We start from the raw sequence: 144,179 nt of genomic DNA, 5'->3' as shown, positions 1-144,179 counted from the left end.
GCTGCATATCTGAGATAACAAAAGTGCCATGTGTTGCAGCAGATACCACAGTAAGAACCAATCTCACTGAACAGCAGAGAAGATAATCACATAGACCTTATGTAAATAAGCGGAACACACATTACAGCTCCAGTAAATCCAAGCAGCTTTCAATTTGTTCTTTCCTTCGCTGCCTAATTTTTCAAGTCTTTTCTTAACCATGTGTTTTTTTCATTCTCCTGTCTGAACTACTTCCTGTGCTGTAACAGCAGAGATGGTTCCTTCTTTGGCTTAACTCTGCTGTACTTCATGCACAGGAAACAGGTCTTCCATAGAATCTGCATAAGCGTCTCTATGGCATAAAAACTCACTAAGAAAGCAGCTGTGTTGTACTGCACAAATTACAATCAAATCTATCAAGTTGATAAGGCAAGTACAATACATGCTTATTTTAAAAGCCTCCTTATCACTTTTTCTTTTTTTTATAATCTGCCAAAAGCAATATACATATATGCATCTATGTGTAAGAGAGGAAGTGCATTTATGTGCTCATGATTGCATATTTGTGTCTCCAGAAACACATAGCTGCATCTATTTTACATATGCACATTACTATCTGCCATTATACAGTGTAATCACATCTGGAAGTGTCATTTACTTTGCTTTGCTGATGAGTACTAGTAAACACCCTGAACAATTTGCATGTACGTATCCTAATGTGGATCACATTCACTAACTTCAGGAACAGTTACAGCAGTTGAAAATTAGACAATGATTTTAAGAGACAGCGTGATTCAAGAAACAAGATAAAATCACGGATTCTATCAGAATCTAGAAGATTCACAGATTCTATCACAGCATCTAGAAGCCTGATTCCTAACCTTTGGCCTTCAACTGACCTTACTGAGTTACTAGCAAGTGAATTCACCGGCTCTCCACATCTATAAAATATCCTTAACAAATCATGATTTGAAATCTGCATGTACCAAACATCCTATGTGGACATCCTGATGATCTGTCAATTTCTGAAAATTACAGTCATAAAGCAAGCACAGGCAAGAGCTTTATCTCTCCTGATAAAGATTAGCCTCCTAAAGCATTTATTTAATCCCCAGCACACTCTGTGAAAAACACATGGAGCGTTTGTATTTTCAGAATTAGATTTTAATTTTACTCAAGTCCAAAAGGGAAAGATTCTGTAGAGGGAAGAGAAGAGGCAGAGATCAACTATGTTTCCACTGCACAACCACCAATTTCATCTGGTTTTCCTGATGTCAGTATTGTCTTCTTTACTGTGTCAGCAAAGGTGCTATTTGAGATGGGTTCCATCCTGTTCCACTGGGATAAGGGCAAGCGATTCCCTGTGTACAGATCACTGAACAAACATTTCCAACACTGAAATTTTAAAGCTGTAATTTTAATCTGAAGTAATTATTTACCATAGTTACTGTTACCCTCCAGTGTATCGAGGAGCTGAGAATTAGACCTCTGAGGTCTGTAATCCTATTTATGACACTGGGCTCATTAAATCAACAGTAAGGGTGATGTCAAAATCAGAAGATTAAAAGCAAACTCTATCGCAATTTGGCAAAGCACCAGCTGATAGACACCTGCTGAGGCACTGTTTCTTCTGCTTTAGAGGAAGCATGCACTACTGGAGCAAGGAAAAAAAAAGCTTACTTTCTGATGTTCACAAATAATGCTGCTTCTTATTCTATTTTCTTTCTTAATTCTCTTTTTCTCATATCTTACTAAGGCAGGAGAATACTCCTGTGACTTCAGCTGAAGAATTTTCCAGTGTATAGAGCACTAAATAGGGTCTTTTTTAAAAATGGTGAAACTGAGGTCATAAATGAGATATGAGCAGTAGTATTGATAAAGGAGACATAGTTCAGTGTTTCTTATGAGTCCTAAACAGACTAATCCAGCTCTGAAATATACTTGTTCTTTCTTGCTTCAGTGAAAGCCGCATTTGTAAGTGTTTATGGAAAATGCAGCTGGTGTGACTACAGTGAATATGCAATATGTACATACACAAATGAATATAGAATGCAGAAAAGATGTCTAAAATCTTTTCCGTGCCACTAAGAGCTTTATGTCATTACAAATCCTGGGAACAACCAGAAACAGACCAAGGCATCAGTTTAAAAATTGCAAATACAAAGAACCATTCAAAAAGTGATGGTCATTTAAAATCTGCCCAAGAAATTACTTTTCTCTCTTCACTTGACTCTAGTCCTTTGTCGTTACTAACTGATGGTTATCTTGTTTCCATGTGTCTGTGTGGGAGAATGAGTGAAAACAAAGGCACTGTTTCTGTCCAGGAAAAAAAGAGGGCATTTAGCTGCAGAGCTGAGAATGTCATCAAAGATATATATGTAGCACAGCTATGTTGAACAACTCTATACTGAAATGAAGGTATCAACACGTAGTAGGGATATGCAGAGGCAAGACATGCCTATACACTTGCTGTGCAGCTACTGCATGCCTCTTATGTACCTTGATATCTGAGAAACAAGTCTGGTTCTCCTTTCTTTTTTCATCCTAGCACCATTTCTTTTACTCCTCCTTGTCATAACGGTCCAAGTCCAGCTTAATCCAGTGGGGATGGTGATAATTCAGTTTTGAATTTATTGCTTTCAGTGGTTTCTGAGGAGACTGAATTCTACTCTTCTTGCTACATCTTTATCTATTCAGGACACAAGTAGAAATCGCTTTGTGTGGATGTTCTTTCAGACACTCATAGTAGTTAGACCAAGCCTTTGAAGAAGAGCATTTCATTGATTTAACTCTGTTACTGCAGAATATGTATAGTTTTCAGGCTTCATGGTGATGAACATTCAGGTGGCACAGGATGCCAGCATCCTTCACCAGGGTTGCAGGGCTTTTCTTTCAGACAGCAGAACAAAAAGTGGTGGAAAGGCTCCTTCCTTCCTTCTCATGTTCTCAGCAGACAGAAACAGTACTAAACATCTCTGCTGTTTCAGCACAGGATATGCAGCTGCAACAAAACTTTGGGAAGGCCATGCACAGACTAAACAGTTCCCACCCAGTTTTTCCTTCACACCCCCCATCAGAACATATTACTGGATGACCCAAACAAGCACTTAAACATTAACACATTTTTATGTAAAACAATGTGCTTTATATGCACAAATGTTTCTTCATAACCACTCTCATATGATGATAAGGAGTATTATCCTATTCCCTTCAATTAACCTTAGGAACCTGATTATTCCAAGTCAAACACAACATCACTTGACCACACAAGGGGTACCCAAGGAGAGGTGACAAATTCTACAAAGAAGATAAAAGATAATTTAACAAGAAGCAAGTTGTAAAGGGTGACAAAGTGTTATTTCCATAATAAGCTTATCTGGGCCAGGGTAAGTTCCTGAACAGGGTGTGGATTTGGCAGTAGTAAAGAAACAGGCCACACAAAGAATTTCTGTTGAGCTAATGAATGCCACTGAAGTGGTTGACTTTCATTTCTCTGGTTTGGATCCTTGCCACCTTTACTCTAATGTCAGACTTTGTTTAATTGGCAAATATGCCTTCAAAGGATTGCAGAGCCCTCCATGCTGCTCCACAGGCTGTTAATATTTAATTGTGATTTGTTAAAGGCACACTAGCAATTGATAAAACTATGTGTCTAGGTGCTTTATTGCAGTACAAATCAGCAACAGGACTTTATATGCTCCCTTATTGTACTTATTTATTTATTTGGAAAGGAGGGATTTATCTTAGAGAGGGGGAGAAAAAAACATGCATGTGTTATAGATTTCCATCATAAAGTTTTTTTGCAAAGAACCACAGGCTCTACTGCAAATAGGCTTTGTAGGTATGAAACTCATGAAGTGTTTTCCTTATCTACCTCTACTTCACTACAAAGGAAAACAATTAAGTCAACAGGAAATTACTAATATCTTAATAAGACAGATTTAGCCTTTGCCTTTTTTACCCTTTTAGATGACTTAGCAAATGTTGGTCTTTGAGGAAAGGGAAGTTATCTAAATGGGGTCTTTTTGATAATCAGTTTGATAAAACAGCAGCAAAAATTTCCTTGGAATTTGTTTAGGTGTATTACATTTAACTGAAGTTTCAGTTCCATTGAATTGCAGGGGATTATCTACCAAGGGACACAATTCAGACGAGTAATTCTGATATTAATGAGGGATTTTAAATGACATCAAAGTCTATAAAAAAATTTAAATATCACTATTTGTGTTACTTAAATTACAAGTCAGTATCTTTATCCAAACAAAATGAATATTTGAGCAAAATTATAACCAGTGGGCCAAAGTCCGTTCAACAAAATTACCCAAACAGCCATTTCTTTGCTGTCTAGAAATCCTTAGCTCTTTTTTATTAAACTGCTCAACTACTGTAGCTTTTTATCTTCCTAAGAAATGGGCATCTGCCAATTAAAAAAAAAAAAAAAAGAAGAAGAAAAAAAGAAAAAAGAAACATCAAAGAGGTTACTTAACACCTGTAAGCAATAATTTACACTGATGCCAACCCTTTGAAAGTGAAGGGGCACATTACCTTCTTGACACATGTGAGTAATTTCCCCTTGAATTCAATTCAGTTGTTGCCATCATAGACAGGTTTATTTTAAAAGAGGAAATAGTCAAGTCCTTCTTTAGAAACCTGTCTGGTCAAAAGCAGGATAATATTTCTGCAACTTAACTGAATTTTTCTTGTAACACCTTAAATTTTTAATAACCTTGACAATTTTTAAACATAATTTTATCAATTAAGACTATGACATAATCTAATATTAGTGATACCACTTGTCTTGAATTATTGAACTGTTTCCTCAGTCTTTTCCTTCTTGCAAATTTCCAAGGATGAGGGTAGCTAATCATGCCAATACTATTACATTAGTTGGTGACCTGCTGGTTTGATTTTAACTGCTTGACAGTTTATCTCGAAGAAAACAGGGAGCAGGATTCCAACTCAGGAATTATGTGCTGGCCCAATTGGTTGTGCAGCAGCTGTTTTATCTAGTAGGCAGAAGTTCCAAGTGGCGAACATGTATGTGAGCAGTCAAGTGACAGTATCTGCCATTACAGGTTGCAAGGAAATAACAAAACTGGGATCCAGAGCTTGAGGCTCAGGTGGCTGGTTTATCCTAAGCTAATAAAAGTGTAAACCAGTTTGGTTCTATGCTATTTTTGCATAATAGAGGGAATATAAGGTATTTATATTTTTGCAATCAATTTTTATCACAGTACTTAATCTGGAGACTTCAAAACAGATGCATTATTGTACCAGCTCAGATCCAAAATCTGTAGTCAGGATTAGTCTATTCTTCCCATTATTTCTCAGACTGCTCCATTTTCCAAATCTTGAGATGTTTCATTAAATAATTCTTTCAGAGTTACTATCATAATTCACTATAAGTTCGTCTCATTATTTATATGTATGTCAATTCACTTACAAAAGCCTCGGTAACTGCTCTCCTGTGGTAGCACTTTCCACAGAATCATCTTGCATTCCTTAGAAAGTGGAAGGATATTTGACACTTCATCTCACTGACTGTCCCCTTGCTGTTGGACAGGGTGAATGAGAGAGGAATGAGCTCACCTTTACAAGATAGGTAAAACTGTACTGAATGTGCCATGTTGCATACAATGCAAACAAGCTATACAATAAAGCAAAAAATCAAAAGCAATTATTCTTAAGTATTGAGAAATAGTGAATTTACATAAAGTGTTTTTAATTAGCCTGCTTTCTATTTAAATACACAGTCACACTTCTCTAGACAAAGACGGGATGATTCTTTACAAAACAGTTTTCTCAGGACTCTTGCAAAACAAGCAAGATACTCATCTCCCTGTAGTTGGTAGAGGTATTTGAGGAATTATGAATAGAGGTAGTAGAGCTCGAGTCTAAATTCAAAGTTGTTTTTTAATTAATCAGCTGTATTTATCTCTTCCTGACCATTATAGAAGTGTTACAATGGTGCACATTTTTTCTTTTGTTATCTTCAGCATCATTTTTGTTTGAGCCAGTTCACCAAAACCCATTTGGTTAAGAGGAGGAGAAGAAATAGCAATGAGACGAGAGCAAAAAAGGGAAACAAGTTGGCAGCAAAAAGAAGGTAAAAATCATACATACTTTCCCTTTCTTTTAGAAAGGTCTGTTAGATAAACTGAAAGTAATTTCATATTCCAGTGGATTTTACTAAGTATTTTGACATTGCTTTGCATGATATTTTCCTAAGCCAAAGATGGACATAGTGTCCTGAACAGCTTACTCAATAGTAAATGAACAACTGAATGAAGAAAACATAAAGAGAAGTTGTCAATATATATATTTTTTTTCTCTACAGTTTGGCAGTATATTTCTCGTCTTATATTCCACACTTTCATTAAATGTATGAGTGACTACATTTATCACTTGTAAGCTATATACTGCTGAAAGCCTACTCAAGGCCATGCCTGATGTTCAAACCAATTCTGACTAATTGGAGAAGTTAGTCCAAAAGCAATGTACCAAAAAAAGAAAATACAAAAGAAAACAAAACAACAACAAAAAAAACAGCTGATCAACTGAAGACAATAGCTAACAGAGATAATCGAGTGTATAAATAAATAAGTAATAATAAAAATAACAAATCAGGACTAGCTAGTTAAACAGTGTACTAACAGAAAAGGACCAAAGAAGAGAAGTTAGAATGGATCACAAACTAAACCCAGGTGAAAAATATGATACTATTAAAAAGCAACAGGTTGTGGCAAGTAACACAGAGGAGGTAATTATTCTTTATCCTGCATGCATGAGGTCTCAGCTGCAGCCCCAGTTTTTATTGCCCTGCTTTAAAAACAAGATAAACCAGTTGGGTGGTGTAAAAAGAAAAGAAAAGGGATAAAATATAACAGAATTAAACAAAAACAGCAAAATATAGTAACTTGCATCTGGAAAGGAGAATGCTGAGGTAAGATAAACTCTATTGTCTAACTATTTTCCTCATTCCAAACACTGTAAAAACCATATCTCAAAGGATTTGTAGCCTGTGACTATGTTTGGATATGAACGTGAGTGTTTCAGACAGCTCTGTAGCTAACTGGTGATGAAATTGGAAGGATTTTATAAAAAAGAATAGCAGGTAAAGCATCAACATAATAACCACTTCCAGTCTCAGAATCTAGGTCATTTAAAGCTTACTAGCTAAAATAGATGTGTGTGCATTCAGTTTCAGTTCCCAACTGGAACCATTCAGTACTAGAAGGGATGTTTTACTCCATTTTCAATAGCTTTGAACTGATTCTACAGCTTTTCTGATTTTCTTCTGTGTTTCTCGTATTTCTCCAGATTTCAGTAGTCAGCATTTCTTCTCTGAAGCTTTATTTTAAACTTACTGAAAACAAACAAACAAACAAACAAAAAAAAAAATCAGAGTTAACAAAATTATGACTTTCTAAATTTAAAATTCAGTTGGTGTTTGAGTAGGAAAGAACCCTATAAAGTTTGGAAACTTTTTGTGGTTATCAAAAAAGGCAGAGAGCTCTTCTAAACATGCTGAATGTCATTTCCAGCCATCATTACGTACTGCTTACGTTCTAGAAAGATAACAAAACACATTGCATATCTCACTTAGAACTTGGTGTACCTAAGTATAGAGATACAATGCATGTTCCCAGTTATCCTGTAAGCAGTGAGCAAATGTTGTACTGAGTTTAAAACAAACAGAGTCCCATCCATATGTTGAGAAGGCTTACATTCATTTGGCAACATTTGAATTTGAAGTGCCACTACTACCTTGTTTAAAGCGGATCGCTATCAAGTGAGCAGAAATTGAGTCCAGTCTATTTCCAATGATACTTTCTAAGCTAGCCTCCTCCCAGCTCCTGTATTTTATAACATTGATGTGTGCATTTTTGTTCAGTTTTGTATAGTTTTGAATCAGTTTTAACAACTATGATTTCCATACGGAAATCCCATCTTTGTTTCTTAGTCCTTAGTTACCAGAAGCAGCAATTTCTAAAAGCTGCTCAGACCACTTGCCTCTTGCAAAGATCTCAACTGCAGAAATTATGTTTGCCACAAAAAGATCACAGAAAGAATTATAGTGATTTTTCATTTTCATTGTGTAATAGAGAGATTCCAACATAAACTGAAGTTGACTCCAGCTTTTACCAGTGCCTGCTAGCTATGAAAACAAATACAAACTCCAAAGAGCAAAAGAAGATCGTGTGGGGATAATAAGAGAGAGGCCGATGAAACAGGTGTAGGACTGATATGGATGGTATGGTCCGAAAACAATGGAGTTGCTACCCTGAAGGCAGGTTGCAGCTTTGAGCATCATTTTGAACCCTACTTGGACTAAGATTTTACTTCTTTGTTTTGTTTTATACTGTTTTCCACTCTTACTTATTGCTGGAAATAAGAACACTTTCTTCCCCACATCTCTATACAAGTATACACACCCTGCAGTAATTCTTCCTGTCTCTACATGAGATCGGTATTTCTGGCAAACTCTTCATAATTCCTATATGTTGCCGTAACTGTCTGCTCTGTACTTTGCTATTTGTTCCTGTTGCTCTCAGGTTTAATTCGTAAAGGCAGTGACCTGAATTAACCTAGTAATTTCTCTGAAATTTGGGAGTGTAAAGGAGATGATAATGTTGTTTAGGATATAAGATTGACCAGGTGATAATACTTTGAGTAGGAAAAAAAAATTTCTTTTTTTAAATTTTTTTCTTCCTGATATATTTGAGATTGATAGAATAACACAGAAGATACTAGATTCAGAACAACAACAACAAAAAACCAACAACACAAAACAACAAAAAAACCAATCTTCATTAGGAATACTAGGAAAAGAGAAAAACAAGAAAGTCCATATAAATCTCATAATCTGTTTCACTGTTTATTTAATCAAGTTGCAGAGAACAGTCTGAGGTAGTGGGAACTATCTGCAGGTGATTCACAGAGCAACATAATATTCTGATAACAAGGATAAAGACAGAACCAAGAGAAGTGCCTGAGCGAACGCAGGACATTTGGAAGGCTGACTATTGTGTATAGCTTATAGAAACCAGAGCATTATTTTTGTTTTTCAAATATCATTTTTCTAAATATTGCTTGGCCTTACAGTGGCATGTTGCTATTAAAAACGTTCCTTAAGCCTGTTTGCTATCCACGATTAGCACTGTGCTCCGGTAAACATGAAGAACAAGCTCACTGAACAGTAAATGTGATTTGATACTAGTTTTTTTCATGTGTGGGTTTGATCATGAGGAAGGCTGAAGCTCACGTAGCCTTTTTAGTTCAAAAGCAGTCTGTCAAGGGCCACTGCTTTTCTGCCAATCAAGAAAGTATAGAAAAACTGTGTGACAGGGCTATTCCAGACTTCTGAAACCTGAAACCCTGGAGGTTGTGATTTCAGTGTCTCTGGAATGAGTCGGTCCACAGGAAAAAAAATATTCTGGAGTGCTTCCGTCTGCATAAAATATGTCAGTGAAAAAAGACATGGGTGTTTCTGCACAAAAACCTCAAGCATGCCTAGCACTACAGCAAAAACACCCATGCCAAAATATATTTTCTAAGTCACATATGTAAAAAAGTAACCCAAACAAGATATATTTCAGAAGATAACCTAATTTTAAATACATTTTATTGTAAGGATATTAGATGCAATATCTTGTGTCATTAAGTAAAGACTCTTGCTGGGAAGGAGTAGATAAATTCTCTGACTCATTTTCAAGCTGTGAATATAAGTTTCACAGCCTTAAAAAGTACAGGAAAGAAATAAAAGCAGCAAAAAAAATAGGATTAAACTCATTGGTGGACAGCTGTAGGACTGCTCAAAATGGTGAACAATTCTTGTTACTTGGAGATCATTTTAGGCCTTGGTCAGTTGTCAAGACCTATCTTGGTGACCAACTAGAGCATGAGCCCTAAGTGTTACTGAATGCTGTTAGGAAAGCCCAAAAGCACCAGGAATGTGGTAGAAGCAGTTTCCCTGTAAAACTTTGTCCTTTACCGTAGAGGAAATGTGTTTCTGTCTCCACTTTTGGTCTGAAACAAACCTCATCACTCCAAAAAGTTTGTCTTCCCCCTGGCCTCCATTGTGCTGTTGTAGGGATAGTGGGATTCACAGGGAAAACCCGGTGCCCCTTTTGACCTGAAGAGTTTTCAAACTGTACACAAGTGAAGGCATGGGAACAGTCTGGCTTAGCTGAGAAAGACATTGGTTTGTCTTGCTTGAAAGTGTGTGGGTGAGCTTGTGTACGAGGATCTGTAGCAGATAAGTGTCTTCCCAAACTGGATAATTGACAAGCCTGCTTGGAAATATGCATCAGCAGTTTATGTAAGTGTGAGAGTTTCCTCACTGCAGTTTTGTAAAGATACTATCATGACAATACTCGACAGCACTAGTGCTAGACGGACTGAACAGATTTGCCTCATGCATTTCATTGTGAGCACTGTAAGAAATTAGAGAAGATTGCTTAGAGAGGATTATCTTGGAGTGGAGAAGGCTCTGAGGATAACTCATTGTAGCCTTCCAGTACTCAAAGGGATACTTGCAAGAGGGAGACAGCCTGATAGTGTTAGGATGGGGAGGCCTCTTTAAACTAAAAGAGGAGAGATTTAGGTTAGATATTGAGAGGAAATTCTTCACTCAGAGAGCGGTAAGGCTGCCCAGGTGGCCCAGAGAAGCTGTGTATGCCCCACCCCTGGAGATATTCAAGGCCAGGCTGGAACCCTGAGCAGTCTGATATGGTGGGTGGCATCCCTGCCTATGGCAGCAACTTGGACCTGGATGGGCTTTAAGATCCACTCTGTAATTCATAATAAGATGGCAGGCCAAGGCCTCACTCCATCTGACACTTTTTACAAGAGTCTGAGAATCTGTGAGCGCCATTTAGAGTGTAAGAAAGAGGGAATCCTTCAAATAAGAACTAAATCTGTTGAAACAAGTGAAGTAACACCATTGTTTTGCCCTGTCTCCCAGGTGACTTTCAAGGTAAGGCTGGATCAGGCCCTGGGCAACCTGATCTGGCTGTGGTGTCCATATTCATTTCAGGGGAGTTGGAATACATGGCCCTCAAAGGTCCTTTCTGATTCTAAGGATTCTACGATTCTAAAAATCCATGTGGGAGTAAAATGACTTTGACAGGCTCTTACACGGCTCCAGTGTAATTCATTAAACTTGCATTTCAATGTAGCATTTGTTTGACTGCAATATTTCTCAGATGTAGACCTTCTTATATTGTAAGAGCACAGGCACTTACTATTTTTAGGGAAGTTATTGAACTAATTCTCCGATAGTCAAAACAAGGAACAACTGTGACTTGGAGTTAAGGGACTCAAAAACCTCTTCTTTCTGCAAAATCAGCAGCCTGTCAGCTGTTAAGAATTACAAGCATTTTCAAGGATTTCTGCAGAAAAGAAAACATTAATAAAATGATTAACAGATTTTTTCCCTCTCTTAATATGTTTAACACTCAGCACTTTTGCTTACCTTTCAGCTTAATGTCACTAGTTCATTCATTTTTATAAAAGAGTGCTACAGGATATCTTGATATATAAATAGTTTACAGCGAGGCCTGTTTGGGAAGATCTCAACATACTGAATAGCTAACTGATATGGAATTTAGCTACAAGCAAATACCTGATAGAGAACCACAGACACTGCTGGGAAGCCATCAAGAAGTCTAAGTTTGCATTTACTTCATATCCAGCTGACCAGCTTGCATGTCCCATGCAGCTGCTGAAGTGCAATGTGGCAGGGATGATCTTTTCCTGGCAATACTCCTCCATCCTGATTCAATGAGCCAGATATGCTGCCAAGCCCAAAATACTGTGTTCTGTTCAGATGTCAACCAAGATCAAAACAGTGTCAAACCACTGAGACAGGGTTTCCTTCTTCATAATTTCTGTCTTCAGGTTCCAGTTCACTATAACCTGTCAGCTGATTTGGGAGAGTGATACAGATTCAAAATTTGAGGTATACTGTAGCTTTAGGTTTTTGTCAGCGAGGTCATACAAACTGCAGATGAAGGACAACAGTCACATTCAGTGACTATCTGAGCTTATGATGGCCATTTATGTTTCTAAGGTGAATGATGAATGCATTTTGCCATTTAACCATTAAAATAGTAGTTCAAAGTTGCTTTGGTAACTGGTATTACTGTTTGGGCTCACCTTTTTTTACATAAAGTCACTGAAAAAGAAAGTTAGCTTGCCTCTAATTATATTTTCAGTCCTTACTAAGAGATGGAAACAGCTGTACCGTTCAATTAATACAGTAGCCAAAACATTGAAATATATTTTATTAGATTTCACTGCTATTATGAAGTATTGGAAATAATAAAAGCCTTACTAATTTACTAGCGTATGCTTTAAAAATGCCAGAATCTTAAAAAATTTAAGAGAGCTTTCTGAAAACATTCATTCCACTGCACAGTGAAATTACTGCCTAAAGGTAAAGTGATGTAACAGAGTTATTGCAAGAAAAAACACATGTGGCACCTTACTCACATAGCCCTTGATTCAGCAAAGCACTGAAGCATGGCTTTAATGTGTGAATGTCTCACTGACTTCAATAGGACTATTCATGTGCTTAAAATTAGGGCATTGCTTAAATAAGTTACTGATATGAAGCCACAGAAATAAATTCAGACAAGATCATGATATTACAACTTAAAGGTTACTTATTACAGTAATTCAGAGTGATATGCATATGAATAAATGTAAGCATTTATACTGCATGCATTTACAACTCAGCTAATTATTTAGAGTACAAAAGTATGTATTTCCTCTCAATTAATGATCAAAGGAGCTTTGTGTGGAAGGGTTATTAGCTTAGACATAGACTTATGTCACTAGAGATAACCAGAGTTATTTCATAGAATCATAGAATGGTTTGGGTTGGAAAGGACCTTCAAGTTCCAACCCCCTACTATAGGCAGAGACACCTCCCTCCAGGGAGGGAGCATCCACAACCAATCTGGGAAACCTGTTCTAATGTCTCATCACCCTTACAGTAAATAATTTCTTCCTAATATCTAGTCTAACTCTACCCTCTTCCCATTTGAAACCATTTATCCTTGTTCTGTTACTACATGCCCCTACAGAAAATTCCTCCTAGCTTTCCTGTAGGCCCCCTTCATGTACTGGAAGGCCACTATAATGTCTCCACCTAGCCTTCTCATCTTCGGGCTGAAGATCTCCAGCTCTTAGCCTGTCTACATAGGGGAGATGCTCCAGTCCTCTGATCATATTCATGGCCCTCCTCTGGACCTGCTCCACCAACAGTTACATGTCCTTCTTGTGCTGAGGGCCCAGAACTGGACATAATACTCCAGGTGGAGTCTTACAAGAGGTGAGTAGAGGGGCAGAATCACCTCCTTCAACCTGCTGGTCACACTTCTCTTCATGGAACCCAGGATATGGTTGGCCTTCTGGGCTACAAGCATACATCACCAGCTCATGTTGAATCTTTCATCAACTGATGCTCCCAAATCCTTTTCCTTGGGGCTGCTTTCAAGCCATTCTCCACCCAGCTTGTATCTGTACATGGGATTGCTGTGACCCAGATGCAGGATCTTGCACTTGGTCTTGTTGAACTCCATGACGTTGGCATGGGCCCACCTCTCAAGCCTGTCCAGGTCCCTCTGGATAGCATCCCTTCCCACTGTTGTGTCAACTGCACAGCTCATCTTTGTGTCATCTGCAAACTTGCTGAGGATGCACTTGATCCCACTGTCCATGTCACCTACAACAGTGATCCCAAATGTTCAAATGTTTTTGGAAAATCACGTGTTTGTTTTCAGTGTTAATGATCTTGAATTGGTAGGAAACACCTTATTTCCCAGGATTTGGGTGACATGAACCAGTAGGAAAAGTGCTGTTGAAATGAAGTTGTTACACTGAGAAAAGACTTCTGCATTACTTCATCTTGGTTTCTTTGGCCTCTATTTGTTATGAAATTATGCTCTCCCTAGTGCTTATGAATTCATTTTTTAATAAACTTGATTATATCTAGGTTCAATTTGAGACTTGATTCAGTGCTGCGAACTGGCTTCAGTGGAATTTAAAGCAAGCTTCTGTGGTTTGGCTGTGGAGTGTTTCCACAGAGAAAACCAATGTGTACTAAAATGACTGAAACAATTTGGACAATCACAATATCCTAGTACAGGGCTAAGTCTTCATGATGAAAGTCTTATGATCTTTCAGACTTGTTTCTATATTAGTAGATCCTGCTGATAACTGTCTACAGACACCAAGAACTACCCCTAACACACACAAAAAAACCCTTAAACCTGTGCATTCCTGAATGTAACATCCTTCAGTTAATACATCAAAAGTCACCTACAAAACTAGAGTTATGCATTCAAATGAGCTCACAAAGACAGTCAGTGAAGGATTATGGAATAAAACCTTTTCAAAAGAACAGTCTATCTTCAATCTCTTAATGCTTAAAATATCTACAGAAGAGGACTTGGCACTGAAAATCCTAAAGTCTCTAAAAAACACTGACTGAAAAGAGATTTGTTTTCATGGTATATGTAAACATTTTTATATTCCCTGGCTTTACATTCCTTGTAGCTCATGGAACTGACAGCTTTTATCACTTTCTTTTTGCTAATATTCCTCTTTTTTCTTCAACTAGCTGATTTACTACAATTCAGTTTAAAATGGAATAATTACAATCAGTCTGAATTTAGACTGCTTCAATTTCAGCCTTTAAAAGCACATTTCTCAAAGCCCTCTGTAGCATTTCTGATTGACTTTCTCCACAAAATTTTAACATCATTGTTATAATATTGCAATTTTTACACTTGAGTCATATAGTGTAGAATTCTGTTTTTGTAAGACATACTCTGCTAAATAAAAACATTTAGTGCAACTTAGAAATGTACAGTATTTTCAGCTGAGTAATGAAACTGCAATTTTGATTCCTTTGTCTCTCATTTACATGCATTTATATTTTCTCAAGTTTTGATTTATAGCCTTGAGTGACCACAACAGATCTAATGAAAACACTGTTTACTTAAAGCTATAGATTTTTACCTGCCTTTAAGTAAAAACATAGTAACTTTTTTTCCCTGTTTTTTTATGCCAATTCAGAGAATAATACTAAAAATTGAAGGAGAGGGATAAGTTTGTCGAAATTATAGTGAATCGTCAAATTTAATAAACCCTGGACCCATCTGTTTTTTCAGAGAATGAAAGAACTGTTTTAGTTAGAAGGGCCCTTTAAAGGTCATCTACTCCAACTCCCATGCAATGAACAGGGACATAGTTACATCAGGATGTTCAGAGCTCTGTCCAGCCTGACCTTAAGTTTCTCCAGGGAAAAGAGTTTCCACTGCTTCTCTGGCAACTTGTGCTAATGCTTCACCACCCTTACTATGGAAAACCTTTTTCTTACACCCAATCCAACTCTCCTCTCTTTTGATTTAAAACTTTTTCCCCTTGTCCTATTACAATAGAACCTAAAGAATCTGTTCTCTTCTTACTTATAGCCCCCTTTCAGATACTGAATGGCTGTTTTCTCATTTATATGATGACTGTGATGTTCAAATATAAGTAAAATAACAGTAAAGTTGAAAAAAATATTAATAAAAAAGTTTAGCTTTTAAAATATTTATATTACATTATAGAAACATCTTAGTCACAATTTCACTGCTAAGGTATTGATTCAAATTTAAAACATTGCTAATTTGAGGATTTTTAATTCATCTGCTAGCACATTGTGTTTCTCCAAACCACTCTGTAAAGTTTGGTTCCAGAATGATAGGCTCCTTTGGAGCTTGGTTTTAGTTTGGGCTAATTTCAGTAAACACATTTCACTCAGACATCTGTGTTCACCTTTTTGTGTATTACAAATTTCATAGCATCAACAAAGGAATAAACCATTTCCCAGATAAAAAGAAAATAACATACATCGTCACAGAAGATTTAAGCTGGCACATTATTATAGTTTAGAGACAGAAATAGTAATTTCATATAATTATGATGAATTGATTCATTAGGCTACCTCTCTGCCTTTTTACGAAACAGCAGAAAGAAAAGTACTGCTCTGCCCTGCCTGATGCAGGGAACTGCTGAGCCCGCTGTATTTCATATGTGTCCCATCACTAGCTTGTTGAGCAGCAGCTGTATAATTCTTGTGTTGGGAGTTGAAAAAGCTTGTAATAATAAGATGATAGTTTCAGCAAAAAGCAAAACAAAAGCAAAACAAAACTATTTAATATGTAATTCTGTCGCTAGAGTATTCAACATGAATACAGCAGATCTGAGTTCATGCTTCATGTCATACGTGTTCTACACTGGAAACCTGTATTCGTATGCCTCAAGACTATGGGATGTCAGCCAGGATCTTGATTGCTGCAGTTTCTGTTTAACTCAAATAAAACCTGAAATCTCTTTTTGATTCTGTGAAGAATTCCAAGAGTAGCTCCTTCCAAATCTTATTTTACCTATAAAATGTTAGTTTTTGCACATTAACATGTTCAAATGGAAATCTATGTAGTTAAAAATTCCCAATCAGTTTTACTGTGGTTAATTTTTTTTCCCTCCAGTTCTCATAAAAAGCACTTCCTGGAGAATTATAAAATATAGCTAGCCAGCTTTTAATCTAATCTGGCTTGGCTTCCAGTGTCTAAATCATACAAAGTTTGCCATTGTGTGATTCTGAAAGAATTATGAACTGTGGTTTTCCCTAACTAAGTGAAAGGATGTCTTCCTTAATTTAGATTTCCCTGGCATGTCCAGCAAACAATGATTCATGAAAACTCTATTTTAAATTCTTCTTTACAAAAAGCCTTTTCTTTGCTGTAATACACAGGGAGAAAATTGACCACAAGCTTGTCTCCTGCAGAAGTGGTTTCCTCATCTCATGACTCTTCCAGCAGAGGACAATGCCTTTTTCATCCTAGTCAGAGCTAGGTTAACCAGAGAGGAAACTGTGTCCAAAACTGATTAAAGGGGGGGAAAAAAGGGAAGAAGTAAAAGAAAAGTTGTGAAATGACTGGGAAACAGCCTTGCCCATAACACACTGAGGAAATTAGTTAGAACTGTTGTGGATTTTTCATCTTGATATGGGCCAACTTTTTCTCTCCCATAATCTGAGTAACAGGACAGATATCTAAAGAGCTAGAAATGAATTTTGTCACTGGGTAATGTGGTCCACCTATGTAAAACACCTATTAAAATCCATTTCTATTTTCAAATTATCACAAAAAAATAAAAATAATAATAAAAAAAAAGTGTTACAGGAAGAATTTTCTTAGACCCCTTTCTATGCCATACCATTCATGTCAATGGATATAATTCCAAAATGAGGCCTGTGAACTGTACCTTACCAGTCATTATTCTGCACTGGGGTTTGTCTAAGAATGATACAAAATAAAATAGTCATCCAAAACACTGCACTGGGAGATATGAAAAAAGTGGGAATGACAAATGCAATATAGATTTCTTCTTTTTTAATTGGTGTACCATGGTGTGCTTTGTGATGTAGACTATCCCAGGGACGAAGCAGCATCTTCTGTTTACCTTTTTGTTCATAATATTTCTTTACAGTTCATATAAAAATGTCAGCTCTTAGCAATGATAGTTTTCATAAATTCATGCACCCAGAAAACTAGCAAAACTCTAATTAAAAATAAATCGTAATGATTAACATCTTTTTATTTCCAAAATTGATTAATTTTGGGGTTGTGAATTTTTTTAAGGTTGTCTTTGAAACAACTATAGCTTACTGTCCACATCTGTGAGAATTATCTATGCATGCATAAATACAATGGAGCTTTTATATGTAGATTTTACTTACAAATTCCTTTCCATACATACAACTGAATGCAAAAGGAGTTGCAAAGAAAACCTTTACATGCATCTTGCCTGGTGATTTGGATGGGCTTCCAGAGACAAGTCATCAACGTGAAATAATTATACACAAAGAATATATGCCATTAATTCTGTAATATTTTGGTTCTGTTTAATGACCTTAACTCTGCACTTTCAAAAATGACAATAAAATCACAATATTTCTGACAGTGTAATTACCAATTTCAAAGTGCACAGTATTTTAGAAGAAATAAATTCCACAAATTCATGACACCCAATTTCTACATCTACCAAAGTACTTAGAAAAAGTTTTAGATAGTTTTAGTAGGCCAGTCTCTACCTACATTTGCTACTCCTCCCCCAGCAATATCGGGACAAAACATAAAAGAAACAGAAGAGTGAAAAGTAAATATTTCCTGAGATGAGAATTTCAGTTTTTTATTCAGACAAACATAGTTCTTGTTAACTAACTAAAGATGAATGGTTTATTTAATCATGGGGTTACTTAGCCCAGTTGTTTAAAGCAGTTTCTTTTTTTGTTGTTGTTTCAGTCACTTTTCCTAAGGAATAATCTTCAACATTGTTTTCAAAATCTCTTTTAACTTTCCATTTTGTTTCCACAGTTATTCCTGTAATTTGATTCTTGTTGAGTTTTGGTGCTCCTTAACTTCCGTTTCAGGGTGAAATTGCTGTTTCTTCACTAAATTTTCTGTGATGAAGTTCTGGATGTAATTAGCTCTTGAAGCTAAACCAATCCTATGAATAAATAAAGAGTTTCACTGAGCAAGTACAACAGTCTGTCATCTTTCATGGTGCCAGCTTTCACTAAAGAAACAGCAGGCAATTTCAGTTGTAGTCATAAAGTGTCCAATTTTCCTCTTATTTACAACTGCATTTCACTGAATTTTGTTAAATTTTACATTCTACCCCTGGAAAAAGAAAAAAAAAAGTGTAATATAACAGAATACATGGGTGCCAATCTTTTCACATATTTTGTTATTGCCACTCTACAGATGCAGATAGGAAGCATCTTATATTATACCAACTATTTACAGTATAAAAAAAATGCACCTTAATGCCTTGTCTAAGCAGATTAGGTAATACTAGTAATCTTTACACCCAGTCACTCATGATCTACAGACAACAACTCTTATCTCTGGAAGAAAAATCTCATTTTACTCAAGGACGAGGATAAGTCCAAGTCATCTGTTCTTGTTGGCGCCAAAGTTAAGAAGAGATATTGGAAAGATTATCAGCCTATAATTAGGGATTTATCATTACCTAATTAAAAGACAAATCCTCTCAGGCCTAGCCCAATGGTTTCTATTCAAACAAGTAACAGCTCCAAGTAATGTGCACTAATTGGAGAGTCCAACTGGTGAAGGCTGCAATCTGGAGAGCAGCCTGGTTTATTCTGGTCACTTTTAATGAGGTGTTGCCCAGTGAGAGGTTATTTGCCCATTTCTTCTGTGCCATGGCAGCTGTTAACAGTGACAGAATAGTCCTGGTCTTATAGTACTTCTTTTGGAATACCTGTTGGACAGGTTATGTTTGAGGTGGAGTAGAAGAAAAATCCATAGGTCATTAGAAGTTTACAGGGCTTGAATTCCAGCAGTTCTTAGTGGATTACACAATCAAATCTAGGTTTAGGACTGTAAGGAAAGCCATCTGTTGTTTGTATTTTGAATCTGAATGCATAAAATGTAGGGCAAATCAATCATCTGCATTAAACTCTGACTTTCTAGCTGAGAAGGAATAGCTTCCTCAGCAGAAAGGAAGGTTTTTGGTGGGAGGAGAAATCCAGCTATTGATTTATGTGGCAAAATGTCAACTGATTAATCCTATCAGAGAACTTGAATTAGATACATGCTCGTTTGCTATCCTTGTCCCAGTGTTACTTCTGTGTATAGTATTGGCTGGCATGGACTTGCTGGTGTCAGCAGTGTCAGTCAGTTTCTAACATGCAATGTCATCACTTACTGCAATTGTGCCAAAAAGCTATTTAAGCTGAAATAGATATATTTAGACTGAAGTTTAAAATTAATATATGTATATATATATATATATCTAAATGAATAATTAAAGTTGTACTTTGTGGTCTTTAGAGTCATTTTATTATGCAAACCCACAAATAAAGGCCAGATGGTGTAACACGGACGTTTCAAGGCCTGTATTAGAAACAATCCGGGTTCTCAGTGGAAGTTCTCTGAAAGAAATGTGGATTTGCCAGTGTGATAGCTAAGGTGGCTGAAATCTGTTCATGAAGTTTGAGGCAGAGCTGCAAACCTGTAATTATCTCTCATTTCAAAACACAATCCCCTCACAGCTCAAACCAAACTTCAGGCAAATATAGAAATCAGGTCAGACAAGATGCAAAATTCATACCTAAAAGAAAAGCTTTACTTGTCCAAAGGAAGAGTTGCCATTTCCAACTCTGTTTTGCAGAGTTTTGTCCACTGCATGTAGGATTTAAAAACACCTCAAAAGAAATTTGTAAACTGACGATTTAAGTTTGATCATTTCTCTGATTCACACTGCTTTTTAATATTCCATCCACTTGTGCACTTTCTTGACCTTCATAAATAAGTTTAAATAGAATCTTCCTCTATTCAGTCAAATAATGACAAAGGATAAGACTACAGTTTTCAACATCAATCAGATGTAGGTTAATTACTAAAATAGAGATCACAGAAACATTTATTTCAGTTAAAGATTTCAACAAGGCAATATTTATATCAGTTAATATTTATACCTGTTGCTGCGAGGGCTTATATCCTTGTACAGTTACCTGTCCCAGGTAACTGTATGTCCCAGGTGGAAAAGGATTTTCATAGCATCAATCATACCACCATTTCTTTTCCCCCTTTCTGGACTATAGGAAAGAAATCAGCTCATTCTCAGTGGACACAAGGTCTTTCTTTTGTTCTTCTTTTGAGCTTGTCAATAAAAGCAATTGAAAATATTGAAAAAAGCAAGTTGCCAATACATTAATGGAATAATGGAAAGTTGAATCCTGAAGTTTAAGCCTGGACAAATTGCATCAAAAGGAAAACAAAAAATCACTTTGCATCTTAAGACTGACAAGATGAACAAGTTTTGTTTTGCTTTGAAAGGTGAGCCCTGAAAACTCTGGCACAGATCTGACTCTTGGAGGTGACGTGAAGCCAGGCAAATAGACCTGTTCTGGACTAACTCGTACATATGTCCATTGTGTTCAAACATGTTCAAGAAAAGAGATCTAGAAAATACTTCACAAAAAGGCCACCACAATTTATTTTTTTCCCCTGATATTTCTATGACACTTAAGTTGCATTTTCTGCTAGTTCATGTTTCTATTCATACTTGAGTTGTCCACTGGTTTTGAATTTTGTTTTTATTTTTAATAAATAAATATATTTTTTAACCACTCCCTAAAATTCTGGGGGTCTATTTTTCATTGAAAAGAAGGAAGGAAGGAAAGAAACAAACATACAATCAAGTCTTACAAGTGTGGCCTTTTGCAGATTTTGTACTTCCATTAAAAGAAAACACTCAGAAACTTCAGGAAAATCAGGAAATTCTTCATAAGATATTTGAACACTGAACATTCCAAAAGGATTTCAGTTTGTAAGAAATATTTCAATGAATATTTTTTTTTACCAAACAAAATCATACTGTAAATATGAGGCCAATGATAATTTTCTCATGCTTTAATAGAAAAACAGGTTAAAAAATGTGAGATGCATGATCACTTCCATTCCATGCTTCCATCTTATAGACTGCAACACACCAAAACAAATTATAATTGAACAGAGTCCATAACTAACATATTAAGCCTTTAATTCCTAGCGACTATGCTATAGGAAAATAAATAAATAAATAAATAAATAAAAAAGATTCAGTCTTACCTTAAAATACTGTTTTTATATGCAGATTAAAAACATTTTGTAAATTCTAGCTAGTGTTTTTTGGGTGCTTTATCATATAAATTTACTAAACTGTGAATAAAATTCTATACAGCTCACATTTATCCTCTTGATTCTTAGGAGCGCTGCTCAGTTAACAGAGATTGGAATTCAGTATGAGATTGTTCAGCCACTAAAATATTCATTCTCCAGATCCTCATATACTGCATAGTTTTGATTTTTCCTCTCCTATGTTGATTGTTTTTCTTTTAGTTAATTTCCTTTTAATTTAGTAATAATCACCAATTTTTTAAGGATCTCTTATTACTCTTTGCTTTTCTAATTCAGGTAGTTGAAATATCTTACAACATACATGCAGTGTATCAATCTTGAGTAACCGTAAAGCCTCTTACAGTTGTACAAAAGCTCTTTCAAACTTTTCAATTTGAAAACATCCAAATAAAAAAATAATCAAATCTATATGAAAATAGTGATTCACTTGAATTACTGATTGGTCTTACTTAATTCAGAACCTAATATTAATTAAAAGCTGAGGCACTTGTAAATAGATCTTTTGAATGAACTTGTTATGAAAGCCTTAGCTGCAAACATTACTTCACAAGAATTGTGACCGTGAAGAAAGGATGGATCTTCAGTGTATAAGATATCTTATGTTGTGTTCGTAGTAGCGACTGATAACGAAATTGGGTTTGTAACAGATGGGAGGAATAGAAGTCAGTTTGTAACAGAAGGCTGATGTGCTAACTAAAATGTGCTGCAAAAAGTTGAATGAGGTGCATAAATGAGCTGTGTCTGTTACACTAACTATATTTCAGTTAAAACTGTGAATGTTTTAATAGAAGAATTAATGCTACCATTCCACAAGTATGTACATTTCTTTTGTTTTTCAATATAACTCAAGTGTACCAGAAGGATCCACTCATAAAAATAAAATAAAATAAAAATAAAAGAGAGATTTAAAAGAAATAATAATAATAATAATGAAAAAGAGTTTGGGCTGAGTGGCAACCAAGAAAGGAATGTCATACCTTGATGTACAGGAACTAACTGAAAAGTAATTAGATATTAATAAGCTTTCAATAGCAGAATTCACTATGAACTGATAATAGAATTAGTCACAAATATTTGAACAGTTTCTGTCTGCACTATATTTGATTGCAAAGACTAATGAGAGTTCTATGGAAAAAAATGGAAATAATGAACCTATTCCTAGAAATGCTGATTAAATTATATATATTTGAACAGTGGTAGATAGTTTATAAATACCTGAACAATAATCCATTTATTAAATTATCAAAGAATGGAGCATATATTTTTACATCTACACGGAGACAAAATTGGAGCAGTTCAAGAGGGCAATATCAAGAAACGTCACGGTATTCTGGAAACTGCCCTAATTTCTTAACAAGTCTTGGGGGAACAGTACCTGGAAGAAGCCTGTGAAAGAAAGTTGAAGCACTTCAAAGCAAGAGCCATCTCCAGCTCAAGATTAGAGCACATTAATCTACAGACAGAAGGAAACTGGAGGCCTGGTCATGAGGGACATGGAGAAAGCTGAGGTGCTCAATGACCTCTGCCTCAGTCTTCACCAAGGGCTCTAGCTGAATCTACTAAGTTGCAGAAAAGCCCATTGCCAACTTCTGTTGAATCTTCACTTGACACTCCCAAATCCTTCTCTTCAGCACTCTCAAGTCATTCTCCACCCAACATTTACCTGTGCTTGAGACTGCCCCGACCCAGATGCACTTGCACTTGGCCTTAATCAGCATCTTACTGTCTTTTCCATGCTGTAAGGCTATGTGGACAAGTAACAGCAGAAAATGTTTTGACTTTGCACCTTCAATTTCCCGAGATTTTCTGCAAAATATACCTAAGCGTTATTACCAGTCACAGAATAACACACATAATTAAAGATAAGGTGTTATTTAATCTCTTTATCAGAGATGTATAATAGCTATATGTATGTGAAATGTCTTGAGTTTACGCTTGGCAAAGAGGAATCTGAGCTTGCCAATGTAAATTTAAATGCAGGGCTCTGAGAAAAATTAGTTATAACTGGATGATTTAAAACTATTTATGTTAACAAAGGTCTCCTATACCCAGATCTAAAACAACTTGAAATAACAGCTGACTTTACATTTATGAGACAGATTGTGGACAAAGGACCTATTACTTACCAATACAGTAAAGAAAAAATATATAAGCACTTGATTATAAAATTCAGTGAGATGTTGTTTAAAATTGGAGTTGAGTGGAGACAAAAGCATACATGAATCATCTGGTGTGGCTGATTTCTCCCACTCCATTTTATTTAAGCAGCTTTACTGTGCCATTGAGATGGAAAAATACCATGAATTTGTATAAATTCCAGATTTACACTCACGTCCTTCAAAATCTCTGAAACTATTGGCCCATTATCCAAATCATTATATTGCAGACTCATCTTCACGTAGTTTTTGTGGGTTGTTTTTGTTGCTTTTCTTTTTTTTAAGTTTGTTTGTTTTTGTTAGGCAATTGGTCACGGGTTTAACAATGAAGCATTTAAAGACAGCATTGCTAAACCATCTGATCAAAGTTCTTTTGATCGGCTTTACTGCTTTCCATTTTATCATGGAGCTGTCATACGATTTGTGCAGGGAAGGTGACCAGCAGTTGTTGTGTATGGCAGTATGGCACATATTCCCATCATACTGCACAAGTGCATCTCTGGGTTAATTCTGTTTCTTTAAAGTGCAAGATGTTTTATATAAAGCAGTAAAGGATGTGGAAGAAATAAAAACATGAGTCTTTATGAATTGTTTTTAGTGTACATCTTTAAATAATATAGGAAACAGAAGATGCAGTATACAATACTATAACAGACTCAGAATGGAATACTTTAGCAGAATATATAATTTTTATATTTTGCACAAATAATATTAATTTAAACACATTCTGGATGTTTTATAAAGACCAAATGGCCAGTATTAAGGGATCTGGGGGAAAAGAACACCAGAAAAACAACAACTGCAATAAAAAAAAACAAAAACAACACAAAACCCAGCTAAGGAATCTGTCTAGACTTTGTCTGATCCCCATCTCAAGTGTGTGCCTTGGCCTTGTTAAGACCTGATTGCTCTTCCTTCCCATCCTTGGTTTCCATGCAAAGAAAACACAGGTATGCAGCTCCAGGCACGTCTGGATGACTGGAGGATCATATTGATAGCCAGGGCTGGCAGATAAAAACACAGCATGAATCTGACAAGATGCTCTTCAGAAATGTGAGATGCTTTTCTTGGTAGAGAGGGTTTTCCTTGGTTGATTTTTTTTTCCTTTAGTATAAACATTTATAGTTGTTGTGTTCCCCCTGAAATACCAATCTACCCCGCTTATGCTGAATTCCCTTTTGTTTAGATGTGGTCTGGTAAAAAGATACAATTCAGAGAACTGTACTTTTGTCTTTATCTAGTAAATTTAATAAAGCAAATGAGAGCGAGCTCATTACATCACAGAGTATAATCCTCACTGTGTTTTAATAGCTAAAAAATAGAGATTATATCAGCTTCTTTATTTTGGTGACACCTGGGAAAATAATAGGTTCATAGCACAGTTACCAGCTTTTGCCCTGGAAGAGTGTATACACTTGTGGGGTGTTAAAACCCAGAGAGTACTTTGCCTTGTGAGGTAGCAGGTAGGTTTGTGAATGCTTGGGCTGTAGCAAGTAGAAGTGTCTAAGTGCCCATTACAATTATAGTCCTCAAAGCCCTCATGTCACAGCTGGGTACATTTAGTGAAGTCACTGGGTCTCCACCTGAGATGGGAGCTATCATTCTCTGGAAGATCAGAGGACTGATAAGATGTAAATATAATTATCTCCTTTTACACTTTAGTCCATGTTTTTCCTAGAGATACAAACAAAATATGTGCCTTTATGTTCTTAGATTGTTGTATCAGGGAAAGGGAACTCAGATTTACTCAGATAAGATAATTTTGATTATTTGGTCAAGAAATTATTTCTTTGTCTTAGGTCAGCTTTGCATTTCTTTGTAAAGATTAAAAGGTTTGAGAAAAGATATATAAGAAAGTAATGGTACAAATCTCATTTATACTTCAAAGGCAGAAGCACTGTGTTTTGAAAGTTATATTTGAGGTTGTTATTATGACTCCTTGTCTGCCTCCACAAATTAAGCTAGAATACAGAGAAGTCAGCATGAAAAATTGTTTTCAGAGTCCATTTTACTGAAGTGTTCCAAAGAGGAAGAAAATGAATCTGCTATACCTAAAGAATTACATATATATATGTATATATATATTAAGCTGCAGAATTACAGGACAGATTTATAATGTAAAACACTGCAATAATTAAATTTGAAATTACATGTTCCTATAAAAATTAAGCATCTTCACAGTTATGCAAGTGCTCTTTTTAAAATGAGACTCTGGGCCCAAACTCCTGGTAAACATTATTCAGTGTTGCAGGTAGAATTCAGTTTGTAATCTCTTACCTAGACCAGATTGCAACACTGTTCAGCTTCACTTTGAAATGATCAGAGCGTGTTAAGCAAGCATCCTTTTTTTGTTTAAATTCTGTACCTGGTAATTATATTTTACTTGTTATGAGTTCTTACCACAGTTGCCAGTCTTCTCAAATGCAGGACACTCTTCTATTTTTCAGTACTTTTTTTTTCAATGCATTTCTTCCATCATGTTGTTTTTTGCCCATATACCTGGTTTTTCTGTGTCATTTGCTTCCCTTTTCCCTGATTTCCCGCTGTGAAATATTTTTATGTTCCTCAGCACTTAATGCCTTTGGATGGTTACTTTACAGCAACTGTAAAAATTCTGAGTGGTGCCTTCTGAGAACATCACTATTAATGACACAGAAAACAGCAGCACATTGAAGGAGTTGCTTTCAGTTCAGTGCAATGTTAAATAGAAGCATTACCAGTGATACAGCTTGAAGGATTTAAGTTCACTTTAAAGGTGTGAGAAAAGAAAATAAGCAAGGCCTCATTTTGTATGAAAGGAGCAAAATTAAACACATAGAAAATCCACTGGTAGGATCCAGAGAGAAAAGCTCACATGAAATGAGCATGTTACAGTCTTCCCAACCAGAGCAGCTGCTTTTGTAAAACATCTGTGTCAGTGCAATACACAGAGCTCCATCAACACTGAGCTGTAGTGGGAAATAAATTCCCATGGGAATGAAGCCCTAGAACAAACCTCAACACTGCCTGCTGCAAAAGCAATCTGCACATCTTAGACCTTACCTTGACTAGTGTAAGTATATAGGGTATAGTTTAAATACTCCACTGGTCACTGCACATGACTATTGTCTGGGAAGGAGAGGAGTAAATAAACAGAGAATATATGTTAGTCATGTTCTAAGTCTTGCCACGGACTTAAATGAGGCAGAGATGAGTCTGATTACTGAAGGTACAGTAGAAAAGCGGTTGTGGAGCTTAATCACAAATAAAATGTTTCTCATGCAATATCCAATGGCCCAGCCAAATTGTATATTAGCACACAGAAACCTGACACGAAGGCAGTTACTTGAGGTCAGGAGAATTACTCTAGTTTTGCATGGACTTGACCAAAATGAGAGTAATTCCCTGATTTTTATAAATATAGAAATGGAAAATATCATTATTCACTTATTTTTAGTAAATGCCATTATCCTGAGGATTGTGTGAAGCTGACTTAATTCAGTAAAGAATGAACTGCCATATGCATTCATGAAATACCTTTGTGATATACTGATAGCTGAAAAGCAGTTTTTGTGTGCGAGACTCTAAGCATGAATAAGATTGTGCAGTCTATTGTTTGAATCTATGTACGTATCATTGTTTGAATCTATGTACGTGTCATTGTTTCATACAGTTGTGCGAACGTGTGTGAGTACATGTGTTCTCATGAGGGTGAAGTGAGGAAGAAATCCAAGTATTTACAGCATGATCCTAAAGAAAAAATATATATATATAAAAAATCAGTGCTGTTGGGGGACATGTTTAAAATATGTGAACAAAGAAATCTCCTGACTCCATCTGCCACCTCTACCACAAATCATCCCTAGACAAATACTAACTTAGACAAAAATCAAGTGCAATGGCATAAACATGGCCTATGTGGTTGTTACTGTAATTCCCTTCTCAAAAATTACACAAGAGAATAATCATTTATTTAAAACTCACTGCTGAACACTAGGTCATTCACATTCTTGTTCTGCCTGGAAACATTTGCTAAAGAATATTTAAGACAGGAACAACCCTATTCCATTAATAAAAATGCTGGCAAGATATGAAAAGGCCTAAACATTACGTGACTGCTCTGGTTAGGTGAGCTAAACAAGCTCTGGTTTAAGTAATTGCTTTGTGCATAGAGAAACTCTCCTGAAAGAACAAGCATTAGACTATTGAGAAATTAAATATGCTATGCTGAAGAGAATGCTTATAAGATCTATAATACTGCAAATAAAAACAAGCTGCATGGGCCCAACAAGCTGCATGTTAAATACTTACTTACTTTCTATCCCTAAAATTCACAGATCATTCAAACATAGTTAAGCTAATGTGATTGAGGCTATAGATTTTGCATGTAATCTTTTGGTGAACAAGGCCAGTAGGTGCATAGTTCTTCATCAGACTGATGATCTTATTAGTTCTCTGGGCAGAGCACTTATCCTCTAACAGTGCTGGTTATGCTGAAGATTCCATTATTGACTCCTTTTCATCCAAGCACTCTGCAACTCCACCTTGAAAAATCCACTATAAAGCTGCAACCAGCCAAGAATAAGTTATTCATTCTCTATGGCTGTTTCTTAAAGTTTCATTTTTAGAATGAAACAGAACAGATTTCTAAACAGCATGTTTTCCCTTAACACTAATAATGAAATCTGCCCTTGTGTTAAGGGTGTGTATCCCAGTCTAGCTTCAGATCCACTTAGAAACAAACTATTATTCTAGACAAAGCTTTTCCCAATATAAGTCAATAAAGAGGAGGTTTTTACTGATAGATTAGTATGTTTTCAGGATCAGTTCAGTGACTTGAGCACCTTCTATTGTGTTACTAACTAGTTAAAATAATAATAATAATAATCTGCAGTTTTCTAAGGAAAAAATCCTCAAAATGAGACATAATTTTTTGTTGTTTCAGTTTTACAAAATTGTTTATTGCTGGCTAAATAATGTGTCTAGTTTTCCTTCCCTTCCCTTCTCTTCCCTTCCCTTCCCTTCATTCCCTTTCTTTTCTTTAGACCCATAGGCTTTATGGACCATATATTTGCTGACTAGAAGAATTTAGACACTCAGCTCATATGTAAGCACATAAATACACCCGTTCCCATAAGTGTCTCAGTGAACCTTCCAACCCATCATTAATTATAGACAGCTGATTTAAGGCTCAAAGAAATCTTTCAACCCAAATGGTTTGAGACAGTAGGGAGAAAGATCAATATGCAAACCTGTTTCCTCTTACCTACAAACCTTACTGAGGGGCAAAGATGCCCTTGTTTATTAATCTGCAGCGTAAATTAGTGTATAGTTCTATGTGACACATGTAAGAAAACCTTTTATCACTGGAGCTTAACCTTTCTTTTCCCTTATTTCTCATCTAATACATCATAAGGTATGTTCTCTTGAAAGCAACTTTTCTCATTATTGCTTATTCTTGTCAGCATGTCTTAGGTATAAACCTTTGGCTTCACTGGGGAAGACTGTGATGCAAGTTCTTACTGTGGACTTGGTGCTTAAACAACAGAGCTATGAACTAACTATAAATCCTTAAGGGTTGTCTACAGACTTAAAGAGCCCCCTTCTGCAGTATAAACAGAGGCAACCTCCAGGCCAGATGTCATACAGCCAATGCTAGAACAACCTTATGTTAGAAATACACTATCTTACTGAGAGCTATGGCATATTCGCAAAAGCACATCATGGCACAGTCATGGCTATAAGGTTTCTGCAAGGGATATTAGCTCAAATGCAGCATTTCACTAATGCAGCTACTTAGCTTCCTGACAAGATCTTGCTCTCAGATTAATGAATAGGTATGATCTGTACACATCCCTGGACAAGCTGTCTGTGTAATGACTATTCTGCTACAGATGAAATCTTTTTTTATTTTTTTTTAATTTTTTTTTTAACCCATGAGAGGTTTTTTTTTGGTTTTTTTTTTTTTTTTTTAATATAAAATTACACTACTAGATACTTGATGTACAAAGAACATTAAAGAGAATTTTCATCGATCTTCAGAAGCTTTCCAAAGTTGTCCACAGTCCTTCAGATCTGAGATAAAAGATACTGTGCACCTAATGGGACTACTGATAAATTATTTTCCATACTGTAGACTCAGATTGTTTTGAGGCATTCTACCTTTATATAGAAAATATCAAATCTTGTATGCAATGACATTGGCCTCAATTTTAGTGTCAGATTCTTAGCAGCTGATGCTGGATTCATTAGCATCTTTGAATGGCTTAAATTTATACCAGCTGAGGATCTGTCTCCTATTCTTGAAAATCCAAGTCAACACAAAAGGACTTTCCTCCCTGCTTCTTATGGTCTTCCCAGTATTACATCTACTAATCCCAGATGTATCTTGTGCTGCTGACAGATGTCCTCAATAATTATATTGTTGGGTCTTCTGCTTACTATGTTTAGCATGATACTGACATATGGCAATGTTGCGATGATACTGGGGCACTGAGCCAATGTTGTCATTTCCTATTTAAAAAGTAATATGTTTGGGAACCAACATGAATTCAAATAGGAAGGAGCTTTCTGATGAGGTCCTCGCAGTCAGTGCTGGTTAGTGGGAGGCATAATATGTAAATGGAGAGATTAAGTGCTTTATTTTAATTAATCAATTACTTAATTAGAGGGGCAGGGTTGACAGCTGCATAATCAGGGTTGGAAATTTGGAGATTGAAACATTTTCTTTTCAGTCTCACCACCTTCATGTCAACTTTCATTTCTGTCACCCCTTTTCCCACCCTAATGTCCTGCTGCTTCTTTCTCTACAATACTTTTAAAATTAGTTTCTTCCTCATCATCCTTGCTGCCAGACATATTGCCTATTTGGCATAATTTCTTTTCAAGACTACTCCAATCTCCCTCCTTCCCATCTCTTCCACATAATTTGATGTACAGCTGCAGGCATTTTCTGCCACAGCCTCCCGCTGCCTTGGTGGCTTTCTTGCTCTGTGTTCATTGCTCAGTTCCTCAGTGCCAGAATGTTTTGTGGGGATAAGACTGGCTCAAAGATTTTGCATCTCTTCTCAATTCAAGTCCATAATGCACTTTCTATAGCACTTCCTTTGACCTCCAATGTTAGCAAAACAAATGAGCCTTGAAGATTGTTTCAGTTTGGAGGAGATATGAGTGTTAAAATAAGGTGTAATCAATCTTCTTTAATTTACAAAGACTGTACCAGCCCTGTTTAGCTGAATTTAGGAGGGAGCAAACAAGAGACTGCTCCTTGTTAGAACAGCTTCATGCCTCTTTCAGACAGCACTTTACCCCAAAAATTCCTGATGAGCCCTGCTTGTTTATTTGTTTTGAGGGTCAATCTCTCAGCACTTGTTAGGGCAATCATTAGTGTTTCTTTCCTCAGTGTTGTTTTTCTCATCTCAGTGCCCTGCACACAGATGATTCTCTCATAAGGCAGCATTCCCCCAAATCCTTCGGCAACAAGAACATCCCACGGACATTGTTTTTGATGTATGTGCTTTGTAGCAGGTTTTCTACAGATTTGGCCATCTGGTAACAAAGTGTTTAACAGCGTATTATCTAATAGATCTCACAGGCTGCTGGTTTTAAGTGAGTTTCAACTTGGACTATAATTCGGAAAAAATAAAATAAAATGATAAAAGACAAAGGCTTTAAAATAGACTCCATTAAAATCAGGCGCAGTTAACCTTTACAGTGCATTAGTCATTCAGAACTACTAAGAATACAGAAATTTTGCAGACCATAATAGTCTTCTTCAGTGTAATATATGCTGTTCTGTCTCAGACAATCTTGAGAAAGCAATACAGACTTTCACAGAGGCTGTATGGAAAGAACAAGCCACTCAGTCTGAGATAGATACATGGCTTCATCCAGAAGTTCTGCAAACCATGAGCCATTTGCAATCAGTCTGCAGACTCAGATTAATTCAACAGTTTTGACAGAATTAATCACCTGCAGTGGTTGTAGCAGACACAGATCTTTTCCTGTTGTACTGGTCTCAGTGTGAATAGCTGGATATTTAGGGCCTGAAATTATCAGCCAGTTAGAAGATGGAACAGTTGTCTTTATAAGTTTCTGGCTGTAGCCCAGAAAATCCTACAAACCAGTCTCAGTTGCTTCTCTTGAATCCTACCATACTCCAACAGTATCTCTGCTGCAAAAGTACAATATCTAGATCAAGGAGCCTGTGTTTCATCCATTTATGTTTCACATCAACTACACCAGTTGAAACTTGACCATTAGAAGCCTGTTAGTCTGTTACTGTGGAAAACAATAGCTCCTTCAGTGGCAGCCACAGAGTAGAAGAGTATTGCCTGTGTGCAATCCTGATTTAAATAGATCTAAAGATGTAAAAAGATGAGGCAATGTTTCTGTTACATCCACGGAGCCCAAAATCCTGTGAGTAAAGGATTTAGTGTCTGGATAGGGAGCTAGGAGATACGGCTTAGGGGTTTTTCTGCAGGTATGGTAAAGGGAGGACGTTTGGACTAGATGATCTTATAGGTCCTTTCCAACCTTGTGATTCTATGATTCTATGGTTCTATGAAAGAGAGAGATGAAGGGCCAATGAGCATTGGCATAATGCTGTTTTGAGGCTGAAAAAACAGCTGAAAGGCACTGCTTCAACTCTATTGTTCAAACAAAACAACTTTAGAATAAAAATTACTTCCACGTTTTGCAGTGAGGATCAGGAATTCCCTTCACACTGAAATGTCAAGTCAGCAATGCAGTTTATATTTTTCTTATATGCACTTTTGTGTTATGGTAGACATTTCTATCTACTTCTGTTGAACATGTAGTATGTATTTCAATAAGCAATATGTACATTATCATGGAGAGTACTCTTGTTGCCCCCTATAATCATCCAAAGATTAAAGGCTGGGTACTTAAATGAATAAAAAAACTGTAATAGAGGTGAAAGTCCCAGTTTGTGGTACAGTCATTTTATAGGCAGAAAAACAAGAATATCTAAATGAATGCTTTGATGTGAGCTCACTTTTGCTCAAGCTCATGATTTTGGAGAAACCACAAGATACAAATATTGTTCTCCATACATTATATTGTTCTTCATGACAACACATTATAAACAGAAATGCGAGGTGTAAATTTTTGATTAGGGACCTCCTTGATCAACAAAATAGTGAAGTGGAGATATTTCTGATCATAGTTACCCATATTGTGATCCTTATCATGGCATTCACACCTGTTTCAGGACTTCCTTCTAGCTTCTTGAAATATACCTCTAGTGGATCCTCATAATCACACATTAACTACAGTGCCACATTAACTACAACCTTTGAAAATGTCGTATTAATGTGAAACAGTCACACAGAGGAATATCATGCAGTTGTGTGTCTTTTTTCTTCTGTAACTTTAGAAGAACGGCAAACACTCAGGAGCTTTCATTCCTCCCCTCTCTCCTCACCTTCTCATGCCCTTTATTCCTATGCCGTCTTCGCAGATCTAAAGTCCACAATGTCTTTAATGTAAAGTTTCCTTTTGACAGACAGAGCATGTTGCCTGGTGAGATTTCCCTTTTCTGATGGAGGCAAACTCCCCTCTGCAGGCAGCACAAGGACACGCTGCTTGTGAAGAGTGGGAGTCCCCACCTCCAATAAGTGTAAATCCCTTGACTTTAATGACAGCAAAGAATTTGGCCACAGGATCTTTTTTTTTTTTTTTTTTTTTTTTTTTTTTGTATTGTAGTGATTAAAATCCCTTTGGCTGTTATTATCATAAGAAGAAATCAGTTAAAGGCACCTTGATTATTTGGCACAGCCCTGAGTACTCTGGATCTGATATTTCTAGGGCTTAGTATGTGGGCTGGTTACCATGCAACTGGACTTTTTTGTTTGTTTTGGAAATACAAGATTTCTTTTTACAGTGCACAGATTAGATGAAATTGCCAAATGCAATATAGAAAATCTGAAACACTAAAAAAATTATCCCTGAACCTAATTTCCTTTTATGTGCTTGAAATCACTGCTCTGTCTGCAACTGTTAAAAGATATGCATTTTAAAATATGGAAATTGTTCAAAGCAAAACAAACAAACAAACAAACAAAACAAACAAACAAACTACCAAAAATCAATCAAACAAACAAACAAAAATAAGCACACAAATTGTATATATATATATATATATATATATTTTTTTTTTTTAAATCAAGAAAATTAAAATGAAGTTTCAAAACACAATGTATTTATCTCTAAATTAGAGAAACTTGGAATTGATTGATGGACTATTTGTTGGATTAGGAGTTGACTGGATGGTGCGTCTGAAGAGTGGCTGTCTGTGGCTCAGGGTCTCTCAGGTGGAGACCACTGACACATCCCTCAGAGTTCTGTGTTGAAGCTGGTACTGTTTAGTTTATGCACTGGTGACATGGATTGTTGGACTGAGTGCATGCTCAGGTTGGCTGACGAGACCAAGATTGAGATGCTGGAGGGAAGGGATGCTAGCCAAAGGGACCTTGAAAATTTTGAGAGATGGGCCTGTGCAAACCTCATCAAGTTCAACAAAGCCAAGTACAACACTCTACTCGTGGGTTGATGTGGGAATACAAGAAGGACTGTACAGAGAAGCAGCTGTGGAGCAAGATAAACAGCAAGGATACCAAGGACGCCTCTAGAAAAAGAAAGAACAGCTCGCAGCTCTGATTTGATAAGCCCACATGAACGGTTGAAGAGTGTTCTTGGAATGCTCTGTTGACATGTAGGGGAGAATGGGAAAGCTAGAAAAAGAAAACTTGTGGAAGGTATATAAGAGATGTGAGAACTTGTAGTAAAGGATTTGGATCATTCACATCTGAGTCCATGTATCAGACGTTGAAGGTTGAGGCAATCCCAAACATCCGTTTGGATTAGGTGATGAGTGGATTGAGAGCGAACCTGTGAATGATTTGGGTGTATGAAAAGATTGGACATGAGCTGGCAGTACGTTTGCAGTTCCAGAAGCCATTTGTTTTCTGGGCTGCATCAAAAGCAGCATGGCCAGCAAGGCAAGAGAGGTGATTGTCTCCCTCCACTCCATTTTCACAAGATCCTGAACACAGTTCTGTGTTCAGTTCTGTGGCCACCAGTACACCGAAGACAAGGAGCTGTTAGAGTGGGATCAGAGACAGCCATGAGAATGACCTCCCCTAGGAAGGTAGGCTGAGAGAGTTGGGGTTCAGCCTGGAGAAGAGAATACTCCAAGGGAACCATATAGTAGCCTTCCAGTAAGTACAGGGATCTATGAGAAAGACAAGTAGGGACTTTTTACAGGGGCACTTAGTGACAGGACAAGGGACAATAGTTTTAAACTAAAAGGGGGTAGGTCTAGATTAGATATAAGGAAAGAAGTCTTCACTATTGGAGTGGTGAGATACTAAAACAGGTTAGCCAGAGAAATTGTGTGTCTCATCCCTAGGAGTGTTCAAAGACAGGTTGGTTGGAACCTTGAGGAACCTGATCTAGTGGAAAGTGTCTATGCAAATGACAGGAGTGTTGAAACATGATAATTTTTAACAATCCCTTCCAATCCAAACCATTCTATGATTGAAAATGATAAACCTCTGTGGACATACTGCCCTAGGAAAATCTCCATACTTTTACCTCCTCTCTAGAAAGCACAAATTAATGGAGTAAGTTTCCTGTTATTCTTACATCATAAGTACTTTTGTTTTCAGAAACTAGTACATCCAGAAAAAAATAAAAATAAAAATCCAGTGTTACTGTTTAGCAATACACTGACCTTTTATTTCTTCAACTAATGAATATTAGTAAGGAAATCACTGGAATGTTAGGATGCCACATGCCTGAAATAAGTATATTAGATAATACATCTTGATTACATCTGTGTAGGTCGCAGTTCAAAGAAAGATGTTTGTTGCAACGTGTAATGTAGCATCTGAAATCTAGACTCTTAGGAATAGGGGTGTAAAGCACAACTGTTTACTCATGGAAAACAAGAGTGCTGTTAGTGGTGGACTTTTTATTTCAGCTAGGAAAAACAAATGATGGAGACAGAAATGTTTCTGTAATTCTGTGTCTGTTTCTGTCTTGAGCTTCTTCTACACATCCACTCTAGATCTGTACTTGATGCTGACCTCTCAGTTCAGCCAGAATGCAGACTCTTCCTATCTGTGTTGATTTGTGAGCAGGTAAACAAATCATCATCAGCTGATAACTAGAACAGAAGAAAGCCCTTCTTAGCTTAAGGGAGTTAAACTCAGATATCCTCTACTCTGAGAGGATAACCACAAGCTTATAAATACTCTAGATTGAGTCATTCACCACTCTTCCATCCGTTCACTGCATAACAGCAGCCCAGCTAACAAGTATGAGACCAAAAACACAGAAAGTAAAATCAGATATATGAGCATTTTCTGTTCTGCTGCTGTGGATTGCTTCTTCATTTCAAATTAAATGAACAAACAAACACAGTGAAACAGAGCATGAGCAAAATCACTTATGCTCTTTCCCACCAAAGTTTAAGTCTCAGGACTACAAAATATGCTTTACTCTACCTTCTTTTTCTGTAGTATCATGGCTGTTACACCCTTTGCTGCAAAGGTGTCAGTTTTCAAGGGGAGGAGGAAGAATGAGTGCTATAGGTTTCTGAATGAAATTTTAAATTACATTAATCCTATTATGTGTGAAAATGTTTAATTAAGAAACTGCTCTACCATCTCTTTTTGTCAGTTTTCAATGAGTGTCATGTGACTTTTAAATTTTATACTGAACTTCATGTGCTCAGCCTTTGTTAAGTTTGACATTTGCTGGACCTTTCCTTAGATACTCATTTCCAAACTATGACTTATTAAACTATAGGTTATTTATGGCCTTCAAAACACTATACTGGGTTTGGCAGAGATGAGAATCTTCTCTCGGATGTCACTGAAATTTTTTGCTACACTCGACCTCAGAAAAATGAAACCTCTTTCCATTTACATCTTCATTGAAAAGTTAGAATTTCTAACTATTAGCAACACAAAATAAACATTTTGACCCCAAAGCCCCTAGAGCCCAAATTCTCAACTAGTGGCAGTGATGATTTACACCAGCTGACACTGGCTCCAGATAGATAGCCAGCCCGTCACTTTGGGAACTTAAAGTGTCCATTTAAGCATTTAACCTTAGACTTATAAGTTTGCAGTTCAGGTCTTAACAGCTTTGTACTCATATCCATAAGCGAAACACCTCCCTTAAGAAGATTTCACATGTTATCAGGTCTGTTTTTCATTTAATCAACAAGTAGCATAGCAACTGCCTTGTCTGTTATTAGCTGTGAGAGCCTAAGCAGATACTTCAAAGCCCCTCTTGAAATTATAATGAAAAACAATTTCTAGCTGAGAACAGTAGAAACATTTGCTTTATGTTCCCACGGCACCAGAGAAGAGAGAAGAGCGCTATGAAGTTGAAGAGCAATGTGTTGACAGAGAGAGAGGCTGAAGGGTAGAAAGACATCTAAAACAATAAACATTACATGTTACACAACTGAAATATTTCAGAGGACAAAGCAGTTCAGGAAAACAGTTTGCTCTTGCAGCCTTAGAATTTGATTTTTTTTCACATTCTATTTACTACAGTATAATTATAGTGGATGGCCTTTCACCTTCCATTGTAGGGAATGCCCAGCAACCAAGCTGCAGTGTTACCAGAAATCTACCAGAAATGGCCACTTAAGTATTATGAAGTATATTTACAAGAAGACCCCTTCTCACTGCAGGTGTTTGAATTCTTTTGTTTACACAGTCATATTATATGTATCCATCAAGAATTGCTTTGTTTCTAGATGTATGCAAAGTTTTCTTATTTCTTTTCTCTTATTCCTGTCTACCTCTGCTTTGTTTTTGCAAAGAAACAGAGGGAAAATACTGCCCAAAGTGAAGTTCTCTTGGTCCCTCTCTACAGCTGTGTTTTTTCTCAACGGGCAAGGAGTGGAGAATAAGTCTCCAAACATACAATTCAACTTCTCTGCTGTCCTCAGTACGTGACTTGTCTTACTGTGTCATTACTCTCAGATAAAACAGATTTATGCTCAGTCCTCTATCTGGGACTGATGAGGGACCAGGTTGGGCCATGGTACCGGTGGCTGTAGCACTTGAGGTCACAAATACTGTTCAAACTTCAGTCAAAACTGGGGTGACTGAAGAGAAGACCTGAATACACTAATGCAGCCCCCAAAAGGCAGAGAAAAATATCATCCAAAATCCTTTTACTGAACACTGCTGCAGGTTGCTACTGAATGGAAACCCTGAAGATGTAGCAATGGCCCTCTGTTCATGAGGTATCTACTGCAACACTCACCATTAATTGAGAAACTGATGTTTAGTTCTTCCTGTGCCAACAGAACTGGCATAACCTATTTTTCAGTCCTGGCATATTCTGACTTTCCGTATTATTCATTCATGAGTTTATACTCCAGATTTTTCCATGGTACTTCATTTGCTTCATTGAACTTCTGAAATTTTAATTTCTCAGTGACTTAGGCAATGGAAGAAAGAAGAGCATCTATACATGTTTATGTAACGTACAAAGGTGTACACAGTGTGTTGAAATAAGCGAGTCCCTTTGCTCTGTCTTTGAGCACACACCATATGGCCTGATGATCCATCTCTATCAACTGGCTACTGCTTGCATGAGGAACTAATTTTCTCTAGCCACATCATGGACTGATGTAATTATACAGCTACAGACTAAGACAACCCTTGCATGGTCTGTATCCATGCAGATATATCACCTTAGAATGACACTCTACAGCTCCCAGATAAATAGGCAAACAGGCCAACAATTAATTGGCAGATATATTTAATAATTACTAAAACTCATGTTAGTATCTTGCATCATGTAAGTTTGGAAAATGTATTGATTTTTCATAACTTGGTACACAAATCCATGTGGTTCTTCTTATCTATTTATCTAATAACTACTACATTCTAAATTCTCAGCCTTAACACATTCCAAATCCAGACAAAATTTTCTTCCCTCCCTCCCACCCTCCCTCCCTCCCTCCCTCCTTCCCTTCCTTCCTTCCTTCCTTCCTTCCTTCCTTCCTTCCTTCCTTCCTTCCTTCCTTCCTTCCTTCCTTCCTTCCTTCCTTCCTTCCTTCCTTCCTTCCTTCCTTCCTTCCTTCCTTCCTTCCTTCCTTCCTTCCTTCCTTCCTTCCTTCCTTCCTTCCTTCCTTCCTTCCTTCCTTCCTTCCTTCCTTCCTTCCTTCCTTCCTTCCTTCCTTCCTTCCTTTCTCCCTTTCCTTCTCTTTCTCTCTTTTTCTCTCTTTCTTTCGCCCTTTCTTTCCCTCTCTTTCCCTCTTTCTTTCTTCCTTTCATTTCCTCCCAGGTCCTACCACTTCCGATTAATTATTTCATTATTTCTATGTTCCATTCACAACATTCTATATGAAATATTTCTTTCTTCTTTCTCTATTTCATGTACTCATTTACTGGAGCATTTATTTGTGCCGATAAGTGGGTGAGTTGTTCCCAGATCTGGAGCCAATCTGTAGATCAGCCAGTTGGAGCAGTGACAGAAACACTGAACTGCATATCATTCCCCAGGGGCCAGCAGCTCTCCTCTGAAAATGTGTTAATTCATTTCTCATGTTCTGCTGGCCAATGGCTTTTAACTTGATGTCCACTCCTTCATCCTTTAAGTTGCCAGCTGCCTTTTGGTTTTGCAGTGATTATGTCTGAGTACAAAACCCGAAGGCTGTACTGAAAATAGAATGATCTGTGACTTGATCTTATTTGAGCATCCAATTTTCTCCTTAACTGATATTATGAGAATCAATGCTATAACTTTTAGTAAAGTTTAAATATTCAGGACCATTGAAGTCTACAAATATACAAAAACTCAGAGCTGAAGTCAGTTCGCTTGGGCTTTAGATCGAAGGGAACTCTTAAGTTCAAAGACTTTTCTAAGTGTGATTCAGGAATAAAGGAAAAGCTGTCATTCTGCCATTCCAACATCATTTGATTTTAATAGTTTCAATTAAAAATTAAAAGTTAGTTCTTGCCTAGGGCAAGACAGCAGCCTTGCATACATTCAGTACAGTTTGGCTACAATTTAAAGTAATGAAGGTGTATCAGTTCAGAGGTGTTTAAATGAGCATAAATATCATAGACACAGAATATGCTGATACTATGTACTTGAGTAATTGAATCTGCAGGTGAATTTTGCCAGAATAACTCCTCAGAAAGTTATAGCAATAAAAACTCATGTAGACCATTAGTAGCGTTCCAACAGAAATATCTTGGGTGACCTCTGTTTATAGTAGTGTGGTAAATTTAATCCATGCTGCAGAGAACTGCAAAATACTGACTTACTGAAAATGCCTTGAGTCAGCTGAAAAGCTTCCCTCCAGAGTCATTAATGAGCCAACACAATTTTCTTAAAGCAAAGGGTAATTTAATCTCCACATAACTACACAGAGTAACAAGGGGATGGGTTAATACAAAATAAGTCTAAAGAAGTGCTTCTGTCTTCTACATTAGGTCATTTGCTTATTGCTCCCTTTTGATATATTAGGCTCTAGGATTTGCTTTGCTTGAGCAAAATGAATGTCTCTCTCTTTCAGAGATACTATTAAAATTCTCTGCCTCCAACTTTTATCAGTTTGATCTCCCCCACCTGTATTTATTATCTTAAGGAAGACAATCCAGTGAGCCTTCAAAGGAACAGAAGAAATACACCACAGGTGTTGAGGAATAGCTACTTTGGCTGCTGTTCATCTTTCCTGATCATGAAGCTATGGAATCTGGATAGAAAATGCATGACCTGCTCAAAATCTCTCATCAACCAGTGCCCACAGTTTATTACAAACTGCTTCCAGCCTGTTACCTTAGTGTTGTTTATCAGCTGTCACTAGTGCAGTTTTCGAGCAGTGGGAGGTTATCCTGAAGGGACGGTGCTTTTAAAGTCCATTAAATAAAACATTACGGAGGAAGAAGTTGCTGGTGTACTGCCTTTGCAGTTGGGAGAGAACAGCAATGCCATCTACATAACCTGAGTTTGAAAAGAGATTTGCATGCTGCATGTTAACCTCCAAGGCCAGACTATCACCTTCTATATAAATAGCTGTTAATGGAAAAAAGGGGTTATCTGGAGTTCCCTTGGATATTTCCACATAATTCACTGCTTTTTCTCCATCTGTTTGTTTCTGTCACCTCCTTTCTTTCACTTTAAGATCCTTAAAACCTGGTCAGGTACAGTCTTCAGTTTGTATCTTTGCATCACACACAGGTCAAGAAAAGTGTCCTCAAAGAACTGTGGTGTCTACAGCAATTGTTGGAGCCTTTCAACTTAAAGCCAGTGGTGCCTAGACCAGATGCATGGCCTGGTACATATGTAAGCCAGGGTCACTGATGGAGACCTTCTCTACTTGCATACAACAAGAACCAGGTATGCTCCTCACTGACTTAGAAACTGACTGGATGGCTGGTCTCAGAGTTAGTGATGAATAGAATTAAATCCAGCTGGTGACCAGTCACAAGTGGTGGTTCTTCAGGGGTAAGTAATGGGGCTAGAGTAAAGAAAAATAAAAGACATAAAACTATCTGAGTATCCGAAAGAGGGCTACAGAGATGGTGAAGGGCATAGAGGGGAAAATGTATGAGGAGTGGCTGATATCCACAGGTTTGCTCAGCCCAGAGCAGATGAGTTGAGGGGGATGCCTCATGGCAGCTGCAGCTCCTCACAGGGAGCAGAGGAACAGCATCAGGGCCCAAGAGAATGGCATGGAACTGTATCAGGGAAGGTGCAGCAGGGGCTTAAGGAAAGGCTCTGCATCAGAGGGCAGTGGGCATGGCCCCAGGCTGCTGGAGGTCAAGGAGTATTAGGGCAGCATTCTCAAATACAGGGTCTGATTTTTGGGTGCACCTCTGTGGAGCCAGGGGTTGGACTTGATGATTGTTGTGGGCTCCTCCCAACTCAAGATATTCTATGATTCTATTTAAATTGATCTAATATATATGTATCCTAGAACATATTCTATATTTCTGTAGCGTGTGCAACTTCAGGGACTGTGGCTGGGGTTTGTACAATGTAATCCCATTAGATTCTGCAATCCACTGTCATATGCAAGTAAATGTTTAGATATGTCCCAAAGTAATTGTACCAGGTTTTCAATTCTTACATAATTTTATCTAGGAAGATGGATTGTAACTCTTCCAATATTTTTTTTTTTATTCAGTTTTTAGAAATATTACTGAGAGAATATTATCCTACATACTTTTTTTCCCCCTCACATCAAGGACCTTTAAATTAAAGATCCCGTTGTCAGACAGAAAAAGTGCTATGAGAAATGAAGTCCTGAAGGTTTCTTGTTTTAGCAATGCTCACGGGGCTGTAGACAAGTTAGGGTACTGACTGTACAGTCCTCCTATAATCATGAGATCAGAGAATCATAGAATGGCATGGGTTGGAAGGGGCCTTAAGGATAATGAAGTTCCAACCCCCCACCACAAGCAGGGCCACCATCCTCCACATCTAATATTAGACCAGGCTGCCCAGGGCCCCATCCAACCTAGCCTTGAACACCTCCAGGGGTGGGGCATCTGGGTACATCTCTGGGCAGCTGTTCCAGCACCTGACCACTCTCATAGTAAAGAACTTAAATAAGAATCCAAGTTTATATCTGATATAAATCTGAATTTAAAAGAGCATATTCCTGAATAAGGAGCCTTGTCTACACTGAGAAGTGTAGTCACTTGTAATTGATCTCACTGTTGTGCTGCTCTTGAAATACACCCTGTTCAGCACTTCCACACTAGCTGGGCTGAATCAGGGTCAGGACACTCTTTAATCCTGGACCCCAACTAGTTTACCAGCACACAGATTTCTCTGCAATACTCTGCATTTATAATCTGCAGTCTCTGAGAAAACAGCACATTCTAAAGATTATTCTGAAAGGATCAGGCATTCATAGGTTGCATGAGAAACTCCTGTTCTTTCCTATGAAGTTCCCAGAGTAAGGGAGGAGTTCATTTGTGCTAGAAGTCATTTATGTTGTAACAGTGGCATTTTTTTATACCTGTGTGCTTAACATTACTGGCATTTCATTTTTCTCTTAATCAGCTTTAGAGGAGTTGATCTTGACTTAAGATAGGGGATGACCTCTCAAGGTCATACCCTTTCTGTCATCTGAAAAGCATTAACTGTGGGACAGCCTAGGACATTTTTTCAAAAGGCAGGCACGTTGCCTGGGAGCACAGTTTTAGATTTGACTTGTTAGTACTTTCTATTTTGAACTGTCTTTTGCTTTACAAATTCATCTGTACATACTGTATTTTTCTGCCTGTGAGTATGAGGTTTTGGCTTCTTCCAGTCTAAAATCAGTGTCAGCAAGGTAATCCTTCTGAGCAGAAAACAAAAATTGCTACCAGGTCACTGTTCTTAAAAGCAACATTGAAAGAGTTAGACAGTGCTTTTCACCTTGATCCAATAAAAAGTAATTCCTGGCCCTTCACGCAATGTGATATATGTATATTCAAAAGCAGAAAGCTGACTAAATGGAAGTTTCCATTATGATTTCTTCCAGTGATGTGTATATACTAACTATAATACATTTTAATTTAAAAAGACGCATCTTAAACTTCCAGCAATTGCTTTTCATTATTTATTTCTCCTTAGATTGGGTAGTTAATTAATACCTATTGCACTCTGCCTGTGAATGTACTCTGATTCAGATCAAGAGCAAGTCTACATCATGCTGGCAGAGGCATCTGCGGCATCCGAGCTGTCTTGGTTTATACTAACCAGCAAAAGAGGAAGTATAGAGCAGTGCAGTACAGAGACACCAGAGCTGATTGCATGTTAAAGAGCCCAAACCCAGAGAACAGCATAGTTGCGTTTGCAGGCAGGCTACAATTAGAGCTAATTATCAGCACTTTTAGCATGCTGAGACCTCACATTATGTTGCTCCTTCACTTTGATCCCTAGGTCTGTTTCAAAGTACTGTTTATGAAATGATCCAGATCATCCTGCCTGCATTGGCTTATCTTTATTTACTACTTTTCCAAGTTTTTTTTTTTTTTTTTCCTTTTTCCCTTTTAATTACAAATGTTATCATAAGTGATTTATTGTTTACTTTCAAAAATAATCAGTGAAGTCATTGAATGGTATCAAGTCTGCTACTGATCCCCATGAAACTCCATTATAAGTATGTTCAGCTGTTGATAATTTCCTGGAGACAATCTCTTTTCAAGATCTACCACTTAACCAGTTCTTAATTCATAAAACATTTGCTTTATTAATAGTATAGGATGCCAGTGTTTAAATCAGAACATTCTGTGTTGCTAAATTCAAATATTGTACAGAAATCTGATTAATCAAACAAGCTTGCAATTTCATCAAAGTAAGAGGGAGATCATTTGACACGATCTGTTTTTCATAAAAGGAATATATATATATATTATTTCTATCCTTTAATTATTTCTCTTCCCATCTTTTCTGTCGCATTTTTTGGAGCAGATGTCAGACTAATTGACCGACACTCCAGTCATTTTGTCAGACTTTTTGAATAGTAATACCCCAGAAATTTATGTTCAGTCTCCTGGAACTTCCCTTGTTTTTTAAAATTTGTTTAAAAAAAAAAAAAAAAAAAAAAAAAAAAAAAAAAAAAAAAAAAGATTAAAGATTTCCTAAATCAATTTGAGGGCAAACCATCTATGCTCACTAAATCATAAAGTGCTTATTTCTACTGAAAGTTGTTCTGCACTCCCCTCAGACCGTAAGATGTCAGAAAGGGTTTATTGTTTTTATATGATAAAAGTACATCAACTGCATTTTGTTTCTACAAACTCTGCTGTTTTATCAATTCTAACTATATAATTACGACTTGTATCCAACGTCAAGACAACTCTGTGTAGTCATACTTCTTTTCTAATATCTATTTAAAAATGCATTTTGTTATGCCAGAAATTATCCTCCTGATTTGTAGCTTCTCATATCCTCTTGTGGGTATTTTTTCATCCTTCAAGTCATATGCACAGGTATTTTTATTTACTGTAATCACTGTGGGTTTTATTCCTAACTTTTACCTTACTTAATGATATAATCCGGCATTTTAAATAAACAACTTAGAAAGTTGTTGTGAAGTAAACTTTGAAGTAATTAATAAACAGAAAACAAATAATGTTTGAGATATCCATTCTGATTTCTCAACTTAAATGTACACAAACTTCAATCAGTGGTCTTTAAGCAGCAAGTTTCCAGTCTGTCACTCACACTGTTATCTGTCACTTAACCCAAACTGTTACAGTGCTGTAGAATCTTGAAAGCACAAAAAGAAGCTCCACTTGTCTCCAAAGAAAGTTATCAGTACAATTGACTTTTAATGATCATAGCAGTCTGTCCTGAAGAATAAGGTGAAGATGTCCCACGTCTTTACTTCAGTTGAAGAATGTTCCTCCTGGTTTCTCTTGTAACTGTTCTAAAAATGAAATGTCTTTGAAAAGATATTTGTCATGACAAACTGTAGAGAAAAGAAAGGGGCAACTTGGAACGGTAGAGCAAATTCACTTATAAAAGAACAGACAAATGACTGATGGAACCCGATAACCCTATTCCTCATGAAGAACAGTGGCCTGCATGCAAAGGCAGGCAAACTTTCCATTGAGCATCTCAGCTTTCAGCTGAAGCTAATTAGTAGAGCAATTTGCAAAGTATTATAGTGCTTCATGAGATATTTAAATTAATTCATTATCTTTTATCTGTGTATGTCATAAGCTTTTCAACCCTGCAAGAAAAATCTTCTCTGCCTTTTACCATAGTTTTGTTGGTAATGGAAAACTGAGTTTCAAGTGAAATGTTCAGGATCACATGTAACATGTGCAGTAGAGCAGGGATTTGAGTGCTGTTCTTCAAAAGCTTAGAGATATTAACTCATAAACTGAACTCCCCTTCTGTAAAATTTACAGCTGTTCTTTGGCTGAACAAGGAATTCACTTCCTGCACAGTCAGTTCATCCCCCAGCAACTCTTACTTCCTGTTCTATTACATAGTTTATCTGTTTCTAAATCTGAACAGCAGAGAGAGAAATGGACAGCACTGGAATGAAGTTCATGATGAAATAAGTTATAATAATTCCAGATAGCTCACTAAACTATTACCAGTCTACAATGGCAATAAATGTACAATAATCTACATTTCCATCTCCACCTTTCACTGTTCTAGCTAAGTTGTTTGTTTAAGCCTCTTAACCTAATTATTGAAATTCATTGTTCTCATTACCACCATTTGTTGCAAAAAAAATAATAATAAAATAAAAATTCCTGCCAGAGTTGGAAAACTCCCAAAATGTGCAGTTGGCTCCAGCAATTTTCTCATTCTCACTAGCTTAGACCAGCACAAAACATCTTTGTTTTGCAGTTGTCAAGGCTCTAAGCAGTTGCTGAGGTCTCTGCATACTGCACATTTGCCATCACTTATGAACAATATAAAATATGTTGACAGTGACATGAGTTTAATTCCCAGATGAGATTTCTGAAGGTAATTTTTCAGGAAATTGAAGTGTTGCAAATTGACACTGGAATAAGGGTTGTCAGGAGAGAATAGGAAAAAATAAAAAGTTTGAAGGAATTATAGTTTGCATTCCTTGCCATCTCATTCTAGTTCATTGGCCAAACTCCTTTTCTCACAGAGAATCCAGATTGCCTTTTTATGCAAAATGAAATTCATCTAGAAGATCATCTTCTTCTTAATTGACAATGTGGGAAAAGTGAGGTTCTATGTTAGCATTTCTTCAATACCATCATTCAACTCTAGCATTTGATGTATCAGTTACAAGCCAGTTTTCACTATGGAATGTGTCCATGGTTGGATACAATTTCAGTTGGAGGTGCAGTTTTTATTTGCATAATCAGTGCACTGAAATTATGTGATGCAAATTCTTGGAAAATAAAGCACATGTTACTTCTTTATGTGTGGTATGAATGAAAAATCATGTACTTGCTCTTGCACAACCTTCAATAACGTCCTTGTAAAAATATCTGATTCTTTAGGATGACACTGAAGCTTTCTGAACTTGCTGAATTTGAAGAGCTTTGAGACACATGCATTTAGACATCTAAACCATATGAGAAAACCTGTTTCTAAAATATGTACAGAGTTTCTATGTCTATAAAGTTTGTGTACATGAATGATCCGGCATCTCCATTTAATTAGCCTATGTTTGTTAAATTATATTTTTCTCAAGGCCTTTTTTTATCCTGTTGTCTTTGTCCATATATTAACAAACAAATTGTTTCATGTACATGGAAGAAATAATAACTGAAAATACATTATCTGACTTGAAACCTTACTGTAGTTGCTTCGAGTCTTATTTGAATTAGGTTGAAAGCTATTGGTTTGATTAGGAAATAATTCTTTAGGTAAATCTTTACTATAAACCAATATTGAACCTGTATAGGCTTTGGGAAGAGTGGCCAGACAGTTGCCCAGCAGAAAAGGACCTGGAGATGCTGGTTGAAAGCTATCTGAGATTGAGGCCAAGATGTCCAACAGCATCCTGACCTGCATCAGAAATACTGTGGCTAGCAGGGCTAGGGAAGTGTAAGTGGCACTGATCCAAATATTGATCTATCTCCAATGCTGGATTCAGTTTTGGACCCCTCTCTGCAAGAAGAATATTGAGTTGCCTCAGTATGCATTGAGAAGATCAATGAAGATGATGGACTAGAAAACAAGACATTTGAGGTGTGGTTGAGGGAAATGTCAGTCAAGAGTAGAGAAGGCTGAGGGGAAGAGGAATCATTACTCTTTCCTCCTCTTCCTTCATTCTCTCCACCTCCAACTTAATAATAGTAGTAGAAACTCACTCTGCATTCAGCAAATGTCTCTTCAGATCACAGGTCATAAACGTATATTTCTTTCTTGAAGTTCTTCAGGGACATTCCTTCCTGACATCAATAAATCATGAATTGCTCAGATACAATTTAGCTAATTTAGAAGGTAACAGATAATTAAATAGTTTGAGTTGCTTCTTGTTTGTTTGTTTTTCTGTAAACAAGGCCATCCCCTTTAGCATTTAAATAAACTATATAGGAAAAATAAATTATTAGGCTAGCTTTCATTATGTGTGCCTGTAGGATGTTTTTATTTCATTTGTGAATGAAAAATATAATTGAGTATATTACATCTGAAGAGTATGTTGCTGAACTATTGTTATTTCGGAGTCAGAAGCTAACAGATATCAAGGCAGAATTCTTAAATATTATGCACTGAAGTCCTGCCTTTAGTGCATCAAGGGGACCATGGTATTTATTTCAGTGGCACTGAACTTTTACCCTCTGTAGCAAACTCAGCAATTCTCTTTGCTCACAGAAAGCTTGGATCAGGCCCCTAGGACACAAAGACCAAAGCATTTTCCTCTTCAGAAGCATTTCAGAAAGCTCTGGAAATAAAAACTACCTTTTGATTTAGAAGTGTCTGTCACCCCTTCCTTCCTGGAGCTCCTTCTGTGATGAACCATGTGCTTTTCCTAAGAATAATAATTACATTACACATGTGCAGCTTTTTAATTTGAATTAACAGAGTAATATTAATATATAAAAATTTTATATATGTTTAAAATTCAATTGCTTGGGCTAGGCTTGCCGGGTTGTTGTATTTTATATTGAACAGTTATCGAGTACAATCTGGAAGCAATGTCAGCACCAGTAAATTAAATGTGGCCTGCATTTGTCTTTGTCACTGAAGTCAAACTGCATAGAAGGACCTCTACTGAGAACACTGTGCTCAGTGTGAATGCCCAAATGGACGGCATTCACTTCATGCTAGCTTCTGAACTGTTTGTGAAATGCATCTGGGGTAGGGAGGCTGACGTGTCAAGGATCTTTCTATCAGTTTGACAGCACAAATGATGAACTTCCAGTCCATAGAAATGTTCTGTGGAGCTACTCAAAGTACAGCCAAATGTGACACAGCCAAAGAGCCACAAGATGAGAACTCAGAGCACACTCCTAATGATGCCAACCACTTGCCTGTGATCTGCACCACTGGCTGCGGGACTCGAGGGTGCTAACACACACAGAAGAAGAACACAGAGCACCTATGATAGATGCCCCACCAAAGCCAGTCAAATAACTCATTTAAGTGCTTCTCAGACTGAATAAGTAGTCGACAGCTGATCTCTGACTGTAGGATGAAACAGAGTTTAGCACTTTCTGTTAATTGTGTAGTTGAACAACTAGGCAGGTGCAAATCCTCTGCAGCTCTCTTCTCTGAGCTAATTCCCTGACCCTTGATTAATAAGAGTTGGTGGAAATTAGACAAGCTCACACCATCAACATAAACTGAAAATGAATTCTAGTCTAAAACCAACTGAATCAAGAACCTATCTACAACATTTCCTGCCTTTTACTAGTATTAGTATTTAACTTACCTCAGTGACTTCAGAACATCGGTACATTTCACAATTCAATTAGTCATTCCCAGGTGAAGTATTGTAATTGATTCTGTTTTGGTATCCACTGGCTGTAAAAGTAATAGAAGTTTTGTCAAGCATGTGGACTTCCTCTAACTATCTGCTTCTCCATGACACTGCCTCTTAAGTAAAGGGCAAGACGTACTCCTATAAATAGACAAGTAGTTAGCAAAAAATATATATAATTAAAAAAATAGAGAGAAAGAGAAGGGGAGAAAGTGTGGAGAATCGTATATTTCCTGACATTGCAACTTTCATGATGGGTTAATTACCACAAATGCACACTCTTGAACCACTCTTTGTGATAGGGAGCATTGCAGGAAGGCGAGAATAATTTGGATACTGCTTACAAATAAAAAAGGAAAATGAATCAAATGCCCCAGTACAACATCAGTAGTTTCAGCGTGTGGGACCTGGAATCTCAGAAAAGACAGCAGGAGCACCTCAGTACAAAAAGCTGCAGCTTACAGCAAAAACTGATATATCATTTCCTAGCAGCTGGTCTGCACTTGAAAACCAGGAGAAGCCGAGCTTGAGAAAAGCAATCAGCTGTGTTTGTCACAACTCTATGAAGTCCTCAGTTATGGATATAGTTAACTGAATACAGCTTCGCTGCATGCAGTGAAGGGCACTGCGCCAAGAGCAGGGATAGAATTACCTTGAGAAGCACTCCGACTGCCAGGTTTTAGGGCCCCTCTGCACAGAGCAGTACCCTCCCCCCTCCCTTGTAATGCTTCCTTTTGCCACCTAGAAACGAACAGGTGTACCTACGGAACATCCTGGATCACATTAAAATCCCATCACATCCGAGAGCTCTGGGAAGAATTTGATTTGATTTTATTTATTTTATTTTCCTCTTGGAAAGTCAAACCGCTGATTCCTTGGCTGCTTGCCAGCGCTGCAGTGTAACGGAGCAGAAAGGCCTGGACTTCTGCCAGGATCGCGTGCATGGATTCAGGAAGTACAAAAGTAGCTGTTGGAGGTAGAAAAATATTAGCATTTGTCTGCCGGTAGTGGTCCTTTCCTTCTTGACTTTCATGTGATGACGTCAAAAGGAGAAATCCTGGTATTCTGAGGTCTTCAGAAGACTGAAACAGAATAGATGTATGCATGGATAGCTCATGTAGAGTTCCTGGTGGGCTTCTGCGGTGGCTTTTGATCCATCTTTCAATTTAGCTCATTGTATGAAAGAAGAGCGTATAACACCAGCAATGGATTATATTCACTGCATTCACCATCCTGCCAAATCTATGCATTAAATCAAGGACTTCCAGAAACAGGTCCAGAGGAGAAATATTTCAGAAAAGGCTGATGATGCTTTCCTTAAACTGTGTTTAAATCCCCCATGTTGTTGGCCCTGGGTGAGATATAAAAATGTGTCTGAGGATTTTGCATATTTTCCCAAAGCACATTTTCAAAAGGAAGCCAACCTTGTATGGGAATAGTCAATCTTCTGAAATTTCTGAGCAAACACAGCATGTTAGAGCTTTTCCTCCCATAGTTTGCTTCCCAGTCTTGAGTGGTACTGTCACATGCTCACAAACTGATGCAGAACTTTACATTAAAGATGGACAAAGAGGTCATTTTTATAACGACTAGGAAAGTAATCTGAAGCAAAAAGCTGTATATGTTAATAAAAAATAGGGTTTCTCATAATTAAAGTTTTAAGGGGTTGATTAGATTGTTATTCTATGATCCCATAAGGGTAAAACATAACTTTCAAAATAATAATAATAAAAAATTAAGTATTATATTTCCTTTTCCTTGTAAGTTATGTACAATCTCTGAGCATTTGGAGGCTTTTAAGAACCTACTGGTTAAACCGTCTAATTTGAACATAAGGGTGATGGTATTCCAGATGGATAACAGTTTACTGGGTTCCCTTCTTCCACAGAGAAATAGCACTGCAGGTTAACTGTGAAGGGAAGCTAATATCCCTGTGTGCCCATGGCCATTAAACAGGGCTGCATCTTGATGCACACGCTTGGCAGAGCGAATATGGAGCTTCTGAGTGGGACAGAAATGGGCTGACTTCACTGGATTCTTGCTGGTTTGGATTGCTATTAGAAAAGTCCACTTGACAGCAGTTTTTCCATATGGAATTTCTTTTTTGTCAGTAGCAGGCCAAGATTTACAAAACATCTGTGTGTCAGCACTTCTTCCCCTGCTGGGAGAGGAGGTGGGCATAGAGAAAGTGTGGCAACTTGCTCGGCTCTTCTCAAAAGCACAGCTGCCTGCCTAGCATTTTCTATTTAGTGAAAATAAAATGATGTTATTTTAAGTCCACCTCCTTAGCTGCTGTTCTTTAACATGATCTATTGATTTCTGATGGTTGCTGATGCCAGTTTCTTCCAAATGTGGATTGGGCTGTCATCAACAAATCATTTACCTTCCAGATCACCTTTGGAGTTGGATATTATACTCTGCCTTATCTTATTTACACTGTAGGTTATGGTCTACATGTTTTGAATGAGCTTTCTCGCATTTACAACCATGTTAAAGCTTAGATATGTAATCTGATCTACTAATCTTGATGCCCCTGTATCAGTAAAGCACATAGGCACTTCCAAAGACTGATTCATTCTGCCCTAAAAATTATCTGTCACACAAGTCTCTCTTTCAGAGTGGAAGGTGATCTCATAGGCAGTATTAAAAACAGGAGAAACCAAGGTACATGAATCCTTATTTTGGTGTTATAGACACAGGAGAAACACTTTACTAATAAAAGAAAGTTGTACCAAACTCATTCAAACAGCCGTTAGTTTAGGGATGAAATGTGATGGTTCCAAAAACAACTCCCTGACCTCATTAGCCAATGATGGAAAATTGGAGGTAGTCTTTTTGGGAAAAGATGACAAAGAAGGGAAAGGTAAACATTTTCTTCTTTCCCTCTCTTATGTATCAGAGGACTCTCTATGGCACCTTCACTGAACCGCATTGAAATGGCACAAGATGTATTTACCAAGCAATGCTCAGGGACCTCTTACATCTGTTTCTCAGAGCTTAGCAGGCCACTTTTGATGGAGAGAGGTTAGCTCAGAAGAAATGGAAGATGAAAACTCTGGTGAAATTACTACAAATACTGTACAGAGTGGCTCCTGGAGAGATTTGCAGCTCCATCTACAGCAGAACTAATGAAGCCTGGCTTTTTTTTTTAATGTGTTTGTATCTTGTGGTTAGATCCTATGGCGTGAGTACCAATTAAAACTTTTCCTGTGGTTGGAACAGCCATAATACCTGTCTCCTGTGTCAGTTTTGCAGTAGATGGAGTGCTTGCTCCAACACTGTGATCAGAGAAGGTATGTTTCGATTAGACCACTAATGACACCTCTCCTTTCTGCTTAGCCACCTATTCTTACAAAAGTGGATATTTAACTCCTTCAAAATTCCATTGCGCTGGGTTGAAACTAGTTAAGTTATTGGGATATAGATGGAAATGATGAACAGATCTATGTGCAGAGTTCTGCATATGCACGAATGCACTGTAATTTCATAACACTTACTTTACGGGAACCATCATATGATGGTAATATATGTATATGGATCTGTGAAAGTATCTGCTGGGTAATGCTGCCTTGTGAACTAAAAAACAAAAGCTGAAATGTGTCTTCTGCCAAGACGATGCTGTTTCCTAAGATGATAGGGATTGCAGAAGTGGTTTTGAAGACATAGGCCTTTTGATATAATAAGAGTCAGCACAGGCTTGTGGGTAGACAACCGCATGGGGCAAAGGCAGTGTCAAATCCAACTTGATGGGGGCATTTCAGCTACAAGTTTTCCTGTTTGTAAGAGGAAACTTGTGAACCCTTTGATCCACAGTGACATCCTCTTCGTTAATTTGGTACCATATTTTCAATGACTGTTACTCCTGAAGCAGGGAAATGCTCACTTTTTACAACGGTGATGGTAATGACTATTGATTGTCGGGTGCCCCACTTGTGTGACCCGGGAGCAGCTATTCCAGGTGACAGCACTTTCTTTTTCAGGAAGCAGAACTCACCGTCAAGAGAAAATCCAGAGCCCTAATGTAAAGGTCTGCAAAATGTTAGCAAAATTTGAATGGATTTTCTTGACACTCAGTTCTTATTGGCACTGAAACAAGTGGACAAGTTCTCTGAGCTACTCACTAACTGCTATTTTTAGTGAACTTTAAGAGTGACAGTAAGAAAGGGAAAAGTCTCATGTTTATCACTGATCTGGCTTCATTTCCTGGCGTGGCTGCCACCGTGCTGTATGACCTTAAATCTTGTATTGTCCTTCACTTGGTAGCATTTTTTCATTGATAGGATCTTTGTAAACCACTACTGCTTCCTCTTTTTAGGTGTAAATGTATCACATGTATTAACACAGAGAAGTCTGTATATATCTACATGAGTATTAACATTAATATAGTTCTGAAGCTACTTAGTACCTCACAGAGATAGGATAAACAACTGAATTCAGACAAAAATGCAAAGTTTTTACAGACTGAAGATTTTTTGGGGTGCAGAATTCTTATTTTGTCCTGGAATTTTAACAAAAAGCAAAAAAAACCAAACAAACCAACCCAACCATCCAAATGAACAAACCAAAAATAATCCAATCATACCCCAGCTAGAGATTTAAACACTAAAGTGGAAACTTCAGTAAAGGCAGTTATTCCATATTGTGTCTAATGATTATCTTAATTATAATACTACTGACATGCCTTGCTCCAGAACCATCAGCTCATATTCACTGCTGTGGATTTTGGTGTAACAGAACTCTCGGAATAGGACCATTTCTATAATCCACTCAAAATGGTGATCCCATCTGCTTGCAGTCAGAGCCAGAACACAGAATAAAACTGATTCTTCTCAGATGTCAGCAGAGAACTGCCGTGTATTCGTGGATCTTGTTCCCGAGGAAAGTTATGCCAAGAACACCCCCACCTGGCCAAGGAAAGAAACTGGAGTCAGAGAAAGATTATCACATCTGAAAAACTGTTCATGAATCCCTACCGTGTTTATATTTGGGAATCTGCTCTTCTCGAATGTCAAAGTGTCAATGAAATTATACTGGAATTTCCCTCTAATGGAGGGAGAATAAAAGGTATAATTGATCATTTTTAGAGTTTTGTGGTTCTTTGAAAATTCATCACACATCATTACTATCTGTATTTCAGATTGTGGAATAAACACTCAAGTTGCATACCTGGCATCAGCAATCAGGACTCTACAACACCAGCCTCAGCACAAACTAATTTCATCTGTTGACACTGGTTTTCTTAATTAGCAATCCCAGAGCTAGATACGGAACTGCTGTATTTACATGCTATCTTCACACATTTGTTACTGAATCCTCTACATACGTCTACTTATGTTGTTTGTGAATTTGTGATAAAATCTTACTTCTCAGAGCCTAACAAAAAGCACATTATCCATAAACTGTTTCGATCCTCTTTGAAATTCCCCATGACTTTTTCAGTGATACTTCAGTAACGCTTGGTCAGATCCTATTGGGAAGCAAAAGCCAACAATCTATTATATCACTCCACGAATTGAAAAAGTAATGGAAATGAAGCATGAAATCAGATTTGCAGTCTCACGCAGGATTCATGTAATAATATTTCTACCTCTCTGTTCAAAAGAGCTCTTAAGCTACAGCTGGATAAAGCTGGAGTTTCTACCTCTTGAGAAACAGGAGCAGGCACATTCGCTGGAAAGAATTTTGTGAATTTTAAACATATGGATTTTTCTTGTTTTTATTTATTTTAGCAAGGAGATTTGTGCAGTGTTGAACATTCACACGGATCTACTGCCTTCATCCAGCAATGCAAAAAAACCAAAACATCAACATGATTTTATTTTTCTCTGCAGTAACTCTCAGCTTTCCAAGAAGAGCAGCAAAGCAACTCAAGAAGGCCTATTTTGTTTAGTGTAGAAAATCAGCTTATAATCATTGCTAATTCGAAGTTCAGAAGTTCTTAATTAGCTGATATAGTAATTGATTTCAAGGGAAGTTTTATCTGAGTCAGGATTTCGGATGAGCCTAACCAGCTGTGTGGGTGAAGCTGCACAAAGATTCTCCAACCCCTGTAATCTTCTTCGATCCTCCGTATGGAAAAGGCCGTATTTTTACTGTGCTACCACAGGAATGTAGAAGCACCCAGGCAGTGTTAAATGGGTTTCAGAAAAGATCTCAGTAAAAAGCAACAACAACAACAAAAGACTTCATGGTGAAGTTCAGGAATAGGAAAACTTTAGAAAAATGAAATGAGGGGCTGAACTCGACACCAGGTTTCTGTGAAAAAGAAACAAACAACAAAACAAGAAGCACATGACAGGAGACAGGGAAGAAAATGTAAGCAGGTTGTGAGGGAACTGACGCTGGATGGAGAATTGGTGGTGGAACCATACAGCTGGGAGGGGGCTGTGAAGGGCTCTGGACAAGCCTCCTGCTCAAGCACAGAAGTAAAATTGCATCAAAGAACTGGTGGGTCTGTAAAGCTGCAAGGACTGCATTAAGAACAGGAAAATAATTAACAGGGATAATGAGCTGAGTTATCATGCCTCTATGGGAAGACTGGCACTGCGGTGCTGCAAAAGGCACAATGCCTTTGCCAAATGTAAAGCCCTCTGGCATGTGGGTCATTGAATTACTTAAAGTAAATCACCTCTGGGACATGAATAAAGTAATGTACTTTTCTCAAGAGTGATATATTAATTCTTTGAAACAGCTAAAGAATTTTTGACAAAATTTCAATGCACATAGACAGAATTCCATGTGAAGCAGATTCTCAGTCTAAAACATAATAGCCCAGAAGATAAAGGAAATTCTTAACAACTGCAAACAGATTCCCATGTCTAGTAATGCCTTTAAAAAATTAGTTTGCTATTAAAGCTAAATTAGCTAAGGTATATTTCAGACATTTGTTATAATTTAAATGATTGCCAATAATTTTTATCTTATTGAAAAAGCACTGCCCCTTACTGAAAGGGCCATAAAGCAAATCTGAAAATCTTTATCCATGGGGTCTGCCTGAGCCTGTGGTGTCATCAATAAAACATCTCCTGAACAGTGTGCTATGCAGAACACTGAACCACTAAAAGCGGTAGGTATTGATCATCATCTGTGCTGACACACTCTAACAAATGCTTTCAGTGTTGGCGTTGCTCTTGGATCATGTCTCACCCCTTTAGGACATGTCAGTTCAGCATCCAGCTGACCTATCCAGCATTCCTGGCATGCCTTCAGTCAAGCCTTGTGAGCTGATATCCATAAAAAGCCACTTTAGCTGACAGGGTGGTACAATACAATACCTCGCTTTTAAACGCCAACTTTAAAAAATGTTTAATAAAACTTTTCTTTTGCTTTCTCTTGAGCCTCCCACTACTGTTGTTCTTTGATGCTGCAAAAAGCAACCTCCCTTCCAGGCTTGCTTCTTTCCCCCTCAGTGTAACCTAACTGTCTGAGGGGAAAGAATGTGTGGTTAAATCACTCACAAATCACCTGTGGGAGAAGGAGTCTCTGCACATATCCCTCGTATGTATTCTGGGCTTGTTGCAGTTCCTCTCCCACGTGCATTTTGCATTTACATTCTGTCTTGATTCATCGAGATCCGTTCCTCTGTGCTGGAGTGATTTTTGCAGATTACTGGCCAGAGACCAGGGTGGGATTTGAATATTTTTCTTACTTCAGTGGGACTCATAACAGATCCTCAATAGTGGGACATCCCCATTCAAGTGCTGTGGAAATCATGCCTGTCTGAAACGGAAGGTCCTTTCTGAGGTACAATCCCTTCCTAAGACTTTTGAAGGAGCTGAGGAGAGCTGAGAACTCTGACACTTGATCTGGCTAATGACTATTAATGAGTCACCATGCGTGGTCTGAACCACAGCAGCCCATTGCATACTTATTATCACCCATTTCTACTGCCAAGGATAACACTAAAGATTTGTCTTTTTCACTGAGATCTGGTGCAATTCGCTTTGTCTATGTTCTCTACAAGCTAAAAGCACTCACAGAGTCAGCTACTGTCACACAGCTGATGTGTGGTAACTCAGGGAACTATTGTCACAGGGGATTCAGGGAAATGAGGAGTCAGGTTCATCAGGCCTCTTCTCCCATGTAACTAGCAATAGCACTAGAAGGAATGGCCTCAAGTTGTACCAGGGGAGATTTGGAAATTAGGAAATACTTCTCTGGGAGTTGTCAGATGCTGGAATGTGCTGCCCGGGGAGGTGGTTGAGTTACCATCCCTGGATGTGTTCAAGGAACGTTTAGGTTTTGTGCTGAGGGACATGATTTAGTGGGAAATGTTGGTGATTGACAGATGGATCTCAGAGATCTTTTCCAACCTTGGTGATTCTATGACCAAATGATTCCATGATTAGAGGTTCTCATGCACTTCTGCAATGCCACATCAAATGTCAATAGACATTGCAGATATCTACAAGGAGTGCTTTGCTTTTAGGTATTCCTGGCTAGGTGTAGGGGAAAACAAGGCCAAAAAATACTAGTAGGCCACTGGTGCTTTGTATGGTCTTGGGAGGCAAAAGCCATTGAGGTAATCAGGTAAATACAGTAATCTACAGTGTTCATATAAGGCAATGCAAACACTAGGATGGAAGTTTCTATGGGTTGACGTGATATGCAGTGTAGAAACCTTTACAACTGTTCTTCCCTAGTTTCTATTGAAATAAAATGAAATAAAATAAAAAAGTTCAAATTCCCACTATCCTGTTACGTTTTGTTGCTGTGGGACAGATGGCAGCAGAGGGGCAGCTGGACAAAATGGCATCTAACACAGAAGCATGGATAAAGCAAAGGTGCGTCACTGAATTCCTCCATGCATAAAAAATTGCCAAGTTGACATTCATCAACACTTGCTGAATATTTATGGAGACCCAACAGTAGATGTGAGTGCAGTGAGGTGATGATGAGTGGTGCAATTTAGTAGTGGTGACAGCAACATGAAAGAAAAGGCACGTTCCAGACAGCCATGCAGATTTTTACAAGCACGACATGCAGACTCTTGTTCATCACTGGTGATATTGCATAGCTTTTGGTGGTGACTGTGTGGAAATCTAATGTTTTGTAGCTGAGAATTTGCTCTACTGCAGTGTTACTGAGCTCTTTGTTGTAGTTTCCATGGAAATAAATAGGAGGCATTACTTTTGGAATGACACCTATACATAGCACTTGAATTCCAGCTCCACTGAACTGTTCAGCACAGTGCTGTACCCACCAAGGATGTGCAGCTCCTGTGAATTATTCATGAGAAAGAAATGTGTGGTGCCACCCTTGAGGTGAGAGGGCCTAATAGCCAATGCCTTTTTCATTATTGGCACCAGAGGGTGTCTGTACTTAAAAATCACAGTCTGTTGAAGCCTGCTCCTTGAGCTGACCACATCCTTGTTACTAAGCTGCTGGCACTTCCAAAACACTTCCAACTTCTCTGTTATCTCTGAGCTCTGATTCTCCAAGGTGAAGAGACAATTTCTGCTTTTTAATTAAGATTCCCGAGATAAAGTTATCAAGCTTTCGGTGTAAAACATCAGAAGGGAATCTGCAAGTCCTAGCAAAAATAGGCACCCTGAGGCAGAATGTGTTTCTCGTTTTTTTAAATAAGCATAATAAAAGTGTTCAGTAAGAGTAATAGATGTAAAGAGGAAAATAATAAACATAGATACTGTATGGGTCATACAGTGAGGACACAGCAGTCGTTTCTCAGGTTGTCATCCTGACAAGCCCTGCTTCACCGGGATTCACATCAAGGCTGCAGTTCCAGAGGGACCAGCAGGGAAACAACGGACAAATCGGCGCCCATCCATCTGGGGCTGCTCGAGCAGAGTACTGACAGTTGATGGATGGGCAGAAACTGTCTCGACGTGGCTACAGCCCAGCACACCGTGCTTGTTCAATGGCCCCATCACTTCCAACTGCCCCACCCTGGGGCAGCACCACCCACAGCCACCTGCAGTATGGGGGCCCTTCCCCTCTCCCTTCCCCTTCCCCTTCCCCTTCCCCTTCCCCTTCCCCTTCCCCTTCCCCTTCCCCTTCCCCTTCCCCTTCCCCTTCCCCTTCCCCTTCCCCTTCCCCTTCCCCTTCCCCTTCCCCTTCCCCTTCCTTCTCCCCTTCCCCTCTCCCTTCCCCTTGCCCTTCCCCTTCCCCTTTCATTTCCTCCTCCCCATCCCCTTCCCTCCTGTCCCACCAGATGTAACTATTGCACAGATGCTATGGGATATGTGTGCAATGGGCTCCTGGAGGTGGAAAGGAAAGCCACATTTCCCCCACCTTGTTAACAGAACAGCTGTATCAGCTCCTCACCAGGCCCAGCCCAGGAGGATTTTAGCCTATGCATATAGTTCTTGTCCAAAAGAATAGAAGCTACCTAACTTGCTCGGCAAATCAAGATCTCTCCATCTGGTTTCTGCTATGTGAAGAACTGTTCTTTAAATACCTCTTCAGCAGCTTGATTAGCAACCCAGAGACAGAAAGTTGCCTCCTTGATTCAATCATTTTCCTCCAAATTCTCTGAAGTATAAGAAGATGCTTTGAATTGTCCATAGTCCTTCAAATACCTGCTTCAATCTCATACTTCCTAATTAAGGAAAAATGAATCTTTAAGACCTCTGGTAGCACAGCAGCGGCACAACTTTGTAAGACAAAATAAGTAAATAAATAAATATCTGATTAAAAATCAGGAAATTCTCTGCAGTTTTTCATTCACTTTCTATTACATTTCAGATAACGTTAGTGATAATCATGAAGGATTAAGTACAAATATTATAAAAGGGATAATAGTATAATTAAGCCTTAATTAATTGAGCGTAGGAGGACAAAAGAACTGAATGAAAAACCGGATGAAAAATAATTGATCTGACTTTACTGTGATATTATGTGTACAAAAATTAGAATATTTATATCCATCTTCCTTCAGGTAGGTGTAGAAATATATATATGTATGTATATATATATATATTATCAGCATAAGGGTATACTTTCCCTACAGCTGCAGTTATTAGCAGCATTAATGGGGGTTTGCATGCTTCAGGGATAAACCACAGAGAGGACAAAGTGTTTTGGTGTGCAACACGATGGATTTATTTCACCTCTAGATGATGATTCAGAGACATCAAAAGATGCTTGAGGAAGCAATCAGAAACTGCCTGAGCCGGCTCTGGGGAGTCCCTGATTGATGTGCCACTAATTTCCCCAGTATTCCCTACATTACTTGTCAATACACAAAAACCAATACGTCAGCAAAACACAGCCAGAGTGATTAATACAGAGGCCTTTGAGTCCACAGCATTATACGGCTGACAGTTTTGTAAAGCTAAGCTTCACTTGAGCTGAATAATCATACTATGAGGCTAAACAAGAGAGCATTAATATAAGTGATAGCTGGATGGACTGGAAAAGCAGCAAGGCAGAAAGTTGAGGTGAAGAGCTGTGGCTTTAAAAGTAAAAAGATAAACTTGATTATCAGCTTTCAGAGTGGTTTTCTTCACACAAGAGTAGTATTTCCTGACCTCAGAAAAACACACAGACCTGTTCTCTCTAATTTCATGAAGCACATTGTATCGTTGATAAGCAGATTTCATTTACATTTTGTTAACATTTAAACTGATAATTTTAAAAGCAGCAAAGTAATTTTAGGCTGCAGTCCTGCCATATTAAATTACATACCTTGGAATGTCTGATGCCTTCAGAAATATTGAAGCTTTGACTGGCATTAGTTGCCAAATGTTATCCTTGTTAAATAATCCAGCTACAAGGTGCATGGATTTATGTTTAAAAAAAATAAAATAGTAACATTCCTTTATTTTACTAACCTGAAATATTTCAGCTGAGCTTGCCAGTCAGGTTTGTGCCCCTTCTTAAGCCATTGCTGATATCCCTACAGCTTTCTGAAAGGTTGCAGTGAGGTGGGGACCAGCCTCTTCTCCCACGTAACAGCGTTAGGACAAGAGGTGATGGCAGCAAGTTGTGCCAGGGGAGGTTCAGCTCAGATATTGATTTTGCTCAGATATTGATATATCATTGCCTCTCAGAAAGACTGGTGATGCATTGACATAGCAACCCAGGGAGGTGGTGGAGTCACCATCCCTGGATGTGTTCAAGATAAGGGTGGATGTGACACTGAGGGACGTGGTTAGTGGGCATGATGGGGTGGGTGGATGGTGGGACTAGGTGATCTTAGCGATCCTTTCCATCCTTAATGATTCTGTGATTCTATGACTTTCACCATGCTCTTGGATGGATTTTGCTGATGCAAATGCTGCTCTGCCCAATTTAAGGCATGAACTGACACCTGGAAAAATATGTCTGTGATACTTTGCAGAAAGTGGGAATAGTTCTAATCGATCCTAGAAATGCTTTCAATGTTTTATTTTATCTTACTATGATTAGCAAATGGAGATAGAAACAAGGAAAGTTCTCCAGCTGGTGCTCTACAGGTTTACCCCTGAGACATGCTTGCTGTGATTTTGCATTCCTGACAGCAGCTTTAATAAGGCCACAGTGGTGGTGGGGCACAAATGTTTACAAGCACAAAACAAGATTCTGTTTTGAAAATTGATCTGTAATGTTTTGCTTTGACATCATAGGTGATCTTGACACTTCCATTCAGTGTAGAGATGCTGGATTCTGTACAGAGAACTTGGCTTAGGCAAGTGAATCCTGGGAGCACCTCTCTTCAGTGTGACTTACAGAAACACTGCTGGGCATGATCAAACTGATACAAACTCTGTTTGCTTTGTCACGCATGGCTTTTGGATGATTTTAATGTTTTAATGAAACAGTTCACAGGGAGGAAATGAGCAGTATTTATTTCATAGAATCATAGAATCACAGATTGGCTGGATTGAAAAGGACCACAATGACCATCTGGTTTCAAGCCCCTGCTATGTGCAGGGTCACCAACCAGCAGACCAGGCTGTCCAGAGCCACATCCAGCCTGGCCTTGAATGCCTCCAGGGATGGGGCATCCACAGCCTCCTTGGGCAACCTGTTCCAGTGCGTCACCACCTTCTGTGTGAAAATCTTCCTCCTAATATCTAACCTAAACCTCCCCTGTCTTAGTTTAAAACTATCCCCCCTTGTCATATCACTGTCCACCCTCATGAACAGCTGTTCCCCCTCCTATTTATATTTCATTCATCCTATTTGTTCCAGACTCTACCATATTATGTAGCAATGTGTTACTAGTATTCTGGTGTTTGCAGTAGTAAAAATTATCTGTAACACAATATTTATTTTAAATTGCTCCATTAACATTCCCATGAATTACAGTACTTGATTGTTCTATATGCAGTTCCTGTTTGTTTTTTGAGACTTCAGCTCAGTGAGCATTCTCTACTGTTCATACTAAAGAAAAACATTAATATGATAAGTTTAGATACAAATGTATTAACTATGGATTGCCAAGGCTGTCTAATGAGCTTGTAATTCTGTGTTAAATATTTATGATGGAAAAATCCAGTACAGAATTTGAACAGCATGATTTCATGGTGAAGCCAAATTCCAGTAGCTTTGGTTGGAAATATTCACAAGAAAACCTTTATGCTTCTGCAAGAAATTATTTTGCATAAAGCTAATAAAGAAAAATTACCTCAGATTGTTGTTGACAGCAAAAAACTTCTCAATTGTTTCAACAAACCAGGCTCCCATACTTGGAAAGTATTACAAGAAACTACTAGGAACAAGAAAATGAACATGGGGGAAAATGGAGACAACATTTGTAGACAACATTTTCTTTTCTCTCATTATTCTTGTCAGGTTGGGATGATCATCATGAGTCCTGACAGCCACGGGTGGGGACATCACCCTCAGTGGGATCAGCTCTCAACACACAGGTACAAAGTTGCTTCTGTTTTCTGTATGTTCTGCTTTTATCCAGACTCCTGGTTTATGCTTTATTAAGCAAGACTGGAACTTATTGTCCACAAATTTATTTTGAAGTAAGATGCTGCAGCACCAGAGTGCTTTATGAAGTGATGCTCTCAGGCAGGAGTTCAGTTGGCTGGAGGGAAAGTGGGCTTTGAGATGCTCCAGCTCTAGGCAGCTTGATGCAAAGGTTTTCTTAAGATGTTTGTTGATACAAATTACATTATCTTACGATTGTTGGCATCGGGGAATATTACTTGATTATAGTAAATAATGATGAAAGTTGTATTGCTTGTGCTATCACAAACTATTTAGTAGGGTTGTGATGTCTGTTGTGATAGGACAAGGGGAAAACATTTCAGACTAAAGGAGGGAAGATTTAGATTGGATACAAGGATGAAGTTTTTTACAATTAGGGTGGTGAAGCACTGGCATGGGTTACCCAGAGAGCTGGTGAATGCCCCGTCCCCAGGGACACTCAAGGTCAGCTGGATGGGGTTCTGAGCACCTGATGGAGCTGTAGGTATCCCTGCTCATTGCAGGGGAGTTGGACTAGATGGCCTGTAAGAGTCCCTTCCAATTCAAATGATTCTATGATTCTATTATTCGATGTAGCCATAAATTGTTAATTGACCGCCTTTGCATTATGTCAAATTTCACAGGTTGTGTGGCTCAGAAGTAATGGATCTGTAGTGCAGAATGGTTTGTGCCGAGGATGTGATGTTCCTTGTACACTTGTTTTGGAGGTTTTACTTAAGTTCAGGTATATTCTTGTGACAGTGGACACCATTTTGCATGAGGAAAGAGGAATCGCTGCATGTGCTCCCTGACAGGGTGCCCAGTAACTTGAGGTGTCTGAGAGTGCTAATCTAAATCAAGACACTAATGCAAATGCTCCCAAATATGTTGTTTAATTGTTACTTTGGGGCCTGGGGTATGGACACAAACTCTTCTATCATCTGCCCTTGTCTCAGGTCCAGCCTTGAGCTGCTGTGTTTGCAGAAAGAGCCCCAGCCTGCCCTGCCACACCAACATCTCTTTTGCAAGAGAAGAGGAGGCAGATGCAGCTCTCGTTTCCTCTACTTAATCTTCAGACTGGATAATAAGGAAGTGGAAAATGTGTGTTTGATGACCTCAGGCCATGTCTGTGCCTGAAAATAAAGGCACAGATCTTTGTGAAGATCACAGCCTGGCTCACACCCATGCATGGTAGCTCTTTTCCCTCCAAAACCAAGGTCGACTCAGGTAAAATCCTTACTCCCTTGTAACGAAATTGAACATCTCTCTCATCCTTCTTCTTTCTCTTTCTTTCTTTCTTTCTTTCTTTTTCTTTCTTTCTTTCTTTCTTTCTTTCTTTCTTTCTTTCTTTCTTTCTTTCTTTCTTTCTTTCTTTCTTTCTTTCTTTCTTTCTTTCTTTCTTTCTTTCTTTCTTTCTTTCTTTCTTTCTTTCTTTCTTTCTTTCTTTCTTTCTTTCTTTCTTTCTTTCTTTCTTTCTTTCTTTCTTTCTTTCTTTCTTTCTTTCTTTCTTTCTTTCTTTCTTTCTTTCTTTCTTTCTTTCTTTCCCTTATGTTTGTTTGTTTAATCTTGTTAAGACTTGAAGAAAAATGAAGCAAATCCAGATAGACCCTCTTTCTGCCATACCACTTCATGCAAGCAACACCACTGGGCTACTACAGCTCTTTCTCATGGGAGCAATAGAGCTTCCCAAAGCAGAAAGATGTAACCACATATCTTGTAGTGGAAATTACATAAATATTATAATCCTTTGTTGATGTTGTTGTTTTTGACATTTTAGGATAATTGCAAGATTGCAATTCCCCTTTTGAAGTACATTTTGCTTCTGTGCTGACTTCTGAGTGTACTACCTAGACCTTGTGCCTCTGTGTTATCTATCCAAAATTTGGTTTGGCTTTCCATCTTGGTTATGATGAAGTATTACGGCAAACCAGAGAGCAAGTCATTCTACATATCACTGAGCTGATACCCAGCCTGCTGCCAATGCTTACAACAGATAACACATATGGTAGCCCTTGTGTCCCGTATTTTTTTCACCTACAGCCTCCAATTTCTGCCTTCTCACACAAGACAGAAAACAAAACAAACAGAAAATCTGCTTTCACAAGCGAAAGTCACAGCTTGAACAACATGATGAAAAGGCTTCATGTCTCTGATGTTGTATATCCTCAGTTAAATCAAAGCATGAGGTCTCTGCTCAGCCTTCAAGTAGTCCTTAATTCAGGCAGAAACCTTGTGGCAGAGAGGCACTTCACCTCACCAGAGACCTCAGCTGCCTTCTGAAGGTACCAGTCTTGTTTTCAGGCTTGGAATAGATGGCCCCAAAATGCTGCTCTGTCCCTCTTGTTGTAGGCAACACCCTCTGTACATCAGCAGGGAAGTAAAACTGCAGTTTTCTGTATTGCCTTCATTGCCTTTCCATGATGAATCAAGCTATATAATATACATCTAACTTAATTAGAAGATTTCTTAGATTTTCACCAGAGATAATATAATATATATTTTTCTAGAATCCAAAAAAGAAAAAGCTGAGTATTTTTGGAAGAATTATCTTCTGATGTCATTGTAACTTAGTGAACTGCGCTGTAATAGAAACAATATGTAAGTGGAGTCCTGGGCTCCTAAACCATGATTATATTGGCTTTTGAGTGAGGAAACCTCTTCACAGAGCTGTACACAGATCATATTCTGCAAGGCGTAGTTTGTATAAAGCTGAGTTGTTCCCTATACCAACTCACTCAGAGGGCTTTTTGTGTGTGTTTGTTTGTTTGTTTGTTGTCTTCTGCTTTTACTCTCCCAAATCTTACATGTAGCCTATTCTTTTTTATTTTACCACTGCTGTGTCATGCTTCCTTCTTTGGCCTCCTTGTGGAGTGCAAAGAAGGGAGTTCAGGATTCTACCTCTCCTCCCATCTGTAGCATTTCCCTCTTACAGCAGCCTGCAGCATGGCCAAGGCACAGGAGCATCCCCAAATTGATCCTGGGATGCACAGTGACTGGGATGGAGAAGTCAGGCTCAGCATTTCATATATTCATAAAGTCATAGAATCACAGACTCATAGAGTCATAGAATCATAGAATCATAGGTTGGAAGGGACCTCAAAACCCATTCAGTCCCAATCCTTCCCCATAAGCAGGGTTGTCACCCACCTGATCAGGTTACCCAAGGCCCAACCAACCTGTCCTTGAACGCCTACACTTAACTTGCATCATCATTTAGTTCACACACCACTCAACAGGCATCAAAACAACAACAGCAACCCACAAAGAAAACACAAAATGTCTTACACTGTATTAAAGATTCCTTACTGAGAGGATGCCCAGAGAAACTGTGGGTGCTCCATCCCTGGGGGTGTTCGAGACCAGGTTGGATGGGGTCTTGGACAGCTCTGATTTGATGGGTGGCAACCCTATCCATGGCAGGGTGTAGGAACTAGATGGGTTTTGAGGTCCCTTCCAACCCAAGCCATTCTATGATTCTATGAAAAGAGGGAAGTTGTGTCTTTGCCAGGTGACATCAAGGTGGAATGCAAATGAGACTGAATTCAAAAAATTCAGGTTTTTTATGGCACGCTGGTTTATTAAATCAATTGTTATCACTGTTAGATTCTCTTCTTTTCTAATCTGGGCTGTCTGCTGGTAATAATTGCTTAACAGGCATAAGACACCAACAGCAACATTCTACTCATCTAGTTATGCTACACTTCACTTTTCTCAGATTATACTAGTTATAATTCATGGCCTTAGCAAACCATTCTTATAAAGGCCACTCTTATAAAGAGGAAAACCAAATGTGATCTCTGTCTCCAGTGCACGCACGCAAGCCATGTTTACCCGCTGATTAAATGATCTATCCTTGTGTAATTATCCCCAGATCACAGACTGGTAAACAAAGGCAAAAGGCTGGCTTTCCTCATGATAGTCAGCACAAGGATATCTTACCCACTAGTTTCAACTGAAGCATGTAAGAAAACATTGTTAGAAAGTTAGTATTTTGCCTTAATGTTTGCAGACTTCAATTAGGGAACGTTCTTATATTTGAAATCAGCTTCAGAAGGGGATGAGAAATGTGATATCAGTCCCTCATATTTTGAAATGCACGGCGGAGTTTGTATTTCATCTGGAGTTTTGTATAACATCACTTAATAAAATTACTCATTTTCCTTAACACAAATGAACATTTTCTGGTGTCTGTTGGAAGGAATAACTACACAGCAGGTGTAATATAAAGCAAGTGTGTGATGAATACTTACGTTCTTTCCCCACCCAACATCTTTCTTCTTGGGACACAGTTATTTGGGGTCAGATTCTAGGTGCCTACGTGGTTGTCTGAAAGAGATTCAGGACTGGCTGACACAGTCTGACAACAGGGGTACTCTTTTTCTTTCCCTGCCTCTAAAATATCACATCTGGGATGAGCCCCAGATGGAACAAGCCCCCATATGCAAGTTTCTCCCTGAGGATGGGGTAGTGGGCCCAGCCTGAAGCTTGCCATAAACCGAGGCTTAGCCCTATGCAGCTGCACTGCCAGAGCCTCTGTGTGGAAGGAAGCTGTAGCAGATCTGGACAGCATTTCTTTAGCTCCATACAGGAAATCAATGTGAGGTGCCATCAGAAGCCTTACAAAGGTATACTACTTGCCACTGCTTCTACTCTTCCACTGCTTCTTCCTTTCTCTTTAGGAAATTACAGTCCTTTGACATGGTCTGAGATGGCCTGTTAGTCTGAGATGGCCTATTATCTATCTGGGCTCTTATATTCCACCTCATTCTGACGTTTAAGAACAGGCACTTGCTTCACCACTCCCTTCAGAGTAATCAAACGGAACAAGAATCTGTGCTAAGCCAGTTCATTAAGTACTTTACAGTGAAGTTCATCAGGCCCAGTCTACTTCAAGTACTGAACTAAGCTGAGGCACTGAAGCATGAACTTGATATTTAAGTATATTACTTCCAGCATATCTACTGCTTGGTATGGGATAACTGCAAAAAAACACTAACAGACATCAGCACGTAACTGCAATACTTTTCTGTTGTTAGGGCTGCGCTTTCTCGTATTGGTATTGTCAGTGCTGTGCATCACTGGAAAAACTGTTCCTTTCTCTCATCAGCCTGTTTTAATGCTTCCAGGTCTTCACTGTTTTATGTTGAGAAAGAGCCTCTCTAGGCATATCCCCACAAATACCAGTGCAGAGCAGAGTAACTCCACAGAAGCCAGTGCAGCAATAACTATAGGAGTGAACGAGGCTTGTTAGGTATTCCAAAGAGCTACATTGTGTTGCAGTACCTCCTGATTTTATTGCCTGAATCTATAGGCTTTTTGTGAAGTCCTAAACGTTTCCAGGTCCCCCTGTCCCTTGTTGTTTGTATTAGTCTTTCGCATTCTGATTTCGCTGCTTAAAGGGCAAGGAAAGTTTACTGAATGGAAAGACCTTGGAGTGTACAATATCAAACAGCAGAGTGGCCTCAAAGGAAAACATATTTCATTAAAAAGGAAAAAAAAAGTTTCCTCGCAAACCCAGCTTGTTTTACCCACCCAGATCTGTCTTTTTGTTGCCTCTGTGGTAACACATGTTTTATGTAAACCTATATTAAGATGAATTTTAACCTACAAATAACTAGATACAGCTCTGCAGTAGGAGGGAATTCCTACAAGATGATGTCAAGTATTTTAAGCAGTAAAATTAAAAATAGCACATAAAATCTGACCAGTAGATTTGGATCTGAATCAAGGCAACACATTTGGGAAACATTATCAAGTTTATCAGGGGTAACATATCACAGAAAATCTGCTTCTGTTTATACGCCATTTATTATTCATTTTTGACATTTCCCTTTTTTCTTCAACTTTTTTACCCCAAAGCAAATATATGTTAGACTTAACTGAAATGTGAGATAACAGACTGGCATTTTTATTTCTCTCTCCGTAAGGCAGAAGCGTATCTGACTAGAAGAAAAAAGGAAAAGAGTTGATAGAATAGCACTGGTAATAAAAGAGAGATCTGTCTCACAAAGAAAACAAAGATAAACTGAAACGTCATGTAAGATGAAATTAAAGGCCAAGTTCTCTCCTTCCCTGTGCTGTCTTGTGCTTCATGATGCACAAACACCACATTACAACCTACTTCAAGCTTACTATATTCATGATTAAAAATAAATAGATAGATAGATAGATAGATAGATAGATAGATAGATAGATAGATAGATAGATAGATAGATAGATAGATAGATATAGAACGGCTAGGACACCTGTATCAATAGGAACACCAGCAGAGATGATTCTGCCTATGTTTTTCATGATGTTTGCAGTTAGCAGTTGTCAAGTCTATCTCAGGAGATCATGCAAACATGTAAAGCAAGTTAAATCTTGGGACATGATCCAGTCCCTGAGTATAACTCACCTGAATTCCCACTGGTGCCATTGCATCAAAATTTAAATGATATTTTTTTTCTAAGATTGAACTGCCATATTGATACTGATCCGTCTTCAGGATAATACTAATTAATTAAGTCTGTTTAAATGTGATCCAAAGTCAGCTGGGACAGATGCAGCCTTTTCACTGAATGCAGTTCAACTTGGAGCTCAACTTAATCTGCAGCTATTTTTTGTTAGTCCTTTGCCCACTTGTAGCTTGTGACTGTCTTCAACAGATCGTGTCCGTGGGAGCAGTTTTGGAGCACTATTTTGTTTTGATCCCAGCTGAGGTGAATGTCTGCTATTCTGGGTTTGGAGGAGCAAAACTTCTGGACTGTTTTCAGGAGCAGATCTTCCATATGCATGCTCTAGAATGCAGGTGTATCAGAAAGTGCTCCTCATGAGTCAAAGAAAGCAAATGCAATAGAGAGCACAAAATGGCGAGACATTCAATTTAAACTGCAAGCAACATCCCAGAATTAATGTAAACATTCATCATTCAGGTTTTATTTTAGCACATGCTGCAGTTTTGAAAATATATATATAATATATATATAGTTACAATCTGTGTAATAAAATTGCTCAGTGACTTTAAGATTTGTTGCCTGCTGTTGCTGATGCAGAAGCTTTATTAGAATAATAAACTATTGAGTATTTTCAATTGAACAGTTATTTACAGTCATGAAAGAGAAGATTTATCTTTAAGAATCCTGTAATTACAGTCTACAATCGAGTTTTCAGATTCACATCCTGATGCTACAAAGGAAATCTGGGGTAATTCTCCACTTTTGTGGCAAAACACAAAACTGGTGTTTTGGCAAATGTAAGCTAACGTGTCTTAAAACAGTGCTCAGAGGACATTTGTTCAAAGTGGATACAGATGGAAGAGACCAGAGAGAGTAAGTAAGTCAAAAGGAGTTCCTCGTAACCCAGTAAGGTTGAACTGCTGAACCCTATGGTGGAAATTAGCATTGCTGGTTCTGCTGTCAGGTAGCTGAGTGCTACTAGAAAAGAAAGATGATTTATTAGAGCCCATGAAGAACAAGCTACAGCTTGTAAGAATGAAGAGGGTTTTTGTTTGTTTGTATTCAGCTTGGCAATTTAAAGGCTAATGACTTGAACAGACTTGGAATCATCCTCAAAAGTCAGCTAAACAAATATGAGAACCAAATCACTTATTTATAGAGTTGCTTTTCACCCTCTCTTCCATTTTTGCAGAAATCCCAGCAGAGGACAGTTGTGACACTGCACTAAACACTACTCAAAGGAGAAGCTTTTGGATACTGGGAACACCGACAGACTCAGTGCTTCACTTTAGGATTAGTGAAAAAGTTGGCATTTTGTTCAAGCCAAGATCTTTGGCATTTCAATCCAACCTAAGATCCCCCTGGTCCACAGAGGAGAAGATGAGACATTAATACAGGATTGATTCAGTCCATTATAACACAGGAGATCATTATAGAATTAGGCTCTTCAGTAGCATGTATATCCCATGTATGACATATAGGTCATAATTTTCTACCTTAGGCAAAGCCCGAGGCTTTGTAAGTGATGCCACTTGAAAGACTAAATGAAAATTCCGGTTCTAACACCTGCCACCTCTATTTGTCAAGATGTGGCAGACCAGACTCAGAAGTCTATGCTTCAAATGGCCTGTCAGGCCAACCCAAACGAAGGAAGAATTGATATGCTCCTAACACAAGAAAAACTGCATTTTCTAATTTTGAAAGGAGATGATAATGAAAAAAAAAAAATAAAAAAATAAAAAAATTAAAAAAAAAATGCTATTAAAAATAAGGTAAGATGGTCTTTTTTAGCAGCTCTGATCACAAACTGTTTTCATCCTGCTTTCTAGATCAGGGAGGTAAATGACCCGCCACTTCAAAGTCTAGAATGCTGTATTTCATTCTGATGCCTCTTGACCAATGAAGCCAATAAAAGATGTCTTAGAGGAATTCTTCCAGCAGAAGTTTCTAATACAGTGGCGATGACAATGGAAGAACACTCCAGGAAAAATGGACTTTCTTTACTGTGAGAGTGGTGAGGTGCTGGAACAGCTGCCCAGAGAGGTTGTGGGTGCCCATCCCTGTAGGTGTTCAAAGCCAGGTTGGATGGGGCCCTGGGCAGCCTGGTCTAGTATTGGATATGGAAGTTGGAGGCCTTGCCTGCAGCAGGGGGGTTAGAACTCAGTGACCGCTGAGGTCCCTTCCAACCCAAGTCGTTCTATGATTCTATGACACAATTCTATGATTCTGTGACTCCAAACACAGAAAATCCCAGACTGACTTTCCAACAAACTGCTCTTTCATGGCCCTTTTATGTTACACAGAATTGGTCCAAGTACTGTCTAGTTTAAAAAATAGCATGTATGGAACTGGACTGTAAATTCCAAGAGCCCCAAATGTTTGCTTGCTAGTCTCTCATAACCAGATTTTTAGTACGATATCTCAATTGTTACTGAGTGAGGAGAGGACAAGTTCTGTTTTTATTATTTTTGTTAACTTTAAAAAACTTCCTAAGTAAAAATTCCAGAATAAACCCAAATTAAGATCAGTTGAAAACTCATGACATATCCTCCCTTTAAACCAGGGATTAGTGTCTGGATGGTCTATTTTGCTAACTATATACGTATTGACTTTCTAGAATACCTACTGCACTGTTCTTTTTAGTTTTAATTTCAAAGCAATCACGAGTCAGATCTCTGCAAGATTATCGAGTTATGTCATTGATCTGCACTAGCAGAAGACTCGATTTGCTCAGTAATAAGCAATTAGGGTCAAAGGCCACAACTGAAAAGAAACACAAAGGATATCATTTACACCCATGTCAATCAGAAGCAGCTCTTTTGCAATCGAGTTACGTTTGTGTCAAACTGGTGCAAAGAAGAATCAGGTTTTCAGAATTTGGATTATTTGGCAATTTGGAATTCACCTTTTTTAGTCTGTAGCTGCTTAAAATATTACATCTATTAAATTTGCTTTTTAACTGAACTGAGTTTTATTTAGTTATTGATGAATTATAATCATGTCACTGTTTCAGCTCACTGGCTTAATGTCCATAGGTTCTGGAGTTATGCGTAAGAGAAGCCATCTGCAGAAAGAGAACAGCAATTAGTGGGCTACTTTTAAAGCAAATTAAAAGACCCTTAAAAATATTAACATTTTGAATAAGCAAGATTTGTGCTTCTTGATATTTTATGTTCACTGAATGGTGAATTTCTATTAGTTTTAGAACACAAGTAATTTTTAAAGCGTGTTATCAACTATAAAACCATAAAGTGATGTTCAGGAAAGATTAAATTTGGGATTATTTTTTTAATTTATTTTTATTTTTATTTATTTTTTTCTTTCTTAAAGGCTCTGGGTAGGATTGCATGGGTTACATTCCTAAAGAGGAACCCAGGGAAGCTGGCTGATCAAGGATCACCTCATCCAAGCTCAAAAATGAAAGGTCCTGATGAGCAGGAAGCCAAGCCAAACTTAAAGTAGCATGCAAGAAGAGGGAAAACGGAGAAGTGACCTAGCAAGACCAAAGCTGCCCTGGAGTTAAATGTGGTCGAGATGAAAGCCAACCGAAAGGGCTTCTAAGAGAATATCAGCAGCAATAGGAAGGTTACAGAAAACGTATTCAAATTGCTAAATGTCATAGAGGACCTGGCTACAAAGAATGTAGGCAAGGAACTCAATGCTTTCTTTGCCCATGTCTTTGATGGTAGGAATTGCCTTCAGAAATCTCAGAAAGTCTGGAATAAAAATTTACTCTAAGTGGAGGAGGTTCAGGTTAGGAAGTATTTAAACTAACTGGACTTACACTCATCTATATGGTCTGAGGGGAAGCACCATCAGTGCTAAGAGCTGAGAGATGTCATTGAAGATAGGATGAAAACAAATGCTGCTAGTTATTAATTCAAGAATTGCAAGCAGACTTTAGAGAACTACAGGCTTCTTGGCTTCACTTGATAAGCTTGACAATCCATGGGAATCTAATGGAACAAATTCTCTGGGAAACAATTTCTGAACGTAAAACTGGACAACCAGTTGCATGACTGATAATCTGGATATTGTGTCTGATAAACCTCCTGGCTTTCTATGCCAAGATGACTGTCCTAGTGAATGAGGGAAGAATTGTGGATGTTGCATATTTTTTACTTCAGCAAGGCAGTACCTTCCATAAGACAGTACCTCCCATAAGATATTCACAGACAAACTGCTGAAATGCAGATGAGATAATGAGACAGTGAGGTATACTGACAAATAGCTGAACTGCAAGGCTCAAAGGTGTGGTGAGCAGCAGCACAAAATCCTTCTGGATTCCAAGCACTGGTGGTGTACCCCAGTGGTTGATACTGGGGTCAATACTGTTTAACATCATTAATGATTTGGAGAGTAGGAATTTAGCAGATGAAGCAGAACTGGGAGGAGTGGTTGATACACCAGATGCTTGTGCTGCTATTGAGAGGGAATCTGAAAGAGATTAGTGAATTATGAAGTTTAACAATGGGAGCCGTCAAGTCCTGAACCTAGAGAAGAATAACCTCCTCCATGTGTACAGGTTGGGGACCAAGTAGCTACAAAGCACTTTGTCAAAAAGAAAACTGAGGCATCTGTTTGACAGCAGGATGCACATGAGTCTGCAGTTTGCCCTCACAGGAAAATAAGTATGTAAAGAAAAGGCCGGGAGCATCCAGGGCTGCATAAAGAATAGTATCATGAGCAAGCTGAGGAAGGTGATTCTTCTGCACTCTTCAGCACTGGTGACACACATCTGGACTGTTGGTACCAGGCGTGGAGTCCCTGGTATAAGCCATGGATGTACAGAGAACAGCAAAGGGCTGTGCAGATGAGGAGGAGACCAAAGTATCTGTCATATGAGTACAAGCTGAGAAAGCAGAGAGTGCTTAGCTTAGAGATACAACAGCTCAAGAAACTCCTATGCAGACACAGGCAAGAGGCGTCAAGCACAAATGAGATTCATGAAATTGAGCCTAAATATATGAAACTCTTTTTTTTTTTTCTTAAAAAAAAAAAAAAAAAAAAAAAAAAAAAAGGATATTTGTCTAAATTCAGATAAATTTTCTTTGCAGCCTGTAGAGATGTTTCAAAACTTAGATATGGGATGAATAAAAGATGCCGTATTTCCGAACATTTGCATACCTGTACTGGTGCTGTATTTCTGTAGGAATATATTGATTCCATCAAGCTGCTCAAGAAAGAAATGGAAAGGGGAAAGCGATCATTTTATATGACGAATTTATGACTTGCTTTATTTAAATCAGTATATACGTAAAACATAAGATGACTTGTGTCATCTTACATACTACTTGCATCTAAATACCAGTCTAAGTTTAGCAGAAAGACAGCAGAGAAAGCAACAGAGAGATGATATTTTTTTGTTGCTTTGTAAGCACATGGAAAACATTAGATAGTTTATATGAGTGATGCTACTCGTTGCGTAGCAGTAAATATACTCCTAGTGACTGTGCTTTTTGACAGCTGCTCAGTGGCAGCAGAAAGCTTTGAGGTTATGAACTATGCTTCTGAATAAAGATTAAATCCATCATTGTTTTTTGCAGCTATTCTAGTCTTTCAAATTCACATCAACCTAAAATAGCCCCTTTTTCTGCCACAGAGCAAACTAGTCATACTTATTTATGCCAGTTCCAAAATGCTCTCATTATGATATGATCTCTCATTAAGATATGATCTTATGTATTCTTATGTAATGATGAGTCATAGAAGAAGCATTGCCAAAACAGAGATAAATAACTCCAACCACTAGCTTACAAAGCCTCTCTTCTAAGAGTAATTCATTTGCACTTAAGATGAAATGAACCATCCTCTGGTGATCTTACTGATTATAAAGGCAGTCTGAAGCATCCACCACAGCCTAGGGATGACTAATGTGCAGATACAAATTTTATGGATGGCCTCAAGTTGTGACAGGGGAGATTCAGGTTGGATGTTAGGAAGTACTTCTCCCAGAGAGTGGTCAGGTAGTGGAATGGGATGCACTTGAAGAAGAACTTGAAGTTGTATCAGCATGGCATGCAAGTGAAATATTTCAAATGGTGTATAAAGAAACTATACACTGGATATATAAAAGTGAGCCTACTATATCTCAGATCCAAAACAAATGAAATCCTTCTCAACTTTTTAATGTTGTCTAAATACAGACAGTTCCAACGTTTACTGTACCAAACTTTTTATTATTTCCAACAAACTTCTGTACAAAAACATCACAGCAGGCAAAGAAATTCAGTGGTTTCAGCAAACAGCACATGACAACTTGTAGAATGCTTTACATTTTACATTTTTATTACACAAGTGATGAATAACTTTCATCTGGGAGACTTAAAGACTTCATTGTTTGACAAGAGACTGCAGGTAAGCGTGTATTAACGTTAGATACCAAAAGTCAATAGAATGATCTGTAGTTCATCTTGATTTACCTAACTGAAAGTGACTATGAACAAAACAGAATTTCCTTTAATATATATTTGTAAATGCCTCCCCATTAAAAATGGAGTTTGCACGGGGGCTTTACTGCTATAAAATAGCAGTGTGATCACTGCTTCCAGAAAAACAACGAGCAATTTCTAATTCTGTTCTTGATGATAACACAGTGATCTGCTAAAACTGCAGATCTACGAAATGAACTCTACAGTTGCTGTGCTTTCCTGCATCATTACAGGTATAATGCTAACGTCTGTGGGTTCTCATGACATCTGAGAAACCTCATAGTGGTAATTCTGCTCACTAATAAACTCTAAGGCAATCCTAAAGAACTTATGATAGTAATACTGTTTAAGGACAGAGTTCACTGACTAAATTTGTAACAGTGCAGCTGAGTTTCAACAGACCAAATGCATCTTCAAACTCTTATGGTTAATATTTTCAGAAGTGAAAAGCATGAAAATTCCAGTGACAGCACACAACCTCTGATTTACACAAGAATAAACAAATCTGAAGCTGTGCACAAGCACTGGAGTTTTCATGCATATATGCAAAGTACACAAATGAACATATTTTCAGAATGTGACCTCTGCAAGAATATGTACAGCGACTGCAGATCACTCAGAGAAGACATTTAACAGAGCACGAACACTTTGCTGCTTTTGGCAAAATATTTCTATTCCATTTACTGGAGAAAATTACTAGAAATTAAGAACCACTGAGTAAGGAAATCAACTCCTTGAAGCATCAATCACACCTAGAAAAACAGTGAAAAGCAGTGAGCTGAAACATACCCATGCTGATTGTGAATCAGCTGATGAATATTACTATCAAGGAAACTGATAAGAGTGCCTAGGAACAGCTCAGGTCTTGAAACTTTGTATCATCCCTAGTCTAATGAGGCCAATTTGACACAAAGGAAGTCTGCTGCTACAGAAGAGTGTTCTGCTTTATTCAATTTTGTATTAGCAAAAATAAAATAAAATAAAATAATTCTTCACCAGGTAGAGCTGTCCCTAACAGATGTTTACCACGATGTATTTACACTGCAAAATCCGTTCTTTTAAAGCCAAGACAAGCATTTTCCCTCACCTTTCTAAATCTAATAAAATTAATCAGAATTTTCAAAATCCAGCAATGGTCTTGAAACACATTTTGTATTTATTTATATAATGTCTGAAAAAGAGTATTAATTTTCCCAGTGGTGGAAAAGAACGGGCTATACATATTAAAAGAGGCAAAATGACCTCTTCTGCAATACATTTTTGGATGCTGGCCAGCACATAACCCTTAAAATTAGATAGATCTCCACTAATTACAGGAAAAACAACATATTTAAATGAGGCTGATGAACATTCAGGTATTAACCTATACCTGTGATTTCACTTTCTCTTTTATTAACTTTCTCCTTCTTTAAAGTTCGTCTCCTATGGCAGCTTTGACATTTCAGTTTATCTGATTTCCATTTTATCTTCCAGAGAAGGCATTTAAGAATTAAAATGCACAGATAAACTGTTTCAGCTAAAGTATCTAAGTAAAAAATGTATTGTAAAGGTCAAAAGATAAAGGCTAGCATATAAACATAGCCTGTATTATATATAGTCAGTTGGGTTATGACTACAGGTTTATATATTTTAGCAATGTGAAGAAAATGGTTATGTAAATGCACACAAGTATTAACATCAAACTGTATTAAATTATGTAAACATACACATCTTCTGTGGTCAATACAAACATCTAACTCGTCTCAAGACACTACTGCAGCATAGCTCGGATCTGTTTGGAAGTAGATTCATCATTCAGGTGTTTCGTAGTGAACCTAGAAATCACAAATTAAAAACGGTATTTAATAAAACGAGAATGGATTTTAAAAGTCTGAAAAAATCATTGGCTGAAACCAATATAGTTCATTTACACAAAGATGCATGTATATTCCTTTACTCACTGATCACTGGAATTTATTTACTTATCGCCCGCTGCTCTTTATCTTCTAAATATGCCTTACAAGAAATTATTCTTTGTTAACAGGTGGAGAATTGAGGCTAAATCCTGGCCTTGAGCCAACAATTGTAGTAATGTCAGTGCAGCAAGAGTGTCTGTTTAAAAGATGGGTCTGCAGCCAAATACAGTGTCTGCGATATGGCAGGAAATTGAAGTCAAATCATCTTATTTCAAGAACAGCACTTGATTCTGTAGAATTCCCTTTCTTTCACTTAAATCCTCAGAAGAAATACAATACATGGGACGACATAAGAAATAAGATAAAAAAAACCCAACAAAACAACTACTAAAAGGATTTAGGAATCTAGACTGAATTTTGAAAGAATCTAAAAGCTTCATTTTAAGAATCTGTCTTAAAGGTCCTGTACCCTCGTACCTTATGAAATAGAAGATTTTCTGTTTGTTTGTTTGTTTTTTAAACCAGAACTCTATTTGGTGCAGAGCTGCACATTTAGGAATATCCTAGGAGGAATAAAGTTTTTAGCATGTTTCTTCTATTTAAGCCCAAACACATTCTGCACTGTGTATGTAGGTAGGGAAATCAATCATTGCGCAAGCTCAAAAGACATCTGATAGCTGTAGGATTTAACTCCACATCAATTTTAATTCAAAAGATATGATAAGCAAAAGCAGAGGTGGTTATAGCAGTAGTTCTTGGTCTATCCAAGCACTCAACAGCTAAAGAATTCAACACAGCTGTAAAAAATTTGGTACCCTTTTCTGAGTTTCAGAGAAATGACATCATTGTGTCTTGTTTTCCAAGACAGTGCTTTTAACTCTCAGCTACAGGACTGGGATTTGGGTAGCTGTCTTCTTCAAGTTGTATCATTAAGCAAAATTAAAATAAAATGGTTTACTTGATCCCAATGAAAGAAAAAAGGGGAGTATAAGCAGTATGAGAAATTAGGTAATTCAATGATACTTAAGTATCATTGATAGAGATTATGACTTCCAGTATCGATCATTGCTTGTAAAAGTGAAATGGAATTGAGAGGAAGAATATAACTTAAGAGAACCCCAGGTGATAAAGCCAAACCCAAAATGACAATTTTCTTAGTTGAAGAAGATTATAAGGTTAAAAAGCCTTAAATTTTTTTAAAAATTAGGAGGAAAAAAAATTAAGGCTGAATCAAGCAGTGATTCCATACATACCTGAGAGCATTCAGAAGTCCTTCCACAGTGTCAGGTGGTTGTTCCTTTAAAACTTTTATGCATCCCTTCATCTGGGAACAGAAGCATGCCACTATTGAACAATAATACATGAATTGCACTAGCTGAAAACAAGGAAAACTTTCACCAAAGATAGGCAGCCTTATTTTCCTACTGAATGTTAACATTGCTTTATATGAATCAATTAATGTGCAACTTACTTAAAACGATGTTCAATTAAAAAATTAAAATATAATTAAAATTAAAATATAATCTCCTTTAAAAAGTACGTGTAGATACTAAATTATAAATGAAATGTATATATTTTAACTCACACGTAATTTACCCAATTGCAACTTAAAAATAATATTCAAGAACAGCTGATACACACATAAAGAATCAGCAGGATTTTAATAACAGTTCCCTGTCACTGTTGTTAGGAACTGTAAGAAATGTTTCAGCTTCCACTTTTATACTTGTACACAATGAATACATTTTCAGTATTCGGTCTCTGGTTGCAAATAGTGATAGCTTAAAGTTTGTTTCATAACTAGTAGTTTTTAACTTCATCTGAGATGAGAAGTCCCTGACGCTGATTTTAAACCCCACAGTGAAAGAACATCTGCTTGTGAGAGTACAAAAATCAGGCTGAAAACACTGTCCAAAGTTACAACAGAAAAAATGAAGCAGAGAAAGCAGACACAGAACTCTTCTGATCCAGTCTACAGAATCCCAATGTAGATCACAGAGAGGAATAATAAATTTCTCCAAACTACTCAGTACGTAATTTCAGTTGTAGTTAATTGTGCTCTGGAAGTACATATTTCTTCCATTGCTATGTATACATCTAGGAGCTATCCAGAAGCCAGTCCAGGTGAAACTAATAACAAGTAATTAGCTTGGAAAACAGAACTGTTCATCATAGTAAAACAAATGTATCAACTATTTCATTTTACCTTAAAGAGAATAATGCACTAATTAAACCAATTAAGATTTGGGACTATGCACTCAATTTTTAAAAAAAGTTATTAATTTTCTGTGTTCCATTTACATTAACTATAATGAAAGGTTACAAGGCTATAGGGTAAATTTGACACCCAGAAGTACACACACTGTATATACAGTCCTGTGAAAACTTTTACTTGTGCTGTCTCTGTAGGCAAGAGACTGCATTAGTAGTCAGGAAGTCTGCATTCAATTCCCAGGCTCTATCTGCTGCATGACCTTGAGCAAATCAATTCACCTCTTTCTGACATATATTTCCCTCTGTTAAGCAGAGTCAAAAATGGATGTGGCAAAATAGTGGTATCTGCAGATAAAAAATGCTAACAAAGACCCAGTGCCATGAAGCACAGTAATATTATATATACATATATTTATATATTTTGTAAAGGGAAGGACTAACCATGAATTACAGCTTATTTCTGTGAAAGACATGCTTTATGAGATTTAGGTTAGTAAAATCATGCAGCACAAAAAGAATACTTTTTTTGTGCGTGCTTGCAATATCTCAGATGAAAATATAAGGTTGTTTCTGCTGTGACTGGTCACGCCAAAACTAAAACTGAAGGCTCATTATTAGCATTACAACAATAGGATTTCAGTTCTGTTACTTTAGATCTCAGGCTAAGCAGAGACAATATAGAATAGTTGCTTATTTACAACAGAGCTAGAACCTAAAATGAGGATTTCAGCATAAAGATTACATGATTAATAAAAGCTTATGACTATCAAACTTATTCAAGAGTAGCTGTAACGCAGAATTATTTGAGTGTAACCATACAGCTGGCAGAAAAGCAGTGATAACAAAGACAAATGAGTATCCATGTCTGAGAGAAAATACAAATACCTATTTTAATTTCAAACAAGCTGATATACGAAAGGAAACAGGTGAAGATAAATTCTACGTTTTGCCACTCAAAAGTTATTAAAATGATTTATAAAAAGTTATGAGTCTGAGCTGGAAAAAATCCACAGACTCGTGTTCTCAAACCTATGCGATATTAAGAAAAGTCATTCTTACATCAATCTTTGATGTCTTTGAGAAAGCTCCCACGGGATGAACATGATCATACAGTATGATAACTCCCACCATTACTCTCATGCAGAACATAAGAGTCTCTTCACTGGTGAATCTACTCCTGTACTCTCTGCAAAACAACAGGAGGAAAAAAATGTCTTGACTGTTTTCAACTGGACAGTTTTGCAAACGAAGGAACGAAACCTAAACATTGTACTTAAAAGTAGTAGAAGAAGAATCTTTGCAAAATTTTGAAGATTTTTACACTGCCTAAGTCCCTGTCAGTTTAAGAAGGTTAGAAAGCAAATAGATATTTAAATCTGTTTTACCAGACCTTCCCTGTTCATTTCCTCATTTCTGTGAGGCCAGCAACTTTTCAGAGAATCACAGAATTACCAGATTGGAAAAGACCTTGAAGATCATCAAGTCCAACCACAGCCTAAGTGCGACCTTTCACCTGGGTTCATAATTATTAACATCTCTTTTGGAAGTATATAGGCAAATTCAACAACCCAGGTTCACCAGGCATCTAAAAAGTAGAGGTATATTATATGGCAACAGACTGAACTCATACCAAAGAGCATCTCTTTGACTTTTCAACTGCAAAATAAGAATATGGATGATACAGTTAAGACAGTCCCTATCACAGGTCTATTACCTAAAACTACCACAGAGAAGTAAATATAACAGAGAAAAGCAGAATGCCTGAAAAATGGCAAGCACCACTCTTCTTAACGACTGGATGTTGTGTTGAGGGACATGGTTTAGTGGGAGATATTGGTAATATGTGTACGGTTGGACAGGATGATTTTTTAGGTCATTTCCAACCTTGGTGATTCTATGATTCTATGATTCTTCGAACAAATATTATTTAAGTAGATAGTACATAGATTTGTCTACTATTATTCACTAGTTTTCAATATAAAATTTTATTTAAACATAAAATTAAAATTTCCAAGAGCTGTACTGTCTCTCAGCTTACAGTGACTTCAGATTTCAGCCTCTGATTTAGAGCTATATATACCAGCATTGTAATGTGACTGGGTTTAAAGGCTATAGAAATTTAGATGTGAAAATGTCTAATTATCTGACAATTAAAAATAATACTGGATAATAAACTCAATTTTATCTTCTGGTAGACAACTCACAATTTACTGTTTCTCTACTTAAGCAAAATAAATAAATAAATAAATAAAAGAGCTTAACACATATGAGAATGAGTGACTCATTCTAAGATGCCATAGGATTTTGAGATGGTTCCCATCTACTATGTGCACATCTGAATTTTCATAAATGATCACAGTAAGCTGAGGAACTCTACTCTCCACATAGCTATGGGCAAACCATTCAAAGACAGGAAGACTACTCTGAATCTTTTAACCTGTTTTTCACTCAGGAGACATCTAACTTAAAAAAATATGACTGAAGTGCAGCTAAACAGTAATAACTTTACCAGCTATAATTAAATTGATTAAATAAGTAAATATACAGTTTCCATACAGCTGATTTTTTTCACATCCAGAATAAGATGGATGTATCTGAAAAAGATCTGCTCGAATGATCCTGAATGGGGTCTATAGAAGAGCCGAGAGAGCAAATTTTTATAAGGGCAGATGGTGACAGGACAAAGGGAAATGGCTTTGAACTGGAAGAGGGTAGATTTAGAGTAGATATTAGGAATAAATTCTTTACTGTGAGGGTAGTGAGAGACTGGAAAAGGTTGCCCAGTGAGTTTGGGAATTCCCCTCCCCTCTCCCCCCCCTTGAGGTGTTCAAGGCCAGGCAGGATGGGGCTGCGAGCAACCTGGTCTAGACAGAGGTGTCCCTGCCTGCCTGTAACAAGGGGGTTGGAACTACATGATCTTAAAAGTCCCTTCCAACCCAAGCCATTTTATGATTCGATCCTCAAAATTGTCTCTGCATTATCTGCAGAAGTGCTATTCGAAAAGCCAAAATCTGTCTCCTAAGCACAGTAATAGTTTTGCATGATGAACAAGAGACAGTAGTTGTCAGATAGTTGTAGCTAGACAAGACAAATACCAAAGCCTATAAAAGATTATACTTGTATGTTGACCTTTGTTGAAATACAGACCCTCCCTAATAAAATTCAGCACTGATATATGAAAAAATATCTAAAGTGGTTAAAATAGGAGGCAAAACTTTCTAGGGAAGGACTGTACTTTGTACATCAGTGTGACTGCAACTTAAGGCATGCAGGAAATCATCTGGCAAAAAAACAACACCTGTTTATTCCAGATGGAGATAAATAAACATGGTAAAAACTGTCACATACCAGAAAAACAAGATTTAAGATAAAACTTACGGTGTTTCCAACATGACTTTGCATACACTAGCCATAGTACTCAAGCAGTCTGTTGTATTTTCTATTGGCAATGTTTTGTTCTAGAAGGGTTAAAAAAGAATCATTATTGAGTACATCACCTTGTAAAATTAATAGTCTGTGTGTTATGCCCTTTTCTCTCCCATTACTTACTTCTGATACAAAATGTGTAGTTGCATTACTGAGTGTTTTCAGCATTGGTGTTGCTTCTGCATAAAACAGGGACATCCTATTGGCCATTTCGTTGTTGACTTCATTCTCGATGTCTAGCTGAGAAAAACATGAAAAAAAAATAGTTAGTTAAACTCTTAAAATCTTGACAGCAGCAAGAAAAAGATACAGCACGCATTCATGTCAGCAAGCAGATTGCTGAATGAATAGCTCCAGCATAATCACTTTATCCAGACTGCTGCATAACTCCCACTGTGAAGGTGAGAACATGACAGCTAGCGAATCAAAAGAAAAAAAACACTTCCACAAATGGTGTAAGTATACACAAAACAATAAATATTTCAGCATGAAGAGCAGATCAGACCTTATTTACTTACATGCATGTTGTTTATCCTGTTGCGACTTATTGTCCGCCTATAATAACTGAAGTCATTCTGAATTGCTGGGTTTCTCATCTTAGGGAAAGGAAATGGGAAATAATCACTTTTGATTCAAAATATATGGGAAAAAATAGCATATAGTAAAAGATTTTAACCTTAAGTTCATCAAAACGAAGAGTAAAATGTAAGATTTCTGCAAACTCTTTAGCCAAAGCCTGTTCTCGTTCCAGGTGTTGAGTTGGAGTGTAAGGTGGGCATGTCAAAGATTCCAGTAAGCTCTGCAGGGCCTTTTCTAAAAATAAAATATTATTTTTTCAGTCCATATCATGATAAGATTTTATGTAAGTGTTTAAATATGCTTTATTAGAAGAGAAGAAAGGCTTAGAATAATGCACAGCCCTAACAAGAATCCTCCTTGTTTCTATTCTAAGGTGAAAAGCATTAGTCAAAGGCACCTCTTGCTAAGTTTCATTAAGATTTCTGTCATTTTCTCTCCATTTAGTATCAATGAACTCTTTTCCATTACATCCCTTTTCTCCATCTAACATCCTTTATCTCAGAACCCTACCAAAAATTCTATGGAGAAAGTATTTCTCCTGTGTCCAAATATTCTCCCCTCTCTTTCATCTTCCTGAATTAGCCATCAGCACTACAGAGATTGTTCTGGCATGCCAGTTATTGGAAGTATACTCTTAGGCACTGATAGCAATGCAGTTCAGCTCCTGTGGCTGTAATTACTAACATTACTCAAAAATTGATAGGCATAGCAGGACTTTATAGAAGAATTCCCCATACTGGGAACTTTCCCATTTCATAAAGACATTTTTTTGCATAAACACTGCCATCCAGAGTCTTAATTCAGGGTTTAATTACATCATTTTCTGAGGGCAGCACAGATGGTAAAGTCACTTTAAAACGTGTCCAGCTTGGATTTTCACCCTGCAAGAGAGTATCGATATCCTCCTCCCCGTGTTATCCCCCTTCTCTTTTTTTAAAAGCAAATCTCAAAATATTTTTGTCTTCATTCCTTTAAAACTCTGATCTCTACAAGAATTCCAATTACAAAAAGTAAACTGCATCAGTACAACAAACATAAATGAAGTGTTGAACAGTGGGAGGCATCAGAAAAACTTTACATAATCACAACTGCATTCTCTGTGCTCTATTTAGATAATATACTGTTTAAGTGGCAAGCCAACAGACTTTAAATAATTTTGAAATCAAAAGAAGACTAAAAAAAAACAATTGCACTGGGAAGTGTGACTGAAGGCAAATGTCTGGTTAAGATCAAAGAGACACAATAAAAACACTTTAAGAATTAGTGGAAAAAGAAATTTCATATTTCTTTAAAGTAATCTAATAAAACAGACATACTAAACCAGGGCTCACCTAATCTCAGCGAAAACTCATAAAAGCGCTTCAGCCTCACGACCAGAGGACACACCGAATTCCATGCTTTTTCTTGCAACTGGATATCATTGGGGTTTTGTATTGCCTGGAATGAAAATTCCTCTATAAAGAACTGTGAATTATGAACAGCAAGTAAAGGTGGTTTGGAAGCTGTCCAGTACAGTATTGCAGAAAGTAAGTATTGTAAAACATAGAGCAATTATAAGAATTAACATTACGTGGGAAAGTTATTAAGTCTAAAAAATATCATTCTTTTCCTTCTTCCCTTCATCAGCTTAAAAATACTCACTCAAATCCAACACTGACATGTAGGGATCTTTTAACACATTCTCTGAATAAAAACATACTGCAAAAGCATCAGGAGTATAAATACTCCATGAAGAAATAAACAGCCTTTACAGTTATTATTTTAAACTTCCGTAGCTAACAGCTCACACTAAAAGTAAATTCAAGGCAGACACGGGGAAAGGTTTGGTCAGCTGAGTCAAACTTTAAGTTACAATTCAGCATTGCATCTCAGGACTACTTTCAGAGAGTTAGAAACCTGCAAAATTGATGTAAAATTCTAATTTACTGTATTTCATTATCTCACTTAAATAGAATAGGCATTTCCAGTATTTTCTCCTATGTATTTCTCACATTTGAGTACTGTTTCTTAAGTATTAGTTCTTAACTATAACTTTAGCCATAAGGTATATGAAATGAGCTACATGAAACTGTCTCAAAGCAAAAAATAAATATTAATTAATTGCTAATAGTAGACCCAAAAGAAGTTCCAACAGTCATCATTTAACATTACAACTTATCATGCTGCACTTAATCTGTAACTTTTCAGAATAGAATCATAGCAATTCTCATATAGTTCCATAGAATGTGCCTGGATAGAGAACAGAACCAAGGAACACGATGTTTTTTTTTTTCAAATTTTCTTCCAGAGAACTCCCATTAACTTGTACAAACATACATCTCTAATTTCTTGTCCAGCTCCTTTGTAAGCCTGAAGATCTGCAAGCATACTTTCTGAGTCCTGTAAAACTGCACTGATTTGATTCCATACTTCTCTTTCTCCATCTGTGGGCTGGGCATCTAAAAACATAAAAATAAAATGCATAAGACAAAATGTTACTGCAACACTAATGGCAAGATTATTCAGTTTAACTTAACAATCTTAGATCCAACTTGACTTGCATTCTGTTGTTGTTTTTTGAAGATAGAGTTACTCTGCACTGCCATTCAGCTAACATTAAGTTTTTCCATTGCTTTGGTAAGCTCTGGCTCAGAAGTCTCTTCTCAGCTTCACAAGGCAGTGCAATTAGAAAAGAGGTTAGTGCCTTGGTCCTTTAGTAAAAAGGCACCTTTCTCACAAGCTCCAAAGATCAATTACAAAGGATTTACTTTCCTTGCAGCTTGGGGATAAAGTCAAGCCTTTCAGTGGCTGGTGCTGTACAATATTATGCCATGTCAACCCTCCTCCAGGCTTCCCTAACTGAGTATTTTCTCCTTCTATGCAACAATACTATACAAAAATAATTGTTTTCCTTTTGAATGGCAGAGACCATTTCTACAACTTGAACAGCAGTTCTGTTTAACCCAGTTCTATCAATCATCACTTTGTTTTCAGGGTGGGAGAGATACACAGATCTTCTACATTCAGAGTAATGACATTTTGAAGGAAATCAAAATGCCCACATGTATACCAGGTCCTGCACCTGGCTTGGGGCAATCTCAAACATCAGTACAGACTGCAGGACAGACTGAGAGCAGCCCTGAGAAGAACGATATGGGGATGTTGATGGACAGAAACTGGATGTGAAGGAAGCAGTGCATACATATATGTGTTCCAGACTGCCAGTTTTAACCTAGTCCACATCAAAAGAAAAACATGGCCAGTCGACCCTCTACTCCACTCTCATCACACACATCTGTGGTGCAGGGTTCAGCTCCAGCACAAGAAGGATTAGGCCTGTTAGAGCAGGCCCAAGGAGGTCACAAAGATGACCAGAGAGGGCTGGAGTACCTCTGCTGTGGAGATGACCTGAGAGAGTTGGGGCTGTACAGCCTAAGGAAGAGAAGGTTCCAAGGAGACCTTTCAGTGCTTAAAAGGGGCTTATTATAAAGATGGAGGGAGACTTGAAACAATACTACTTTATATCTCAGAAGGAAAGTAGAAACAAGGCTGCCTTGTTTACTACCTCAGAAGATGAACATCACAACTTAGACATGGCTGCTGAATGGAACTGTTAGTATTAGGTTTGCAGTGATATTAACTGTTGCTTTCCCCAAGCTGCAAGAAATCCTGGGTATTTACACCTTAATTGTTCTTTGACCTTGTGAAAAAGAAGGAAACAAAACAGTAAACATTTCTAAGTTTCACAAGGAAGTAAGTACTTTTGCTTAAAACATCCATACCATCGACAACTGAGTAGGGGGAAGGAAGGAATCATCTATAAGCCGACATCCATATTCTAATAGTTTTAATAGAACTTAAAATAATGTTTCCAGCAAATATTAAAGCATAAAAGAGAGCAAGCTGTTGATTAGTACAAATCACAAGTGTAAAATCTGCACAATCACATCACCAGAAGCATGAGTTGGTTAACAAAGAACTTCTATGCTACTTTTACAGTTCATTTTCTTTAAAAAGTATTGCCCCTAATAAAAATTTAAACACTTTAGCCTGCTCATCACTTTGGGATTTAGAAATGGTCTTCAGTAACATCTACTGTAGTCATTATTTTTGAGATTTTTCCAGTTCATCCTTTGGAAGCTGGTGAAGGGGTGAGTACTTGAAACCAATTGAGCTTTCTGTGGTATCCCAGAATACAGGGAAGGAGGAATAGGAGAATGGTAGATGGCTGGAAAAGGGAAGGGACAAGGAAAAGGCTGCAAAAGCTACAGAGCAAGAGGCTTAGCTTGCACTTGCAGAAGCGGTTTACATGTATGCAGAAATTGTTTAGCTTAAAAATAAAAGCAGGGAGGATGGTTCCGGCTATTTTATTTTATTTTTCTAATACATGCATCTTATGTGTGAACTATACGTTATGCAAATAGGTGCTCTGATAAAATTATGGTCATGTTTCAAAAGGGATTTTACATTACGGTTTTGACAAACATGATTAGCTAACACATCTATGATTGATCACCTTTTGTAAAGGACTCCATCTTGCTTTGAAGTAACGACAAAAATTAAAAGAAACTAAGAATTCTTTATGACGGAGATTGTGGATTTTACAATTGTTTTTCTATTCCAACAATACCAAAGCTTGTTTCCCTATTCCTAAATACTATTCCTGCAACCTTAACTCCAAAGAATCAGCACATGCCTAAACAATTTGAACACGTTTATAAATAAAACCATAGTCACTAGCTAATCCACACGTAGTGCAAGACCTCTCGATAGTATGGTCCCACTACCAATGACTGAGCTGCATTTCAAGCCTGATAGACTTCAGTGTGCCCTCAATTCTAACAGTCTTTATAGTACTCACGATTATCTATCAGAATACTCTTTCTTTAGCAAGACAAAACAGGAAACCATTCCACCTCTCTCTGATAACTAAATAAATTCTCTGGAACAACTGCAGTCCATTTGTACATGCATTACATACTTCAGGTACTTAATGGGGTTGGAAAGAAGAGCAAAGTATTTTTTTTTTCTTAAAATACATCATTTGTTTAAGAAAAAAAAAATCCTATTTCATCCTTCACCTATTATGCTTTTGAGAAAATAACAGAAAATGCAGCATATGTCAGACATCAGTACTCACAGGACAAGATTAAATACAAAAGAATGGATATGAAGCACTTATACAAAGTTGAGTGTAAGAATATCGCAACAAGTTACTTGCAAAAGAAGTATTTGCAATCCATGCACCCTTTCCACAACTGAAATGCAGCCCAAAAAGCACAGAACTTTATTCCACTCTCAGTCAATACAACTGGAAGTTAAGGGGATTTCCACTGAGGCTGGATAGTGCTTACATTTAATGTGCATTAAATGTGCGATCATATTTGTCTGATAATATCATGGCCACCTGGTTTTGACAGCCATGCAAGAGAACAGTGAGTTAAACAAGGTGTCTTACAGGCTCTTCTTTCAGCTTTTCAGCAAATTAGAGCACAGCATGTACATACATCTATTTCAGATCTGACACTATCACAATGGTTTTCTGCCTTCCAGTCTGGCACATGATTAGAAAACAGGCTAAGCTTAAGTCTTTGACAAAGAAAAAAATATTACTTTCAACTACAGTGCATAATTCATTTCAGAGAGTATGAGAAGTTGCTATATCTTATACATTAAAAAGAATGGTACTAATGGAAAAAAAACAAAAACCTGCCCACCACATAAGCCAGAATTCCAGAATCAGCCAGAACAAAATGAAGCACGAGGCTATGCCATGGAAACAAGTGTGAGGATCACTGGTTTGCTGCTCTCAGCCTTGTGATGCATGTGGAGTGGACATCCTGAAGAGGATGCCCTTAGTCTAAACCACCACTTCTTGCTTAGGGCACTTTCTGAAGTGCAAGAGATGAGTTTAATCTCGCTCTGGCTGGATACAGATTACACTTCCAGCCTTCCTGCCTGTGGAGCAAGGGCACTAATTAACACCCTGCAAAAAATGGGCAGTTGCTCTGCTGCTAGACACGTTCCATTAATAGATACTTTTAATCATAGATGAGCAATTATAACTCATCATTTCATAAATCTTTCTGGGGATGGTGGGGTGGAATGCTGGAATATAAGTATCCTTGGTTCTCTGGAGGAGGATCAGATAACAAACACACCTGGCTAACATTTAGGAAAAAGGGGAACCTGTTCAGGTTCTGCACTCAGAGAGTTTGGTCTTATAAAAGATATGTTTCTGGGGAGAGGATGGGATGAAGATGCCACTTAAAGAAAGCTGAAAGCTTACAAGCTTTCTGAAGCATGTTATAAAGCTTTAGCCTTCCAGGTTCAAAACAAACTGTTGGCACAGACTTTCAAGTTATTCCCAAGAATTCATGTTCAAATACTTATTTACCTGAAAACTCAGCAGCAGTAGCTTGGCAATAGAGAGTTCTGCAAAAATGAGCACCCATAACATGCTACAGAAAGAGCTTTAAATGCCCAGAATTCATTTACCTTTTACTAATTTAATCAAAGTCAAGATCTAATAAACAAAACAGTTGTTGAATGGAGAAAAAAAACATTTCAAGAGAATCACCCTATGAGTTAACATTGAAACCTTACCTAGCTGTGAGGACTACAAACTCACGACTTGCCGTGCACTCACCCTTCCTAACAAGATTTTAATCAAGTTATGAGCAAAGGTGGGCAAACAAGTATACAGTAAATTCAAATAAGTGTCACTTTCAATACAAAAACATCAAATAGAGAACAGCAGAAGAGTTTGCCTTCTGGAAATTAGAGTTTTTTTTTTCTTTATTTAAATATTTCGACAGATCTTCCAACATTACAGAATGCATACAGTCTGAATTTCACTTCAAAAGGCTTTATTTTTCTCCCACAGAGGAGAACACTCTTCTCTATCCTAACCTCAGAAGATCAGCACTACTTAGGTTCAAAGTCAGGCTGGAGAAACCTTCAAATTGTTTCTACTTGTACAGATTAATAGCTATTCTATGGGTCAAGAATGAGAGAGCATACAGAACTGCTTTTGCCATACAACATTATAATAAGAGATTCGATCTTTCAAAAAATATAATTGCAGTTAGAAAACTTGGTTCCTACTTTGGAATAAAGAATTGGATTCAGTGACATCAGTAAAACATGTTGATCAGTTGCATTACTGATCATACAGATAGCTGCAGAAAAGAGGAGTACCAAGATATTCTAAATAATTAGTTGTAGCACTGAACTTTCAAGGAGAAAATTAAAATAGCCAATAAAAAAATGTTGAGAAGGTGAAACTTTAAAACAATCATTTTTGTTTCACGACTCTTCTTTATTTCAATACAGCACAAGGCAGAATTCGAAAGGAAAAAAAAAAAAAAAAAAAAGAAGAAGAAAAGAAAATAACTATCAATTAGGTGAGAAAACGTATTTTTCTAGATGTTCCTCTTTCTACCTGCTCACTTATCAAGAATTGCATAGGAGATTCATTGGAAGAATTAAGACTAAATATCACAGAATCACAGAATGACCTGGATATGCGTGGCATAGGAGAACTCATACTAGCTCATCCTTACAAGACATTACTGGAGGCATTGAAGGCCAGGCTAAATGTGGCTCTGGGCAGCCTGGTCTGGTGGTTGGCAACCCTGTGCTTGGCAGAGGGGTTGAAATTAGATTATCATTGTGGTCCTTCTCAACCATTCTATGATTCTGTGATTATCTGAGAGATGTGTGTTAACTGAGGGCTGTAAGGGAAAAACGTAAAACTGAAGTCTACTATGTTGAACTTATTGTATAGTTTCTTAACTGACTAAGGTATCTAGGTCTGTTCTGCTGCTGTTATTCTGTTATTCCTCATATTTGTGTGTAATAAAGAGCTATGGCTCTTCCAACCATGCAGTCTTCCAGATTGATCTGAGTATGGTAGGCTTTTTTTAAAATTTATTTTAATATATATATTTAAACAGCTAGTTCTCAGCAAGTTCATTTTCCCCCACAGTGGTCACACATGACTTATGCAATAAGGTTTGCTGTACATGTTAACTCTAGCACATTTATATGCGTCTACGTGACATAGCTCTAGCCATGGGATCATCCCTTTGGAGAAGCATAAACTTAGATCCCCTTAAATCAATTGTCCAGGGAATTTAACACCCTCGCATTCTTTTTATTCTTTCCATATACAAACACTCATTACTTTTGATCAATATCAGCACCTAAAGCCACTGATTTTTGAGGTATGGGGATAGAAGTTATCCAGATCCATAGATTTACTCCTCCATAGTAGGAAAACTGCTATTTCTGTGTTTTTATTTTTTATTATTTAAAAAATATATGTATTTATTCATTTTTATTAAAAAAAAAATACACAAAGAAACACTAAAGGACAAAATTTGCATGGCACATTTTATGCAGAGGAGGAAAAAGTATGTCACACACATTCTTTTCTGGTACAACAAATTCCAAATGATGAACAACAAAAAATACCTGGGCAGAAATATTCCAAAACCTTGCAAAAAAATTCAGAAGTAGTGCTGCTAGACATGTTGAGGTTTCAGCTTATCACTAATGAAAAAGTGGATAAAAACTAAAAAGCAATATCCTGATGCAAAAAACAAAACACAGTCAACATATCAAATCAGCATAGAACATTCTCCAGAGTATTTCCTGTGCTTTTATAACATTCAGTATTAATTCTTTCAGTTGAACTCAGCAGAAATCTCTTTGGGATATGTAAAATTGCAAAGCAGTGTTTTCAAGACAGTTACTGAACAAGAATTACTTCACTAACACTTGGAACTGCTTACTGTTCTTTTAGTAATTTTGCAAAGTCTAAAGCAGAGGTGAACACAAGCATGATTTTTTCCTCAGCAAGTATACAAACAAGTATTGCACAGTTGAACAAACCCTTGCGGACAGGTAGGAATGCTATATTTCTACTATCAACCTAATTCTTCCTTTAAGATTCTCATCTAAGATCTGTCACAGGAATCAAGCTGGAAAATAGCAGAAAGATCAGGAAATATTTAAAGAGACTGGCAGCTAACCTTCTTCATGCAGTGTATTTGAAATTGAATGCAGGAATATGATAATTCTATACTAATTGTGAGGATAATACAAGTACAGTTGGAACTGCATTTGCTGAATGCTTTCAAGTGCACAGAAAAATTGTTGCTCCTGCCTTTCCTCTTGCCTTTCTATGATTCTCGATCATGAAACCATCAAAATCCAATTTTTCATTAAAAAAGATGTCTTTTCAAACTTTTAAAAGGCTTCTTATTATTTTTCAATTTACAAGCACAGACTCATAAAATGGCTTCAGTTACAAGGGATCTTAAAGCCCATCCACTCCTAACTCAGATCACTGTAGGCAGGGTTGCCACTCACCAAATCAGGCTGCTCAAGATCTCATCTCCAACCTGGTCCTGAACACCTACAGGGATGGAGCATCTACAACATCTCTGTGCAGCCTGCACCAGTGCCTCACCACCCTCTGAGTAAAGAATTTCCTCCAAACATCTAACCTAAATCTCCCCTCTTTTAGTTTAAAACCATTTCCTCTTGTCCTATCACTATCAGACCATGAAGGAAACCTTTGTAACTGCATTAGTTTCTAATACAATCTTTTTTTTTTTAATCCACCAAGCTTGAACTGAAAACTAATTGAAAACATAAGTCACATGGCCAGCAAGCATACACGCAGACTGGAACCCATGGCCATTCACTTGAGTGTGCTTTCATACCATTCAATATTTCAGTGTGAAAAGTGAAATACAAAAACTGCACCAAGACAACATATGCCCCTGCAGTTACATTCCTTCCATGGAACACAGATTTTATTACTCCACAAAAATCTCCAAGACTATTTCAGTCTCTAGGTAGTTGTGCCTGACAAGTGTACAAGTGCTTACGCCAACTGCTTGCATTTCCTTGTGAGAAGGCGCTTCACCTCACTTCTGTTCCAGTTGGCAGAGCAATTTTTGGAAAAGAAAAAACAACAAAAAACCAACAACCTTATCTGCCAAGACAATCAAATATGTATTTTCCCCTCTCACTTCTACAAGGCCTCCCACTGCCAGGCCAACTGTTTCCTGCTAAGTCTGCGGTCACAACTAATAGGACCTTCCTTTCAACATAGGACACAATAGGACTGATAAAGTCTGGAAGTTCAAAGCAGCTGAAAAGCTTTGCAAGAGCTTGGCATAGCACTCTACTAAAGCGCCCTAAAGTTTGACAGAAAAAATTACATGATGATTTGTAGAAAGGTTTAACATCCAAGTTTTAGAATAAAGGTCTCAAATCATACAAACAGAAGTAAAAAACGGATTGAAGGCCTGCAGTACCTTATTCCAAACCCAAAATAATCAATTAACTTTCTTCATAATTTAAAACTGCTCCTTTAGACTGCGATAAATGAGATTTAGATGAGAAGATTAAAGTATGTACAATGTTACATTCGTACACTCCAGTTCTAATCCAAAAAGGCATGTTTGGACAATTTCTTAAGATTTAAATGTGTTTAAATGGCTTTTAGAACCAGTGCTTCTGAGCACCTATATACATACTTTCTTATTTCATGTCAGTTATATATATATATATTTATATATATATTTCTTTTTTGGAAGAATAACTTAGGAATAAATTATTTGAGAAAAGTACTCAAGGTGATAACATTTGTGCCAGAGTACATCTCAAATTCACTCTTCAACCATGCGTCAAAAATCAAATTATACAAAAAGTAGCTTCTTTCAAAACTCTTTTTGTTGTTTACATTAAAGGTTTTAAGAGACAAAAAAAAAATCACATGCTGTTAGCATTTCCAATAAAAAGCATTTCACACAATTAGTGAAGTTTAACCCATATTCAAGGATTTGATGACCAGTTTTCAAGAAAATGCCCAGAAGTACATGCAGGAAAAGCACAACCAGCGGAAGGGAACTAGCTCTGATTCAGAAACAAATGTGACAAGGAAATTAGTATGTGAAACACTGTTTGCAAACCAATAAACATGCAATTAAGAGAGATGCAATCAAGTACTTACACTTATACCACTTCATTACTTTTTAAAATCTATAATAATCCAGTTAAATCACCACTGAACCAGCCACCTACACTGTTGGTATTTTTTAGCTCTACATATTTATTTCCACTGTAAATATATTTCCTTTCAATGAAGAAACACAAAGGATATATATTATTAACCCTGATTTGTTAGAGTAAGCTGAAGTAAGTTCATTCACATATAAATTTAATAATGGCTTATAAATGTTCTGAAACTAAATCAGTTATATTTTATTTGCATATCTATCATCCTGCCATCTTCTCATGAGGCAGTTTTACATAGTCTTATAGTTCCCCAAAAAGCTCAATACTCAACCTAAGTGTAATTTAATTTGCTTGCAAATCCCTTTTGAATTGCTTCATGACACGTAAGCACATGCAGTTTATTAGGAAGTAATAAGCAAAGAAGGCAAGCCAGGCAAGAAGCTTTGCTCACTTTCAAAGTCAAGGAAAAAATTTGGCCCCTGATCAAGCTCTGTGCAAGTGAGAACTTTTAAAAGATTTCCCATTTGGTTCCTGAAAAATAGAAAAGGAAGAGAAAAGGAGTTCTGAGTGAACAAATGGTTTTAGAGACAAGGACTTGGATAGACTGGTTGTGCTGGAAAATATACACTGAAAACAATCGGATTTTAAGATTTTTTTCCTTAGTTCGCTGTTAAGTCAGGGAAAATATTCTCTCACAATCTTGTAATTGTTTGAACTTACTTTCAAAATCCAGGAAAAAATGTGGATAGTTTTCAATTTCCCTGGTAAGGACCTTAAGAAGATTACCCATCCCAGCAAACCTAGCAAATGCAACAAAATCATAAACAGTTATACACGTGAAATTAGAATACTACCAGTAAGGTTTGAAACAGTCTGCATCATTCATTAAACATTATGACACGTTCTGGACCACAAGAAATATTTTGATGGTCAGTTTTGTGGAGAGTAAAACCTTGGACAGATACAGAAATAATTTTGTCTATCAAATTGGAATTGAAACATCAGTACAACATTATTTAGTATGGATATTTATGAGCTTATTTACTTAGAAGAAACTGAGTGAAAACTGTATTTATATTTGTAAATCCTCTAAATTGCTTGACTCAGATGACTGAATACCATTCCAGAGCCAAAAGTATCGTAGCTGCTGAGTTGGATCCTTAGCCGTTTTTTGCCTCAGTGATAAAACACTGTCAGTACTCTGAACCATCTCTCAGGGCTCACATCCCATGCACATCTATTTTTCAGTTTGAGAGATCATAACATAAACAACAACAAAGTTACTCTAATCTTGAATATGGTCAAAACTCTGTTAGAGGAGGCAAAGGTATTTTTCCAATTCTCCCTCAAGTACTCAAGTCCCTCAAGAAAAAGTATCATGAGCTCTCATTTTTATATGTATATAAATGATACATCTCCTAGGAAGACCATCTGAAGTTTGGAGATTTAAAAGCAGTCACCGTCATTCCATAATGTGTTCAGAACATACAGCTTCACGTAAACAATTTTTTTTTTGCTATAGAAATAGCTTTGCTTTGCATGAAATACTTCTTCAAACCCTTCTCACCAGAACAAATCCAGTGAGCAGACTGTCAGGTCCTTTACAGTTAGCATCATCTTACATAAACAATATTGAAACATGAAGATACATTCTCTGTTATTCATAAAGTTACATATATTCATAGGCAAAAAAAAATGAAATGCAGTTTCGCTTTCACAGGATGTACATTTTATGAACTGAGCCTACCTTCATGACCAGCTTAAAAAGGGAAAAACATGAGAACAGGGCAAGCAATTTTATATAGCACCAAACCTTGTATACTCAGTGATTTAACGTCTCATCACACTTCTGTATTGCATTTTAAAACATCATTTAGAACAGGGAAATAATAAGCATATATTTAGTTTCATTTACATAACTCTGAAATAAACAACTTATATTACTAAGAAATGCTACCACAATCTAAATTACTGACTCCGTTTGGATTCTTCACTTTCAACTCATTTTAAGCTGTATCTTACCTCATCGCCTTCAGTCTTCAGAGAGAATCCAACCATTTCTTCTGCTGTCGAAGTTAGCTCTGCATCCGGAGACTGGTTTAGCTGACAGCATGGTTTGAACAGCAAGAAAGCTGTTCCCTTTGCCAAAAACTGAAGCTAAGCACTCTTATTTGCATTGAATAGCTTTAGGTCATGTGCCCAGTCTTTGGTTTCAGTTCCTTCACAGAGAACTATATCACATCATAGCTGTGGAGATTTCTAATATATTTTTCCTGAACTTGTACTAAATTTTTCAGCTGTTCATTTTTCTTATCCTTTCCTACAATCCACATTCAGTAAATGAATTCAGCTGTTAAAAGTACTAAACAAAAACCCGGACACAAAATTCACATCATTTTTTCTGGGTTAAACTACATTTTCCAATGATCTTAAAGGCAGTGGCTTGACATTACCTACAATATACACAAAACTGAACATTAAGTGATACTGAAGACCAACATCTAGAAGTTACAGTTCAAACATTTAATAAATGTGCTTCATTTTTTTTTTATGATTCAAAATAGTTCTTTATTGGCTTTCTAAAAGCAAAACCAAAAGCAAATCTAATTCCAAGTAATATTTGGTTTCAACTACAATTCATCATTCAATAGTATGTTTTTAACTGTGTAACAGAAGTCTAATCTTCATCATCTAATAGAAACATTAATAAGCATATTCCCCCTGCCCCAAGACACATCATTTAGTTCTTCACAGCTTGCTGCTTCCACAACTTAGATCTTTCAAACTGTCTTTCCCTGGAAATAATGTTTTTCAAACCTCAGGAACCACAAAAAACTTTCATGATAACTTCCAATGAGATTTCAAAGTAATTAATGGCATAAATTCTGAGTGAGTCAGTATATTCTACAGTTGTGACAAAAATGCAAACATACAGCTAATGCATGGTAGCAAATAAGAAAGGCTCAATCCTGAGAATTCAGAATTCCATCACTAAACTGCAAAGCATTTTCCTTTAGTTACTGCAAAATCAGTTCAAATGCTGAAATAAGACTCAATGCATGCATATAAACAGTGCTGTCACAATACTCTTAAACGATAGCAGCTTCTCTTTAGTGTCCATATCCCTCCAAACATAACCTTTTATCAGTGTGCCTTAAAAAAGATGATATGCAGACACAACGATGTTTGCATTTTCGATTTTCTACCTTTGCAAATGATCAAAGCTTACCCTAATATATATATATGAAGTATGAACACTGAAAATACTTTTCTAAAGTACTGCTGACAGCTGAAAGCTCATTAGTCCTTATTCAATGCTCAACATTTAATTAGCTGCACACAGATACAAGCAAAGTGTAAGAAAATCTGTTGTGTTTCACATCATTATTCACTAGCATTTTTAAAGTGTTGATCTTCAAAACTAGAATACCACAGGATGGTTTTCTATTGCGTCACTTTGCTCCCAAAGTGTCAGTAATTTAGTTTAGACGTTTTAAAGGTATTGCTACAAATTCCTTCTCCTACAGTAAAAATCAATTTATTTTTGAATTGTGGAAAATAAAACGCAGCTCCACCCCCCACCAATCAATCCTTCAAACCTGACGTGGATATTATCTACATCTTCAGATATACTGAAATCTGTTTTGAAAATATAATCGATGTTCACAAACTGGGTATCATCAACTCAGTTTTGTATGTCAAACGCTATACTATTTTTCAAAGATCTTTAATATATCTGTGGATTTACTGCTTTAAGACATTGCATAATTTTAAATTGTGGAGTCCTGCACTGGTTTTCATTGATAGCTACAATATTATACACATTGCAAGTTTTAATAAAGTTGTTTCATCTGACTTTACAGGACTAATTTACATCAGTACAAACTCAAAAACAGCAGTATCACGAAAGCTATATGCAGACATATGCAGTGTCTAAACGTTTTATTAGTGAAAAAGACACATTCATCAGCTCAACCCTTCTCTGTTCATCAGTGCTCCTTTGCCATATATAATTTCCTAAATCTGCTCGCGTACATAAACATAGTCTAAAAGGCTTTTGTCGCAATAAGCTAGATCAGCAAATACCTACTGCTTAAATTCATTTAAATTACCCTAACTAAATGGGGCTGGGAGGGTTCTCATGAGAAGCTCCACTGGGAGTTTCAGGAGAAACAGAGACTCCCAAGCTTAGGAGCAGCAATCAGTAATTAGGAACAATGACTTCTAATGGAATAGCTGCACTGACACATGCATACAGCCACAGTCTGAGGGAATTTGGTGTACTAAGCTTATTAGTATCGTTAAAGCAGTGTAAATGACCTTACTGCATGAATAATTAACTGTGATATAAAAACCGAAACAAAACATAGCACCATCTGAACTCAAGATCTCTTAGATCAAAAGCCCAATTTCAATTTGTCGTGATATTCACCTTTGTAGTTTGCTGAGATGCTTCTAAGGGAACAATGCAGAACTGCACAACTTAGAAAATAGTTTACTGAATTACAGAATGAAATGATAGTGAAAAAAAAAAAAGAAATCCTGACTAAACATCATCAATGTTTCTTGGTAATGGTAACATATTTTGTTTCCTAAGAAAACTCGTATCAGTCATTTTTTGTCTGGGAGAAGAAGGAAGATTTAAAAAACTGTTTCTCACATTTGCCAACTCTATTACTAAATTTGTGATTTTGCTTCTTATCCTTTGCAATAAACATTAAAAACACTTACTCTCCTAAAGCACTTGTGGAAGACCAACTCCTAGAAAATGGAAACACACAGTCTGAGAGCATCCACAGACTGAGAGCATACAGAGAGACTTTAGTACAAATAAGCAAAGAAATAACAGTGTCTCACCTTTCTTATTCTGGTCATGGATATCCACAGAAAAAATCCAACTAAACTCCATCCCCCAAAACTGATGCAAAAAAATGCAAAGTGGAATAAGAGAAGAATGTTGCTCAAGGTGAAAGTAACCTAAGATAAAAAGCTTCTGCTTTGAACAGTTATTTTATAATAGTTCCTAGATAAACAATGCTTTGAGCCAAGAGCTTTTACTGTCAACTAATAGGTAGCTTGCAGGACACAATTAAAAACTACGAGAAAGGTGAGGCAAGTCAGAAGAAGATAATAAATAGTTTGTAATGACAAATGGATTTTTAAATAATCACAGAATGTTAGAAGAGATGGCCAAGAATACGAGTATTTATAGCCCCAAGGATTAAGAGCTTGGCTTGTGGTCTCCCTAAAATCAAAAGTGAAAAAAAGGGTTACCTCAGATGAACTTGCAGCTTTATAAAGGGATTTTTCAACATGCCAACCTTGCCTCTGAATATACTTTGAAGAGAACACCCATGCGTTTTCAAAGTGTGTTATGTCAAAAAGAGCCATCATGAAAGAATGGAAACCAGGAAACCAAAATATATGGATTTTGATTCGCAGACCAATAAAAAGAACGTAAGTCAATGAAATAACTGGAATAAATTTATGTTTGAAATAAAAAAATTACTGTTGTACTTGATATCTTCACCTGAATGTACAAAGTACAGTAATCGTAATCCAATTCATTGAATCACTTCCACTGATGCTTAAAACACCAGAAAGGGGATCAATCTCCCCACACTCTAAATAGAGCCTCTATCAGTTGATAACTTAAGGTAAGCAAAGCAGGAATGGGTACCAAATTGATGCATGGAAAAGAGATGCCTTTAACAGAAGCAGAACAGGTTTAGCTAGCGTTTAGAGTTACTTCCTTCAAAACAAAACCATTTCATATTTTTCCAGAAGGAACTGAACTTCTGTTTCACAAATATCCTAAGAGAAGTCACAGCCACATCATCCTATTCTTGTCAGAATTTCCTTCTTGCCTTCCCTCACAAAAAATCGTAACCAAAATATGAACTCAGATGAAAAATCAGAAACAGAAAAAAACCGTCATTGTTGCTCTTTCTACCTTTTAACGTCTTCCAATTTTTCAGCCTCCTAACTACAACAAACAGAATATTTCATATGCTCACAGAAAATCCAGTGCAAGTGTCTGAATAAAACCTTACAAGCACAGATGGTCTGGTAATCACAGAGGATGAGGAAAAATTACTTCATTGTTATACTGGGCAATAAATTAAACATAAAGCAGAGTAGAAAAGTACTAAACTCCAGGTTTTTCAATGATTGATCATACAGCCAGGGCCCAGGAATGGGAGGCTATGTTAAATACACTGCAGAATGTATCTTCTCCAAAGAAACTGTGTAATCTGTAATTAGACAGAAGCTATAGAAATGAATGAATTCCAGTAAATTTTCCCTTTTGCTTCATTAGCTTTGTGCCATCTTTTAATTCCTTCTGATATTATTTTATTAACTTTCATTGTTCCACATTAGACTCCCAATTCATTAAAACTTCCAGGGAAAACTCAACTGTGGCATTTCTACAAAATATCCAGCCTTAAAAGTTATATTCAGTTACTAGGCAAGTATATTAGCCCTCTTAATTATGGAAATACAAATTATAAGTCTTGTTTCATTAGGCACTTGTATTGTGCGTAATACTTTAGCATCGTACCTAATGCTTTAAGGAGTACATCCTGTAGTAAATCCATTTCCAAGTTGCTTTATATGCAAAGAATGCCAAAAACATTTTTGAGCTGCAAGTTTTTCTGGTATATTAACAAATCTGCTATTTGCATATGATGCCAAATAAGGGAAGAGTGCTGTGAATGATGCTGAATTAAAATGCCTTCCTTTCAATTAAAAATTCTATTAGATAGTGCAAATGAAAATTGAAACAACATACTGACTGACCCTGACAGGCTTCACCATAATTAATTTAAATAACTACTAGAAGCTACTGTTAATTTAGCAATGAAATCTGCAAGGTATCTTTTTGTTAAGACAATAAAATTGATTCGCAGTAGTGACTTTATTCTACTTCCCTATAAAGCCTATTTTTACTTAGCTGACAAATTTTCATGATGATTAATCACAAGCTCATTTATAACAGCTTATTCCCTTCACATTACAAGATGCACATGCCTATAGAGGCATATTATACAAAGAAAACAGAGCATTGTTCAGTGATGTGAGCAAAGTTAGACATATGGACAAAAGTGAACATTGTACAGTTGTTTTGACAACCCTACAATGCTACTCAGTGGATTTCCTGTAAAGGAGACATTTAAAACTCACAGACCAGACTACAGACGTTTGCTCATTCAACATGGCTTCACTCAAATAAAGATAACACAAACCCAGGAAGCTTTTGTTGGTGACGAGGTGCCCTCTACTGACTGAATGGAAATCCAAACCAGAGACACACCTGAGTGTTTTTAATCTACACCACACTCATGGAAACGTTTGTTCTAGATAAAAACAAGTCATTTAATGTTTTAACTGAAATGCTTGTGATATTTATGCTTAAGTAAGATGCCACTATTTGTCTAGATGTAATTACTAATTTATACCTGCACTGAACTATCAGTACTAACTTACTTCTTCAGAAGATGCACATAGGGAACTGAATTTTTGTAGGGACCAGAGCTACAGTAACACTGGATGATCTTATCTGCTATCTTTACTTCATCTTCTAACTAAAGCCAAATTAATAAAAATAGTACTTTAATAACCAAATTTCAGAATAAGTATCATTATTAAAACCCATTATATTGGGTTCCCATTCCCTCTTTCTTTAACTCATAATTTAGTTTAAAAACAAGTGTAAATTTACATTTAAAAGAATTCAGGCCATCATTTCTTTCCTGAAGCGTTCAATGGAGTGAGGACTATGAACAAGGCATCTCAACTTGCATGTAACACATGCTACATCAAGTCTTCGGCAGTACCTGTGTACTCTACATGTGAACAGAAATCCCGTTTACAGTTATTCAAGTTTCAGTTAGCACTGCTTGTTCTGAAATTTAGAAGCATACTATAAGTTCAAGAAGAAGAAATCTGGTTTTCCTTTTGTACTTTCTGACTCAAAATTAGATGCACGGGATGAGAGACACTAGCTTAAAAATGCCAATTACCTACAATCAAAATGTAGGAAGTTAGTTATATCCAACAGTTTTTACTGCCTTTTCTGATTTGCATTATTTGATAGGCTATTTGTGCCTTTTACAACTAGGAACTATGGAAAAAAAATAAACAAACACTAAAATTAGATTTAGAGTAAAATTTTGTAAGTTTTACTTAATTAGCACCCAAGAACTTCACTTTATTTTCAACTGTAACTAACTTTCCATTCACACCTAGATAGAACTGAGATAAACAAATTATAGAACCACTGAATTGCAGGGGTTGGAAGGGACCTCTGAAGATGATCGAGTCCAACCTCCTGCTAAAGCAGGTCACACAGAAAGATGTCTAGGCAAGTTCTGAATTTCCACAGAGGAAAAGAACCCACAGCCTCTCTGGTTCAGTTCTTCCAAAGCTCCATCATCCTCACAGCAAAGTTCTTTCTTACATTCTTATGGAACTTACCATGTTCAGTTTGTGCACGCTGCCTCTTATTGTGTCGCTGCTCACTGCTGAGAAGAGCCTGGCCCCAACCAATTGACACTTGCTCTTTAGATACTGATATAAGCATTAATAAGATCCCCTTCTCTAGGCTGAACAGTCCCAGGTCTCTCATCCTTTCTCCATATGGGAGATGCTTCAGGGCTTCATCACCTCTGTGGACTCTCTCTAGAAGTTCCCTGTCTTTTCTGAACTGAGAAGCCTACACAGTACTCCAAATGTGGCCTCACCAGGGCAGAGTAGATGGGGAGGGTCACCTGCACCTTCACCTGCACACCCTGTTATTTCTGCTCTGGCCACAGGAGAAAGTCTGTGATTTCATTCAGCTCAGAGCCATAGAACTCAGGTTTGTGCCAGCTCCTTACTGTGAGGATGGGGTGAGGCAGAAAAAAAACCACAGTTATTCTCAATTTCATGATAGACAAATGTTGTCATTTAAGTCAATGAAACACTGTCATTTAAGTCAATGAAAATTTAAGTCAATCTATAATAAAGCAGTGGAACATGACAGGAAATTTAATGTTGTTTTCTTCCTTCTCCTTTGATTAGATCAGTATTTTACTGTACGTAATTCAATTTACTTATTAAGGAAAGCAATGCAATTGAAAACTTCAGAAAAACATGAGACATGAAATAAAAAATGCTTCTTCAAGGTCATGGCTTGCCCAGCCACCCAATCTTCCAACCACAAATGCTAAAAGTGAAAAATTTCTTAAAACACCAATTTAATCAGCTTGCTACCAACTATATTTCACTCACTAAAGGATGAACACAAGAGAACCAAAAGTATTTAATATTTTAAATTAAATGAAATAGACAAATTAGATCTTTTCTTCTAACTTTAATATTCTGTAATAAATGACTCTCACTTTTTAATACATTTCATTTAGAACCTGAATTGATTATTACGGACTTCATAAAATGGGGAGAATAGAAGGTTTTTTGAAAACATGCAACAATCAGCAGATTCTAGCCAGGAAAAAGACTACAACATAAAGAATGATAACTTTGTGACACTTGGTTTGTTTTTGCAGAGGCTGTAGTTAAGGTCTTTATCCACTAAGTGGCATTATCAACTCAAACACATAGATGTGGCAAAAAAATAATCATAACACAGCTCATTTGTCCTCCTAGAAACAAATCGATAGAAAACATTTTCTTTGGATGATTTTAGTTCTGATTGTCAGAAATTTAGGGGTAATTCCAAACAGTCCAACAGTATTAGTGAATCAGCATTAACAGCTTATTGTTCATGCCTAGACATGTGCAAGTATCTAGCAGAATGGTCATGTTAGAATTAAAACTATCATATTAGAAAGGAATATTAAATAAACCAAAATATTGGAGTAATACAACCACAAATTAGATTGATAAAGGTATAACAAGGTATTTAAGGAGTACATGGGATTTCAGAACTGATGTACACCGATAGTTTAGTATTTCCACTTGTAAAATCTAACAACACCAGAAGTCATATCTGGCATTTACTTCACTTTCAGATAAAACATTTATATAAAAAAAGTAAATCTTATAGACCAGATAAGCTGATGCTAACTGATGCTAAAAGACATGTAAAAAATAATAAATACTATTCTTATTTTCCAATGGTTCTTATGATTTAATAATTATTTAAGGGCTAGTTTTCAAACTGTTACTTAATGATAGATGAGAGTAAATATATATATTTCTGTAAAAGTTTATTAGAGCAAAAGCATTTAGAAATACAAATACTAGGAAAATGTATTTGATCAGAACTCTCATTTTAAAATAGGTTTATTCTACTGTTTGCCCTCCATACTTGTATCACTGTCAGTTCGTACATGTACATGGAACTGCTGAAAATAAAATGAAAAAAATATATATATCAGTATCGCTGTATAAAAGAGTATAGGAAACTGAAATAAGTAACTACTTTCATCTCTCTTTGTAAGTAAAAGGCATGCATTTCAAGCTTGAGAAAAGTCCTATACATGCACTCAAAATTCTGAGCATACTTCAACACTAGGAGTCTTATTTTTTTTAAGTGATTTTTTTCTCACTGGTCACAAAGGAATTGCATTAGGACAGTCCTTTTTCCCTACAACCGCCTGCAACAAACATTTGCTGCAAGTCAGAGACTCCAAAACCAAACTGTTTACAATTAACTCAAAAAGTCATTTATAAAAAAAATTGTTTCTTTGTTCCAGTTGGAAAGAGAAACAGCCAGATGTGTGGCTTGTTGATCTTGCTCTTTTCTGACCTCTGAGTGTAGGAAGAACTGTAGCTGAGGAAGGAAGTCAGCAACTTGTGTTAATGAAGGTGAACGCTGCAAAAAAAGATGTTTGCAATCTTTTTTTAATATCAGAAAAATCCCTTTGAAGCAGTTTTTATTAAATGAATTATGGCCTTTCTTTTTGCTGTTGGTGAAAAACTAGAACCTTTGTTTCTGGAAAAGTCAATAGAAAGTGCAGCCTTTGTTCTGTTTGAAAAATTCTGCCCTTCTTTTCAAGAACGTCACAAAGTTTCATCTCTGTAAATTAGTGAACAGCTCATCATTAACACCTCTCAGCACAATGCCCTCCTGTATGGATGCAGAATTCAGGGGAAGCCATTTGAGTTTTGGATTCTGACTGAATCACACTCTGTTACTGCAGACAGAAATCCAATCCAAAGCTGCTGAAGCTGAGAAAGAGGTGGGTGCACTCAACTCTTTCTAAAACATACCTGGCAAAATACACAAGAATGAACTATATTTTCTACAGTACATTTCTTTACACATCTCCATGAAACACATTTATGCATTATATTTGTAAATATTCAATAACGAACGAAAGTAATCTGAGCTGAAAACTATTTCTTACATAGTTACACCTGATGCATTATACAACAAGACACCCTGCAAGCACAATAAATAGACAAAGATGTCACACTGATATGAAACTTTATCATCCTGCTTCCAAACTTTGAATTATTTTCTAGAGCATGTCTAAAAGGTATTCTAAAGTCCTGCTGCTCAGGTCCTCCTTCTATCATGGTACCTGAAAAGTCAGGAAAAAGTTACAATACTTGAGGTACTAAAAGCATGGTTCTTGTGAATAATTCATGCCAGAGACTGAGTTTAGATGGTTATTTTGGCACCTATGAATCAATCCTGACACCTTAAATGGCTTCAAAATGCACTGCTGGCATTGAAATCAATTGCCTGAATTTGATTAAATTAATGAAGGTGTTCTCCCAGTACTATTTTCATCTTAACAACTCACAACAGTTTTGGTAGAAAATGATCGTGTGTAATTTTTGTCAACTGTTTATGAGGAATTTTCCTACCATCCAAAGACCTGAAAAGTACCATCAACTTACATTTATCATGTTACTATTCAATTACGAAACTTTTCTGCCTGTTCTTAGAAAACAGGAAATTGAAATCCACTTTTTTCTCTTACCACTCCACATTCTCTCGACCCCCAAGGTCATTTCAAAAATGTTAATAGATACACATGAATATATACACACAAAAGCATTTCTGAGAACAGTTTAACAGAATCTTACAAAGAGTTGTAAGAGATACAGCTGATATTAAAAAGCCTACAAGACTTTGCACTAAGAGAAGTGGAAAATGTTATCATGCAAGACTTTCAGCACAGCTCAAACAGCTTGCAGCTATGACCACAAAGAACTGCTTCTGCTGCAGTAACATTTAGAAATGCTTTTGGGCTTGTTGTTGTTATATTAATATTTCATTCTCAGAAATTTATTTTGGGGAAATGCGTTTAGACGCTTCTACGGTCTGCATTTTGTCATTATCTCTCCTGACAATCAATCTTTCAAGTCATTAAAGGAATATTAAATGGGTTAACTTTGAAAAAATAAATCGTCTCAATGTCTGTAAAAGGTTTAAAATACCCCAAAAATTAGGACTTCAAAAAATTATTCGCGTAAAAAGATATATATATAAATATATATAAATATATATATATATATATTTTTTTTCCTACCAGTGGTAGTTCCTACCAAAAGAACGATGAACTACACTGTTAACTTTCTGTAGACTGAATCAAAAAAACAAACAAACCATAATCTAGTAAGTCTTCCTCATTTCACCTTTCTTCTTTCTCATTATTTCCTTTTATTTTACAGTATTCTTGTGGCATTTCTACAATTTCTCCCTTTGTTCTTCCATTCCACTTTTCCTGCCTTTAAGATTTCCTTGTCCTATACTTCAGCTTATCTCAGTCCCTCTCAAGGTGGATGGATAAGCCAATGAAGAACAGCCATTTTTGAGACTCTCTCCTCACCAGCACGGCAAGGTCATCCTTCACTTAAGGAGCTCAATGGGCCCTAAGTTAAATTTGAAATACTATCTTTGTAACATTTAACAGGTAGCACACTTGCATCATTCCAATTTTGAATCCTACAGGATTGTAACAAGACAGAAGCCTGGAAGGCCCTTTAAGGAAGAAAATAAAGGGTGAAAATGAAATGCAGCAATTTCATTAAGTCAGACTATGTTCTTTTCAAGAATCACATAATTAATTTGCAAGGTAGATATGATTAATTTCCTACAGTACAGAAGTTATCAAAGATGATTGGCTTACTTCATTCAATCTTATGTCCATTTCCACCATGGACCTGGGATTGTCCAACCACCTAGTGAAATGAGACTGGAATACTGTTTTTTAAACACGTTGCTTCCACTTTCAACAGAAACCTCTGTGGTCCTTAAATTAATGAGTCTTTAAACCTTCGAAGCTCCTCTGCAGGTGCTTTGCTGCTTTTGAACAATCATCCACATAATTAGTGAATACCTTTAATTTGATAGACTGCCACTGATTCCCTGGGGTCACTTGGGTACTGCATACCTGCTTTGATAAAAAGCCAGTCAGACTGCTGCCAGGTTGGGCTTGTTTTAACCTACCACAAATTAAAGTCTTTGTGGTTATCTGTCCACAGCAGCCCTTTCTGAATTAATGACAGTATGCACTAAAGCACGGCTTAAAGACTCCTCTCCATACTTCAAAATTTCCTTCTCTCCAAAACCACTGGATGAATAGTAATACTTCTTGAGACCTTACTTTCTTTAATTACTTGAGATATTAGTCTAAGTTTTTAAGCGCTATATAATGCAGCAGCCCAGCACAAATATCACATTTGCTTCATATTTCCCAACAGCATAGAACAGGCTGGCAAACAGCTGAATGCTGGGTCAGAATTGACAGAATTGATTCCAGCAATGTGTAGCCTTTGAGCACAGGAACCGTGACTGATACAGTCTTGGCTGTACATGAAGCATTACATTCAGCTTTCCATTCTGATCTTTAGAAGCTAAACGGGCATGACTTGCAATATTTGAGTACGAAGAAGAAAATCTTCTGTGATAACTGTCATGATTACATCTACCTATTAAAACCTTTTAGTTCTACTCTATCAACCTCTACTTCCTCCCAGGTTACTGCAGCTGATCACAACTTCTTCATCTTATTTCTCATGCATTAAACTTCTTTAAGCAGAGCACAAGCAAGAAGGATACATTAAAGCCAGTAAAACAACTTGACACCGCAAATACTAGCACTAATTTCCATGTGTCAACACCAGCACTTTCTATCGTGAGATGATTCAGTCTAAGCTGCCAGAAAACTAATATAGGCTCAACCTCAGTTCAAAAAAACCAAACCAGAAATCTTCTAGAAGGAGTCTGTTGCCTGTAGCACCTTCCGTGTGAGGAAAGGCTGAGAGACCTGGGACTGTTCAGTCTAAAGAAGGCTTGAGAGGGGATCTCATAACTATTCATAAATACCTGAAGTACAGGAGTCAAGTTGACTAGCGCACTCTTTTTAGCAGCATGCAACAATATAACAGACAATGTGCAGAAGTGGAACACAGGAGTTCCACAGTAGAGTAAGGAAGAACTTCTTTACTGTCAAGAGTGATGGAGCACTGGAACAGGATGGCTGCCCAGAAAGGTTGTGGAGTCTCCTTCTCTGAAGACATTCAAGACCTGCCTGTCTGGACAGCTATCTATGCAACCTGCTGTAGGAAACATGCTTTAGCAAGGAGGTTGGACATGATATCTGGAGGTCTCTTCTAACCCTTACAATTTACAAAAGTGAATCCTTCTAGAAGCTTTTGAAAATCACACAGATTTTCAGCAGCAAATTCCCTAAAGCCAAACATCACAGATGGAGACAGGTGATGATACTACAGAAGGGGCAGACAGAACTGAACCACCACATTTAATGGCAACCAGCCTACCAAGCAAGCACTTACTTCAACAGAAAATTAAATCCTATATATGATTAGAATATGAAAAATTGGTCACAGGAAAATAAAATTTAATCAGAAACGTTCTCTTATTCAATCTCAAGTAAAAGTAGACTCATTCTACCAAGACAAACACTTCATACACAGTAAGGTCTAGCTTATTGTATTCTTACAATCAGCATAAAAGAAAGGAGATACTTTACACAAACACTTTCTTATACCTTACCTGGAAATAAAGTAGTTCCAATTCACATTCGAAAATCCAAAGTGTTGATGCAAAACATTCAATGTCTGTCTGTCATGAAAAAAAAATTCAAGATTAAACATGAAAAAACTGCTTTTCCCTCTCTCTTCAGAAAAAAAAAACTTTTTTTACTTTAGAAGTAAATATACCAGATACTATCAATTGGAAACTGAAGTTATTATTTTAAAAATGAAATACGAAACATCCACAACTCTATAAAGTTATTCCATTAAAAAATCCTGCTGGGTTGAAATGGTCACATATTTAACTTAATTTTTCTGCTATGTAATTCTTCAGAACAAATTCAATTTGATTTGGATTTTATAACATGCGGTTATCAAGATTGCACAGCCATGTGCTCGCTGGTACTGTTAAGCATTACATTAAGAATTTAAAGAAATAATAATGAAATAATGAAAATAGCACATTTCCAGAACATTATAACAGCTAATCAGTGTACAGCTGAATGGCAGCTTACCTACTTGTGGCTATATGTATTTAGAGCAATATCTACCTAAAGTGATTTGAATTCATTTATGAAGTTCCCAGTCTTTTGAAATTTCCAAAATAAAGAATGAAATTTAAATGATCAACAGTGATCATTTTCTTTTGTAGTGGGAATGAAGCTGAGAAAAACACATGGGGACCAGGTACTTCATAAGGAACTTCATAGGGACAACTATTCCCAAGATCTGGCTCTTATATCACTTCTACAACTCTCTAAATCAAAGAATTTACAGCAGTACAAGTTTGCTCCAACTAAAAAGGTGAAACCAACTTAAGAGAAAGTAATCTGCTAAAGACAAGAAGTGAACTTTCTCTTCAAACATGCCATCAACATGGCGACTAAGGCTCCACAAACGGTCTTCATCACAAATATTCTCATTCACTATTCTGATGACTATGGAAAAATAGAAGTAGAGTTAATCAGGCCCATAAATCAGCTGAATTAAGTTTTGGTATGGAAAATGCTATGGTTCTCATAGAATTACTCAGATTGGAAAAGACCTTAAAGATCAAGTCCAACCGCAGCCTAACCATAGTACCCTAACAACCCTCTGCTAAATCATATCACTGAGCACCACATCCCAAACAGCTCTTAAACACATCCAGGGATGGTGACTCAAACACCTCCCTGGGGAGCCTATTTCAGTGTTTAACCACCCTTTCTGTAAAGAAGTGTTTCCTAATGTCCAACCTAAACTTACCTTGGCACAACTTGAGGCCATTTCCCCTCCTGTCACTTGTCACCAGTGAGAAGAGACTTGCCCTGCTCTCACTGTAAGCACCTTTCACTTATTGGAACAGAGCGATAAGGTCTCCCCTCAGCCTCCTTTTCCCCAGACTAAACAGCCCCAGCTCCCTCAGCCTCTTCTCATAGGGTTGATTTTCCAAGCCCTTCACAAGCCTTGTTGCCCTTCTCTGGAACTGTTCCAGTATCTCCATGTCCTTCTGTTGCTGTATTTATAAAGATATAATTACAAATGTATCTAATCTAACTATGGATTTTTGTTCAGTTCAAAACTTAGGAGTGTTTCAACACTTCACAAAGAAGAATTCTCCGTTGAAGCTCAGGGAGTGACATAGCACTTTTTTTCCTAAAACTAAATACCTCACTACAAAGTACTATAATTCATTATAAAGACAGATTAAATTAAATCAGAATGAAACACTAATTTCTCAACTCCAGCACCCACACAGAGAACTAATTACGAGTAACTCCTTTGAGTAAACAATCCTTTATACCAATTAGTAGCTGGTCAAGTCAAGGAACTCCCCTTCTCTAGGGAAAAAAAAATGTATTTTCAGCATTGCTTTATTTTGCTGCTGGCTGCAAATTCTCTCTGGTTCTGTAGCAATGGAGGGTATATAGAATTTATTTTTGAGTCAGTTTGACGAGAATGTGACCAAGAGCTGAAAAAAAAAATAGCAGAAGGCCTAAATAATACTTGTATTAACACTTCAAGAGAGATGAGAACAAATAACATTTTCATTCTAGGCCAATTCTGTCCCAAAGTCTAAACAGAAAACCTAAGAGCAACAGTGAAATGACTCAAAACAAACAGCGGTATTAATGAAAGAAAGTACACAGAGAGAGAAATTCTCATTTTTTGTTCCATAAAAAAAAAAAAAGAAAAAAGAATTAAAGCCACAAAGCAGGAATATTATGCCTGTGTAGCATTTCGAAAAGAGCAGTTAGGTGCAACAGTAAAACTGTGTAACAGACGCCTTTCAAAGAAGGTTGTGCATTCATTTATTATTTACGATGTTTGAATCTGCTCAACAGCTTCTGTGCAAGACTGAAAGTACCTGAACTGATTCCTACCTTGCTGAAGATGATCCGGAGCCTTCCTGGTACTTAGAGAGAGGCAGCAATCTGTGAATTTTAAGATTTGTTTTAAGAATAGTTATTAATGAAAGTTTCTATTAATTACTATGTAAAAATAAATTTAAAAAGTTACCTTAATGCCTTTAAACCATAATAATTTCCTTTTATTAAAAGATCAATGAGAACGTATCTTCTCTTCTGCATTACCCCCAACTAAAAGGTCAATTATCATAGTACAGCGCACCAGGATAGTGAACTACTGTTCCCAGGGTTAGTATACAAAAAAATAGTTCACACCCAGCTTAGGAAGGTTCTGTAGAGTTAAACTGGATGACTCTCAGCAGTTTTAACTGTCTCCATGGAGAGTTACAAGGAACTGAATAGTAGGAATTGATAAAACCTTTCTACTGTTTTAACTTCATGACTCGTGGGAAAGAAGCCAAGAAAGAGGAATCAGTGAACAGGCAAAACAGGAACACCCACGGACAGAAAAGAGTCTGGAAACACCCCACAGAACCCAGAAAACTACGATTTCCTCTGGAGCAATGATAGAGCAGCAGAAGTTTTTTGACCCTCCAGCCCTATAAGGCACAGACAGCACCAGCTACCATAATTTTCCACAACCTCTACTGATTAAAGATGCATGAAATCATCACCCCTTTCCTCTTGACCCGCTGACACTGAGGACAAGTCTGAAGGATTCAGTCACTTCAGCACTAAGTGAGCAACAATGGTAAAGTTTCAAAGAGGGTATCTGACTTTCAGCTTCACGTTAACTCCCAGCTACCAAGCGTTTAGCTACTTTCCAAACTTCATGTCAGTAAGAGTAACTGAAAAGCAGTCAAGCACCGATAGAGCAAGATTTATGGTACATAGAAACAAAACGATTCATTACACAGAATGAGAGAAAGTGAAGCTGATGGAATAGAAAGGATGAATACGGTAAGAAAGAAAAGGTAGAGTTTAGCTTTGAAAGTGCAGGTCCAGCACAGACTATTCTGACACAGTATTTACTTGCTTTGCGGAGGGGTAACAACAACAAAAAAGATCCTCGATCAGTTCGAGAAAGGAGAGGAAAGCATTTGATATATAAGCACCTTAACTCTAAACAAATACATTAATTAATCAATTAGAAATCTCATGCCAGAGTAGGCATCTGCAGAACTGTATTTATTAGACCCATCATCAGGAGAAATCAATTTGAAAAAGCAGAAATTTTCAGCCACTGATGCCAGAGGCAACACAGTTTAATTGAATTCACAATCCATTATCACGAGAAAGAAAAGAGAAGTGCCTTAGTGAGGGCAACAAGCTGCTAGATTCCCACTTCTTTTTGAAAGTATTAAATGAAAAGAGGACTACAAAGTTCACAGTTCAACAGTCAGCAACAACTACGTCCCTTCTAAATGTGGAGGATGAGTCACAATTCTACTAAAACATCTGAACAGAGATGTTTTTCAAGAAATTAATCACTTACAGAACAATTCATCCACATTAATTAAGATAAAGAATTGCTGGAATCGTTGGGAAAGGAAAAAAAAAAACACCAAAACCTAGTCTGTGTGGAATGAAGACCCGCTGTAAGAAATGAAAACTGATGAATGTTATGATGGAAGAACAGAAGATAAAACACATATGACAAACGTTAGGATTGCTGTACTGCAAAACAAATTAACCGGATTGTGTTTTAAAAAAAATCTCTATGTTCAGAACAGGAGCCATCCCTAATTGTGTGGGTGATGTGAACTGGAAACCTTGAATAGTATAGGCAAAAGTAAGCTCTCCTAAAACAGGCATAAAGTTTACTCACTAGAAGCTTACAGACTGGCTGGTCTAACACAGTTACTTAGGAAGTCCAAATACATTTTTATATAGAAAAAACAAGTTTTTGAAACAAAGCCCAGCATCTGTAATGAAGTACCTCCTGCCTGGCATAATCATGAAACAGCAACCATGCTGTTTACACTTACTGTTGTGTCTAAGTACAATGCAGTTACGAGCTGGCACTGTATGAGATTTTTAACAAAATATGCTCTATGTTGTGGAAGCCCTTTTAACCTTTTATAAAACTTATTCTGGATATCCAAATGTCTTTTGATCCTAAATTAAAAATAAAATAAAATAAATAAAAAATCAAATGCTTAGTGACAACAATGCCAGTCCAGTTTAGTAAAGCTAACACAACACAGGGGTATGCAACAAGCATGTAAAAAATAACAAGTAGATGCCAGGAGGCACATGTTGTTCAGCTAGCAATAAATGCATGGAATGGCCCGCGAGGCAGGTTTACTAAAACATTTGGGCTGATCGAGATGCCACTGAGTGGCAGAGAGAAAACAAATTCCTCTGATTGAAAGAGCTTCCAATGTTCTGATTTTGCTCTTTAACACAATGTTCCTTTAGAAGTGCAGATAACCAATCAGAGGTTGGTGTCAGAGTCTTCCAGAGGAGAGCCATAGGAATAATATGACACCACCTCAAAAATGTAAATAAGTGAGTATCAGTATATTCCCTGCAACACTGTGACTCAAATGAAGTGAACAAACATTTCTGAGCAACTGTTCTTTTCAGCATGAGAATTCTTGCATCAGGAAGAAAAGAAAGTTATCTTTCTCTTAACACCAGTGTAATAAAAATGCACAGAAGCAAATACACGCTGCTGCTTACTCATGGAACCTCAACAAAAAAAGCCGACCAGCCTGAATGCCAGTTTAAAGGAAGGGGGTCAGCAAGGAAGAAAAAAAATCACAGATTAACATAGAAGAAAAAGCCCTACCCTGCCTTGGTAAGACCTAGCAAGTCAATTTATCTCTAGTTAAAAGGCACTTAGGAAATGAAGCACAAAGTCAGAGCTATAGTCTGGGGACCCCGCTGGTGCTAACGCTTATTCCACAATCAGGGATTTGAGCAGGAACAGTCCACAACCAATTCAAACTTAAGGCAAAACACAGCTGTCCCTTTGAAAGTTTCCTGCTGTGTAAGAAATAATTAAGACTGTATGATCAGGATTCAGTAAAGCATTAATAGTAAAGATGCCAAGTTAATTCTACTTGCAAATACCGATTCAAGCATAGCTGCATCACAGAACAGGCTACAAAAAATTGCAGTTCCAAGCTGAAAAACTGGAGTTAGACAAGATGTTCTGAGAAATCAAATTCTGAATTGTAACAATGGAACCATGGTATTATTTCACATTTTAGAACTCATTTACTCAAAAAGTAGAAGGTACAAGTTCTAAAACGAAATTACAAATCTATTTTGTGGAAAACAAAAAAATTGTTTATATATAAATATATATGTATAGTGAGAAACACAGGCTTATTAAGACATTTGGTATTAATCTGGTATTATGTAAATACTGTGCAGGAAGATGAGGGATGTGGATGGCAAGATGGGGCTCTTAGGACAGTTCACACCACTAGCAGTATCTGCTCTGGGTTTTGATGCTCTCTCCACACGACCTCATCATCATCAATATCAGGAATTCCCAGCTCAGAAAGCAGCATCCACCACACTGTTGTCTCCCTGCGGACCAGGACCAGAGATTTCTAATTGTGGTCCATCCCAGGTGGAGAGACACGTGCTGAGTTCACCAGGCAGCCTTTACTACCCACACAGTTATTCCCAACAAAGAAGCTGGGAGACAGATGGAGACTACATTCAACCCGTAAGATATCAGTGGGGCCAGACTTCATTAAGACAATAGGTTGCTAATAGCTTTAATGCTGCTTAAAACAAATAAAGAAACCCACTAGTTTTTGCAGAATATGAAGTTAGACTTAGACCTCTTTGACAAGAGGCAATCAGACAAGTATAGAGAATTGAGACATTTTCTTCAGACAGATTCCCCTGGGAAAACTTAAATCATTCAAATTCAGGTTAGTATTAGCAAGTTGTTACTGCTACTTTGGTTAACAGAAGGCAAAGCTTAGGAAAGGGATAAGTTTTACACTATTATCAGGATATATGTCCTCTGGTCAGGGGACACTGCAAGTACCATCTGTTTACATTTAATTTCCTCATTTTAATTTAAAATGCCAAGACATTATTTTCCATATATATATTTTTTCTAAATATAACTTCCAAAATGACTCATTACCTGTTCATTCCCTTGGGCTTTTCTCATACAAACAATATGAAACTCAATTAATCTAAGGTTTAAAGTTGCTGTGGATTATTTTTCCAGCTTTAGACTGATTCTCAGCTTCAGATTTGACTGATTTTATCTCTTTGCAGAAACTCCTGCCGCTGCTTTCCCAAAGAAGCTCCCAAACCCTGGCTTCCTGAAAAGCAGGATCTGAGGCTGCAAATATAACAGAAAATAAATCAAAGCAGGACAAATAGCCATGCTTGGAGCTTGGCACCAGCTAGCATGGTACAGCTTGTGGCTGTACAATTAAAATCTTGTCCCTCCAGAACAGTCCGGTCAGATCCAAACAGCTTTTTGGAAATGGTCCACAATCTATACTAACCCCAGAACTATGCTTGGGCATGATGTGGGAGTGTTAGTTGGCAAAGGACAAAAGTGTGTCACGAACAGTACTAAAATTCTAACAGTACAAAGAGGCACATGCCACATTTATTCCTTATTTAGATCCCACTATAAACATGTATCATGATTATAGTTTCCAGTTGTTCCTGGAGAACTTCATTTTAGATTTTCATTCCATAAGTAGCCAGTGTACTTCAGAATCAACAGGTCACCTTCTCCAGGCACGATGGCTTCCAGTTCTAATCTCACAACTTCACCTAGGCTGCTGTTTTCAAATCAAGAAATACATGTAAAATAGTTGAGTATTTGTGTTACCAGGTGTACTACATGCAGTGCAGGTGAAAACTAGCACTCTCTAGGTTTTGGATTTACTTATGTTCAGGTAAGACTGAAGATGAGCACGTAACTTCTTCCTTTTAGCAAGCCTGGATCTCTGCCAGCAGAATACTGGTCCAGCCTGTCAGCGGGCACAAAGCAGGCACAGCTCTGCTGACAATAGCTGACGTGCAGCATCTGGGACTCTGCTTCTCCAACCTTGACCTGCAAGTCCTTGCCTGGTGGGCATGGAAACAGTTGATACACTTCACAAGTGTTTCATGAAAGAGTCTGCTGTGCTTTCTTCATTAATTCAGATTCACCGGTATCTTCGCAAATTTATTCTAAATCAGAAACTCCAAAAGTGTTGCTTCTCATGCAAATGCAAATCAAAAGCATTTACATTTGATTTGCATATAAAGTACCACAAGCAACAAGTCCTCGTGAGCACAACAAAAGCATATAAAATTTTTCGAAAGGAAAACGTTCACTACTATGGCACAAAGTGGACGTGAATGTGAGTGAGGAAGAACTGGTGTGTTTTAAACTTTGCACAGGTGTAAGCAACATTACCCAGTGTCAAAGATAATGAAAAATTACAGTGAGTGCAAAAACGTGCATATCTTTCATAACCGCATACCTATAAATCAGCCCAATTTGTGCTCCTCCCAGTCTCAGCTCTGCTTACCTTGAAATAGCCTTAAAAACATAGAGGCATTGGCAAAACTGCCTACTATGCTGTGAAACCACAACCCATTGTTGATACTCATCGGACCACTGGCTGTCAGTCCAGTTCACTGAGTTCTGAAATACCAAGTTATTCTCATTGTCCTCTGCCCAGTGTAACAGTTCCAGACACTCAACTCCTCAATGCCCATTTACCTGGCAGTGCTTTAATTGTAGAAACTTAAGCTACAGGTGCTTTTGTCCTACAAAGTTATAGAAGAGATGCTTTGTCTACCCCAGCAGTGACAGGAGCAAATTCTGTAAGTACATGCACAAAGACTGGGACTCCAGATCATTCAGAAGAAACAATAAAAAAAACCCTAAAACACAACAAAAGCCATACCACATAAGTGAAGTAACAAACTCATTAAATCTCAGTGACAATTGCATTGCTGGCATGAAGCAGGCATCTGTTTCTCACAGATTTTGGCTTAAATCCTAGTTCTGATGTGGAAAAAATGTATTAAACCAGCTTGTCAGAAAATGGGATTTAACTCCAAACTCCCCATGGCCCTTCTTCTCTGTTTGCTCTGACATGCAGACCAGAGTATCTACAATGACACTAGAAAAAAGACAAAGCTATGAAATAACCACTCAATACCAGTAACTTCTTTTCTCCAGTTGCCTTCGGACTCCCTGAAAAAAGTTTCTGTTCCATGAAAAAGTAAATGTTTAGGTCAAAGAGCTCTACTTATCACAGCTGTGAAAGAAATGAATATTTTGGTTTACACAGGTAGATCCATTCTGTTGTCATTTCTAATAAAGCATGTTGTGTTAGACTGAGCTTGATGGAGGCTAATTTAGATGCCTCCATTGGTTCAAAGCATCAGCAAGGAAAGAGAACGTACAACTGACTGGAACCAAATTAAATCAATACTATGGATTGACTTGGAGTTGGCTTTGAAAGTACATTCAGGAGATCAGCAGGGAGCATGGCTGGAGTTGACGGATTAAGTTCTGGCTGCACACTTTGATACTGAAACATAAAAAAAAGCTGAACGCTACCTGGTAAATCAAGGCAGAAGCTTGGTGGCACTTTAGAGTTGTTATTTGTCTTCATTCTGTGGTGATAAAGTTGCCCTCAAAGTGAGGATGATTGTTTTTGTTAGAAAGTGTCAAAAAGAAAACAGACTGTTGCTGAACGTTCATGCGCTACTGCAGGGTAAGTGGGCACAAGACCTCTGGTCCTAGAAAAACATCAAGACTTCCAGATTGATTTCTGGGCAAGACTTCAGAGAATCCCCTGAATATTGTTTTCTAGAGAACTGGACAATAAACGTTTAACAGTGCAAAATTAAGCAGTAAACTTAGGCATGCCTGTCTACAGTCACTGGCACAAGATGGGAGAATAACACACAGTCATTCCTTTAATCACCAGCAGGAAAGGAACATTTCTGCAGGTTTGGAGGACAGCCTAATCCCAGAGAAATGTGTTTTTTTCTTATTCTTCATTCTAAATTCATTTATATTCAGCCTTCCTTTAGCATCTCTCATCCATGTAACATATACATACAAAAACAAAGTGGAAAGAAACACCAAAAAAGTAATTTGAAGAATGAAATGTTTTATTTCAATGTCAGTTGAAGGGAACACTACCATGTACTCTGACAGTTATATGAAATTAAACACAGAAAGCAGAATGTCCAATAGAATGTCAAACAGCGCAAGAAACAGAGCTACCTGAATAATCTCCCCCCAACTCCTCCTTCTGTGATCCTCTCTCTGAAGCAAGTCATATGGCAGCACTTTTCTCCTTTTATGGGCAAAAAAAAAAGGAGAAAGGAAGTCAGCTCCACAAGCAGGACTGCACTGCCACGTGAACTGAGAAGCTCAATGCTGTAATGCTACTCACTCCTCCCTACCAAAGTGAATTAAGAATATATACCCCAAAAGAGGTGTACATTGAATCAATTGCCATTTACTTATGGCATACATAATTACGTCACAAAATAGTTCATGCTTACTGGACCAGAGAGTATATTAAAAACTGGAAGAGAGAGGTTGTGTAATATATTTGTATTAGCTTATCTAATATCTTCTTTCCTTGCGTGAAAGTCCTTCCATTAGCATATGAATGTCTTCTTTTGGAAACAGCTGTAGTGATAGTATGACTCAGAGCAGCAATTAAAATGCATTCCTGTGAACTATCGTATTTTCTACTCATAATTTTCTCTATGCTTTGTAAACTGCCTTTGTGCCCATCACGCATTCCCAGTTTTTTGCACTTCATTTTTTATTCAGCACTAAACATGGGTCTAGAGGGCAGAGGTGGAGAAAGGTACAAAAGATGTGACTTGCAGTTTGGCCTTTTCAAATGTACTGTTGAAATATAATTAGCACAAAACTCAGGAAAGGTAAACGACGTACAATACTCCTTATTTATCGAGTGAAAAGGCAAAAACGAAGCACATGAAAAAAAAACCAAACTCAAACCTATGTTGGTCTTCTATCAATAGGAAGAAAGAAATCACTGCTAATCGAAACAGCTAAGATTCTAAATTGTAAGACAGGACTCCTACCTACAAAAATCTAAAGAATCAAGATATAAAAAAAGCACATTTCCTCATCACGCACAGGTAATGAGATCAAGAAGCTGTAAGAATTCCCATTTCCTCTCCAACAGGCAGCTGGGCACATCACTCAGGCCAGCTGGGTAGCAGACACGCTCTGTGCAATCAGGTACTTAATTTGGCAGCCTCACACATACCTGCCGTTGATTCAGAACCACCTTCTTTTCCTCAGCTGACGAGAAACCATTCCAAGCTTTATTTGACTGCTTTGCTTGGAACTCACCCTGAAAACAACTGAATTCAATTACTTGAGTTACTCTTGCTGGGTTACAGCCCACGCACTGAAATTAATAACACAGATAAGCACTGGCCAGGTCAGTCTCTGTCCTTAAGGTTTTTTTTTTGAAGGAAGGAAGGAAACAGTCTTCCCAGTTATCAGATCACTATCAGGTCAGATCAGATGGCCAAAACAGAAGAGTTCTGGAAGGAGTTTAAAATAATCCAGTTTATATTTATTTACTTATTTATTTTTAAGTCTATGAAGTTCACTGACAAAACAGCTTATCGCTGTTATTACATGGAAAATGAAATTTGTTAAAAATGCATATACATCTTGGTATACTGTTAAAGATGATTATTATTTACTCCTGGGAAGCATTAAGGTGTCACCAGTAGGTACTTAGTTTTTGATAAGATGCTTTTTCAGTACAAAGCATATATTTTTAAAAAGTAGTATTATAACGTGTAGGTGTCCCTTTGCCTTATAAATATATTAGACAACACTGAATAACTGCAGTTGCAGGAGTACAAACACTTTATTACGATTGTGGTGAGTCAGACGCCAGGATTTGGCAGCCCACAGTGTTCCTCAGCAGCAGAACAAAAGGGGATTTTTTAGGCGGATTTACTTTTAGTTCAGTAAAGGACAACATGATACTGTCTGTGCTGTAATGAATCAAAACCACAGAAAAACAAAGGCCTAAGTAGTCAGACCACAATCATTTTCATCTCACGGTATAAACATGGGCTGAAAGATTATCCATACTTCTAAGGGCTGTCATATGTATGTTCTCTCCATGTCTTCTGGATACAAAATTTAATAGTGCAATGCCTAACTAGTTGCAGAAACACAAAACTGCTCTACAGGAAGCATGTCCCTGGAATACTTACACTTTCTATTTTCCTCTTGAATACAAAAGGTGTTGATAAAAAAAAAAACCAACATCACTTAATGTTTTGTAACATCTTCTCTAATTAAAAATATAAACCCTTCAGACCTCAGCATTGCACTCCAACAAGACCTCTAATGTATTCAGAGCACGAAACGCATTTTGAGAGACTCATTTTCCAGCTTCCCAATCATGCTCTCATTTGGAATCACAAACTGTCCTCACAGTAATTGATATTAGAGAGCTCTGCTTTCTTATAGTATTTTGAGAGGATGAGAAAAGTGCTCCAGTCCTACAGGGTATTTATGCTTTAATAATATAAATACAGGAAAAACTGTTGCTAAATGCCAGTTCCCATTTCCTCCCCTGCTTCTCCTGCTAGGAAGATGGCTTTCTTACTTCCAGAAATTTCCAAAGATGCCTAGATTCATCATGAAATGCTTAACTAAAGGCATCGCCAGCAGTCTAAAGATGCTCCTTCAAGTAAAGCATTGTAAATCTGTCAAACGATGCAGTACAAAAAGTCAGACTATGTATATGTGGATGGGAAGAAGCATAACTGATACAAAATGAGATACAACAAATTCAACTATCTAGTCTTCTACAACCTAAACAGGTTTGCACTGCTGAGAATTATTATAGTATGTGTATCCCCTCCCCCAATTCCCAGAACAGAAAACCTCCAAAAAAATTAGGAACAGCTAATCATCTGTACCAAATAACAAACCAACACTAAATACCACCATACATCTCTTACGATGGCTACTCAAACACAATTCTGGAATCAACTGACATGAGAGTGGATTACATAGATCAGCTCCATAGTGGCACCACCACTCAGCATTTCCATATCAGCTAACAACTGATAGTAATGAAGTTTTGCCCCACAGCTCCCCATTATTGATATGTATAAGAGAAACCAGAAGATATACTTCTCCAACCATTAACCTCCCAGAATTCACATGGGGTTGTTGCAAAATGAAAATGAGAATGATCAGGCTGTGTACAAAATACATGGGCAATAAAGAAAACAGAAAGTACGTTTTCTTTGGAACGCCTTTGAAAAACAAGAAAAACACCCTTTCCCACTACTTCCCAATGTAACCACATTCAGCCTATAAAAGAGTAATCTCAATACACAGCAGTCTTTAGAGTTTGTAACTAGATGCTTTTTTAGATCCCTTTCAATGCAGGCCATTCTATGATTCTAGACTACAGGGCTCAGTTCAGCTGTGTAGCCAACTGGTGCCAAATGAAATATCCTCAGCATCAACTTATAACACCCTGCCTGCCCAGCAGACATTACACCAAGCAGTTCTCGAATCTTCTACCCACTGATGGATACAGTGGACATCATAAAGCATCTCAGATGACTTTGTCAGGCAACTGAATCAAACTATATTCAAATTATGTCCTAACTCCAAAATAAAGACTTTTTTTTTGGAAGGTCATCATAGCGCACTTGCCAAATTCTGGACTTTTCTTAGATTTACTAGTTCACATGAGAATAGAAGCACAAAAATGAACTCCCGTGAGAATTCTAATCATGGCTACAGTAATTTCAGTTATGAACTTTAAGTAACTGGGATAGTAAGCAGGAAGCCCTCTAACCTAACAGGAAACGAAGTTGAGAAGCCTGCAGTTTACACTTGGAAGCTCAAGAGGTGTGTTATGAAAAAGAAAACAAAAACAAAAACGAAAAAACAAACCAAAACGGGGTTTTAAAACCTTCAAGTCTCCCCTGGGGTGAAGCAGAGAGTCATCCCTTTCAATAGACTGATGAGGGAAGGAGTCACACAGTTCTGAAGTTTCAGAAGAGCACAGCAAGAGCACACCCTGGAGCACCATTGAGCAATTTAAAAACATCAGCAAAGCTACCACGGAGGAAGTAAAAGCACCAGCTGGTAAGTGGTCTTGGGGCCACAAGGCTGGCTCACAGTCACACCTCCATACGCCAGGGCAGAGCCAACAGACCACTGTTCTAGACTACTCCCAGTGATGGTATGAAATTGAGTATTTCCTGGATTAACGAATGAAATACCCATGGCAATCAGATTTCCCTCACCTCAGATGAATGTCTTGATCGCACAACGTCACCCTCCCTGTGGCCTAATTAACACCACTGCAAGTGAAATAAAGGTTTCTTACCACACTACAGGACAGCTTATGAGATGTTGTCTGCCATACTCTCTCAGGAAGATATGGGCTTAACTTACTTCAAGCTGGAAAGTGGATAATAGAAACAAGCTTGCACCTCATAGTTAGTTGATGCACCTAATGCATCAATGAACATAACGAGCAGAAGGAAGAGAGGAACATCACTACAAATTCTTCTTCCTTTAGTTTAAACAAATAGTTTGCACATCTTATTTATTTCTTAGCCAAACAAAACTTTCAGATCCAGTGGGAACACTCCTGTCTGCAGGTGCCAAAAGCAGTTGGGTGCAAGAGATGCCGCTCTCTAGAACAGTTCCGATGGTCACAGTTCTGAATGGATGCATAAATGAAGCTCGATGTTTCTCATTTTCTCTACAGAAAAAATACAGACAGCAGAATGCTTTCACACATGAGTTTAGGACATCTAATTGTAAAATAGGCCGCTCAAATAATTTATGAACTCAAGCTGTAATTCAAGAAGGAGAAAGACTTTCCCTCCAAAATTCCATAAATTATATACATATTTGTATCTAAAAGCTTCTAATAATGGCTTGAATGTGTGTGAACCAGAGTCCTACTGCACAGTACAGGATTGCTGCTACCTAAAAAAACAAATAAACCAGTACAGATCTACACATAGCCCAAACACCAAACCACCTCTACAGTATTATTAAAGTGCACAAACTCCAGCACCCAGATATGACTCAGTCTTTCAGAGCTCACCACAGATAAACAGGGGACCAAACACCAGATCCCAATATCATAAAATACATTCCATCATATAGTCCATATATGACAACTCCAATGATACACTGATGCTGTTCAACAGATGTAAACTCACGGATTACATTTATAAACTCAAGACTGACAAAACCAGAGTGGCATTTGTGGTAGGCATAAATAACACCACGTGCTGCATCGCTGCTGGATCCTTCAAAATGAATTGCTCGCATTTTAGAAGATTCACAGATCTCTTCACAGACTTATTCAAAATAGGCTCGGGCATTAGCTCCACTTTTTGCACTGACATTCATTCAACCTGTGCTCGTAAAAGTCATTGCCACTCCAAACAGCCCCTCAGAAATATTATAATGAACAGGGAAAAAAGAGTCTAAGATTCACAGAAAGTTCTCACAGAGCACTGGCTGTGCCCTCTATTGACAGGTTTGTCAGTCAGACTAGAATATTTCAGCTGTTGGATTGCAAAAATAACTACTCTTGAATTACAGTAAGTCTGGAAATGTGAAGATACTGCTCATGAGATTACTTCTAAACATTTTAAATCCATAATAATAAGTACAAATCCTTTAGATATCAGCGTGTCAGTGCCCCCCCAGCTCATATCCATCTTACAATTTGTTCTATTTCTGGTATTTTTGCCATACAAGCAGTGATTGCTACCAAATCTTCAATCTTTATCGAACTGTATACCAGGGCAGAAAAATAAGATGAATAAAATAAATAAAATATATGATAAATGATAAAACAGAAGAATGGTAAAATCAGGACTTCACGCGAATGAAGACCTATACATCTCACACCATTCGCACTGCACTCATCATCATTCATACGTGAATGCCTAGCAGCTTCTATTACAGTTTTAATTTAAACAGCAAAATTCAAATTTATGACCGTGTTTTTGCAACTCTCAAGCTGTCCCATATATTAAATATTTTAATTCATGCCTCTCAAACTGTTTTCTCTGATTTAATGCTACTGTTTTGCATTCACAGATAATGTAAGTAGAAAGCGCTGCTAAAAGATTGATTGATAATACTGAAACAGATCCAAATACATACTGAATTCATTACACAGGAAACACTATGAGGTTTTGGCTTCCCCAGATTCATATGTATTATTACTGTGCATATTCCTCTGCCCATTGATTCTACAGCTCATACTGACATAGTAAGTCTGCTTCCAGGGATTTAATAGAAGACTTAATGATGTCTGGATTGCATACGAGTTCTGGATTTAAAACATTATTTTTCTGTTCTGTATAAAATGTGAACTGAATGATCAAGTTCATGTTCTCCAATGTGCATCATGCATCTGGTACTAAAGAATGCCAGTGATTCCACAAAGCCAATTTAGTTTCCCTAAAAATTCCAATTAAGATGGTATTTGGAAATATATCTAGAGAATCAATTAAAGAAGTCTCATTTAAAGTGCCTGTACACCTACATAACATGATTTCTGATAGAGTATGAGAAACATAATTCATCTAAACTATGTCTATATTTATATACATTTGTAACCACTAATTTTGTGTAACACATAACCTGTAGAAACCTGCAACATACTGCAGCACATGCAACTCTTTGACATCTTTATGAGACTACCAAGCTGCTGAGGATGACATATTTTAACCTGACAAAACTGTGTTAAAAACAAGGTTAGGAAGACAAACTAAGCATTATTAATAATGAATTATCTTCCCAATACTTTAAAATACACTAACAGACTCACTATTATGGCAAAATGGCACCTGCTGACACTAACTATGAAGCAGTATCCAAGATCTTCACCATATTCCTTTGTGAATTAATCAAGTATTTTTCATTCCAATTACTGACATACATTGTCTTCTTAATTCCCTGTGGTTTGCTTATTTTTTGTTTGCAATAAAGAATTTCACAGGCATACGTGACTGCGTAAACAGTACATGGGGACAGTGAAAAGTACAGAGCAGAATACAATAACATTTTGGACATTCATTAAGATACTGTGCAAATAATCCAGAGAGCCTCTGTTATGCTTGCTATAGTTTACATCTAAGTGAAACCTTAACATTCAGGTACTCTACACTGTAGTGTTCAACATGCAGCCAAGGAATTTTATTCTTAGCTGTTACCTTATGTTCTTCATAAACTTAAGTCAAGCCTTTCATGCTAACCCCTTCATCTGTACTTTCATTTCATTAAAACATTTTTAAGATCTAATCTAGGAGAGTGAAATTCAGGAGCTGTGGCACTTTATGGTATGTTTTTATTTTGGGCCTGGTGAGGAGGCGGTGGCTTACAAGAACGTAGAAAGCAGAATCCAACATAAGCAATTGCCAAGTTTATTCCTTAAAAAAACAAAACAAAACAAAAAACCCACCCAAGATTATGCTGTTCATATATACGTTATAAAGATATAAAAAACAGCATATTAAATATCATCTTAGTTCTTCTCTATACAGCGTGAGTTGGTGTATTTTCATACACCAGTGCTGGGTGTGCAGGGTTTTCTACCCACAGGGCAACCTCTTGTCACAAGCACATTTCATTCCAGCTCTCCCCACCTAAGCAGAGCTCACAGTCATTTTCAGTTTTTTTTCCTGACCTTGCAGATGGCGAGGAGAAGAAAAGCAAAGCAAAAACACCCCTGTCCCCATTTATCCTTTCCACACACGCACTGCCTTTAGGAGCTGGTAAACAACAACCAAGTGCAAACATCATCTGTATGGTAATGGAGAGCTACCAGAAACAGGCTGGGAACCAGGCACATCGCTGCCCTCAACAACAAGCACTGGAAGGATGTTAAGTTCTTTCTGTATTTCTCACGAATTATGAAGTGTTTGCTTTTGTCCGGTGGCACAATATATTACCAGGGCCTTAGCGTAACACTACCCAGAGAAATAAAATTAAAGCTAAACTGTCTTGAAATTAAATTAGGGATGAAGAAATGCAAGCACGGTATCTGCTCAGTGTAACACAGCACAGCGGTTCATATGATGAGATGAATATTACAGAACGTGATTTTCCTCTGCTCTCACGTCTGGCTTTCGAAATGGACCATCTAGGAAGCCGCGCTCAAGGCACGGCCAGCAGCTGCCGCCCAAAGTTTTCAGCAGAACCCAAGTTGGGCGTGCGATCCCCCTGCCCCCATCTGCAGCACCGCGACCTTTTGTTCCGGTCGCGTTTCGAGCCCCTGTCACAGCCCGGCACCCGGCTCGCCGCCGTCTGCCCGCGGCCAGGTGTTGCAGCCCGGCCCAGCCTGTAGGCAGCAATGGAACCGCGGATACGCTCCGGAGAGAGCGCCTCGTACGAGGCGAGCCCGCCCACCCCTCACCTCCCCGCCCGGCCCCGCTGCCCGGGCTGGCAGCGAAGCGGCGCGTTCCGAGGCAACAGTTGGCCGCTTCCTCCGGCATCGCCGCTGCCCCCCGGGACCGCCCGGACAGCCCTCCCGAGAAGGGAGGAGAGGGGCGGCCGCGGGCCTAGGGCTAGGCTGAGAAGGGGGCACAAAGGCGGCAGCCTCCCCCTACCGCCCTTCGGGGAAGGCAACACCCGATCGGAGATCAAAATAACGCAGGGGCTCCGTGGCTCCCCACTTCGCTCCCACCAAGGGTGGGGGGGGCTTCTTCCCACCCGAGGGCACCGCCTCAGACCCCACCGGGGGACGAGGGACCCGTCTTACCTGAGCCGCTCGTCGCCCGTACCCGCCGCGGTGACCCTCGTCCATCCCCCGCGCTTCACAGACAGCCGCGGCGCGGCCCAGCCCTGCCCGGCCCAACGCCGCACTCTCAGGCCCGCCCCGCGGTGGCTGCGTGCTGCTCCCGCCAGCTGTCGGCCCCGGGCGGGCGCGGCTCCCCCGGACCCGCCTCCCGCTGCTGAGGGGGGCGAGGCGCGGGAGAGGAGGACAGGGCCTGCGGGCTCAAGTGAGGGGAAACGCGGAGTTCCGCACCTCTGCGTAGCCCTTCGGCAGAGCGCTCCACAAACAGCGGCCGACCTGCCCGCCTTGCCTCAGGCACTCACCGCCGTGTCACCTATGTTGTTTCTGACCCATATCTGCCTCGCTTTGCTCGGTTCCCAGGCCGTCTCCTTCCCCTTTGTGGGCTCTCTTTCAGTGTGTGAATGTTCGAGTTCAGCAGGGCTGCAAATACTCTTTTTTTTTTTTTTTTGGCTTCGCAGAAGTCAGTACTTCCTCAAGATGTCAAAAGCAGATCTGAGCCCATTCGCAGCTCGTGAAAATGTTTTGTACTTCCTCTTGCTGCTGGGAGGGTTAAGTAAGGTTAAAGCTGTGAGAGTGGCTCTGCGCTTGGTTTCCCCCTTCCCCAAAAGCCAGTCTGAGTCATTTACAGGAAGAAAGAAACCAAAAACAGCCTGCAAGTAACAGCGCTGGGAGTACAGCGCAGAAATAGCAGGTTATTTGTTCACACCAAGGCTTATGCTGCTGAGCTCTGTAAACGTGAGAAGCCATACGCTGACCACAATGCCTGTGTCACAGTGCCATGGAGCCAGGAGCTCACAGCTGTGCGCTGACTGGAGAAATGTGTCAAAGCCGGGGCCTGTGCCACCCAGCAGGTGTGACTCAGGTTATGGGGAGGCCGTCAGTGTGTAGGATGCTCTGCTGGGCCAGCTCTGATGCCTTTTGCACCAGAGCAGTGTCCTGGGCAGCAACACTTCCACACAGTATGCATTCAGGTATTTTTGAACTACACTTTTTGGGTCTGAAAATTCCCGATTTTCCAGTTAGGAATTAGTCCGTTTAAAGGCTCTGCTACAGTGACACGTATTTAATACAACTATCCCTACAGCATCCAGCTCAGTGGAGCACTAAACTGCTGGCTTGCATTTTTTTTTATCCGCATGTCTCGAAAGTAGCTTTTAAAAGCAGTAAAAAGCATTGCTCCACTTTCAAGCAGGAAGAACGTTTACGTGGACAGCTTGAACCAAGAGGTGATAGAACCTGGGATTCACAGCTAGCAGTGCCGTGTCCCCTTTTTCCTTGCTTATTTTTCTGGGGCACATGTTCTGACCGCTATATAATGGGCATACTCCAGTTCTGCTTGTATGTGTTATATATACTCTCAGAATGTACGCACTGAATGCGAATGGGATTTAGCCAGAAGAATATTTTGGTTCTGGATTCTGGTAGTATTTAGGGATTTGATTTTTCCAACTTTGAATCCTCTCAAAACATAGAGCATGTTATATATTGATGAAATGAACTGTGGAACTCCACACAGCTTTCGCGTCACACACTGCCATAAGAGTGAAGCTGAACAGCCTTCAGGGGGAATGGAAGCTGAGTGATAGATTTCGGATTCTCAGTTTAGGACAATGACGTTACAGGCTAGGAATTAATTGTTTAATCAGCTCTTTGCACATTAGCCATGCGACAGTAACTGTCTGTGTGGAACTGCTATCCCAATGCAGACATGAGACACATTCAGTCGGGGACATGTTTATAGGGCTTGAATTCCTAAATAAAGTCATCTCTTATCATTTGGACTCTATGGAACCTGTTAAATAGCACCCAAATTTTGCTCAGCAGTAGTGCAGGATTCCCACAAACCATCCCTGTGCCAGTATCTCAAAAGCCCTAAACTTGCTTTGATTTAAGTTTGTGCTTAAGACAGGTGAATTATGCCTCTAAATTTAGATACATATACACCTGTCTTAGATGTCAAGCAGAAGTTTAATCTCCCACAGTGTGCACTTTACTGCACAAGTGAATCTATCTTCACTGCAGCGGAAATTTAGACTCCTAGCTGAAGACACCTGCATACAGACAACTACAGTTTGGGAGTTTGAATCTCACACTGAACCCCATCCAAATCAATCTGCTAACTCAAATCTCGGCGGAATTTAACATGTTTTATTGCAGTTATGGCAATGCATATAGAACCGGAAGCCGTGGCTCAGCTGGGACATGGTAACGTAGCAGAAATCTCACAAGTTTTTTAGATTCTGGCCTTACAACATCTCCTGTAATTTGAAAGACTGTATAGTTTTGTTTTTGTTTTTGATCTGGATGCAACCAGTGGCCTCAGAACAGTTGGAGAAGAGAGCTTTTTGCTTGTGATGTTCAACTTGCCAAGCACAAGGAACAGACTTATCTAGCAGTTTGCTCAAGTATTATCTGTAGAAGTTGATCTGTGGAATAAAAGGACATCTTTCTTAATGCTTGTTTTAGCTCTGCGTTGACTGCCATAGAAGGTTAGTACAGTGTTCTCATAGAAGAAAGGTTATTAGCACTCACTTCAGAGATCACCAAATTCGAGGGGAAATCTCTTCAATCTCAGAGCCACTTAATCATCTCCTCTGTCTGGAAGTACTTTGGGTTTTTTTGGTTAGCACAGGAAAAAAAAAAGAGAATTCTATGTAGTAAATTAACTAAATGTTATGAATATTCAGTATTATCCTGTCATCACTTGCATAATTCATGGTACTGCTGATGCTGTTTGGAATTGTAGCTGTTCATCACTTATGAAGATAAACCTCAGTACTAATCTGCAATTTAGGGACATAATTTTCTTCTCAGTGATACCAGTCAAAATCAGGAAGTAAAACCAATTTGAGACATAACACACAAGCACACACATACAAAAGGGAAAAAAAGAGGAGTTAAGCTGTCTTTTTATGAGTCTGAATCACATCTGAGATTGTTTCCTACCGGATAAATATTCTGCTGTATGTTTGTCATTTATTTTTTTTCTCTCTCCTTGCAAAGAATCAGCCACTGGTAAGAGGGCAGAGAATACTTCTGTATCTCTGTTGTTGGCCTTCTGCTCAAGTAGCTTGCTTTAGCAGCGTGCTCTGAGACTTCATTGGAAATCCCCAGTTTATTTCTTGCATCAGCTGATGAAGGAACTGAACAAAAGCATGGACAGCCAGCCTTTTTCTGGCAAAGGATAAACCACTGGAGATTAGAGCAGCTACACTGATCACAACAATACAGGAGTTCCAACCGAATATAGCTGGAAATCTGTCTTGTATATGTTTACCTACTTGGGAGTCAATACATTAGAAGAATAATGCCTTTTAAAATACATGTACACACCTTGGAGAGGTATACAATAAAAATATGTATATTTAATGTGTTGATTATATTCATTAGGCATTCAGTGTAGACTCAGTTTTATTATAAGTCTTACACAAGTTAAATGAGCTTATTGAGTAAACTCTATGAATAAGCTTCTTTTATAGGCTTTTAAGAGCATCGGTAAGTATGCGCACAGTTCAAAACTAGTTGAGATTTATAAAATATATTCCTTAAATAAAAAGAAATGTTAATTTTTATCTTTTTTTTTTTTTTTTTTTTTTTTTTTTTTTTTAACAAGCCAGAATCGCATACAAATAGTATATATAATAATGGGTCTTTGGTTATGTAATTGAACAGGAATATGGTAAGACCCTAGGATACTGTTTGGGTATAGTTCTGCACTGTGAACATCTACATATACACAACAAAGCATGATAATACTGTCCCTTTATACTGAAGATGTGGACTGGTAACACTATGGTACTGAAAATCATGAAAACAATTAACAGAAAACTTACCTTTTGAACTCAGAAGTATATCAAGAAGCTTGATAATGCTTATTCATTTTGTATGCATATACAGTGAAACTGCAGGGTGGTGGAATTATAGTTTACAAAAAAAAAAAATAGTTCAGATTTGATGTAATAATACTCCTAATGCAAAATGAGTGGCAATAATTTCACTATCTCTCTGGATATGTAACGTTGCATTTATCACTATTAATGTTAATAAGAAAATGTCTATGTACCAAACTATTTTAAGCTGGTCGGCACAAACCCATTTTCATTTGCATCTACTGAGATGTATCCTGGCAACCATATATTTTTGGATTCGTAACAATTTATTCTATTCATTTTATGCAAATGAGATAACCAATACTGCAAGAATCATGAGAATTCAGGATAACTTGGATAACATTGTTCAGGGCTATAGATAGATGACTAAGGATGATATGTGAGTCATATATTTTTTTAACCATCTATTAAACGTTTCCTTCAATACATCTACCCAGCTAAAAGGTTTATCTTGCATGATTCACATACTTTTACTCCAAAATGGAAGGCATTAGCAACCCAAGCTGTGTTCTGTGAAGTAACAATTATCCCACAGCATGGTTCTGCTTCCAATTTGTTCTTTTATATGTTGAAAATGCTGCATGTTTTCCAGACTCACACAGAGCTTAATCAGCTGGAGGAGGAGGAAGAGCAAAGACTCCAGCCACTGACATCTGTACATGCTGACTTGCTAACTTGATAAGTAAAACAGTCTCTACACCAAACACGAAGCTGAAGTTCTATATATGGAGTTACTATCTTATTGCATGCAAATGTCATTGAGAGGACTCTTGTAAGAAAAGCGTCTCATAGTTTTGTTGCTTATGTGTGAATGATTTGTATGCATTTGCTATAGGAACAGTTCACAGCATCTTGCACATCTTCTGTAGATTTTGGTATCATTGGTTTCTCTCAAGAAGATCTAAGGTCAGCTGGGCCAAAGCTTTGCTTATATATGGTGTATAACACTGCCCCAAGTACAGAACGTTATCAAAAGAATTAATTCCTTTCCCCTACCTTTGTTGAAGAGATTTTAGCCTGAACCAAACTCAAAAAACCTGAACACTCCAAGAGCCAGGCCTATGTAGTTCTTATGAATACATAGCAGTTCTAGAGCAGCAAAGACAGTAGACCCAAGCTGGATCCTACCAGATGTTCCTCAGTGCACATGACAAATTTTGCTGTTCCACTTTGAGACAATGATCTTCCACTACTGACCGGTAAGATTCAGCTATATCCATAATAAATTGAAACTGGATAGCAGTTTTCCTGTCCTTGCTTCAGTGTCGACTGTACCTCTAGCAAGAGCGATGGAACTATTTCTGAAGCAACTCCTGAGCCACTGAAGTTTTCAGCTGGCCTAGGATTCCTTTTTCAGTTTACCACTATACATCATATTGACGTTAAGAACGTCAGCTAATCAGTAAAGCCTTCCCTGTGTAGAAAAGGCTCTATCAAAAGAAAGGAGGATGTATCTGGTGAAAACTAATTTCAGCAATATGTTTTTGCCTTATTGCTACATGGCAAACTTAAGCTTGACTGAAATCTTTAAGTGAGTTAAAAGATCAGGACTGCAGTTTGATGAAGTATGAACTGATGAGCTGTTGTTACAGAAAATTGCACAAATATGTCAAAGTAACAGTTGGCTTGCTAAATTAGATTCTTAGCTTTTATGATAGGAAAAGCCAGGATTTTAATTACACGTACAATTTCAGTATAGGTCCAAATACATAAATGCCTGAAGGGAGGATGTGATGAATATGGAGTCACGCTATTTTCAGTGGTGCCCACTGCCAGGGTAAGAAGCACTGGGCACAAAGTGAAGCACAGGAAGTTCTGTCTAAACACCAAGAAGCATGTTTGTGCTGTGTAAGTAATGGAGCACAGGCACAGGCTGTTCCAAGACTGTGGGGTCTCCTCCTTGTTCCTCTGTTACATTGGTAAGGGACATTACCACTCTTAACTGCTTGTCAGCTTCTTGCCTGTGATTGTTAATCCCTAGGATTTGCTGGGATGACCTGCTAATATAGTAAAAATGCGACAGGTTTGATTAAACTGTTTCATTAGTAGGTCTTTGCTGGGTCAGTCATTTTGACTGAACCACAGTAGGATATTCTTACCCTGTCAGCCCTAAAAGAAGACAAAAGCAAATTGAAGATCTTCTAGCACAAAGTGGAGAGAGAAGCATGCAAGTTGTTCCTACAGTGTGCATTTGCTTATCACTCAGCAAACTTAAGGAATTCAAAACTGAGTGCTCCCTTCTACAATTGTTTGGTTCTTCTGATGCAACCAAAAACTTAAAGCATGTCCTTTTATAAAGTTACTGGGATTTAAAGTTACTGTTCTTTGCTTCATCAAAGCAAATCTCAAGTTTAAATCTAATGTAAATCTGTAAATTCTGCAGGCGTTTTCTTCTCCTCACCTGTATCTTACAATTGTAGAGGATCCAAGGCAGTAGAAGACAAGAAGATTGGCTTCTATGTTTTCTTTTCCAAGTTTATTTAAGTAGGATAAATAAGTTTAAAAACAATCTTAGATATTGTAGTCGGCTGACCAAAACCACCGTGAAATTTGAAGAATCAAAAATGGTACCTCTTTTGAAAGAAGTGCTACTGCCTTTTAGTCATATGTTCAAAGAATATTTACATGTAACGTCACTGGTAAGGACTCCATTTGAGAGGGTGCCAACATGAAAACAATTTAATTCTTCTACAATCTAGGCATTCCAAGCTTAGTCTATCATTTCTCTAGTTTATAAAGTAAACAGCACAGCAGCAGAAGTGCCAGGAACACTGAGATACTGCTTTCTTAACTGCCCAGGAGTGCATGACTCTTCTGCTGTCTAATTAGAGTTAGAATTATTGTAGCTTATATACCATTCTTCTGCTAGATCATGTCAAAATTAATCAAAAAGGTAGATATCCTTATTAGAAGTAAATTATCTAGGCCTTTTCTGGCATCTGAATAAGGAAAGATAAACACATTTTCTGGAGTTCTCTAAATAACCATTACACATCTTCTTTCGAGCGTTGAATCTATACAGAAATGAAATAAAATGTTGATTATCTGAAAGAAAAATGCTGCAGTGAATTATGAAAAGTCAGTAGCAGTCAAGCAAATGTTTGAAATTAACAGTAGTTAATACTGAGCCAACAATAAATGGAACATTTATTTACATGGGTGGAAAAAGACCTGTTTCCACAATGTGTTTACCAATTGTAGGATTTCAGGATCATTAAATAATTCATTTAGGAAAGCACCTCATGCAGTTTCTAGTCCAGCCTCCTGCTCAAAGCAATGTCAGCTGTGAAATCAGGCCACATAGCTCTGATGTTTATCCAGCTGAGTCCTGAAAACCCCCAAGACTGGAAACTACACAGCCTCTGTCAGTCTACTGTCTGACTGCCCTTGTGTTGAAAAGTTTTCTTTCTAGCCAATGTGAACATCTCTTGTTCAACTTAGTGTGTTATGTCTCCCTTTCCTGCCGTACATCCCTCTGAAGAGCCCATGTCTGTCTTCCTGGATAGCTTTCTCAGTGGTGGTAGAAAGCCTCTGTTAGTTCCACCCTAGTAGTCCTATACAGTAAGAAATCTGTTTTTTTCCCATCAGTTACTGTGAATGAAAAATAAATACCTTGCTCTACTTCACTTTCTTCCTTTAGCCTCACAATGCCATCTATCCTAAAGCATGTGCTCAAGTCCAGGATCACAGTCATAGAATGGTTTGGGGTTGGAAGGAACCTTAAAGCCCATCTAGCCCCAGCTCACCTGCCACAGATAGGACTGCCACCCACCAGATCAGGCTGACCGGGGCCCCATACAACCTGGCCTTGAACACCTCCAGAGATGGGACATCCACAGCTTCTCTGAGCAGCCTTTGCCAGGACCTCACGAACCTCTGAGTAAAGAATTTCCACCCAACATCTAAACTAAACCTATCTAGATTATGTTACTTGGAGCTTTTATTCTAGTGAGAAAAGCTCCTCACTTTCTAGCAGCAACCAGATGTTTCTTGAAATCAGAAAGTATCTCTTGGCTTTGGCATTGCTTCTTGCAGCAGTCCTAGTTAGACATTCTGCAGTTCTACCTTGTACAGTTGTTTCAGCTTTGTTACTATGGTGCAAAACAATCCAAGTATTTGACAAGATGATATGCAAACAGTCTTTTCTAACTCATTAATAGGTGACAGCAGAAAGCTATTTCTCCTATGACAAGAAATATGTTCATTCAGCTGTTAGAAGAAACAACTGAGCACTGAATTATAGAACAATTAATTTTGCATAAAACAAATGAAACATAAAACATTTTGTCAGATGTTTATAGATCTCATAATAGGACCGAAGGATATTCACTGCTTTAATTTTTTCAGTGTATTTTCTACATTTCTTTGCATACAAGAGATGTCTTACTGCGGAGGGCAACACCTTTAAGAGGAGCTGTAGGACTGAGCTGAGAGCTGTGCTTCAGCACAGGCCTAACAAGAAAATTCTGTCATGATGAAGACAGAAGAAAGCATTTAAAAATTTCCAAACTCTATGACTCAGATGGCAGGGGAGAAAACAAATAGGGTAACTGTTTGCCATCATAAGTGGATCAAATCATAAGGAGCTCTATCTTCATCACAGTTTGAAATAGAGCCAAAATCTCACACATGACTTAGGTGGAGGCTGGCCTTCCTGAGCCTGTGCAAAGAGGAGTTCTGCCTTTTGCTGAGGTTCAGGACAAGGGCATGACATTTCATTCTGTGTGTTTGCTTTGTGCATCCAGTGATTACAAATGGTGTTTTCTTTACCCTGAAAGTTTCACAGTGATAGGGAATGCCATGCAGTGACTGACAGAAGGCATACCATTAGAGTTTTCCCATCCCCAGCATTAGTTTGTATCAGATTTTGTCCTGAATGAAATTTTATTAACTCCTTTCTACCAAATGAAGTAGTTTAGAGAGAAGGCTTAATGCACATGAATCAATGAAGTAATTAGTGTTTTAACTAAACAAGCAGGTTCAATTCATGCAGTACCAAAAAGGCATTTCGAGCTCTGTTTCCCTGACAAACTTTACCATTAATCGAGCACATCTAGCTTGTAGTTTGCTAAATAGCACAAAGATGACGACATAAGCCAAGCTGCTGTATGTGATTTGCAATCCATTGATTACTGTACAGCAAATGGAGAGAGGTTAAAAGTTGTATTTTAACCTCTTAATGGCTCTGGAGCCTACTGACATCAGGGTCTTGTTCAGGGTTTTGGTCTCTGACAGTCAGCAACTTTCAGATCTCTAAAGGGTTCCTCTCTCTCCAAGGGCGACTGCCATGTGAAGCTCAGCAAGAGGCAGCACAGATCTGCATATTCAGTGCTGTGTACAATAGCTCCATTCTCACTGTCAGGTCAGCAGTCAAGTTCAGCGTAACTCCTCCTTCTGGTTCTGAATCAGGACTTTATGGAAATGCTGAGGATTTTTAATAAAGCAACTCTGCTGTGAAACAAATCTGCCCTTAGTGACAGCTCTGTGCTGAGCCGCACCAGCACAGAGCTTATTAAGTCAAAACTGTAAAGTTCAAAGGCAGCATCAGGTTTCAGTAGGCGTCTCTCCTCCTCTGTTCTTCACAGCAAAATAATTTGTTACCACCTATATTTTTGTTAGTCAAGTAAAGTCTACACGTTCTTGCTGCTGTAAATCTCAAGTGTATTTTAGTAACTAGTGAACTATTCTCATGTTTTTTTTATCAAAAGACAAAATTTTAAACTTATTTCTTCTTTCTTTTTTTTTTTTTTTTTTTTTTTTTTTACCAAAATTCAGTTGCGGGCTGTGATTCCTAATCAGCAGTAAGATCTTCCACGGCTCTGGAAATGATCATTTGCAGTGATCCATATCATGGTACAATATTAAATTAATGTGTCACAGAGCAGAGGAATGTTATTCCGTGGTTCTCAATTCAGTCATATGAGCTGACTTATGGTCAAATTTTTCTTCCTGGAATATAATTTATGCTGTGAATGAACTCCATCCTTTTAAATTTTAGCATTATGGTCTTTGCAAAAGTTGCAAGTGATTATAAGACTGTGAAATCAACAGCAAATTTATTTCAATTTTAAAATAAAAATGCAAAGTGTGCCATTTCTGGCAATGCTTAAGCCTTTATTTTTTTTCCCCCATTGCTTTTATAGAAACCTTTTATAGAATCTCTTCACCACTTAATGAGAATTTATCATTTTCATTCTGATTTCAGTGCTTTGCATTGCAATCATGTGGAACGCAGTTTTTAAGTGCAGAGCACTTTCAGTCATGTTGAATGCATAGAAAACAATCTCCTTTCACTGGGCTGTTCTTGCTCCTCACTTAGAGTATCAGCCAGTCCTGTGGTTTCCCTGTCATTGAGAATCCAGCCACTCGCTTGAATGTGGGATTTCTAACATGGTCTCTGGAACCCTTTTTTGGGGATTTGGAAATATAAACTTCTTTATTCCTTCATCCCACAGTGATCCAGTAGCTGCTGTGGATCATTGTGGATCTCAGTCTGCCTCTCTGGATGTTTTTCTGCTGACTGAGAGTCTTTCCTCAGCCACTGTCAGAAGAATTAAGATCAGCCACATTTAAGAGATTTTGGAAAGGAGTTTTTGAAATCAGACCAGTCTCTCAGTGAGTAAAATGCAGCGGGTAAAAAAACTTAAAAATATATATGTATTTAAATGAATAATTCAATATCATCTTCCAGGGTCAACTCTGTGTGTGACCAATGGATGCAGTAGGAACTAAATGGGGATAGATGTGGAAAGGATCGAAGCGATGTATTTTTTCCCAGATTAAACTCAGCACGTATCTCCTTTGCTATTGTGGCTGTGGTTGTTATATTTATTTATTTATTTTCTTTTGGTTGGTTGGGTTTTTTATTGTTGTTGTTTTATATTTCTTTTGGTGCAGGAAGCTTTCACCAAAATTCCTTTGGTGTCTGCCTGAAATGATACGCAGGGTGTCATGCAAGGTGACAGCAGAATAAGTAAAATAAATAGGATGCCTGTTAACGAAAGTGGATTTCCTTCTACACACTCATTACTTATGTCATGCTAACTTTCCATATCCTGTAAATATGAACCTCACCTCAAGCAGGAAACACATGTGCGCACATTCTTGTCATTGAAAAAAAATGATACGAGGCAAAGTTAGCTGGCACCAGACTTCTAGACTGCAATGTTTGTGAAAAGTCACAAACACACCAAGGGGGGATCTATATAAAAACACAAAGCATGACATTACAAAGTAAGAGTTAAAAATGTACAGCGATATTTATAACATTCTCTTCAATAAGCCTGAGCATTCTGATCTCCTTTAACACTGATACCTTTTCTCATGCCCATAATAGAACCCAAAAGAACACCACTACTGATAATTACCTTTTGAAGTTGCAGGGTTAGTAACACTGTAGCGGTATAATCCTGTCAAGGACCTGTACATTTTAATGCAAACTGGAATACCTGAAATGAAATCAAAGGAACTATTTTTGAAATGCCTGCATGTGTAACATAACCCACGTTATTAGGACTATTAAGAGAACAGCAAAAAGCCATCATTTCACAAATAATTGTTCACTAAGATTGTGTTTCTTTTCTTGCTACTGAATGGAACAGCACACATGAAAAACACTGCAAAGGTTGTTTTAATGAATTTTGGGAATGGATCTTCAGGGAGTTGCAGGCAAATCTTATTAAGAAAGTCTCTGGTAGCTTTAATTACAGAAACACTACCTGCATACATGAAGGAAAATGAGGCTCTTCATCCCTGTTTTCCCTTTCACAACCTGCTGACTTAGGACTTTGCTCCGCAATGTGTAGATCACCAAAGTGTAACAGTTGTGGTGGCCTGAAGGAGCTGCTGAGATGAGAAGTAACAGGCTAGGAATATGGATAGAGCTTTGGAAGGGGTATGTGTTATGACAGAAAGAAAAAAATCTTACAATATATTTGAGAAAAATGTAACATCATTATAGAAATTTACCTATAGGAAATTTGCCTTTTTATAGGAGCTCTTTTCATTCAGTACTGAAAAAGTCACCATGGGAAGGGCTGAGAATTTATGCACTTCAAATTATGTGTAGGGAGCAGCTGGAGTAGAAGATCCATCTGTTCTCCTGGCATAATCTCCTGACCTCTATCTTTTCACTGGCTATGTCAGAAAATAGGAAATATTTTTTCTAAACAGGTATAAAAAAAATTCATTGATTTATATACTCTTTAGTATATACCTGTTCTGAATCATCAACAGAAGTCAGTGTTTCTGGCAGCCTAGCAATTTGCCCTGTCCTGTTGGTTTTTTTTGCTGCAGAGACCCTCATGTAGTCTTCAGTCATACAGAGATGTACCATAGGATCTACCACAAGTCAAATGTTTGTAGGCAACTGTAAATACACACATCATTTCTTGATCAAGCCTTGTATAGATTTTCTTCTTTACAGATGCATGCATAGGCTGAGAGACCTGGGGCTGTTCAGACTGGAGAATAGAAGGCTCCGAGGTGACCTGATAGCAGCCTTTCAGTATCTAAAGGGTAGCTTCAGAAAAGAAGGGGACAGGCTCTTCAGCTGAGTCTATTGTGATAGAACAAGGGGAAATGTTTCAGGCTTTAAAGAGGGGGGATTTACATTAGATGCAAGGAAAAGGTCTTTTACACTAAAGGTGGTGAGGCACTTGAACAGGCTGACCAGAGATGTGGTAGATGTCCTGTCCCTGGAGACTTTCAAAGCAAGGCTGGATTAGGCCCTGGGCAACCCAATCTAGGTGTGGTGTCCCTGTTCACTGCAGGGGAGCTGGACTAGATGACCTTTAAAGGTCCCTTCCAACTCTAAGGATTCTATGATTCTATAATTCAGTACTTTCAGATGGCTTTTTTTATATAAACATTCGAAAAAAATGTAACAAAGCCTAGGGCTGGTTTTCCAGTTGCAACCAGAGAAGTCACTTGAGAGAAGGCATAGCTGTTCAAAGAATTGGCAAACATGGATGTAGGCAGCTGCCATCCAACCAGTTCTAAAAAACTCTTAGAAAAGATGAAGTGAAATCTGATCTTTAAAAAACAATAATACTGCACATACTAAAGCACTGCCTGTAGAAAGTGATACTAGGAACATTAGATGCTTGTGCTGTAGTCGAGTATAGCCCTTAAGAGTCATGGTGTGTCTAAAATGTTGCTACGTTTTTTTTCCCCTGTTGGTCTGCATTATAATGAAGTCAGACCAGTTATGGTAGCGGGCTTAGGCTGCAAGAGGTATTCATTTCAACTGTGACAATATTTGTAAAAGAACATTCCTAGGAGGACTACTGGCTTATTTCAAGATGTTGTTTTTTTTTTTTTTTTTTTTTTTTTTTTAATAGAGGTCATCTTTCATTTGAATACATTTGTTTATTTCTATTTCCTTGTTCCCTTGGTTTGTTCTGGAAAATATAGGATGAAAAATAACAAAGCAGTAAAAGCACTGCAATATTCATAGCCTTCCCAGAGGTACAGCGCTTGTAGATGATACAGAATACTTGGAGGTATAGTAAAAAGGCATATTGCAGTGTGTCACTAATGTGCTTTAAAGGTAGAGCAAAAGAAAAATAAAAAGCCATAGGCAACAAAAAATCCCTCTTAATACAGACCCATACCTCCCTGGCTACTGCTAAACACAAGATGTCTTCTCTATCTCACTTTCTTTCCTTTCTATGAAACTTCATCTTCTGCATCTCTGTTTTCAATTTGTGTGAAACAGCAAGGTGTTAAACACAATTAAATTTTGATCCATTACTATAGTGTTCAAGTGTTACAAGTTCCAACTGATGGGATGGAGAACAGAACCAGATCACCCAACTGGCAGCTGCTGAAAAAAGCAGTCTTCTTATTGTGAAGGCATAGGAACGAAGATAAACAATACTGCTATAAAAGCTTATAAAACACAGTTTTAATATAAATATAAGAACACATGTATTTATACAAGATTTAGATTCTAAAGCTTTCCCTCCTTTGTCTGGCCAACTGATGAATGCTTCACAATCCTCTGGCTGAGGATAGTATATGTACCTCCTTCAGTGTTAAATACCAAGGCTGCACAAGATCCAAATTCTGGTACAGTTCCTCAGAACTAGCTTTGAAGCATACTCAGATTCAGTGCTCCCTGTCTTCTCCTTCTTGCATGAATTTCTTGTTCCTCCTTTGCTTCAGGAAGGAGTTGACTTTCCTGTAATTACATGGTTGTTAGCCTCCATAAGTTTTGGAAACATGATGTGCTACTGTCATGGCCACGTGCATTAGCTGCATGGTTTTCTTGACACCGAAGCCAGTTTGACAGTGGAATTGTCGCAACATACTCATTCCTGCTTTCTACTTCTTTTTCTCCTGTTGTCGGTGTTTTCAGATTGTTCCAGTGATTTGCATCTCCCTCAGATAATTTCACTGATATGCTTCCTATCCAGTTTCATAATTAATTGCATTTGAACAACTGACTATTTGATGAATTGTGGCAAAAAGGAAGGAGATTCTTTAAGTTTTCTTCTATACTGAACAAAGCAGTTCATAAAGTATTCATTCCAATGTGGCTTTATTCAATTCAGAGTCCTTAGTTAGAGAATATAGGATTCCTAGCACCAGATCAAAATAGCACGAGCACATGATAATGATTATTATTCTGATATAAACCATGAATTCAAACTTGTACCTATTGTTTCAGTGTGAAACTCTTCATATGTTAATACTTATAAATCATAAGAACATATGAATAGGAATAATCATTCTGATTTCTGACATCCCCAGACACCGTGGTAGCAAGTCACTAGAAGGAATGCAACTCCTCCCTCCAACTCTGTCCTTGAGGGATACCATATAACATGATTCATCTGACCTAACTTTAGATGTCCACATATGAGCTAGCCATACTTCACAGACAATGAAGAGAAATGGGCATGTGATTCATCTGACCTATTTCAGCCACATACTTTAGGATGAGTTTAATTGCAGTCTAGAAATGTGTCTTAGACTCCTTGACCATAAAATTAGTCTACTGTGACCTGATCGGATGAAGATGTCTAAAATAGGTCAGATGAATACCATTTAAACTATCTGAAAGCAGAGACCACACTATGTAAGACATGCAACAATGAAGGGTGGGGGAAGAAAAAAAAGAAGATTGAATCTTAAAGCTACTTAGTGCCAGGAAAAATTATGGGTGTCAGGTGACTGCTGAACCATTTTGTATCATGAAAGCATTCATGAACATAAAATATTCACTGTTCACTTGCTCACATATATGCATTCAGAGCTTTTTGAGATGCCTGAGTGTATTTGAAAGAATTTATCATGAACTGAAGATTTGAAAGAACTGAATATGATGCAGAAGATCCAGGCAATTTTGGGGTGGCAGGTAGAGACCAGGTTGAACACTTAAGACATATCAGAGTCCTAGATGTCATGGTGTGGAAAACCACATCAGCTCTCTAATGTCCTTGTAGAAGGATATCTAGGATGGGTATCAGCTCCACATGGAGAGACACCCACACTTAGATTTCTACCTATATGTGTGTTTAGTGTCTAAAGTTCTGGTTATAATCAAGAAACCTAGAAGTCTGGTATGTTGCCCTGCATATAAGCACCTAATGATGTATGAGGTACCCCAGAGCATAATGTCTAGCCTGCCACAATCACTACAACAGAACAAGTCTTCAACAAGCCTGTGTCATTTCATAAATAGTGATAGATGGCATTTTTTGTTAATGACTGACTTGAACTGCAGATATCTGAATCAGGATTTGAATCCCACTTCTATACTGTGCCCCTTAGTAACTGCAAAGAGAAATAACATTTTATTAAATCCAAGCAATTATCTAAAGTAAAATTTACTTTTATTTTTAACTTTAGTCAACAAGACTACTCAGTTCAGAGCAAGCTGTCAATAAAAGAGACTTTAGCAAGTAATATAAATGCACTGCTTCAGTTTGGAAAAACAAGAGGGTGTGGATAATGGTTCAGATGTGGAAAGAGACAGCC

At 37.7% G+C, this 144,179-nt stretch overlaps 1 protein-coding gene across 8 annotated transcripts; it reads right to left on the bottom strand.

Moving 5' to 3' along the window:
* Window positions 1–75,710: 75,710 nt before the first annotated feature.
* On the bottom strand, window positions 75,711–128,729 carry CYRIA (CYFIP related Rac1 interactor A). Of its 8 annotated transcripts, none has more exons than XM_072331252.1 (14): window positions 128,607–128,721; window positions 112,496–112,546; window positions 110,152–110,220; window positions 95,895–95,974; window positions 95,626–95,705; window positions 86,475–86,596; window positions 85,490–85,595; window positions 84,256–84,392; window positions 84,098–84,175; window positions 83,703–83,819; window positions 83,532–83,611; window positions 81,213–81,339; window positions 79,193–79,263; window positions 75,727–77,858 (listed from the first exon to the last, which is right to left on the bottom strand). In XM_072331252.1, exons 5-14 carry the CDS (start codon window positions 95,696–95,698, stop codon window positions 77,795–77,797), a joined length of 975 nt encoding a protein of 324 aa, XP_072187353.1. In that variant the 5' UTR covers window positions 95,699–95,705; window positions 95,895–95,974; window positions 110,152–110,220; window positions 112,496–112,546; window positions 128,607–128,721; the 3' UTR covers window positions 75,727–77,794. The 8 variants fall into 8 exon arrangements, with proteins under 8 accessions (XP_072187352.1, XP_072187353.1, XP_072187350.1 ...); XM_072331249.1 differs by lacking the exon at window positions 128,607–128,721 and adding an exon at window positions 128,269–128,385; XM_072331250.1 differs by lacking the exons at window positions 95,895–95,974; window positions 128,607–128,721 and adding exons at window positions 100,032–100,092; window positions 128,269–128,365.
* Between the last annotated feature and the right edge of the window lie 15,450 nt (window positions 128,730–144,179).

Source organism: Excalfactoria chinensis, chromosome 3 (assembly GCF_039878825.1).
Source record: "Excalfactoria chinensis isolate bCotChi1 chromosome 3, bCotChi1.hap2, whole genome shotgun sequence".
Classification (NCBI taxonomy): domain Eukaryota; kingdom Metazoa; phylum Chordata; class Aves; order Galliformes; family Phasianidae; genus Excalfactoria; species Excalfactoria chinensis.
The sequence above is the reverse complement of the archived record's forward strand: the minus strand, read 5'-3'. Positions and strand labels throughout refer to the sequence as shown.

Excerpts from the sequence above, each read along its gene's own strand:
- CYRIA (XM_072331251.1), bottom strand. The coding sequence starts at position 95,698 with ATGGGAAATCTTTTAAAAGTTCTCACTTGCACAGAGCTTGATCAGGGG. Across the intron at positions 86,597-95,625 it reads TTTTTTCCTTGACTTTGAAA|ATGCCCAGCCCACAGATGGA; the intron begins GTGAGCAAAGCT and ends TTATGTTTTTAG. Across the intron at positions 83,820-84,097 it reads ACAGGATAAACAACATGCAT|CTAGACATCGAGAATGAAGT; the intron begins GTAAGTAAATAA and ends TGTTTTTCTCAG.